At 55.7% G+C, this 132,535-nt stretch overlaps 12 protein-coding genes and 1 long non-coding RNA gene across 26 annotated transcripts in view; 3 read left to right on the top strand and 10 right to left on the bottom strand.

The window, feature by feature from the left end:
• TMEM219 (transmembrane protein 219) overlaps positions 1-7,663 on the bottom strand; it is a 38,033-nt gene extending 30,370 nt beyond the window's left edge. Inside the window, exons 1-2 of the mRNA XM_082714525.1 lie at positions 7,534-7,663; positions 5,859-6,028 (exon numbers count right to left, since the gene is read on the bottom strand). The gene's annotated coding sequence lies outside the window, so the exon portion shown is untranslated. The remainder of the gene's footprint in view (positions 1-5,858; positions 6,029-7,533) is intronic.
• A 98-nt stretch (positions 7,664-7,761) lies between these two features.
• On the top strand, positions 7,762-22,008 carry KCTD13 (potassium channel tetramerization domain containing 13). The gene is made up of 6 exons (XM_082714501.1): positions 7,762-8,151; positions 9,577-9,746; positions 18,468-18,557; positions 18,640-18,692; positions 19,310-19,505; positions 21,207-22,008. The coding sequence occupies exons 1-6, from the start codon at positions 7,908-7,910 to the stop codon at positions 21,441-21,443; spliced, it is 990 nt and encodes a 329-aa protein (XP_082570627.1). The 5' UTR covers positions 7,762-7,907; the 3' UTR covers positions 21,444-22,008.
• Positions 21,948-25,310, bottom strand: ASPHD1 (aspartate beta-hydroxylase domain containing 1). Of its 3 annotated transcripts, none has more exons than XM_082714492.1 (4): positions 25,240-25,310; positions 24,299-24,667; positions 22,967-23,080; positions 21,948-22,432 (listed from the first exon to the last, which is right to left on the bottom strand). In XM_082714492.1, the coding sequence occupies exons 2-4, from the start codon at positions 24,402-24,404 to the stop codon at positions 22,323-22,325; spliced, it is 330 nt and encodes a 109-aa protein (XP_082570618.1). In that variant the 5' UTR covers positions 24,405-24,667; positions 25,240-25,310; the 3' UTR covers positions 21,948-22,322. The 3 variants fall into 3 exon arrangements, with proteins under 3 accessions (XP_082570618.1, XP_082570617.1, XP_082570616.1); XM_082714491.1 differs by having other exon boundaries at positions 24,299-24,475; positions 25,240-25,301; XM_082714490.1 differs by having other exon boundaries at positions 24,299-25,298.
• Positions 25,311-26,732: 1,422 nt separating this feature from the next.
• Positions 26,733-45,111, top strand: SEZ6L2 (seizure related 6 homolog like 2). Of its 4 annotated transcripts, none has more exons than XM_082714486.1 (18): positions 26,733-27,361; positions 28,261-28,392; positions 29,027-29,326; positions 29,703-29,842; positions 30,115-30,316; positions 34,620-34,805; positions 35,490-35,658; positions 36,242-36,405; positions 38,739-38,939; positions 39,375-39,513; positions 40,329-40,525; positions 40,665-40,859; positions 42,507-42,698; positions 42,783-42,974; positions 43,482-43,520; positions 43,701-43,818; positions 43,946-44,042; positions 44,549-45,111. In XM_082714486.1, exons 1-18 carry the CDS (start codon positions 27,283-27,285, stop codon positions 44,576-44,578), a joined length of 2,772 nt encoding a protein of 923 aa, XP_082570612.1. In that variant the 5' UTR covers positions 26,733-27,282; the 3' UTR covers positions 44,579-45,111. The 4 variants fall into 4 exon arrangements, with proteins under 4 accessions (XP_082570612.1, XP_082570613.1, XP_082570615.1 ...); XM_082714487.1 differs by having other exon boundaries at positions 43,921-44,042; XM_082714489.1 differs by lacking the exon at positions 28,261-28,392.
• LOC309854887 lies at positions 30,533-34,607 on the bottom strand. Its single transcript, XR_014306474.1, has 2 exons — positions 33,850-34,607; positions 30,533-30,640 (listed from the first exon to the last, which is right to left on the bottom strand). It is a non-coding gene; the product is annotated as an uncharacterized lncRNA (long non-coding RNA).
• A 524-nt stretch (positions 45,112-45,635) lies between the features above and the next one.
• LOC309854885 (putative protein T-ENOL) lies at positions 45,636-50,430 on the bottom strand. Of its 3 annotated transcripts, XM_082714500.1 has the most exons (6): positions 50,170-50,430; positions 49,466-49,550; positions 49,021-49,171; positions 48,711-48,741; positions 48,496-48,553; positions 46,363-46,567 (listed from the first exon to the last, which is right to left on the bottom strand). In XM_082714500.1, the coding sequence occupies exons 1-6, from the start codon at positions 50,265-50,267 to the stop codon at positions 46,532-46,534; spliced, it is 459 nt and encodes a 152-aa protein (XP_082570626.1). In that variant the 5' UTR covers positions 50,268-50,430; the 3' UTR covers positions 46,363-46,531. The 3 variants fall into 3 exon arrangements, 2 of the variants coding, with proteins under 2 accessions (XP_082570625.1, XP_082570626.1); XM_082714499.1 differs by lacking the exon at positions 48,496-48,553 and having other exon boundaries at positions 45,636-46,567; positions 50,170-50,326; XR_014306473.1 differs by lacking the exon at positions 48,496-48,553 and having other exon boundaries at positions 48,711-49,171.
• Positions 50,431-50,612: 182 nt separating this feature from the next.
• Positions 50,613-54,038, top strand: CDIPT (CDP-diacylglycerol--inositol 3-phosphatidyltransferase; the record flags this gene model as incomplete). Of its 3 annotated transcripts, none has more annotated exons than XM_082714496.1 (6): positions 50,613-50,793; positions 50,883-51,017; positions 51,714-51,867; positions 52,228-52,309; positions 52,714-52,795; positions 52,954-54,038. In XM_082714496.1, the coding sequence occupies exons 1-6, from the start codon at positions 50,751-50,753 to the stop codon at positions 53,097-53,099; spliced, it is 642 nt and encodes a 213-aa protein (XP_082570622.1). In that variant the 5' UTR covers positions 50,613-50,750. The 3 variants fall into 3 exon arrangements, with proteins under 3 accessions (XP_082570622.1, XP_082570624.1, XP_082570623.1); XM_082714497.1 differs by having other exon boundaries at positions 50,640-50,793; positions 50,968-51,017; XM_082714498.1 differs by lacking the exon at positions 52,954-54,038 and having other exon boundaries at positions 52,228-52,306; positions 52,691-52,795.
• A 5,419-nt stretch (positions 54,039-59,457) lies between these two features.
• MVP (major vault protein) lies at positions 59,458-81,847 on the bottom strand. Of its 2 annotated transcripts, none has more exons than XM_082714483.1 (15): positions 81,480-81,847; positions 75,256-75,407; positions 74,801-74,996; positions 69,328-69,451; positions 69,092-69,223; positions 68,207-68,301; positions 67,691-67,927; positions 65,316-65,597; positions 64,053-64,297; positions 63,664-63,861; positions 62,396-62,782; positions 61,578-61,694; positions 61,282-61,408; positions 60,317-60,505; positions 59,458-59,719 (listed from the first exon to the last, which is right to left on the bottom strand). In XM_082714483.1, the coding sequence occupies exons 2-15, from the start codon at positions 75,378-75,380 to the stop codon at positions 59,501-59,503; spliced, it is 2,673 nt and encodes an 890-aa protein (XP_082570609.1). In that variant the 5' UTR covers positions 75,381-75,407; positions 81,480-81,847; the 3' UTR covers positions 59,458-59,500. The 2 variants fall into 2 exon arrangements, with proteins under 2 accessions (XP_082570609.1, XP_082570608.1); XM_082714482.1 differs by lacking the exon at positions 81,480-81,847 and adding an exon at positions 75,757-76,670.
• Positions 81,848-81,930: 83 nt separating this feature from the next.
• Positions 81,931-85,070, bottom strand: PAGR1 (PAXIP1 associated glutamate rich protein 1). Of its 2 annotated transcripts, none has more exons than XM_082714495.1 (4): positions 84,954-85,070; positions 84,146-84,646; positions 83,881-83,963; positions 81,931-82,370 (listed from the first exon to the last, which is right to left on the bottom strand). In XM_082714495.1, the coding sequence occupies exons 2-4, from the start codon at positions 84,625-84,627 to the stop codon at positions 82,171-82,173; spliced, it is 765 nt and encodes a 254-aa protein (XP_082570621.1). In that variant the 5' UTR covers positions 84,628-84,646; positions 84,954-85,070; the 3' UTR covers positions 81,931-82,170. The 2 variants fall into 2 exon arrangements, with proteins under 2 accessions (XP_082570621.1, XP_082570620.1); XM_082714494.1 differs by having other exon boundaries at positions 84,920-85,054.
• Positions 85,071-86,332: 1,262 nt separating this feature from the next.
• On the bottom strand, positions 86,333-89,035 carry PRRT2 (proline rich transmembrane protein 2). Its single transcript, XM_082714493.1, has 4 exons — positions 88,901-89,035; positions 87,232-88,204; positions 86,704-86,836; positions 86,333-86,538 (listed from the first exon to the last, which is right to left on the bottom strand). The coding sequence occupies exons 2-4, from the start codon at positions 88,132-88,134 to the stop codon at positions 86,528-86,530; spliced, it is 1,047 nt and encodes a 348-aa protein (XP_082570619.1). The 5' UTR covers positions 88,135-88,204; positions 88,901-89,035; the 3' UTR covers positions 86,333-86,527.
• A 1,043-nt stretch (positions 89,036-90,078) lies between these two features.
• On the bottom strand, positions 90,079-94,771 carry MAZ (MYC associated zinc finger protein). Of its 3 annotated transcripts, XM_082714478.1 has the most exons (6): positions 94,341-94,771; positions 93,401-94,257; positions 92,935-92,998; positions 92,496-92,667; positions 91,466-91,690; positions 91,029-91,168 (listed from the first exon to the last, which is right to left on the bottom strand). In XM_082714478.1, the coding sequence occupies exons 1-5, from the start codon at positions 94,530-94,532 to the stop codon at positions 91,488-91,490; spliced, it is 1,488 nt and encodes a 495-aa protein (XP_082570604.1). In that variant the 5' UTR covers positions 94,533-94,771; the 3' UTR covers positions 91,029-91,168; positions 91,466-91,487. The 3 variants fall into 3 exon arrangements, with proteins under 3 accessions (XP_082570605.1, XP_082570604.1, XP_082570606.1); XM_082714479.1 differs by lacking the exon at positions 91,466-91,690 and having other exon boundaries at positions 90,079-91,168; positions 94,341-94,761; XM_082714480.1 differs by lacking the exons at positions 91,029-91,168; positions 91,466-91,690 and having other exon boundaries at positions 92,660-92,797; positions 94,341-94,770.
• A 1,121-nt stretch (positions 94,772-95,892) lies between these two features.
• Positions 95,893-109,482, bottom strand: KIF22 (kinesin family member 22). The gene is made up of 14 exons (XM_082714481.1): positions 109,410-109,482; positions 103,405-103,600; positions 101,952-102,079; positions 101,713-101,867; positions 101,278-101,487; positions 100,966-101,196; positions 100,673-100,826; positions 100,427-100,562; positions 98,353-98,521; positions 97,657-97,825; positions 97,211-97,278; positions 96,266-96,478; positions 96,117-96,176; positions 95,893-96,031 (listed from the first exon to the last, which is right to left on the bottom strand). The coding sequence occupies exons 1-14, from the start codon at positions 109,465-109,467 to the stop codon at positions 95,996-95,998; spliced, it is 1,983 nt and encodes a 660-aa protein (XP_082570607.1). The 5' UTR covers positions 109,468-109,482; the 3' UTR covers positions 95,893-95,995.
• A 9,766-nt stretch (positions 109,483-119,248) lies between these two features.
• Positions 119,249-122,379, bottom strand: ZG16 (zymogen granule protein 16). The gene is made up of 4 exons (XM_082713868.1): positions 122,004-122,379; positions 120,715-120,776; positions 120,392-120,524; positions 119,249-119,671 (listed from the first exon to the last, which is right to left on the bottom strand). The coding sequence occupies exons 2-4, from the start codon at positions 120,767-120,769 to the stop codon at positions 119,356-119,358; spliced, it is 504 nt and encodes a 167-aa protein (XP_082569994.1). The 5' UTR covers positions 120,770-120,776; positions 122,004-122,379; the 3' UTR covers positions 119,249-119,355.
• Between the last annotated feature and the right edge of the window lie 10,156 nt (positions 122,380-132,535).

Raw genomic sequence — 132,535 nt, 5'->3', positions numbered from 1 at the left:
TTAGATAGCAACGAAGCATCTAAAAGTTCTTAATGTGCTGTCCATTTTAGAGGGAGAAGTCAGGAAATCTCTGTTTCTTTCTAAAATTTTAATCACTTTTATTTGGAAATAATAGAGCCACAAGTAATTCCAGTAATTCCAGTGCTGGACATTTATCCAAAGAAATGATAACTATCCTGATGGTAACATCTAACATCATCACAGTACTGGGTCACAATCAGGAAAGTGCTACTGGGACAATCCACAGACAATTCCGATTTCATCTGTTTTACGTGCATTCATTTGTGTTTATGGGCATACTGAATTTTATCACATTATCACCATCGAGATACAGAATGTTGCTTCATCACAAAGATCCATCGTATTATCTTTTTAAAAAAAATTTTTTTAAAGATTTTATTTGACAGAGAGAGAAAGAGAGAGAGATCACAAGTAGGCAGGCAGAGAAAGAGGGGGAAGGAGGCTCCCTGCTGAGCAGAGAACCCGATGCGGGGCTTGATCCCAGGACTCTGAGAGCATGACTTGAACCCAAGGCAGAGGCTTAACCCACTGAGCCACGCAGGCGCCCCCATATTATCTTTTTATAGTCACACTCATCCTCTCTCCTCCTTACCCCGACCCCTATCTTAACCTTTGGCAACCACTACTCTGTTTTCCATCTCCATGATTTTGGCGTTTCTAGAACACCAAATGTTATATAAATGGAATCATACATTATGGAACATATTGTGATTGGCTTTTTTCATTCAGTATAACTCCCCTGAGGTCTAAGTTCTTGCATGTTTCAATAGTTTGTTCCTTTTTATTGCTGAGGGGTATGATAACCAATGGCTGAGAAGCCTAACAAAAGATGGTAAGGCGGGGTGCCTGGGTGGCTCAGTTGGTTGGGCGACTGCCTTTGGCTCAGGTCATGATCCCGGAGTCCTGGGATGGAGTCCTGCATCGGACTCAGCGGGGAGTCTGCTTCTCCCTCTGACCCATCCCCTTCTCATGCTCTCTCTCTCATTCTCTCTCTCTCTAATAAATAAATAAAATCTTTTTTAAAAAGAGAGAGAGAGATGGTAAGGCAAGCCAAAAATTAACAATAGCAGAAACCTGTTACCACTGCTACCTAGGGTGGTGGAACAAAGCGTTACCAGATCCCAGGGCCAGGGTTATCTGGAGAAGCTGGAATTATGGCTAGCCTCTCCCGTGGGACCTGACCCCATGTGGAAGCTAGAGTCATCACAGAGGAAGCTACGTGACATGGCGATGGGAATGAGGGTGGAGGAGGTGCTGGGAGAGAAACCCCCTGGCTTCTTCCTTCATCTGCTTTACAGGCTCTCTCCATCGCTTTCCACTGCTTGAACGGGAAGCCAGCTGACATGGCTGCCTGAGTTGTGCAGCCTGTAGTGATCAACCAGCCAAAAAACTGAGCACATCAGAGGACGATGAGAAGTGGACCTGACGGCAAACAGGCCCAGAACCCCCATAATAGCATATACAAATGTTCAATTTTACACTGATTTTCTATTGAAAATAGAAAATTGAACTGATGTTCAATTTTACACTGATTTTCTAAGTTAGAACTTCTATTTCTGATGCACCTTAAAGTCATGAATTAACCTGAAAGTGTAAAGCAGTAGCAGTATAAATACTTGTTTTATTATCCTCCATCAGCTTGCAGGATGGGTGAGGATAATGAATTTCTCATCTGAACTGATTTAATATCTGGAATGAGCTTATAAGGATAAATCCAAGATTGTGGCTTGGAATTCTAAAATCCAAGGCTGTGTGGAATTTTTTTTTTGTTTTTTTCTTTCTTTTTTAAATTATTAATTATGGCAAAATACACATATGATAAATCTTATGGCTTAGCATTTTAGCCATTTTTAAGTGTATAGGACACTTCTAAGGTGTTGTTCAGTTGTGTTAAGTGCATTCACCTTGTGCAACCATCACAACCATTCAGCTCCAGAACATTTCTCATCTTGCAAAACTGAACCTCTGTCGTTAAATAATGACTCCCCATTCTCCTTTCCCCGCAGCCCCTGGAAACCACCATTCTATTTTCTGTCTATGAATTTCACTATTTTAGTGGAATCATACAGTGTTTGTCTTTTTGTGATTGGCTTATTTCATTTAGCATCATGTCCTCATATTATAGAGCATCTGTCAGAATTTTCTTTTTTTTTTTTTTAAAGATTTTATTTATTTGACAGAGAGAGACCACAAGTAGGCAGAGAGGCAGGCGGAGAGGGAAGCAGGCTCCCCGCTGAGCAGAGAGCCTGATGCGGGACTCGAGTCCAGGACCCCGAGATCATGACCTGAGCCGAAGGCAGAGGCCTCACCCACTGAGCCACCCAGGCGCCAAGAATTTCCTCCCTTTTTAAGGCTGAATAATATTTCATTGTATGTAGATACCATATTTTGTCTACCCTGATATTCATCTGTTAATAGGCACATGGGTTGCTTCTATTTTCTGGCTCTTGTAACTATGCTGCTATGAATAGCTCTTTGAGACTCTGCTCTCAATTCTTTTGGGTCTACAACCAGAAGTGGGATTGCTGGATCATACGGTAGGTCTAGTTTTAACTTTTTGAAGAGCCACCATATGGGACGCCCAGGTGGCTCAGTTGTTGGGCGTCTGCCTTCAGCTTGGGTCATGATCCCAGGGTCCTGGGATTGAGCCCCGCATCGGGTTCCCTGCTCAGTGGGGAGTCTGCTTCCCCCTCTCCCACTTGCCCTGCTTGTGTTCCCTCTCTGGCTGGGTCTCCTCTGTCAAATAAATAAATGAAATCTTAAAAAAAAAAAAAAGAGCCACCATATTATTTTTCATATGGCTGCACAAATTTATATCCCTACCAGCAGTGTACAAGGCTAGTTTTGCTGTATCTTTGCCAATACTTGCTATCCACCCCCCTTTTATAGTAGCCAGCATAATAGATAAAAAGTGGTAACTAATTTTGGTTCTGATTTGCATTCCCCTAATGATTAGTAATGTTGAGCATCTTTTCATGTGTTGTTGGTTATTTGTATATCTTCTTTGGGGGATGCAGGGGGAGGGGCAGAGGGAAAGGGAGAAGCAGATACCCCACTGAGGGAGCCCAGTACAGAGCTTGATCCCAGGACCTTGGGATCATGACTGGAGCTGAAGGCAGCCACTTAACCAACTGAGCCACCCAGGCGCCCCTATTTAAGGGCTTTGTCTACTTTTTAATCAGGTTAAATTTTGGTTGTTGCTGTTGTTAGTGTAGGATTTCTTTATATATTCCAGATATTAACTCTTTAGCAGATACTGGATTGGCAAATATTTCCTCCCATTTCATGAGTTGTCTATTCACTCTGTTGATTGTGTCCCTTGATGCACAGAAATTTTAAATTTTATGTAGTCCGGTTTATCTATTTTTTTTGTCTGTGGTTTTGGTGTCATATTCAAGAAATTATTGCCAAATCCAACGTCATGAAGATTTTCCCCTATGTTTTCTTCTAAGACTATAATTTCAGGTCTTATGTTTAATTCTTCCATGCATTTTGAATGATCTTTTGTATATGGGGTAAGGTAAAGGTTTATCTTCATTCTTTTGCATGTGGAGATCCTGTTTTCCCAACATTTGTTGAAAAGACTAGCTTTCCCCCATTGAATGATGTTGGTATCCTTGCTGAAAATCATTTGACCATATGTTTGACGGTTTATTTCTGGACTCTCTGTTCTATTCCATTGGTGTAAATGTCTGTCTTGTGCCAGTTGGCACTCTGTTTTAATCACTAAAGCTTTGTAATACATTTTGAAACAAGAAAGTGTGAGATCTTCAATTTTGTTATTTTTCTTTTTTTTATTTTATTTTATTTATTTGTCAGATAGAGAGAGATAAGTAAGAGAGTATAAGAGTATAAGCAGGGGGAGCAGCAGGCAGGGGAAGCAGACTCCCTGCTGAGCAAGGATCCCAATGCAGGACTTGATCCCAGGACCCTGGGATCATGACCTGCGCTGAAGGCAGATGCTTTTAGCAGACGGAGCCCCCCACCCCAGGCATCCCTAATTTTGTTCTTTTTCAAAATAATTTTGGGTATTCAGGGTTCATTGAGATTCCATATGAATTATAGGATGGATTATCATATTTCTGCAAAAATCACTGTTGGGCTTTAGGTGGATCTGGGTAGTATCAACATCTGAACAATATTAATTCTTCCAACTCATAAACATGGGCATCTTCCTTAAACCTTCCTTTCAGCAACATCTTATAGTTTTCAGTGTATGAGCCCTTTGTCTCCTTGGTTAAGCATATTCCTAAGTATTTTATTATTTTTGATGTTATTGTAAATGGAATTGTTTTCCTTAATTTCATTTTCATATTGCTCGTTGTTAGCATATGGAAATAACTGATTTTTATGTGTCAATTTTGATTCCTACAACTTTGTTGAATTCCTTTATTAGTCTTAGGGTCCGTGATCAAAGGAACAAGACTGATACAAAGCGAAGGTCAAGCAAAACTTCATTTTGGGCCAAGCATCAAGAATCAAACTGACCGGTCAGGGCTACCTCTTAGGAAAAGGCGATGACGATGATCCCGACAAGGTCACTCCCAAGAAGGCCGCTCCAGAGGAGGCTGCTCCGCAGGAGGCCGCTCCCCGGTTGGAGTCGCTCCCAAGAAGAGGCTACTCCAGACAAGGCCGCTCCCGATGACGAAGAGGCAATGATGACAGCAACAATGACAAGGAGAACCACCCCGATGACACAGATCTGTTCCCCAGGACTCCACTCTCACAAGGCTGCCACCCAGAGGAGGCCACGCTGCAAAGGCCGCTCATGGCTCAGGGTGGCGAGGCATTTTGCGGCCAGGCTGCTGGCAGCTAGGAGCCATTGGGTATCAGGGCCACTGGCCTCTTGGGACCACTGGCATCTCGGGGCTGCAGGTGTTGGGATTGCTGACAGCTGGACCGCTGGTGTCAGGACCGCTGAGTTTGGGGCTGCAGGTGCAGACAGCTGGACCGCTGAGGTCTCGGGACCGCCGGAGGGGGGACCTCCGGAGGTGGTACCGCAGGCGGCTGAAGGCTGCAGGCGACGGCTCAGGGCCGCCAGAGGCGGGACCGCTGGCGGCGGTTCTAGCTCTTGCAGGAGCTGTTACAGCTCCTCCACTCCGACTCTCCCTCCTGCTCCCGCCACAGCTCTCCTCCCCTGCTCGCCGCACAGCAACCTTTATGCGCTTGGTTGAGCCCCGCCCCTACACAGGTGGCCAATCGGATCTCAAGTCACCCTAGTGGATATACACGCGCCCCACCGATTGGACATCTCCACCCGGCCTGCCCCGCCCCTACATCCGGGGTCCACAAGCAAGTTCCTCTGGGAGGGGCAGGCCCTTACAATGAGCTCTAATGGTTTGTTTTTGTGGAATCTTTAAGGCTTTCTACATAGAAGATCATGTCATCTTGGAACAAATGTGATTTTCCTGGGGCCCCTGGGTGATGCAGATGGCTAAGTGTCTGACTCTCGGCTTCAGCTCAGGTCATGATCTCAAGGTGGTGAAATTGAGCCCTGCGGCAGGCTCCACACTCAGGGAGCAGTCTGCTTGAGATTCTCTCCCTCTCCCTTGGCCCCTTTCTCTTTAAAATAAATAATTAAATCTTAAAAAAGAAAAATAAAAGATAATTTTAGGGGCACCTGGGTGGCTCAGTGGGTTAAGCCGCTGCCTTCAGCTAAGATCATGATCCCAGGGTCCTGGGATCGAGCCCCGCATTGGGCTCTCTGCTCAGCAGGGAGCCTGCTTCCTCCTCTCTCTCTGCCTGTCTCTCTGCCTCCTTGTGATCTCTCTCTGTCAAATAAATAAATAAAATCTTAAAAAAAAAAATATCAGAGCTCACATATAGTGAGAACTTACCTCCCAGCCATGGGCAGGATGGCAACACAAAACAGTCAGACACACAAAAGGTCTCAGACGTGCACATTATTACTAGAGTTGAGGGTCCCGGTCCAAAGTAGTGAGGGCTTCAGCTGAATCTGTGGATTCTCCATTTCTGTCGGTCCAGCCAAGGATCAGTGGGAGCCCACCTGCAGTTGGACAAGGGAAATAGCACCGCATTGGGAACCCATCACGGACATCTCAGCAAGAATGTGGCCTTACCAGAGGATTTGCACTCGGGTTAGATGATTTTCGAGGAGGGCCTGAGAAGGGAGATTTGCTCCAGGTTGGATATTGGTAGGAAGTGGGGATAATTCTTTTTAGTTATCTTAATAATTTTAATCTAGGTATTAGGAGGAATCGACCAGGGATTGAAGCTGCTCTTGCGTAAAGAAACAGCAGTTACTCAAACTGGGAGGCGGGTAGAGGTTACGTTTGGTCATTTTTGTGGTTTGGGCGATGTTGTTGTTTTTGTGTTCAGACATGATTATGAAATGGTCTTTCTCTGCACCCATCAGAGAGCGCCTTCGTCTGGGGCTGGTGCTCAGCAGGAGAACACCACAGCCTAGCTGATCATGCCAGGCCGGCCCCTAGCGTCAGCAGCGCTTCCAGAGCGAGTGCCAACGCGCTCCCAGCAGCCACGGCGTGCTTTTCTCTTTTTTCCACCAGTTACACTCGGAAAATCAGACTTGGGAATCCCTGTTGGTGAAACACGAGCTCAGATCTCAGGACGCCCCGCCCCACTCACTTGCTCTCCCAACTAACCCCTGGCATTGAAATCTGTGCCCCTCACTAAGCAAAACACAAACCAAGCCCAGGGAACAGTGAATTGCCGAGGATCCCCGGTGAGCTGGGGGCAGGTTGGAAATTACCGCTCGATTTAACTTTTCCTTCCAGCGGGGCGCCTGGGTGGCCCCGGGGGGTTAAAGCGTCTGCCCTCGGCTCAGGTCAGGAGCTCAGGTCCTGGGATCGAGCCCCGCACAGGGAGCCTGCTTCTCCCCCTCTGCCTGTCTCCCTCTCCGCGTACTTGTGGTCTCTGTCCGATAAATACACAAACCAAGTCTTTTAAAACCATGTCCTCCCAGCAAACCCCACACTAGGCACGGAGATCCCGTTCCATTTCTGCAGCCCCAGTCGGATGAAACACTTCCCCGCACGCGTTCCGCTCAGTGACGTGCTCCTACCCCCCCGCCCCCCGCCCCGCACGCACCCCCGCCCCGGGACTGGGGGTCTCGCCATCTGAACTGGGACTCTAAGACCTGTGCTCGGCACGCGGCAGCCACGCGTGCCCTTCGCTCTGCTCCTCGGGACCAGCGGGCGGGTCGCCGCCGGGGCTCTGGGTGCGCGCCCTCCTCTCGGCCGGGAGCCCCCTCCCCGCCCCGCTGCGGCCCGGGCTTCTCAGCTTCGGCTCTGCAGCGCCTCCTCCGGGACGCCCTCCCTGACCACCTCCCCGACTCACGCCCGCGTGCCCTCGCCCTACGGTCACCTCCTCTAGGAGGCCCCTCACTTCAGACTCTTACACACTCTCCCAGGCGCTCCGAGCCAAGCTCTCCTCGGCCTGTCCAAAGCGCAGGGATGGGAGGCGGGAAACCTCGGCCTTCACACCCGCGAAGCCCCCTGAGAGCAAGGACCCAACCAACCGCCCGGCGGAGACCTCGCTTTCCACGCAGGCCGTGGCGGGGCGCGTCCACCAAGCCGGGTCCGGGAGTCGCCGGAGGAGCGCACCCCGCGGCCACCCCACCCGGCCCAAGGCAGCGCGCGGCCTCGCAACGCGGCCCCAGGCCACCGCGCATGCTCCGCACCGCCGGCGCGCGGGGGCGGGGCGGGTCCTCGGCGCGCCTGCGCAGCTGCTCGGCCCGGGCTTCCGGGCGGCTCCGGCGCGATGGGGCGCAGAGCGGGCGCGGCGGGGTAGCGGCGGCGGCGGGCGGGCCTGGCGGTGCGGCTCGACGGCTCCGCTCTCGGGGCCTCTGGGAGCCGCCGGAGGGCGCGGAGAGAGCTTGGGGCCGCCGGCCGCCGCCGCTCCCTGGCATGTCGGCCGAGGCCTCGAGCCCGGCAGGGGCCGAGGCCCCGTCCCTGGAAGCCCCTAAGGCCGCGGGTCTGGAGCCGGGCCCCGCCGCTTACGGCCCGAAGCCCCTGAGCCCGAACAGCAAGTACGTGAAGCTGAACGTGGGCGGCTCGCTGCACTACACCACGCTGCGCACGCTCACGGGGCAGGACACCGTGCTCAAGGCCATGTTCAGCGGCCGCGCCGAGGTGCTCACGGACGCGGGAGGTACGCCGCGCCGCCTGGCCTGGGGGGTCCCGCCGGCCTGGCCTCGCCCCGCCCCGCCCCGCCGTGCCCTCGTGTCTCTACCGTCGGGTGGACGCCTTTCCCCGCGTCGTGCCCCCGGGCGCCCCCGGCCCGGCTCCGCTGCCCCCTGTCCTGCACAGCCCCGCGGCGCGCCGCCCCGGACGCTGTGCTGAGACGTGCACGGGGCGCTTCGGCTTCGCTTCCGGCCCCTCGCGTTGTCCCAGCCTCTAACGCAGCTCCGACGGCGGCTCGGGAACCAGCCCCGACGTCCGCGGCGCCCGGCCAGGCGGCCTTCCCGCGCCTTCCAGCCGCCCGGCCGTAGGTCAGGCCCTGGGCCTCGGCACCGCCCGCCGGGAGCCGCTGTCGGGCTCCGGGGTCCTCTCCCGCTCGCCTCGGGTCCACCTGTGAGCGCAGAGAAGGCTAGGGGGGGGGGTCGCCGCGGACACCAGAGAGGAGGGGACACTTCTCTTTGGTCGGGGACCTTGCCCTCGGGGAGGGTGGCCGTCGGCGATGGGCCCCGCGCGCGCAGCAGAGCTGCAGGATGTGCGTGGGGGGTGCGGGGCGACAGGTACTGGCCGAGCGGGAAAGTCCAGGTTCTTCGGGAGGGGGTTCCGTCTCCGAAGAGCTGAGCTTCGGGAAGTCATCGATGCGTGCGGCCCGCGCGGGACAGAGCGCCAGAGCCGCTTTGGTAAAGGAATCAGACACGGGGAGTCTTACGGACTTGACTTTGGTGTGGGGCGGATGGAAAATAAGAACCAAATACGGGCGCCTGGGTGGTGCAGGGGGGCAAAGCCTCCGCCTTCGGCTCGGGTCGTGATCCCAGGGTCCTGGGATCGAGTCCCGCATCGGGCTCTCTGCTCAGCAGGGAGCCTGCTTTCCCCCCTCTCTCTGCCTGCCTCTCTGCCTACTTGTGATCTCTCTCTGTCCAATAAATAAATAAACAAAATCTAAAAAAAAAAAAAAAAAAAAAAAAGATTTAAAGAACCAAATACACATACAAAAAGCACATGTACTTGCAGGTAATGAGAAGTTCTGTGAATTGTATAGGGGTGAAAATGGTAGTGACCGGGAAGGTGGGGTGGGTAGTTTAGTTAAGTAGGACGGTCCGGATTCACACTGAAGGTCCCCGTTTGTTGACAAGGTCATCTGTAATCATCTTCTCCGGGTGGGAGCTTCTTTCCGATGTGGAAGAGAGTTGGAAGGGATCACATTCTCTAGGAATGGTTAAAAAGGGTCTGCGGGAGAACTCGCTGGAGATGTTCCAGAGGGATTTTCTTGGACATGGCAGAGGTTGGAGACAGATCAGTATTCAGACTTGTAGCTTTGGGGTCTGTTTTTCATAAAATTTAGTAGCTCCAAGGCCCCCCGCAAAGCCGTCCTTCCTCCTGCCTCTCTCCATTCCACCAGGTTGGGTGCTGATTGACCGGAGCGGCCGCCACTTTGGTACAATCCTCAACTACCTGCGGGATGGGTCCGTGCCGCTACCTGAGAGTACCAGAGAACTGGGGGAGCTACTAGGCGAAGCACGCTACTACCTGGTACAGGGCCTGATTGAGGACTGCCAGCTAGCATTGCAGGTGAGGGGCCCTGGATCCCTGATGCCCGCGTCTCCGGAGAGCTGCCCGAGCAGTTAGATACTGGGACAGTAAAAAATAGAAGGGAGGCTGCATAGGGGGTTGTGTCTGGAGAGGCTGCCTGTGGCCTGGCTGTGACTGGCCATGACCACAGAAAACTGGGGGCTGCTTTCCTGTGAGTCCTGCTGCCTCAAGAGGGACCTCCCTCACCCCTCATGCTAGGACGGTTGTAGCAGTTAAATGACTGCTCTCTCCTTGCTCTTCCTCCGCGGCTAGTCTGGCATTCACACTACCACCCGAGTGATGATCCTTAAACACAGTGGCAATCTCTTCTCCCCGCTCAGAAGTCTTAAATAACTGCCTAGGAAAAAAAATAATCTAAATTTAAATTAGAATATAATGACCTCGCTGTTTTGGTCTTATCCTGGGAGACAGCATTCTACCCCCAGCCAGGCTTTGTTTTTGTGTTTTTAACTTTTTCTTTTAGCACTGAAATCTTAGAAGCGGAGCTGCTCCCAATAAAACAGGTTGGGGGTTCCACAGCCCCAGCTGCTCCTGGGCTTCTCTTCTGTGGATCTCTTAGGGTTCTGAGGAGAAGAGCTTAGAAGGCATAGCCAGGACCTGTCGGTTAAGCATCACCTCTACCACAGCTGAATGACCTTGATTGAGTCATTTCCTACTTCTGGCCTTCTTTCCTCCTGTTCCAAAAGATAGGGAAACGAGAAATAGGTACAGTGTAATGAATTTTACATAAAGCCTTTTATTCTGTTTTTACAGTGTTAAGAATGTCCTTTCCTTTATGATACAATATTAATAGGAGATGAGAGTTTCTTTTTTGATGTCCTTTATATATTAAAAAGTGGCAACTATGAACAACTTTCTGTCGGCTTGGTGAATACTTACTGGTTCATGAAATTCAGAAGTACAGCGTTCCTTTGGCAGTATCCATGTTTTTCAAACTGCGTCCCATAGGGAAAAAAATGCATTTTATACTCACATGTGTATAACTTAAGTAAGAGTTTTATAAAATGATACTTTTAGTGAAATACATGCTGGTATATTGTTTTCTTTTTTTTTTTTTTTTGATTTTATTTCTTTATCAGAGAGAGAGGGGGAAAGAGCGAGCACAGGCAGACAGAATGGCAGGCAGAGGCAGAGGGAGAAGCAGGCTCCCTGCTGATCAAGGAGCCAGATGTGGGACTCGATCCCAGGACGCTGGGACCATGACCTGAGCCGAAGGCAGCCGCTTAACCAACTGAGCCACCCAGGCGCCCCTGTTTTCTTTCTTTTGAATGCTCTTTGGGGCCCACTAAACTTATTTCAGAACCCGTGAATGGGTCACCACTTGCAGTTGGAAAACCGTGGAACTCGGTGATCTTCAAAGTGGGTTCCTGCTCTGTAGTTGTCATTTATCCACGGTACCTCCCACCTGCTGTGTGTTGGCAGTGATTCTGCTATCTGCTTGGGTGTACATCTTGTACCCCTGTTTGATACGTAGGCGGTGGGAGGTTGGGGATGTATCCACGGTCAAAGAGCCAGCCAGTAAGCCGCAAAGCTCAGAGCCGGCCCCTGGTTTTCTGACTCCCGAGTTCAGTGCTTTTCCCTCTGCTCCAGCCGCCTCCGGTCCAGGTTTCCTGACACCGTTCCCGTCATCGCCCCACTCAGAGCTGGCTTGTTCGTTTGGAGGTTTTGGTTTTTGCTTTTAAGATTCAGGTATACAGAATTAAGTTCATCCTCAGAGTGTGGTACTTAATCATCATTGGTCTCTACGAGTCTTCTCTCGTTTTATTTTTCCCCTTTCCTCCCAGCCCCTTGCCCGCTTCCCTTTTACCCGTAGCTACCCCTCCAATTCTCATTTGCTACATGTACTTGGATTATGTTTGTACCCTTGGAAAGCCATGAACCTCGTTTTGTATATGTATTCGTTTTCAATTTCTATAAATGGCATTGAGCTATGGATTGTGTGTTCTGTTTCTTAATTCAACAGCTCTTTCGAGATATCTTCATGCCACTGTTTGTACGTTCAGTTCTTTGCTTCTAACCGCTGCACAAGAATCTATGGCGTGTATTCACTGTATTTTATTTATACGTTCCCCTGAGGCTAGAGACCTAGATGGCCTCCACCTTCCTTCCCCTGCAGACGGTGCCACCTGCCACCACGAGCATCCTTCTACACGTGCCCTTGTGGGTCCTGGGCCGGGGTTTCTCAGGTTTGTAGCTGGGAGTGGAACTGCAGGGTCACAGAACACAGGCAGGGGAATCGCTTGGAGATCATCAGATTTCTCCCCTGAATGACCGGAGCGCTCGTACTCCCGGTCAGCGCGCCCGGTCAGCGCTCCCGGTCAGCGCGCCATCAGGGGTCCCGATGCTGCGTGTTCTCAGCAGCACATGGCCTCAGCCAGTGTTCTCATTTTGCCAAGCTGATTGGTACAGAGTGATCTCATTTTAATTTGCATGCCTCTGATTACTAATGAGATTGAGCAGCTTTTCCTATGCTTGCTCGGTTTTGTGTGTGTGTATGTGTGTGTGTGTGTGTGGTTTCCCCTTCCATGAGTTGCCGATTCATATTCGTGACCAGATTTTCTACTGAGTTTCCTGTCTTTCTCCTGTTGCTTTGCAGAAGATCCCTGCCTATTTTAGTTTAGTTCCTAGGGAGAATTAAGCCCTAAGACATGTATTGTACATAATAAATTTACTTTCTTCGTATGCCTCTAAGAATGGTACTAATTTCCTGTCATCCTCGGAAGAGTTGAGAAAACAGGTACTCAGATTATTTATTTGCTGGATTTTGAGATTTCAGCTGAGGAAGCCTAGTTGAGACAGTCTGTTTCAGATAATTTCTAGTCATTTTAGTTGTCGCCAATATTTTCTCTTAAAATGTCACCTGCCTGTGGCATCTTTTGTTGAATAGAAATCCTTGTTTTTATTATAACCATTTATTATTTTTAAGGCAGTATATCTGTATTTATATCTATCTATCTATCTACCTATATATATGTATTGTAGAAATTTAGAAAACACAGATAATCAAAAAAATAAAAGCTCCAAATATCCTTTCAGGTGTGTGTGTGTGTGTGTGTGTGTATTTGCTAAAATATATATGCTCATGCTATATGTGCTGTTTTGTAGTTTGCTTTTTTTTTGTTTGTTAATAATTGCCATCTTTCCATGTCAATAAAATTTCTTCTTATCTAAAATCCAGCGTATACACAAATCTCTCTATTTGTTCCAGAAATATCTTTTTTGCCTGATTCATCTAAACCAGGACCCAGTCTAGATCCCTGCATTACATCTGGTTATTATGTTCTTCAGGTCTCTTCCAACCCCGAACCATCCCTTGTTTAATCATGGTGACTTGTTAAAAGAGTCCACAGTTGTCCTGCAAGATGACCCACTTTCCAAATTTGCCTCATTCTTTCACTATGGTATCATTTGGTTTGGGACTAGACCTTGCTCTGAGTTTTCTGTAAACTATAGACAGTAGATTTATTTATTTTTTAAGTTTAGTTTTATAGTAATCTCTGGACCCAACATGGAGCTTGAACTCAGGACCCTGAGATCAAGAGTCACATGCTCTTCCAACTGAGCCAGCCAGGCACCCCAACAGTAGACTTAAAGTCTCGATATTAAACTTTTTTTAAAAAAAATTTTATTTATTTATTTGACAGACCAGAAATCACAAGTAGGCAGAGAGGCAGGCAGAGAGAGAGAGAGACGGGGAAGCAGGCTCCCCACTGAGCAGAGAGCCCGATGCGGGACTCGATCCCAGGACCCTGAGATCACGACCTGAGCCGAAGGCAGAGGCTTAACCCACTGAGCCACCCAGGCGCCCCTAAACATTTTGATTAGAACACATTTTAGGTAATTTTATTATTTTTTAAAGATTTTATTTATTTATATGACAGAGAGAGATCACAAGTAGGCAGAGAGGCAGGCAGAGAGAGAGACGGAGAAGTAGGCTCCCCGCTGAGCAGAGAGCCCGATCCCAGGACCCTGAGATCATGACCTGAGCCGAAGGCAGAGGCTTTAACCCACTGAGCCACCCAGGTGCCCCCTTTTTAGGTAATTTTATATATTTCCTTTTGTGTTGTACTGAGAGATCCATAATGTTAATATTAGTAATATTAGTGATGCTCACATTTGGCCCCTAGATTCAGGTGGTGATGACTGGATCCCTCCGTTACAGTCCGACTTCCTTGTTACCAACTGTAATGTGACCTGTGTGATATTGTTCAGGCACTATGTGAATGGCATTTACCTATCAACCACACACCAAGTGAGAATCCTTAACCTGAATCAATAATTTCATTAGGGTTGTAATTATAAGTCCGTCATTCCTTCAGAGTTATTACCTGGGATTATTTGTTTTTTCAAAGATTTTATTTATTTATTTGACAGAGAGCACGCACGAGAGCAGGAACATAAGAAGGGGGAGTGGGGGAGGGAAAGCAGGCCTCCTGCCAAGCAGGGAGCCCAACATGGGGCTCAGTCCCAGGACCCTGGGATCTTGACCTGAGCTGAAGGCAGCTGCTTAACAGCTGAGCCCCCCAGGCACCCCACCTGGGATTATTTGTAAAGTTACAGTTTCCTTTGTCAATTGGAGAAAATCTTTATTTTAATGTCAAGTTCCTTTTTTTTTTTTTTTGCTTAATGGTATATCCTTGTAGGGTCTTATTGAAGGTTTCCTTCCATTCTGTCTACATCTTTTATTAGCTTTATCATCTTTCATATATGGGTCTTTTAATCTAAATGGAATTCACTGTTATAAATGTGGACTACGAAGGGATTTAACAATTTTTCGTCCTCCAGAGAGTGAGCTAGTTTTTCCAGTGCCATCTACTAAACTTTCTGTGGTAGCCAGTGTCCAAGATAGCCACCAGCAATTCTCGCTTCCTCCTCATTCAGGCTCTCGTGTGGTCACCTCCTACACTGAATAGAGCTGACCTATGTAACCAGTAGGATATTGCAGAAGTGATAGTGTGTGACTTCTAAAGCTAGGTCATAAAAGCCATTGCAATTTTTGCCTCTGTCTTGGATCACTCATTCTGGGGGAAACCAGCTGCCACATATAGACACCCGGTCAGCACAGTGGAGAGTTTACTTGTTGAGGAACGGAAGGCCCCTGTCCATAGCCAGCAGACCCCCAGTCAAATGGGTGAACTATCTCAAGCAGATTCTCTAGACCCTGTCAAGTCTTCATATAACTACAGCCAGGCCAACATCTGGACTCCCAACCTGGTCCAGACCACCCAACTAACCAGTCTCAAGTTCCCAGCTCACAGAAACTGTGTGATAATAAATGTTTATTGTTTTAAGCTGCTAAATTTGTAGTAATTTGTTACCCAGCAATAGATAACAGATTTGGTATCTGGGTGGGGTTCTCTGGTAACAAAAACCTAAATCGTAGGAGTGGCTGTAGAACCGGGACGTGCGCACCCGTTGGCAGGACTTCAGGGAGAATGTTAATGAAAGCACGAAGAGCTTCAGAGGGTCTGTTCACAGAAGCCTGATGGCCTCAGAGGAGGCTGCAGCAGGGAAGATATTACTAGAAACTGGTACAAAGGGAACCCTTGTCATGCAGAGGCAGGATTTTGGTAACACTGTCTCCCGCAGTAATCTAGAAAGTAGAAAATGTACCCAATGAGCTGGGTAATGTTGCTAAAGAAGGTTCCAGAAAGAATGTTGAAGGGGCCACTGGGTTTCTTGTTGTTGATAATAAAACAGAAAAGGAGAGGATAAGAAAGAGGGAAAACAATTGAGCAAGGAGGCCGGAATTACTGGGTTTGAAAAGTCCCAACCTTTCCAGATAACACACAATGTTAAAATTCCCAAAAGTCTTCCTAGCAAAGATCAAACACAGGGCATTCTCAATAAAACTTGGTCTGAAGATGAAGTCGAGGATGTAATTATAAAAGCCTTTGTTAAGACTTCAGAAATATCCCAGAAGATGCCGCGGAGCCCCGTTGATCGGACAACAGTGGTACCCCTCAGTTGTCTCAGCACATGCCCAAAGTAGAGGGGAGCATATCTCACAGAGATTGGTGGGTGTGACATCTTTCCAATGAACTGAACCCCAAGACTCGCTTCATGAATATCTATCCAGTAAGTTTTTACAAGAATTACATTGGCAGAGACCCTGCCAGCTTGGACCAAAAGTGACAGAAACAATGCAAGACAAGAGGCCTTTGGTCCCCTGAAGCTCTACAGGCAGGAAACCACGTAGCTACAAGCACAGACTGTCTTTCACGGAAAACGAAGGCTGACTCAGGGCAGAGCCTCGAGCTGTAAAGAATCATTTCTGGCAAGAGTAGGCATTAGAGAGCTCCCAATATTTGTCCAACTGGATTGCAGAATTTCTTTGAAGCAGAGACTTTGGTATGCTACCTACCTGAGAGTCCCTACTGGTTGTCCTCATGCCTGTTCCACCAGCGCACATTAGGTATACGGGAGAGCTATGTCTCTTCAGTTCACAGGTCATCAGATCAAGAAGAAATGTACTTAAGGAGTTATAACTAAGGACCTACACCCAAGGAGCCTCATCCCTGCCCCCTAGACTGACTTAGGTGATGGGATTCTGTACTTCAAGCTGATGCTCTAAAGGGATGAGACTTTGGGGTTTGGGGGAGGGGGTGAGCGTGCTTTTCAATGGGAAGGATTTGAATCAAAGGGGCCAGAAGGTGGCCCGTGGAGCCAGCCTCCAGAGGCAGTCCCAATGATTCTCACTCCCTAGTACTCATTCTTTCGTGTACTTCCCTTTCACGCGGAATAGGGCTGACAAACCAGGTCCTAAAAGACACTGAAGCCTCAACCTTACTCTCCCAGATTATTTGCTCCAGAGCAGCCAGCTGCCACGTTGGCAGAACACCCGAGCGACCCTGTGGAGAGGTCCAGATGACAGGGATCCGATGGTTCCTGCAGATAACTGGCATGAACTTGCCAGCCATGTGAATGAGCTTTCTCAGACACACATCCTCTGGACCCAGGCATGCCTTCAGATGCCTGCAGCACTGGCTGACTTGCCTCAACCTCAAGACAGACCCCTATGCCAGAACAACCCAGCTAAACCACTCCTGAATTCCTAACCCACAGAAACCAAGATAATAAATATTTATTGTTGCTTTAAGCTGCTAAGCTTGGGGATGGCGTATTACACAGCAATAACGAATACGCACTCTGTACTTGCCCCACAGGTATGTGGTGTCCCCTTTATAAATACCAGTTCTCATATATATACGTCACCCCATTTCCAAACTCTCTTGTGTTCCATTGGCTTTGTGTTTGTTCCCGCAAACCAAAACCACAGCTTTCATTAGTATGGCTTTATAGGATATCTGAATATCAGTCCTTCCTCTTGGCTCTTTGTAAAAATCGACTTAAGTAATAATGGACTTTTATTCTTCCATATTAATGTTAGAAAGGTCTTTTTTAAAGGTTTTATTTATTTATTTATTTGTCAGAGAGCAAGCGAGCACACAAGCAGGGGTAGTCGCAGGCAGAGGTTGAAGCAGACTCCCCGCTGAGCAGGGAGCCCCATGCAGGACTCGATTCCAGGATCCAGGATCATGACCTGAGCCAAAGGCAGAAGCTTAACCAACTAAGCCACCCAGGTGTCCCCAATGTTAGAAAAGGTCTCATAAGGTTCTTAAAAAAAAAAAAAAATCTGGAATTTCTGTTGAGAAAAAGATCTGATTGAGAGAGGTGAAAGGGGTTTGGGCAAAAAGATTCTGAAAGACAGGGTGCCTGGGTGGTTCAGTGGGTTAAGCCGCTGCCTTCAGCTCATGTCATGATCTCAAGGTCCTGGGATCGAGTCCCGCATCGGGCTCTCTGCTCAGTGGGGAGCCTGCTTCCTCCTCTCTCTGCCTGCCTCTCTGCCTACTTGTGATCTCTCTCTGTCTAATAAATAAAGTCTTTTAAAAAAAAATTCTGAAAGACAGAAAAGAGGAAAGAAAGGGTGCCTGGGTGGTTCAGTGGGTTAAGCCGCTGCCTTCAGCTCATGTCATGATCCCAGGATCCTGGGATCAAGCCCCGCATCGGGCTCTCTGCTCAGCAGGGAGCCTGCTTCCTCCTCTCTCTCTGCCTGCCTCTCTGCCTACTTGTGATCTCTGTCTGTCAAATAAATAAACAAAATCTTAAAAAAAAAAAAAAAGAGAGAAAAGAAAAGAGGAAAGAAGCCAATGTATCTGGTTCTGCCTCAGACCTCATCCCACCCAACCAGGTTCATTTACTGAACAGAGACTGAGCACCCACTGTATGCTAGGCACACCCTCGGTGAGAACAGATCATAAGCAAACATACAACAAAATGAGAAAATGTGAGGAGCTCAGTGCCGTGAAGAATGAGCTGCTAATGTGTAAAGGAGGTAGGAGAGGCTGTTGGAGTCAGAGAGCTGTAGGTGACGGGCCGGCACCCTCTGAGGGGCTCTGTTCTGAGTTATCTGAATGGCATGAAGGGGCCAGCAGAGCACACAGCAGCGTAGACCATTCGGAGCAGTGGGAACTGCGAAGGGCTGGGTGGGCGCAAGGAGCGGGCGGTGGGTGGGGCTGAAGCCTGCCAGCAGGGAAGAGTGGTGGAGGGGAGAGCAGAGAGGTTGGATCCTGCAGAGCTCTGTGGAACACTGAGTCTGGATTTTTCCCAGAAGGCAATAAGCCGCTTTGGACGGCTTTTTAAGTGGGGGAGTGAGTGACCTTTTGTTGTGCTGTTAACCACCTTCCCCTTCTTCTCCAGCAAAAAAGGGAGAACCTGTCCCCGCTGTGCCTCATCCCCACGGTGACATCTCCCCGGGAGGAGCAGCAGCTCCTGGCCAGCACCTCCAAGGTGAGGCCCCTGATCCCTGTAGGGTGGAGGCTGGGGGCCTCTCCCTGCAGCCTGACCCCCACCCTTCTCTCTGCCCACACAGCCCGTGGTGAAGCTCCTGCACAACCGCAGTAACAACAAGTACTCCTACACCAGGTGACCGCCACGGGGCTGAGGGGCGCCCTGGGCTGGGGGTAGGGGGGTGCTGGGCTCAGGCACCGCCCCTATGGGGGCCGCCTCGGGGTGTGGGGGCTGTGCCCCATACAGAGGGGCAGAATGCCCGCCGGGATGCAGATTCCAGCTCCGGGTACTTGGGCAGGTCCCCCCGGAGGCTCCGTATGCTCACCCACAAACCGGGTTCCGGCGAGGGTTGCGAGAGTGGCTAGCATTGCCAGGGGCTTTTCCACAGCGGACGGTGCTTTTCACGTGCTAACTCCCATAATCCTCGCGGCCGTGTGAGGGCATACTCTCTCCATGGAGCAGATGGGGAACTGGGGCGCCAGGAGGTGAAGGAACTTGCCGGCTGTCACTCGGGTACAAGGAGTGGCGCCACTAAGGCGTCCGGTGAAGCCTCCAGGGCCCAGAGCCTGCGGGCATGGGTAGCCCCTCCTGGGTGCTGCTGCGCCTCAGAGGCCCCCTGAGCCCACTGGCGGGCCGAGGAAGTGCCCCGCTGGGCCAGAGACCTGGGTGCAGGCGAGGCGCGACCCCACGCTGCGGGAGCACAGGGAAGGAGGCCAGTGTGCTATAAGGCCCCCTGGCCCCCTGGTCCTTAGCACTTCCGACGACAACCTCCTTAAGAACATTGAGCTGTTTGACAAACTGGCCCTGCGCTTCCACGGGCGGCTGCTTTTCCTCAAGGATGTCCTGGGGGACGAGATCTGCTGCTGGTCCTTCTACGGGCAGGGCCGCAAAATCGCCGAGGTGTGCTGCACCTCCATTGTCTATGCCACGGAGAAGAAGCAGACCAAGGTCAGAAGGGGCTCAGGGCCTGGTCGGGGAGGGCTGTGGTGGTGGGCGGCTCCCGGACCCTGGCCAGAGGGCGGCACGCCGAGCGCGCGGCGGAAAGTCCGGGGAGTCAGGAGCTGCTGTTGCCAGTCCCGGGGTCTCGTTAACCGGGGGCGAGCCACCTTCCTCCTGCGGGTCTCTGTCTCTCTGCCACGAGACGAGGGTGTTGGATTGGAGTGGGATTCTTTACCTAGCCCATTTAGGTGTCAAGGCCGTCTTGAAGCAGTATGCGGGTTTGGGGGACGCGTGCATTTTCCCATCTAGAAGGGACCATAGCTGTTAGACTCTCAGCAGGGTCCACGGCCCACAGTAGGCTCTTAGAACCTCAGGACCTTAGAAAACACAGGTCTCCTAGGGCACACTGAGTCTGTAAGGCCTGAGTCATGAACGTGGCAGTCAGCACATAGTTTCTGAGAACGTCCTCTGCACTGAGCACGGCACCAGGCTTGGAATCCAGGCGAGTGAAAGGTCTAGGGAAGGGGCAGCCTCTGTCGTGTCCCCTGCTCCCTTCTGGCCTTGATATGAGGAAAGGGCCTCAGATACGCAGGTCTCTGAGCACCCAGTGCTACTTCGTACCTCCCCACCCAGCATACACTAGTCCCTCCTCGGGGACTTTTTCCTCACCCCCGGCTGCCTAATGAACTCCTGCTCAATCTTTCAGACACAAGCCAAGCACAGCTTTCTTTGGGACGGCTTCGCTCATTAGCTTTCAACCTCTCACCGCCCCAAAGCTGGTCATACTTCCTTCTTTGTCTGCAGCCGGCGGGAGGAGTGTGTCCCATCAGCCGCACGGGGTTAGCTCCTGGAGGGTAGGGCTCTAGCTTTACTTCCTATCTCTCTAGCCCCAGACAGTGGAAGCGAGGAAGCGTTGATCAAATGCATGCATGCATGAATGACCCAGCCTCCAAGAAGTTTCCACTGTGAGTGGGAAGGCAGGAAGATAAACCAGTAGTGAGAAGCAGCTTGGTGACTCTGTGTTAGCTCATCCCTCCAGGCCGCATGACACCCGCTCTGTCTCTAACACCTCCTTGCTTCACCCCTTTCTGTTCTCTCTCCGCTCTGCCTCCCTCCTGCCCCAGGCTCCTAGCCTTGCTGGTGCCTCTTCCCCAGACGGCCCTTTCTCTCCTGACCCTCCGGGCTCCTTCCCCCTCCTCTGACTGTTGGTTGAATGTCACCCTTTCAACGAGGCCTTCTCTGAACGCCCTCTCTAAAGCTGTAACGTGTGGCTATGACCCTCCCCACCCTCTCTTTTTGCTGTATTTTTTCCTGTAACATTTATCAGTATCTGAGAGTTTATATTTGATGTCTGGGTCCTCCCCCTAGAATGTAAACTTCCTGCAGACAGGGACTTCTGTTTAGTTCACTGCTCTAGTCCCCGTGCCTAGAACGACCCCTGGGACGGGGCCGTCCCTCGGTATTTGTCAAATACAAGAACGTACCAAGAGACTTGACAGCAAAGGGGAGAAAACAAGGAGGTAGCTCTGCCTGACTTCAGAGCTGGACCTTGAAGGGCAAGTATGACTTTGCTGAGCAGAGAATTTGCCAAGAGGACCGAGAGTCCAGGCCAAAGAGCCTGGGTCTGCAGAGGCTGGGGGTGTGCCGGGGCCGGGGACCGCCTGGGTAACTGCATCCAGGGTAGGAGCGGGGATTGCTGGCCTTTTGCAGGTGGAGTTCCCGGAGGCCCGGATCTTTGAGGAAACCTTGAACATCCTGATCTACGAGACTCCCCGGGGCCCAGACCCAGCCCTCCTGGAGGCCACAGGCGGTGCCGCTGGAGGCGGTGGGGCAGGCCGAGGGGAGGATGAGGACAACCGGGAGCACCGTGTCCGCCGGATCCATGTCCGGCGCCACATCACCCACGACGAGCGTCCTCATGGCCAGCAGATTGTCTTCAAGGACTGACCTTTGACCTTGCTCTCTGTCTTCCTCCTGCCGCTGGCACACAGTTCCTCTCTCTTGCCCTCCCCTTCCCAAGCCTTGGCCCCGGCTCTGCTGGCCAAGTCGTGGGTCCTTCTTCTGTCCCTCTGTTGCATGGTACAGTTCACTGCGGCCCTTTTGCATTCATCCCCACCTCCCGGCCCACAGCGCGGTACATCGCAGACCCTCCGTCCGCGAGAACCTTTCCGAAGGCTGCACTTGTTCCCTCATCCGCCCTTGTCCTGCTGTTTGCCCTCACCAGCTGCTTTAGAATGGTTTAGAATTCCCTTTTTCTCTTTCTCTGTCTCTCTCTTTAGCACACTGTACCCGCCAGACTGTCCAGCCAGCCCTTACCGACACCCAGCACGGTCTGAGCCGCGTTCCCACCATCGTGCAGGGCAGCTTCGCTCCCTCCTCCCTCCCCACCCGGGCCCCCCACCCCTTTACCTTTGTACTAGGCTGGCCTGGGCTTGCACCAGCTCAGCCGTCTTCTCAATCTATTTCATATTATTTATTTTAATTTTCTATTAAATTATTGGAAGAAAACTGAGTTGAGGGACTGGTGCTGGCTCCGGGGGAGAGGGCCAAGGAGATGGCTTGTGTTGACGAGGTACTCGGCTGGCCAGATGGGAGAGTACAGGAGCCCCTGCCTCAGGCCTTTCACTGGGCTGGGTAGCTGGAAGCAGGTAGTCAAGAGCTAGGAGAGGCCATCGGATCTGTATTTCAGTGCAGCCTGGCCAGGTCACGCCCTCAGCCCTCCCCTGACCCCCTGCAGCCTAGAGGCCGTCCTGGCTACCACTCCAAGCCATCCATGAGCGAGCACAGCACCTCTCCAGCCCAGGTGTCTGAAGAGAGCCCCTTCCTTCAAGGGTCTGGTGCGAAGACAAAGTCAAGGGCCTGGCGCTCGGCCCCGGCCACGTTGGGGTGCCAGAGGTCCACGATGAAGACCACTCGAGGCCCATCTTCTGGGGAGCCTGAGGCATATGGGGATGGAGACAAGAGAAGGACTGACATTAACTACGTATTTGCCAGAGCACTCCCCACATACTCATAACAGCCAACACTCTGTTGAAATTAAGTGCCAGGCTCTATTCTCACCCCTTCTATGTGTTAACTCCTAGTCCTCAAAACAAACTGCAGGTCAGTACCATGATCACTCCCATTTTCTACGAAGTCACTGGGGCACAAAGAGGTTAACTAACTTGTCTAAGGTCACACAGCCAGTAAGTGACAGGTAGGACAGGGACCCGGTTGGTCTAGGCCCCGGGTCTTGTTGGCCATTTTGCGCTGCACCTCCAAGACCTTGTTTAATCCGTGCAGTCACCTGATAAAGAAGGTGGCTTCCACACTTCTCAGGTGTTGGGGGAAGTTGTATGACTTGTTCAAGGTCATGCAGCTGGGAAACAGTAGTGCTGGGACCGGGAGCCAGTTGGGCTTGATCGCGCAGCCTCTGTTCTACCCCCTCCACTCAGTCTCTCATTCCTCCTAGCAGAATGGGAGCCCATTACCATTATGAGCCACTGTGTGCAGGAAGGAGTCGTCCACCAGTAGACAGTGTCCCTCAGCCCAGCACTGGGGCTCGCCCCCGACCACCAGCTCACAGCCAGGAGGAATCTTCAGGCCTATGGGAAGAGACCCAGGCATCCAATTCCCCTGTCTCCAACAAAGGGGCCCACCCCATTCAGTCAAAAAGCAGCTTGAAGCTCTTAAAACGCCCCATGTGGTGTCCCTCCTTGCCCTCTGGAAGGGGTCCCGATGTAATTCCAATATAGTACCAGATGAAGTGCCGGGGATAAGGGAAGGGCAGTGCAAAGCACAAGCTACTTGTTCCAGAGAAAAGGAAAGGCTTCCTGGAGGAAGGGGCATCTCTTCTTGGGCTTCTGCCAGTTTAGCTCAAGAACCTACTGACTGTGCTCCGCCCTCATTCGTATAAAACTGATGGATCAGGTTTTGCCCAAGGACCACGACAGAGTAAAGTGCTGTGAGAAAACTCAGCAGCCAGCTCAAATGATGGGGAATAGGAGGACCTCCCAGAGGAGGTGTGGACCTTGAAAGTGGGAGTCCTGAAGGCTGAGTAGGAGTATTCCAGGAGGTGATAGGTGATAAGGCGGAAAGACATTGTAGGCTGAGGATCCCAGGAGTGGCACCTGCCAGGATCAGCCAGAAGGCTCTCCTGGTCTGATGCACGGTGGGAGGGGAGAGGAGGAAGGGCATGGGGGGACGAAGAAAATCTGGACTTGATCCTGAGGCCAGTGTGGGACACATCAACTGGTGGCACAGGAAATGCTTTTAGGCAACACAAGGTTTTAAATAACGCTTTAAATAACAAAATTGTTTCCTTTTCCGTTTTCTCTCAGTCTTTAAAACATGAAGAAAGGAATCTCGGTTTGGTGCTACCGTAACTTGAACAGCCCACTAACTCCACTCCTTTCTAAAGGAAGACAGCGTGGGCTTTAGTCTCAGACTAGAGTGTTTATTTAGCTAGAATTTTTAAAGCTTTTTTTTTTTTTAAGCTTAAATTTGTTTTTAGGAGTACTTTCTATTTAGTGCAAGTAATACTGATTAGCATTGTTCTGTAAAGATTCCTTTTAAATAAATAAGTGAAACAAAATGTTGGGGGAATCGGTACCAAGAGAGAAGAGGCCAGGAGGTAAATGCCCACGGCAAAGCTTATGAAGGTGGTTGGAAGCGAGGTGATCGAAGCTTAGGAAAGGCTGCTGTGGGCAACACGGAGTCAGGGGAGATTTCTGGGAAGGGAGGCGTGATCGGAAACACTGGAGGAAGCTCCGGGGACAGAAGGAATGGAGGAGGCGAGGAGGTTGTAGGCGACATCTACTTACCCAGATGGCATCTGACCCTTGCGTTGGTGGGCCCACAGCGACCCTCAAGCCGCGCCCCAGGCAGGAGGACAGAAAAGCCAGCGTTGCCGAAGGTGTTGGCACTCATAAAGGTCCGCAGCCCCCGCAGTGCGCGATAGGCCCCCGGACACCGGCGGCAGTTGCTGGGTTGGCACCGGCCTGCTTGGTACAGCAGGAGCTGGTAGCACCCAGGGGCCAGGGGCTGGGACCAGCCCCGAGGCAGAGGAGTAGTCCCTGAGAAGTCCCAGCTCACAGCCCCAAAGTCCCGCAAAATGGCAGGGAAGCTGCTCTCCAGGAGCTCCACGTCATGCCGCTGGGCGTCCCGGGGCACGAAGGGGGCTGAGGGCAGGTCTGGCAAAAAAAGCAGGCCTGGGCGCTGAATGCCCAGGACCTCTGGCCCTCCCCCAGGGCCTGGGCCACCTTGAGCTGCCCGCCTCACCCTACCCATGCCCGCCCAGGAGTAGCGCCTGGCGTAGGCCCGCAGGCGACGGCACACTAGGCCTTCTGCCCTGGGCCCTTCTCCAGGCTCCCCAGCGCTCCCTGGGCCCAGCCTGCCGGCCTCAGAGCATCCCCTAGGCCCTCTGCTGACACCGGCAGCCCGACTCCCAGCTCCCAGAGCCTGCATGTCTTGGGAGCCCAGGCGGTAACAGTACCAGAGGAAAAGGGAAGTGAGGGCTCCAAGCAGCAGGGAGAGGGCTGGGGCGGCCAAGGGCAATGGCCACGCAGGCGCGACGGGCAGGGGAGCTCTGGCCAGCAGGCCAGGGGCATCTTCCAGCCCCCAGTCCCCCTGTCCTCCCAGTTCTCCACCAGTTCCCTCGGGGGCTGCCCCCGGGTTCCCCCCGGGGCTGCTTCCCCTCCACATTCCCCACTCCTTGGTTCTCTCTCCTGAGGTTTTTTCTTCCCCGTGGATCTCCCTTTCTCACCTCCTCCCAGCACCTCCCAGCACTCCTCTCTCTGTTCGTCCTTCCACCGCTTTCCCCCGCAGCCCTCTCCTCTTCCTTTCCCCAGCCCCCTCCGTTCTCCGTTCTCCCTCCGGCACTTTCTCTCCCTCGGCGTCTCCTTTCTCCACGCTCTGCCCCTTCTCCTCCTCGCCTCCCGCTCCCCCGCGTCCCTCCGTGGCTCTCCCTCCTCCCTTCTAGCCGCCCCGGACAGCAGCTCCTACCCCCACCTGGGCCCGTCGCCCCGGGAGCCCGCCACCAGTGGTCCTCCGCAGCGGCTTCTCTCTCTCCTTCCAAGCCCTCGTCCCCTTCGCCCTCGCTCCCCACGCGACCCGACCCGCGGGCCTCCTCTCTCTCTCTCTCTCTCTCTGTCTCTCTCCTTCCCTGCCTCCCTCTCTCCGACTCGGTCCTTCCTTGGCTCCCACTCACCCTGACGTCACCCCTCCCCACCGTCATCTCAGCTTAGCTACCCCCGCCCCCACCCAGGGGCAGTCGCATCTCAGCGGGGGGGGGGGTCTCCGGATTCGCCTCCCCTCCCCGCCCCGACGGGGCGCCACGTGGGGCGCAGGGGGCACTGTGCCAACCTCCAGCCGCCCCGCAATGCGAAAAGAAGGGGCGGGGGCGGGAGGAGGGGCGTGGCAAGACAAGGGGCGGGGCGAGCGCATAGACTGACGGACAGGGCCGGCGCTGGCGGACTGGGGACAGGGGCGCTGGGGCCTGTCCGTAGGTCTGCTGATCCCTCGACCAGTCAGCCTGTGGCTCCCATCCCCCTCCGCCTCCGCTAGAGCGAGCCCCCCACCCCCACCGCGGGAGCCTGATTGATACTGAGGGCGGCTTCAGCCAATCGCGGCGTCGGGGGCCGGGCCGCTCGGGCGGGGCCGGGGAGAGCTGTCCGCCAGCTCGTGGTGCTGAAAAGGGCGCCCACAGGCGTTCCGAGGGAGGCCAGGAGGAAGGAAAAAAAAAAAAAAAATCAAAGTTGAAGCCGCCTGGCAGCTGGCCGGGGTCCTATCCGCAAGAGAAGGGGGTCTCTCCTCCCCCAGATCTTGGACTGTCGCCCCTTAGACTTCTCATAAACGTGGAAATTTGCCATTCTCCTGGGGGAGGGGAAAGCCCATTTCACAGGAGCTGTAAAAGGGAAAGGAGGTCCTGTGGGGAGGGGGGAGGCGCCTGGATGTGGGCAAGGGGCATACTGGGGAGCTGAGCAAGCGTGAACCCAGCGGTGCCGCCCCTCGGCACCCTGGGAAAAGGAGATTCAGATTCCAGATGTGCTGGAAAGGCTGGGGGAAGGGGCTGTAATTACAGCTAGGACCAGAGTTTCCTTTGCCTCCCCTAGGGGCCGCGGGAGTGAGGATTACGGTCTGGCTCATGTGGTCCCTCCTTCCTCCATCTGCACTTCCTCCTTCTGCCTCCCCCCCCATCGCCCCCAAATAAATCCCAGGCCCCTCCCTTCGCCCGTCCCCAGGATCTGACGTGGGCTCGACACCTTTCTCAGCTTCTCCCTCCCGCAGCTCCAGTGCCCGAGCTTCGGCTCTCCAGGTTCCGCAACCCCCTCCCGTCCCCACCAAGCCCCGCTAGAGCACAGTAGGGACCCTCCCGATCCCCGACCCCACCCCAGACCCCCAGAAGCTGTCTTGCCTCTCCCTACTCCCCCAGCCTGGGATCCAGCTAGCTCGATGGACCCACGCGCCCGAGCGAGAGGGTAACCCAGGCGACCCAGCCCCTTTGGCCTTCCCGGTCCCACCCCCTGCAGCCGGAGCCGCGCCCCCTCTCCCACAGACCCGATAACAGAGGACAGAGGAGATTGGTCAAGGAGGGGTGGGATCCAGGCGACCCCCAGCCCAATTCTGCCCCTCCATCCCAAGGGACAGAGAAATTGTCTTCCTTGCTAACTGCTAGCAGGGGGGGAAAAAAAAAAAGAAAGAAAAAGAAAAAAAGAAAATTAAAGGGAAAGATAAAAGGAGACGGAGGAAAGGTGACAGCTAGATTATTTAGGAGAGGCGCAGAGAAGAGAAATCGGTGTGAGTCGCCATGGGGACTCCCAGGGCCCAGCACCCGCCGCCTCCCCAGCTGCTGTTCCTAATTCTGCTGAGCTGTCCCTGGATTCAGGGTAAGGACATGGGAGCACGGGGGGAGGCCCTGGGATGGTCCCCACCTGGGGTCCTCTACCATCCCCGCTCTGAACATCCTGGCTTTCTGAGCTTCTGGGGGAGGACGGGAAGGGGAAAGCCAGGGCATTCTGACTTGTACCTGGAGCCCTAACCCCCAATACTGAGAAGGTGGGGAAATGATTGAGGGGAGCTTTAACCAGCGTCTCAGGGGTTAAATCCAGGAAGAAGGGCTGGGGAAGTTGGGGGGATGTCTGCGGAGGCGGCCGAAGCATGCAGGGTACCTGGGTGGGAGATGGAGGTGCGGGGAGAGACGCCAGGCACTGCACGCACAAATGCTCTTGGACGTATGGACAAAGACAGATGAACAGAGGCAGTGCTCAGAGCCCAGATATTCAGTCCTCTACTCTGACCCCTCGCCAGACTCCGGGGAAGCGGGCAGAGACTGCAGAGAATGAAAGAGAGAGAGAGGAGAGTGGGAACCACACTGCAGAGATAGAAACCCAGAGATAAAGCTGGGCATTGCAGAAGCAAGGGCTGGGAGGTGCTGCCAGACCCTCCGCAGAGCTCCAGGGCTGGGGGAAGAGCACCATCGAAGGGGAAAGGAGGGTAGCACCGGGGCCTCTCCGCTCGGCTGGCGCTGTCCAGGGTTCATAAGAGCCAAGATGCTCACTGAAGGCCCACACAGCGTGGGAGGGGAGTGGGGTGGAGAGGAAGGTGCAGGGGTGCCAGGGACAGCTGGGAGCCCCTCCTCCACTCTTGGCTCTCAGCCCAGTCTGGGACCCTCTGAGCTCCTGCAGGCCCAGCTGACTGAGAGGGGAGGAAGAGCTCTGGAAAAGGTCTTTCTGGAGAAGGAAGGAGTGTGGGGCAGTGGAAGGGCTCACACAACTTCATCTCCTAGGTCTGCCCCTGAAGGAAGAAGAGGCACTACCAGAGCCTGGAAGTGAGGCCCCCACAGTAGCCTCTGAGGTTTTGGCCGAGCTGCTCCATGGGGCCCTGCTGAGGAGGGGTCCAGAGATGGGCTACCTGCCGGGTGAGGCCCCAGAGTGGCAGAATTGACCCAGAGAAAGAGGGAGGGACATTAACTCGAGGAGATGGGGACCCAAGCCAGTGATATTCAGCAAGATATGGTCAGAGAGAATCAAAACGGCATAGACAGAGTACCAGGGCGATTGAGACTGAATGATCAAGAGCCAGAGCCAGACAGAAAAACAGACCATCCGAGAGAAAGACAGATGGAAACTCAGAGAACCAGAGTCTGAGGAATCGGGGGAGAGAGACCTAGAAAGAGAGAGAAATGCAGAGAGTAGCAGATTTAGAATCATAAAATCAGAGAGCCACAAGAATACTAAACAGAGAAGAAGAGTTCCAGACAGAGCAAAAGAGAGGAAGAGGAGGGAGGAAGGGGTGCGCAGGCAAGGGCGCCAGACCTGCAGGGGGAGGCGTGGAGAGTCTCAAGGAGACTGACCCAGGGAAGGGCCTCGGTGGAGAGGTGGAGAGGGAGGGCCGTGGAAGCCTTGGGAGGACGTGTTCGTGTGCGGAAGGGAGAGGTGGGGGGCTTGCTACTTTCGGGTTCAGTGTGGGGAGCCCCCAGTTTCCCTCAGCCCTGCTCCCCACCCATGACCCACCAATTTGCTCTTTCTGCGCCTTACCTTGTACTGTCCCAGGAGCTGATCCAGACCCCACACTAGCCACCCCTGCAGCCGGCCAGACTCTTGCAGCGCCCTCCCTGCCACGCGCCACTGAGCCAGGGACTGGGCCTCTGACAACCGCGGTAACCCCTAAAGGCGGAAGAGGGGCAGGCCCCACCGCGCCCGAGCTGCTGACCCCGCCCCCGGGAACCACGGCCCCGCCCCTTCCCGGCCCCGCCTCCCCAGGCCCGCCCCTCGGGCCTGAGGGAGGAGAGGAGGAGACCACGACCACCATCATCACCACGACCACCGTCACCACCACGGTGACCAGCCCAGGTGCGGCGTCTGAAGGGGGCGGGGACAGTGTGCCGGAGCGTGAACGTGGGAGGGCGCGGGGTGCGGGGGAGGGGCTGCGGGGAACGCGTGGGAGTAGGGGTCTGCGCACCGACGAGACGGGGCCTCTGCTCAATCGTTTTGGGATTATTAGTTGATGATTTATTATTATGGTGGGCGCGTGTCTACCCTTGCGGTGGGCTTCATCTCTACTACAGCTGGGGAAGGGAGTCGCGGGCCCGGGTGGGAGAGGGAGCCGCCGCCGATAGAGACGGTGGGAGGTGCGGGGGGACAAGCCAGGCGGGGCCCCCAGAGGTGCTTGGCTGGGAGGGCGAGAGTACAGGGAAGCAGTCGGCTCCAGCCACTTGTGTCTCTTTAGTTCTGTGTAATAACAACATCTCTGAGGGCGAAGGGCACGTGGAGTCTCCGGACCTGGGCAGTGCTGCCAGCCGCACTGCCGGGCTCTTGGACTGCACCTACAGCATCCATGTCTACCCTGGCTACGGCATTGAGATCCAGGTAACGGGACTTTGAAGCCCCCAAGCCCTTTCCTCTGGGCCCAGCCGTGGGCACAGGTTTGGCCTGGGAAACTTCCCTGACTCCGTGGGCCTGTTTTCTGAGGATCTCAGAGACTCTCCCGGAGTTCTATAATGTGGCCAGTGTCACGGTGGTATTTGGGCTGCCACACACAGGAGAAAGGGAGGCAAACGGGGCGGGGCTTGGGGTCACCCACCTTGACTGACTTGTCCTGTGGGGTGGGGGGGCGGTGGTCTGGGTCTGGCCTTCTTTAGGTGCAGACGCTGAACCTATCTCGGGAGGAGGAACTCCTGGTGCTGGCTGGTGGGGGGTCCCCAGGCCTGGCCCCCCGACTCCTGGCTAACTCCTCCATGCTGGGAGAAGGACAGGTGCTTCGGAGTCCAACCAACCGGCTGCTCCTGCACTTCCAGAGCCCACGGGTCCCAAGGGGCGGTGGCTTCAGGATCCACTATCAGGGTGAGGAGTCTGGGGAGCTGGTGGAAGGGTAGGGGCCACACTGGGCACAAGAGGCATCTCTGGGAGGCATCTGAGCTTAAGGAGGTGTCAGGGGCTTTTCCTCCTGTCTAGGACCTTGTAGGGGGTGGGCAGAGCCCTCAGAGGAGATCTATGCCGGCCAGACTCTTATTTTGCACACTCACAGACTCAGTGTGCACACATCAGAGTGGCAGGTCATTGATTCACTCAAAAAATGTTTATTGAACACCCATTCATACCGGCCCTGTGTTGTCCGTACGGAGAGCAATGAACAAGCCAGACGTAAATCTTCCAGGAACTCAGAATCTAGGTAAAGAGATGGACAAGTAATCAGGATGATTATAATTCAATGAGATAAGGACCTACGGCCCTATGAGGAAGGAAAGGAAACCCAGGCAGAGGAACAAATTTCAAAGGGACCTACATTTCTCCTAAGGAATATAGGGACACCTTCTTGGAGGAGGTAATGAAGCTGGGACCAAAAATAAGAGCTACAAGGGGAAGGGTGGGGAGGGAAGAATGAGGAAGACGGGGGTCCAGCTGCATGAAAAAGCATGACCCCCTTGAGGAGTTGAAGTCAGTCAGCATGGAAGATAGAACTGCGCTAGCTGTGTGACCTGGGGTGACTGACTTAACCTTTCTGTGCCTCATGGTCTCATCTGAAAAATGGGAACCATAATACTTGGCTCATGGTATTATTAGGAAGACCAAATTAACTAATAACACATGTCAAGTGCTTAAAATAGTGTCTGGTCCACAATGAGAGCTCAGGAATGTCAGTCACTGCTACAGAAAAGCCCAGAAAGTGGTGGGAGAAAAGCAGGCTGTAAGAAACCAGACTAAGGGGGCGCCTGGGTGGCTCAGTGGGTTGAAGCCTGTGTCTTCGGCTTGGGTCGTGGTCCTGGGGTCCTGGGATGGAGCTGCTGAGCAGAAGTCTGCTTCCCTCTCTCTCTGCCTGCCTCCTGCCTACTTGTGATCTCTGTCTGTCAGATAAATGGGTAAAATCTTAAAAAAAAAAAAAAAGAAAGAAAGAAAGAAAGAGAGAGAGAGAGAGAGAGAGAAAAGAAACCAGACTAGGAGGTTGGATTCAGATCAGGAAGGGCCTCATCAAATTCAGTAATGGGTACAGACTACTTACCCTGCAAGGGACATGGAGACGTTTTTGAAATGTCTGAAGCAAGGTAGTGACAACCTCAGATGAGTGACCTAGAAAGATCCTGCTGACTTTGGGGGTGTAGGAAGGGGTGGTATCCGTGCACGACCGCACTCAGGAGCACCCCCCACAGACAGCCTACACGCAGGTGCACACCGTGCTCACCTGTGTGTGCAGGAACCTTCCCACAGAGCGAGCATACGCTCTAGCACGTGTGTGTGCGTGGCAACCTGCTGTCCCGTTCCAGACGCTGCTGCCATCTCCAAAGCCCCTTCCTGTGCTCCTCAGAAACAGAGAGCGAACTGGGTTTGGGGCCAATGTCCCCTTCACATTACCTCATGGCCTTGCTGGCCCCTTGTGGGCCTTATCCAGGACACACACAACACGGATCCCTGCCTCACACCCTTTCCAGTTTCTCCGGAGGCCTCTGCTTGGGCCCCAGGGACTCTTATGCGCAAGGCGGAAGGGCCAGTGAGACGGGAGCCACGTAACTGGTGGTCCGGTTGGCAGGGAGCAAGGTCATGCCCAAGGGCCTAGGGCGGGGGTGGGGGGACTGCCCTTCCAACACTACGAAATGGCTCCCCGCCAGCTCCCGTAAGCAGCCACTTCCCGAGGGCCCTGAAAATAGGACTCTTCAGACAAAGTGGAACATCTGGGGAAGCAGGGCTGTTGCATAAATTGGTCTTCATTACCTGCCTCGGTCTTCCCTGCTTTGCGGCTTCTCTGGGCCCCTCTGGGACCGAGGCCCTGTTTAAGCCTTCCCCAGTCTCCACTAGCGGGGCCTCTGGTCCAGAGTGGCCTCGTTAGCTTCTCTGAAAGGCCAAAGGTTCCATCACTGCTCGCCCCAGGCCCAGCAAACACTCCCATTTACACAACCCTGGTGCTGACGGTTGTTTTGTGTGCTTCTCGGGGCACCCCCAAGGGTGGCCGTTGGCCACTCCACCTCCAAGAGGAAGAAGGGCTGTAGGGACGGCCCAGCCACCCACACATGTGCTGCAGAGTCAGACGACAGATCCGCAGACTCCCAGTCATTCATTCATCGAGCCTGAGGGACGGGGGCTTCAGATTTTCTGAGCACTTTCTCTGCGAAGGTGCTTTGCGTGTTTCTTTCCTTTAACTGGAAGGCTGGCTGGCCAATGGTAGGACTTACTACTGCTATTGACGGGTGACAGGCCCCCGAGGGGCATCACCTGCCCAAGGTCATACAGCAAATAAGTCGTGGAGCTAGAACTGGAAGTCAGGTGTGCCCATCTCCCAGTGCAGTGTGTTCAGGCGCATACCACCTCTGGGCCGCATCGGCGGATCGGCTTGGCGAGGTTTTTAGGGGACAAAACAAGTGAGGCCAGTTCAGTCTCACCATGGCAACAGACAGCAGTTCACGTGATGATAAAAGTACGCGTGCACAGGTGTGGAGGCAAGAAAGAAACTAACTCTGTGGGAGAGGGGAGGGGCCGGGAAGACTTCCTGGAAGAGGTGGTACTTACGTTACTCCTTGAAAGATGAGAAAGACCGGGAAAAGGACCTCGCAGGTAGGGGAGATGATGCGAAAAAATATGAAGTCACAAAGCTACCTTGTGGAGGCTCTATGGGTTGTGGGTTTAAGAACTGAAGCTGGAGGCATTCGGCTGGGTGCAGTGATAGAAGGGGCTGGAATGTCAATCCAAAGCGTTTGGGCTGGATTCTGTCGGTCGTGGAGAGCCATCAAGAGGCTAATATTTATTTAAGCCACCGTGCTCGAGAAACTTTTGGGGTCTATCTCGGTAGACTGCAGACTCCGAACGGACAAGGCCTGGGTCCTTTTCACCTCTCTGCGCTAGCACCCAGCCAAGGAAATGCTTGCTGAACTGTGAAGTAGGGAGACCAGGTCTCTGACTTAATCACTCAGGGCGGCACAGTTAGCAAAAGCCAAGGCCCAGGCGAGCCGGAATCTCCCAAGCATGGCTCTCCAGAGCCTGCCCCTCCTACAGAGACGCAGCTTTGGTACATCTCCTCCAGGAAGCCCTTCTTGATGAACTCTGTCTGGTCTGAAGCATAGAACTATGTCAGGACCAAATTTAGAGTCCACTGTCTCCTGCCAAGTCACTTCCTTCCTCCCTTCTTCCCTCCCCCCCTTCCGTACTCTCTCCTTCCTTTTTAAGTTTAGATATTTAAGTAATCTCCACTCCATGACTAACATGGAGCTCAAACACATGACCCCAAGATCAAGACTTCCACGACCTTCCGACTAGGCCGGCCAGCACCCACCCCCCCACCCCGGCCCCAAGTCACTTCCTATTTCTTTGTTTTATCTCCTGTGATTCCACAAGAATTTCAGGAGGCTTTCGAAAAAGAATGCAGCAAAATTAAATAAGAAAATGGGTACCAGGAAGTGCTTATTAAAGATGACAAAAATAGAAGGTGGATGGACAAGCCACTGTTGCTCGGAACAAGCCTTGATCTGGTTCTGAGCTTCTTAGCAGCACAAAAAGAGAGATCACTCAGTTCTCACTGCAAGAGAGGAGAAGAGAAACCAGTTCTTTAAGGACAGCAAGCCCTTCACCTTCCCTGGGGGATTCACGGAGGGGGCACTGAGTACTAAGGTCTCCAATGACAAGATAGCCAAACTTCCCAAAGGAGTTTCATGAGGGCTCCTCTGGAGGAAAGCTGGGGCTCTGCTCCTACCACGCACCTCAGCGGGGAGAAATCACTAGGAGTCACTTAACAACCCATTGCTACATCTGGAAAATGGATCACGGCCTTCCTGTGGCTACCTCAGAAGCACTGCATGAGCTCATTTTAGAAGCTGAACAAGTTCTGCAGACACCATTTGTTATTTTTAGAGCTGGCTGGGTTCGCGGTGGCCAACTGACTTGCCTGAGGTTGCCCCGGCAAGTGAGCGCGAGAGGCAGAATTTCTTTGAGTCTCAGATACTGCATCTACGAAATGGAGGCCAAAGTGGGTAGATTACAAAGACTAGGGGACAGAAGGGATGTTGAGATGGCCTCTTCGTGAGACCAAGTGGCCGTGCGAGAGCTCCAGTAGGGAGCCCCCTCTGCCACCAAGGGACCTAAGAGGGAAGCGTGGGCGAGGGGACCGGTGGGAGAGGCCGGCACGCGAAAACCAGTCTCGCTTCTCCCGGCTCTGCCGATCCAGCCTACCTCCTGAGCTGCGGCTTCCCTCCCCGGCCGGCCCACGGGGACGTGAGCGTGACAGACCTGCACCCTGGGGGTACTGCCACCTTCCACTGTGATTCAGGCTACCAGCTGCAGGGCGAGGAGACCCTTATCTGCCTCAACGGCACCCGGCCAGCCTGGAGTGGCGAACCCCCCAGCTGCGTGGGTGAGTCTCCGGCGCGCTAGGTGCGGCTTCTGTCCTGGGAGCCCCACTGGGCGGGTACTATCTTGGGGGTCTCTATCTTTGGCCAACACCCATCTTGAAGGGGTTTCTGCCTGGAAGAGTCCCTATCCTGGTGTCTCCATCTGGAGCTCTTCACACAGAAGGTGTCGACCCTTGGAGAACTGCCATCCTTGGCAGCGGTGGGGGCGGGGGGGGGGTGTCTCTATCTGGGGATGTCCTGCCTAAAGGGTTTCCATATGGGGAGTCACCATTCTGGAGATGTCTTCCTTCGGAGATGTCTTCCTTCGGAGACTCCTCATGCTCAAGGAAACCATTCTGGAAGTCCTTATCTAGAGGTTCCCTATCGTGAAGAATCTTTATCCTGGGGATACCATCTTGAAGATTTTCAAGTTTGAGGGCTTCCATTTTGGGGATCCCTCATCCTCCCCATGCCAGGGTGTCCATACCTGGGGAGTGTTCATATCAGCAGGCTTTCCGTCCCAGGGAGGGTCCATGCTGGGGGGTTGGTTCCCTACCTGGGTGGTGGCCTTGGAGAAGGTCCCACCCTCTGGGGTGAGCCTGTAGGGCAGAGAGCACTCTGAGGCTGGGTCCCAGCCGAAAGTGTGGATGTAACCGCTCTGAAGACAGGAGGACCAGTCACCTTCCCATGTCCCCCCCTACCCCCAGCATCCTGTGGTGGCACCATCCACAATGCTACACTGGGTCGCATCGTGTCCCCTGAGCCTGGAGGAGCGGCAGGGCCCAACCTCACCTGCCGGTGGGTCATTGAAGCAGCTGAGGGACGCCGGCTTCACCTGCACTTCGAGAGGGTCTCACTGGATGAGGACAATGACCGGTGAGGGTCTGGGTCTTGGCTCAGAGGCCCCCACCTGAGGGAAATAGGAAGGCTGCACTGGGGAGTCAGACCGACCTGGGGTGGATCCCAGTTAAGAGGTGTATCAAACGCAGATCAGTCCTTCCCCTTAGGTGGTATAGCTGTGCAAACAGACCAGTTGCCGGTCTGGTTATCCTCGTCAGTAGAACGGAGATCACAGGACCTCCTCAGAAGGTTTCTGTGGGATAAAGGTGTTGAGTTACGGGAAGTGCTCGGAAGGGAGTGAGCCCTGGAAATGCGTCTGTCCTCACCATCATCACTGGTACCCCCTCTCTCGCCTGACCAGCCACTACCTCAGCTCTGCCACTAGTTGCTCTGTGACGCAGGGCAGGTGACTCTGGGCCTCCATTTCCTCATCTATAAAATCAGGGATGATAAATCATGCTGACTCAAGGGCTCTTGTGAAAAGTAATGAGACAAAATGTGCGAAGACTTAGCATACACGGGACGTAGCTGGTGCTTGAAAATAACAGCTGTGAGAACGAGTTAGGAGAGCCGGCAAGCGACGAGCCAGCTTCCGAGGGGAAACTTCTCTCCATCGCAGGCTGATGGTGCGCTCCGGGGGCAGCCCCCTCTCCCCAGTCATCTATGACTCGGATATGGACGACGTCCCCGAGCGGGGTCTCATCAGTGACGCCCAGTCCCTTTATGTGGAGCTGCTTTCAGAGACACCCGCCAACCCCCTGCTGCTAAGCCTCCGATTTGAAGGTAAGTGTGTCCCCCCCTCACCCCCACCCAGGGATCCCAACTCCTGCACTTTGCCATCTTGCTGAGGGCAGGGTATGGTCACAAGCACAGACCCTGTCCCTGCTCACCTCTGTCTGGATCTCTGGAAACTAACTTCCTCCCCACCCCCAAACTACAAGGACCCCCTCCAATTCCCGGGGGGGGGGGGCTCTTCCCATTTAAGTTTCACGGATGGTTGGATCCAGGGACACAGCCAAGAGACCGGGCACCTTCACCCCTCAGTGCTTCCCTCCGTGTTGGCGTCACCGTCAGTCAGGCTCTCAGTCTGTGGTGCCCCTAGCAGTTCAAACTGACATGCCACCCACACAGCAAGTCCATCAGAAAGAGAAAGGGCACCGCTTTCCTAAGAGGGGCAGCCAAAATGCCAGGGAGGGCTCTCATTGCTCCGGCTGAGGTCATTGACCAATCACGGAAGGAAGGGCGGGTGGCGGTATGATTGGCAGACCCCTATCACACGACCATCCAGAGTTGGCCCCAACTGGACCTCCTGGACTGGAAATGGGGGAGGCGTGTGTCCCAAAATGAAAGTAGGAGTGCCTTGAACAGAAGACAGCGGTGCAGATGCTGGACAGGTAGACATGAGGTGGTCAGTGACTGTGGGAGAAGAGGCATTTGAGCTGGCCCTTACTGGATAGAGAGAATGGATTTTATTTTATTTTATTTATTTTTTAGAGAGTGAGAGAAAGAGGAGTGGGAAGGGGCAGAGCGCGAGAGAGAATCCCAAGTAGAACTTCGTGCTCAGTGTAGAGCGTGATGTGGGGCTCAGTCTCACAACCCTGAGACCATGACCTGAGCGGAGACCAAGAGCCAGACCCTTAACCACCTGAGCTACCCAGGTGCCCCTAATATAGAGCATTTTAAAAGAGGGAGATTAGGGGTGAGCACCTCAGGTGAAAGGAACGGGGTGAGCAACAGTAAAGAGGTAGAGAAAGGCCTGGTATGTTTGGGAAAGAGGGTATTTCAGCGTGACTGGAGCAGAGGATCTGTGCAAGCAGTAGCAGGAGAGAGAGAAAGAAAGTGAGATGCTCAGAGACAGGAGGGGCTGGTTTGTGGTGTGAATCAAAGGAGCAGTTGATTTATCGGGCACTGGGCCCTGGTGGACGCATAGGATTTGGACTTGAGACCTCATCAGGTTGTAAGTAACAGTGAACTAGAACAGCAGATCTGAAAAATAAACTGCCTGTTCGACTTGCAAATGTGCAGAGAATTCCGAGGGCTGAGGTCTGCCTCCCTGATTGTGGGCCATTGCTGCTCTATGAGCTTCACATTCCTCCCCACGGATCGTCCTGCAGCTGAGCTATGGTCACGTGGGCAAAAGCAAAAATGCTCTCCAAATGTTCTTTTTTGCTGAGTTAGTCCGAAGTCAAAATTGAGTAGCTTCTGCATTTGTTGTACGTTGGGATTCTAGCCACAACATGGGTAATCAAGGGTGTGGAGAATCTTTTTTTTTTTTTTTTTTTTTTTTTTAAGATTTCTTTATGGACTGCCTGAGTGGCTCAGTCGTTTAATCGGACAACTCTTGGTTTCAGCTCAGATCATGATCTCAGGGTTGTGAGATCAAACCCCAAGTCAGGCTCAGCTCTCAGCGGGGAGTCTACATGAGATTCTCTCTCCCCACCTCTCTCTGCTCCTCCCCACCCCTGCACTCTCTCTCTCCCTCTAAGATTTATTTATTTACTTTAGGGAGAGAGAGACACACACACAGAGTATGAGCGGGAGTGGGGGGCACTCAGAGGGAGTGAGAATCCACAAGCAGAGCCCAGTGCGGCCTCCACCTGAGCCAAAACTAAGAGTCCATGAGCTGAAACTAGGAGTTGGGCCCTTAACCGACTGAGCCACTCAGGCGCCCCTCTAACTCTTGTTTTTGAGGAGAGAACACACCTGTGTGAGCTGTTCTCCGAAGGCACCCTTCCCCTCCCTCCTCTGCAGTTTCCAAAACCAAGTGACTCTGGCTAGGATTCAAGCAATCTGGGTTTGAGACCTGATTCTGAGTGACGTTGGGCAAGTGTTTTTTTGGTCTGTGGACCTCAGTTTCCTCATCTGTAGAACGGGGGCTGGGATTTGACTAGCCTAGGGGTTTCCCGTCAGCGGCCAGGAAGGTAGCATAAATGTGAGAATGAGAAGGGTTAGGATTTGGGGGAGACCGGAGAGTGAAAGCTAAGGGAAAAGGCATTCTATTTTAAGCAACCCACTGAGCAGCCAAACGTCTCTTGAACTCAGCCCCAGACCCCCCCAGTCTGAGACCCCCTGAGGCCTGTCCTCATGCTTACTTTCTGTGACTGACCCCTCTCTAGCCTTTGAAGAAGATCGCTGCTTCGCTCCCTTCCTGGCACACGGCAATGTCACCACCACAGACCCAGAGTACCGCCCAGGGGCACTGGCCACCTTCTCGTGCCTCCCAGGATATGCCCTGGAGCCCCCTGGCCCCCCAAATGCCATCGAATGTGTGGATCCCACAGAACCCCACTGGAATGACACAGAGCCAGCCTGCAAGGGTGAGCCCCCGCATCCCCAGGGGCTCCCTCCGCCGTCTCCAGCCACCCCCCGCCCCCAGCTGGAGAAGGCCATTCGGGAAGGAGACTTGCACATCCAAACCCAGTAAACCCAGACCTTGGGTAAAATCCTTGTCCTTTTCGGAGATCGTTTTTCTCAGCTGAACAATTGGTGGGTTTGTTACAGAATTTAGGGGTCGTGACCCAAATGTCTTGAAGAGCTCTAGCTGGAGCTAAGTCTTGGGATGGGCGGGGTAACGCATAGGCGGGAGAGTGGGCGGGGCTAGGTGGGCGGGGCTAAGTGAGAGCAAGGCCGGGATTGGGCACAGGTAATTAAGAGGGAGCCTGTGAAGCAGTCTGGTGCCCACAGCTGGGAGTAGGTAGACCTTAGGTGAATGAAGACGGGGCGTTCGGCATGTGCACCCCCTTCTCCCCCAGCCATGTGCGGAGGGGAGCTGTCAGAGGCGGCTGGTGTGGTCCTCTCTCCCGACTGGCCCCAGAGCTACAGCCCCGGCCAGGACTGCGTGTGGGGCCTGCACGTCCAGGAGGAGAAGCGCATCTTGCTCCAAGTTGAAATGTACGTTAGGGTGCTGCGGAGGGCGCGGTGGGTGTGGGCCCCCTGGAGCGTGGTGTGACGACACTGCAGCCGGCGCCGGGAGCCTGGCTGGCGACCCGAGATGAAAAGGTGACTGACAGTTCAGGACAGGGGTGTGGGGTGTCAGGGAGACCTAGGAACAAATCGCTTTTGGTTTGTCCAGGCGACTCTGGACAAGGACATGGGTCACTCAGGGGCTTCTGCAGCGGCCGTAGTGAAACGGGGGCTCTGGCCCTGTGTCACTCGCTCTTTGGCTGTTTCGAGGCTGCCCCTTGAGCGGTTTCCAGGAACCCAGGCCCAAACTGTGGCCTGGTCACCAGCCTATGAGGCGGCAGTGGGGGTGGGGAGAAGCCAGTGAGCTGATTGGGGATGAGATGGCCATGTGACCGGTTTTAACAAGAAGTGGGCATGGCCCCAAGGCGGATAGTCCCAGCGGCTCCTGGAGTTGGGCCGGTGAGGAAAGAACATGGCCTGTGACTGGCCGGAGCTGGACTTGAGAGAGAGACTGTGCATCCCCGGGGAGGGAGGTGCGACCGGAGAGTGCGCGGAGTTTCTGGGGAGCTGGGCTGGGAATCAGGAAGCAGGAACTCCGAGCGCCACCGAACAAGCGGAACCCGGAGGGGCTCGCATAGAGAAGCCCATAATTGCCTAAAGGGCGGCCAGACTTGGGATGGGGAAGTGCAGACAGGGCTGGGGAGCAGGTGGGGCTCCTAATGAACGGAGTGACTGACCGGGCAGAACCGCACAGGAGGGGCGAATCGTAACCCGCCCCGCACATCTGGTTCCAATCTCTGCAGCCTGAATGTGCGTGAAGGGGACATGCTGACACTCTTCGATGGGGACGGTCCCAGCGCCCGAGTCCTGGCCCAGCTGCGGGGACCTCAACCGCGCCGCCGCCTCCTCTCCTCGGGGCCCGACCTCACGCTACAGTTCCAGGCACCGCCAGGGCCCCCAAACCCGGGCCTGGGACAGGGTTTCGTGTTGCATTTCAAAGGTACCGAGGTCTAGGGTCCTGAAACGCGCAGGGGCTCGGCCAGCCAGAGATCCCGGGAGGAGCAAGGCCCCCCGAGTCTGGAAGGGCGCCCTGAGTCCGTCGCAGGACAGCCTCCAAACTCGCTGTCTCTCCCCTGCAGAGGTCCCGAGGAACGACACGTGCCCGGAGCTGCCCCCTCCAGAGTCGGGCTGGAGGACGGCTTCCCACGGGGACCTGATCCGGGGCACGGTGCTTACCTACCAGTGTGAGCCTGGGTACGAGCTGCTTGGCTCCGACATTCTCACCTGCCAGTGGGACCTGTCCTGGAGCGCCGCGCCGCCCGCCTGCCAAAAGAGTGAGCTCGGGCCCCGCCCCTGCCCGTCGGGGTCTCACGGCTCCGCAACCCCTCTGCGGCGGGCTCAAGTTCCTTTTTGCCCCCGCTCCCGGCCCGGCCGAGTTTCTCACCCCTTCCCTCTGGATTCTGCCCGGATCTTACTCAGGCCTCGTCCCTTTCACCCTTTGGGTTCCACCCCTCTGATCCTCGGTGTCCCGAAACTGCCCCCTGCGGACCCCACTCTCACCTCCGGCCGGCGTCCCTCCCTCGTGCACAGTTCTGACCTCTGACCTGGTTTCCTCACTTTCTCCTGGTCCCGCCCCCATCGCCTCCTGGCCCCGCCTCCATCGCCTCCTGGCCCCGCCTCCTCACGTCATAGTCCCGCCCCCAGCCCCGCCCCGTCGACTCTCCGCTTCGCTCCTCCCCTTCTATACCCTTCTCGAGTCTCAATCTCCCGCCCTTGGCATGCTGGGGCCTAGGCTGGTCAGAGAACTAGGTTTATTTTACCGCAGTCATTGAAGCCGCATGCAGGGTTGGGGTGATGCAGGGGGCTGGGGTCCCTCCTGACCCTGGCGGAGCTCACAGTTCAGAAGGGGGACACTTAAAACAGCTCAGGGTATTCCAAAGCCATAACTGCAGGGTGTTTCCGGGCAAAGGACTTAACATCCGAGTTTTCACACAGGACCTGTGCTTGCGAACAGTTTAGCAGGTGCTGTAAATAAGGAAGAAGCACCGTGAGAAGAGGGGCGAGGGGTTCATTGTTTCAGGCAGGGGAGATTTCACTGAGGAGGTGATATCTGAAGGAGCAGAAAGGGGTGGCGTCTTGGCATTTTCTCGAAATTTTAGGAAGCCTGCTGCCAGGACATGGGACTGTGGGTCTTCCACCTGGCCCTGGGGGACAATGCTGGGACCAATGAAGTGAAGTTCAGGAAGGCGGATTTGGACTGGACACAAGGAAAACGTTCTGGTTGAGACAGCTCCCCATCTCTAGAAGGACTGACAGTATGTCCAGTCTGAAATCCAGCCAGGACCAGAGGGTACAGGCCCTGTGGCCAAGGCAGCACACCGAGCCTGAAGCTGAGCTCAGAGCCAAGTCTCTGAATGTCAGCCCAGTGCTCTGGACCAGTTACTTCCCCACCCTGAGCCCTGTGAGATGAGCCACGCTGACCTCAGGATCGTCAGGGTGTAGATGCTGTGCTTGTAAAGCACGTAGCAGAGGTCCGTATACCAGAAATGGCTCTGATTGTTATTTGCACAACAAGGTTGTAAAGGGCAGGCTGTGCAAATGAGCGGAGGGCGCTGGGGATGCCCGGCATGAGGAAGGAGGGGCGCAGGCGGGCTGGGCCGCTGTCCCACCTAAGATCCACCGAGTGGGGCTGGTGGCCTCAGGGTGTAGCTCCGAGGCTCCGGTAACAGGGGCAGAAGACTTCACATTTCATTCTCAGATGGGGCCTGGCTTGTCCCCACCGCTCTTTTCTGGAAGAAGCCCGAAATCTAAAATGCACCGAATTTTACATTTTTCCAACCTCTCATCTCTGCATCTGGAGGAAAGGGTGGGAGACGGGGAGGTGCTTAGCGGGAAGATGGCCCACGGCTCAGGCGTCTCCCCGTCCTCAGCTTCCGGGAGGGCTTTTAAGGCTCCCCCTGACCTTGCTCTCCTGCCAACAGTCATGACTTGTGCCGACCCCGGTGAGATCACCAACGGGCACCGGACCACCTCCGACGCCGGCTTCCCAGTGGGCTCCCACGTCCAGTACCGCTGCCTGCCAGGGTACAGCCTGGAGGGGGCGGCAGTGCTCACTTGCTACAGCCGGGACACGGGCACACCCAAGTGGAGCGACCGGGTCCCCAAGTGTGCCTGTGAGTCTGGGGACACCCTGGGAAGGGTGGCTGGGTGGCCTGCTCAGCAGGGGGCCAGCAGCTGACGGACGTTGTGCCCCTCAGTGAAGTATGAGCCGTGCCTGAACCCAGGGGTGCCGGAGAACGGCTACCAGACGCTGTACAAGCATCACTACCAGGCCGGAGAGTCTCTGCGCTTCTTCTGCTACGAGGGCTTTGAGCTCATCGGCGAGGTCACCATCACCTGTGTGCCCGGCCACCCCTCCCAGTGGACCAGCCAGCCCCCGCTCTGCAAAGGTGCCTGGGCAGACCGGGCAGGAGGGGCACAGCAGGGTCTGGGGAGCGACAGGACTGGGAAAGTCAGGGAGCAGCAAATTTGAGAACGACTGACCGAGCTCCCCCTCCACCTCCCGTGGGCTCTGATCCTCCCAGGAACATCCAGTGGTCTTGGGGAACCTCAAGGGCATGGAACTGTCCTAAGGGATGTAGCAGAGGGGCCTTGGCTTAGAAGTCTCCTTGCCCTCGGGCTAGGTCTCAAGTTTCCGCCACTTTTGACACATTCTACAGACCGATTAGTTTGGACCACCCAAGAAACCTGAAGTTTTAGGGGTCTGGAGAAAGCGGAAGGAGGCCCTGCCTTGACCAGTCTTCCCCCGCCCCCGCCGAGGGAAGGATAGAGCTTAGGTTGAGCAGAGGCAGAGAGAACCAGGCTGTCCAGCGCAGCCCCACTGGGCTCCCGGCCTCTACCCAGCCTCCTTCCCTCCCTGGCTCAGACCCCGTCCCCTCCCCCTCCTCTCCCTGCAGTGGCCTATGAGGAGCTCCTGGACAACCGAAAACTGGAAGGTCAGTGAGGGCGCAGGTGGAGCCCCAGGCCTGGCTGAGTTGGGAGGGCAAGGCAGAGGCCGGGGGCAGGACGCCAGGCCCCGGAGGGGTGAAGCCCAGGGTTCGAGGCCCAGGGCAAGAGGCTGGGAGAGGCCAGTGGGCTGGGCCCAGCCGCAGCTCACTGGCCTCTCCTCTCCCTAGTGACCCAGACCACGGACCCGTCGAGGCAGCTGGAGGGTGGGAACCTCGCCTTGGCCATCCTGCTGCCCCTAGGCCTGGTCATTGTCCTCGGCAGTGGCGTTTACATATACTACACCAAGTAAGGACACTGCTCCCGGAGCTGCTAGCCAGGGCGGCCGTCCTGCCTGGCTGGCACGGAAGACAGGGCGAGGGGGGTGTTGGGGGCTCACCTCTGGATAAGCCCCTCTGTCTCTTCCCTTTCGCAGACTACAGGGAAAATCCCTCTTCGGCTTCTCGGGCTCCCATTCCTACAGCCCCATCACTGTGGAGTCAGACTTCAGCAACCCACTGTATGAAGCTGGGGTGAGCCCTTCCCCTTCTGCCCCGGAGAGCCGCCTCTCTCAGCTGCCCCAGGGCTCCAGAACTTTCTCTCAAAGTCTCTGTACTACCCATCTTGGGGATTTCAAACTCAGCGGCCTACAAAGGCCACAGCAGTGAACACAGCGAGTCAGACGTGCACGGTGGGGAGTGCCAGCGTGGTGGGGATTGGGGCTCAGTGGCCAACTTGTGCCCCATCTGGTCTGCAGTGGAAACTTAGGCCCAACTGCCAGGTCTTCCGGTTGCTCAGGACAACCCAGAAACTCAAATTTGTGTGTGATTTTTAAGATACCGTAAGATGAAGCAGGTGTCCCCGGGGCCAGATAAGGCCCTGGTCCCTGCCCCCCCCCCCCCCCCCGTGGCTCCCAAACCTCATGGCCAATGTTATTTTAAACACCCAGGGTCTTCCCCCCCCTGGCGGACGCCTCCTCCCATTGTGTCCCTCCTCCATCCCCACCCCGCTCGAGCAGCTGATCCCGCTCTCTCTCCAGGATACACGGGAGTATGAAGTTTCCATCTGAAGCCCAGGACGAAGGCTGCAGGACCCAGGACGCCCCTCCCCTTCCCATTCTGGGCAGGGAGGAGTACAGGACCTTGTCTCTGGCTCCTTTTCTTCCTGCTGTGTAAATAGTCTCCTGGTCCCACGAGGGGGCTTTGATGGCCCTGGGGACCCTACCGTAAATAAACCAGCATCCTGCCGCCCAAGCCTCCTCTCCTCAGTTGCCCAACAGGGGGCCTGCCCCTCCCCTCCTGCCCTGCTGGCTTTTGGACTCTGGGAGGGGAACTCAGCCCCCCTGCAACTCCTGGGGCCCCTCGGGCCCAGGGTACCCCCCAAGGACTGCCTGAGTACTCTGTTGTTCCTTTTGACCTTGAAGGCTTTTCCCAGATGCTCTGTGCTCGGGTCTCACCCCTGGGCTCTGGGCGGTCCGAAGAAGAGGGGTGCAGGGGAAAGCAGGGACGCGGCCCCTGCCCACCTGGCGCCATCTCCCAACCCACAGTCTCCCCACCTTCGCTTCTGGATTTTTGGTTTTGAGCAATAAACAGAAAACCACCATTTGTAACTAGGCTGGTGGGGTGTGGGAAGGTGGGTCACAGAGTGGCCTGGAGAGGGGCCTGGGGAAAGGGCAATGATTTGGGAAACAGACGGAGTTCCAAGATGGGACCCGACCATATCAAGAGCCCCCTCTGGGCCTCAGCTGTCTCTGTCCGTCCCCGGCCCCTTGCTTGACGCTTCTAGGCTCTTTTAGCCAGGAGACAACGGTAGCCGCCTCCCCCACTTGGCAGGACACAAACAGCCCTCCGTTTCATGACCAGTTCACCTAAAATGCACTCTCCTTTCGAGAATGTTTGTATCCATCCAACTGTGCCATTCTTTTTAACCCCAATTTTTTTGGCCCTGTAAGTCTCTCCACTGTTCGGTGTCTACTAAGTAACGGTCAGATTTGTAGCATTTCATAAAGAATGAGCTTGTTTTGTACCCTGTGGGGGTCCTTTTCCAGCATATCTACTTTTGAACATTATAAGGAATTTTGGCCCATTTGTCTAAAGAGTCTCCAAATTAATTGAATTTCACGTCACTCAAATCTCATATTTAAGTATAATTCAACATTTTTTAGGGCACTCCAAAGGACACTGAAATCCTCCGAGGAGGCTGAATTTTAGAACGCGACGCCCACTGAGCCTTCTAATAAATAGCCTGCATTTCTGGGCCCTTATTCTGTGCCAGGCCTGGCGCTAAGCACTTTGTACTCGTTTTTAACCTCTAGGAGGAGCCCTCGAGACAGGGATAATCATTCCCATTTCTCAGATAAGAAAACCGAGGCTCAGATGCGAATGGACTTCCTCAGGAGTCTCGAATAAGCGGCCAGATTCAGACTTAAAGGCAGATTCTACCAAGGCGGCTGGATTCCCTTCTGGCTAGCAATGGCTGTGACACGTGTCCCCAGGCATGAGGCCCCAGAGCCCCGAGGAGAGGCCTCAGCACTGGCGTTGATGGCAGAGGTGGCTCCTCAGAAGCTGGGGGGACCCTCTCAGATGCCCAAGGCTAGACAGGAAGGGGCTGGAGTGTGGCTAGGAGGCGGAGTTCAGATCCATGAGCTCATCTCCACCAAAAGGCAGACAGAAAACAGGTCGTTAACTGCCCGAATTAAAGCTGTTCCAGTAACAAGGACTATGCCATTTCACCCATATGCCCACACATCTGGCAAGAAAAAAAAAAAAAAGAGAGAGAGAGAAGAAAAAGAAGGAAGAAAAAGGGCCGCCCTCTCACATCTCCACCCCCAGAGAAGCCACTCCAGAGCCCGGCCTGGGTTGGGAAGAGGGAAGGACCTCTCTCTGTCTTTTTATTAAAGCCTTTGATTTCTGGTGATGTCCTTGCCAGCTGCGGGTGGAAAGGCGTGAGATGGCTCCAGAACACCTGGGAGGCTTTGAGTGTGCTGCTGTTCACGACCGGGAGACCCCAGCAAACTGAAGCGTTAGTGACTTGGGAGCAAGGAGCTCTGATGCATGTTCTAGGAGGACACAATGGGGGAGAACGTGAGAGGCCACGAGCAGCACCGAAGGCTACTGGGTCATCCTCCAGATGTCAAGCTGCTAAGCAGAGCTCCCTAGAAAAGAGAAAGAACCTTCTGATTCTTTGGCCCCAACGCTCCTGTCTTCTCCTTCTGTCTTTCACCTCTCCATCCAACCTCTACCCCTGCTCCTCTCTCTCTCCACCCACCATTCCGCACTTTCCCCACTCACGCACTCACCATCCATCCATCCACCCGGGTGTTTCCACCCACATATCTACCCATCATTCTACCCACGCCACACTCGACTCACCCATGTGTCTGCCCATCTGTCTCCCCTCATTCACTCGTCCACCCACTCAACCAACCCTCTTCCACCTAAACACTCAGCCTCCATTTAAACTTCTCAGAAGCAAGGGACCCACTGGTTCACTTCTATCCTCCAGCCCAAAGCAGTGCCAACACATACGAAGTGCCTGATAAACGTTCGGTGAATTTGTCCATCCATCTGTCCATTGACCTACGCCCTCCAACCACTCACCCATTCCCCGACTTGACATTCTGCCCACATACAACGACCTATCATTCAAGGGGCAGTTGAAAGTTCTGTAGGCTTCCATGTTCTTGAGGATGAAGAAGGAAAACTCTTTTGGGACCATGGGGTGCTGCCCAGGGGATGAGAGGGTATTGGCTCAGGATGAAATTCTAAATCAAGTGCATTTGGGAAGGAGCAGAAAACCAGGGCCCTCACAGAGCATCTTGTCCAAGGCCCCCATTTGACAAGTCGGGAGAAAGGCTGACTATCAGGTTGCACAGAGGCTAACTATCAGATTGATAGCAGGTTAGCTGTTAAGGCCCAGGGCTTTCCTGCTACTTCAAGTTGCTTCTGACACCAAAGCCCAGCTGGGAGAGTTCAAATGTCCCAGAGGCCCTGGAAGGTCAGCTGCCTGAGGTTAAGAACAGCGGCTTGTTCTCGGCCGCACTGTGCCACTGGTCTTGGTCATGTACACCGGAAGCAGCAGCCCCAGCGAGCCGACCATCGCTAAGACCCGGCGGACCCAGGAAATACCACTCAATAAACAGCTGCTGTTAGCTCCTTCTCTGCCTTCCCCATGACGCCCTCGCTCCTCCACCAACTCCTCACATGCACAGATTCTTCTGGACTCCCCCAGCCTCAGCACCCTCTTCTTGCTTGCTCGGCACCACCCCCACTCCCAGGAGCGACCACACAGCATTCAACTGCCGACTCCCTCTCGAATCCAATTTCTATCACCAGCCCAGACATCCTCGATGAGTTTTGAAGCCCTATTTCCAACCATCTACATGGTCTTCCCAGGGGCTCCTCAAACTTAATCCGTCCAAAGGTGGGAGCACAGCTGCCATGCTCCAGGAAGACGGATGAGGCTGGCGTGACTGAGAACACAGGGAATCAAGGCGAGGAGGTCCTTGGCTCCCATGCCTCCGCACTCCAGCCACTCAGCTGCTCCTGAGCCCACCCTCTCTCCCGCCCTAAGACCATACACGGACATACCCCCATTCGCTCTACTGAAACTCACCTCATGCCTTTGCTCATTCATACAAGCCCTACCACTTGGAATACTCTGACCAACCCACTGTTTTTCTGGAAGGTTCTTTCTTTAGATGTCACCTCCACCAGGAAGCTCCATGATTCCTTTCCCTCCTATCCCAAGGCTGGGATAAGCGCTCTTCTTGATGTTTCCAATTCTATCACGGGCATGGATCCAGAACGTGTTGTAACTGACCATCTACTTGACTGGCAACACACTGAACTGTGAACTCTTCAAGGGCAGAGACCGTATCCTTCATTTCTGGGTCCCAGGCTCCTAAAACCGGGCCTGGCATAACCTGTGAACTCTAAATGTTTCGTTAACACAGAAGGGGCTTCTCAGTGTGGACTCAGTATATACCTTGTCACGAGGGGATGGCAGGAGGTGTGCCTTAGTACCGGTACGGTTTCTGTCCGAACTAGAGAAGGCAGAGGGAAAGGAGAGGGCTGAGAATTCGGAATTTGAGGATCAGAGCAGGAGAGACTCGGACTACACAGTTTTCAAATCCCCCTACCCTGCTAGGACATTGTCAAACCCTCACTAACCCTAACCCTAACCCTTGAAGCTTCACTCACCGGGTGTCGGTGCCCCGGGTCTTGAAGAACACTGGAAGTAGAGGCCTGAGTCAGAGAAAGTGTTACCCCCACAGCCAGAAAGAGATGTGGCTAAGGAGAAAGGTGCTGAGGTGTTCCTGGCCAGCAGTGAGGAGTGGGTGCTGGGTGAGCTGGAGGCCAGGAGCACAGCGTAGTTCAAGGGCTGGCTGTGAGATCGGGGAGACAGGCTCGGATGGCTGGAAAAGTCAGCTGTGGTTGGGAGGGGTTAGGGACTGGAACTCGGGGTATGGTGGGGTCTCTGGGCACAGTGGTCCTGGAGTAGGGGGGTCACCATGTTTGGATATCTGAGTCCCTCGGTCTTGGGTCTGTTTTTCCTTGGTGGGCACAGAGTTCGTGGGGCAGCCAGCGATAAACAAGGCCTCGTTGGTGAGCTCTGTGCTGATCCGGGTCAGGAATTCCTCAGATCGGGATAATGAAACCTTCTGCAAAAGGGGAAATCACAGGGGGCTCAGCCTGGGAGTTCCCACAGGCGAGTCCCGGGTCTGGGGGCCCCCAGGCTGGGAGCTTGGGGTCTGAGGTCCGAGTCCGGTATTGGAGGGCTGATGCTTGAGATTTGGCAGAGAAGGCACTGGGCGTGGGGGGCAGTCTTGAGGACCCCAAGGCCCAAAGTGCTCGGGGCTACGGGCTCAGGGCTGAGGCTAGAGTCTCAAGACTGGAGGTGTCGGCGCCCTTGGCCTTGGAGCTCTCCATCCGCGTCGGCTCACCCCCATGCTCACCAGACTTCCAGCAGAGGGGGCTGCCGCTTGGGACATCCTGCTGCCCTTTTTCTCCTCATTCCTGGTAGGTGTGGCTGCCATCTCCCTGCAGACAGACACCTGTGTGAGGCTGAGCAACCAGCCTCTCGCTGCACTTCTCCCAGGGGCCTTCCTCCCACCCAACGCCCTGCCCCAGACGGCAGCAAGCAGGCTTGCGGCCCCCGACCTGACAGACGAGTTGAAATCTGGGGCAGGCGGGACACAGGAAGGGCTGAGGAGCCCCTATTTAGGTCTCAGGGGACGGGGAGTAGGAACCGGGGAGGAAGGCTGGGAAGAGGGGGACCAGGGCAGGTGCAGCTCGGTTGCCAGGATATCAGGGATTCTAGAACCAAAAGCGGGGGCCGGGGGAGGGGGCGGCATTTTCCCAGCACGTCGCATTCGCTCTCTGGTCTCCGTTCCACCTCCCTTTGGGCCCCTCCTTGGGGACGGTGACCCCAACGCCCGAAGTCTGAGACACAGGAAGATCACCTAGGGTGGCGCCTGGGACCAAATCCTCCTACCACTAGGAGCGCGCAAGAAGGAACCCGCCCTCGGCCGCCCTCGGGCCTCTCTAGCCGCCTTCTCGCTGCCCGGAGCCGCCGAGAGCAGAAGGGGCTGGAGGTAGGGGGTGGGCGGCGCGGGGCGGGGGTGGAAACAAACCTGCGGGCTGTACCACATAACCTTACCTCTCGGGGACGCGCAGCCCCAGGTCGCGGGGGCATGTTCTCTCCTTGTCCTTGTCTCCAGGAGGATACACCCTCCGGAGCAAGGACAGGAGGACCATTGGTCGAGGCCTCCTCCTCTTCCGACCTCGCCGTCTCGGTTTCCCCCTTCGTCGGGCGCCGAGGCTTCCCCACCCCTCTCCTCCCTCTGCACTTGGTACGCGCCGACTGAAAGGGGCGGAGGGAGGAAAAAGGAAGCGGGCGCGTCTTAAAGGGGCCGCAGCCGTTTTTAGGCTCCTTTTTTCCCCCCCTCCTGTTTTGCACCCCCGGGCGCAGCTGGGGGAGACCCGGGCCGCCGCTGGAGGCGGGAGCGCCTGCCCCCGGGGGAGGGCGGGCGGGGCGCGCCCCTGCGCCCGACGCAGCTCGGAGCCGGCCCATGCTCCGGCGGGCGGCGAGCGCGAACGCCGGGGCCGGGCGGGGACGGCGGGGGCCTGCGCGCTGTGGGCGCGGCCGATCCGCGGGGCCGGAGGGCGAGGCCGAGCGGCGGAGCTGGGACTCGGGTGCCACCTCCAGATCGGGCCCCGGGGGGCAAGGGGGCCGCCGCGATGCCGGGCGAAAACATCTTCCTGTTTGTGCCTAACCTGATCGGTGAGTGCTGCCCGCGGCTCGGGGCCGAGCGGGCAGGGCGGGCGCTGGCCGGGGCCCCTGATCTGCTGGCTGCCCCCGTCCTTCCCAAGGTTACGCCCGGATTGTCTTCGCCATCGCTGCTTTCTACTTCATGCCCTGCTGCCCCCTCACGGCCTCCTCCTTCTACTTGCTCAGCGGGCTCCTGGACGCTTTCGATGGACACGCTGCTCGAGCCCTTAATCAAGGTGACCGACCCCTCCGCTCGGCCAGCCCGGAGGCCCAGCCCACCCTCCGTCCCCTTCTCCTCCTCCTCGGGCCCTCGGGGCGGCGGGAGCTCGGGAACCCGGGGGCTTCGTCCCTCGCATCTCGTAGAGCAGAGCGGAACGGCCTCCTTTCCCAGCAGAAGGGATTTAAGCTTTGCTGCCGCGAAGAGCCTCCTGCCAGGGTGTGGGGCGGCGAGTCTGGACATGGCCGTGCTGGAGGGCCGTGCTGGAGGGCTCCGTGAGGTGACTCCTGGGGGGCTGCTGTGTGCCAGGCACAAGGAAGAGGGGTTCTAGAGCCACGTTTCTGAGGGGAGATGGAGAGGCAGGAAGGATCGTTTCTGCAGGGTCCATTCACTTTTTTTAATCTGGTCTCCAAACCCCCCTGCCAGACCTTCCTGAAGAGATTAAGTCAGCTTGGCTTCAGTCCTAGACCCTCGGTTCCGGGGTTGGTGAACTGCAGAGCTAGCGTCCATGACTCCTCATTTCATGGGGCAGTGACCCCTGCCCCTTGACCTCACACTCCACAGACAGCAGCAGTCTGTTTGCCTCCCCAGCCCGGGGACGGTGCACATTTTCAATCTTCAGACGCTGCGTCAGAGTGATACGCCAGTCGTGGTTCCTGTCACAGACCCAGGGCCCCCAGAGGCCCCCTCCCACCTAACACCCCCCATTTTTCAGGGACCCGGTTTGGGGCCATGCTGGACATGCTGACGGACCGCTGCTCCACCATGTGTCTGCTGGTGAACCTCGCCCTACTGTACCCACGGGCCACCCTTCTGTTCCAGCTCAGCATGAGCCTGGATGTGGCCAGCCACTGGCTCCACCTGCACAGGTTTGCGGCCGGCTGAAGGGGACGCTGCGGTGGGGAGGGCTGAGGCTGTGTGGGAGGGGCCGGCCCCGTTCACAGGTGCATTCAGCAACCCCACCAAGTCCGGATTGCATAGTCCGGAGACTTCCAGATAGAGAAGCCATGCTGGGGGCTTCGGAACGTGATATTCAAATCCTGACTCCGCTGGGTCATTACCAGCAAGGTGGTTGTGTGGCTTTGGGCAAGACCTCGGTTCTTCGCGGAGCCCCATCTGCTCCGCTCGGTAGAGGCAATCCCAGCACCTGACCTCATGGGGGCTCACAGGAAGAGCTGATGCGCGTGAGTGGCAAGGAGTGCTCATGCGTCCCCCTGCTTCTCCCCAAGTTCTGTGGTCCGGGGCAGTGAAAGTCACAAGCTGATTGACCTGTCTGGAAATCCGGTGCTTCGAATCTACTACACGTCCAGAGTGAGCATTCCTGCCCCGCCCCGATTCCCTCCGCTTCCGCGGAGCCCTGGGCTGAGCCCTGGTCCTGGGTGAGGAGAAGGCCCCAGGCACAAGGAGGGGACGCCCCAACCCAGAGGAGACGCGGCCTCGGGAAGGAGGATTGGTGGGGAGGGAGGGAGGGTTAGCCAGACTGGCCTTCCAGCCAGTTCTCTACAAGCCGTAGGCCACGAGGGCTTGATTCTGGGACCACAGAGAGTGTGGCAGGGAAGCAATACCCTGAGCGCTCTCTTTCACCTTCACTCACCCCTGCAGGCCTCTGTTTCTGGTAGGTATTGTTCCTCCACCCGCAGAAGGCTCGGGCCCCTTGTCCTTTAGCTTGGGGGAGGGGCGGCACTGCTTAAGCGGCCCTTTTGCTCTCCATGCAGCCTGCCCTGTTTACCCTGTGTGCTGGGAACGAGCTCTTCTATTGCCTCCTCTACCTGTTCCATTTCTCCGAGGGACCATTAGGTAGGAGGCGCGGGGCTGGGCGGGAGGTGGGTGGGGTCCTGGCCTGCCCGGGGTGCTGATGATGGTGATGATGATGGCCCGGCGCCTGCAGACCCCCGGTCCTCCTCCCCCTCACCCGCATCCCTTTTTCTCTGTATCGCCCGTGCTCCCTTCCGCAGTTGGCTCTGTGGGTCTTTTCCGAGCGGGGCTCTGGATCACCGCTCCTGTCGCGGTGCTCAAGTCTCTCATCAGTGTGGTCCACCTGGTCACAGCTGCTCGCAACATGGCCGCCCTGGATGCGGCGGACCGAGCCAGGAAGAAATGACCCCGGAACCTCCAGCCCCTGGCCGCCCACCTGCCCTGGGGAGTCTCGCCGGGCCATGCGGTTCCCCTCTCCCTCCTGGGAGGGCCCAGGCTCCTGTCTTCCTAATGTGCTGTCCAGCCTGCTGAGAAGGGGATTGGCCTCCGGGCTGATGCCATGTTCTCCGAGATCCTGAGGACCAGTCCCACCCACATTCCCAAGGACCTGGACTTCCAATTGGGGAGGATCCTTCGGAGGTCCCCCCCCCTACGGGCAGTGCTCCCGGGAGGCCGGGTGGCTGGGAGTCCCGGAGTCCCTGGGACCCGGCATTGGCGCACCTGCTGGCTCAGCCCAGGGATCTGGCTTGGCCTGGGACTTGGGACACTCGAGTGAGGGAGATGGCCTAGAGGCTAGGTTTCTCAGAAGGCGGGGAGTCAGACTGTACCCCTGGCCCCAGGAAGCCTGGGGTACCCCAGCTGGGAGAGAAGGGGGCGTGTAGATCCTAACCCATCCCAGTCTCCTGTGTCCAGTCTGTCCTGGCTCTGGAAGCCTCCATAATAGGGGGGTGGGGTGGGGGAGGAGAGGGCTTCGTTCTCCAGGATTTGGTTTCCTTTGAGATACTCTCGGACCAGGGCCTGATTGAGGGGAGCTGGTGGGGGGGGAGGAAGCTCCATCTGGATGCGTTTCTCCCAGTTGTGTCCTCACTGGCTCCGCCTGTCATTCCACCGTGACCTCAGAGCGAGGCCCTCCCTGCCACCCAGGTCTTTGCCCACCTGCTCTACTTTCTTTGCGACATTGTCACTGGCTGTCCCCACTTTTTTGTATACCTCCCGTTTTCTACTCCCACCAGAATGTAAACTCCTCGAGGGCACAGACTTTTCTTGTTCCTTCTCTGTCCCCACAGTGAAGATGAACCTTAACCTGGTATACCGTAGCCGCTTAATAAAAGCCACGAGCGGATCACTTCGTTTCTTAGAGTGCCGTCCTTAGATGACCTGTGGATTAGTAGTATTTTTTAAAGATTTTATTTATTTGTCAGAGAGAGAGAAAGAGAGAGAGCTCCTAAGCAGGGACAGAGAGCAGCAGGTAGAGGGAGAAGCAGGGAGCCCAATGCAGGACTCGATCCTGGGAGCCATCATGACCTGAGCTGAAGAGATGCTTAACCGACTGAGCCACCCCGGTGTCCTGCCTGTGAATTATTTCCTAAAAATTCAGCTGCTTGGACCCTGGGCCAGGCGTTTAGAGTTGGGATTCCTAGGGATGGGCCCAGAGTCTGCTGTTTTAATAAACAGCAGGTGACTGATTCTTCCCCATAATGTTGAGAATTGCCATTCCTGTCTTAAGCCATTTGGGGGCACCTAGTATGTCATAGACCTTGTTCTGGGCTTCTGTCCCTAACAGCTACCCCTGCCATCTGAGTCTTCTCTGCTGTCTGGCACCAGCTTGCTTTTTAAGACTATATTCAGCCTCCCATATGCCAGAAACGGAGCTGGGGGTTCTTTGCAGATGTTACTTGTTTCGTCCTTGTAATAGTCCCAGAGAGCTGCAATGTAGCAGCTGGGTGTTTGACCTCAGCTCCCGTGCTAGGCCCGGGGATTCCATCAGTCCTCCGAGGAGGTCACGGGCCAGCCATGGGGGAGATCATGCCCTCTGGGCTGCGCTTGTGGGAGGATGGGATAAGAAAGTGCTGGAACACGGTCGTGTGGCCGAAGTGGGTGGGTGTCCGGAAAGCGGCTAGCGATCGGGGCAGGAAGGGTTAATGTGCAAGAGAGGAGTGATTCTCAGCTGGGGGGTGGGGAGGTTAGAGGGCACGCGGAGGGGCTCCAAAATGGAACGGATGGATGTGCTGGGGACAGGGAGTGCCATCGGTTGGGGGTGGGAGAGCCGGCGAGAGCGGGGACCAGAGCCAGCCAGGGCCGCTCGAGGAGACTAGCAAGGCACCTGGGACTTCATCCGAGGCCCCACGGAGCCACTGAAGGGAGCCTTCAAAATAATAGGTCAAATACTCTTAGGGTAGAAGAAATACGAAATCGCACGCGTTCCAGAAGGTGCAGAAGTCGGCCTCCTCCTGCTCCCCCTTCTCCCCAGAGGCGACCACTGCCACCCCTTGCCTTCTTATCTGAAGAAACTCCAGGTCTCCACACACGTACTTCCGTAGTTTAAAACTCGTTCCGTGTGGGCAGTGCTCTGCTCTCACCAGCTTCTGTAGTTCCAAGGGCCTTGGGGCACATTCCTTCCTTCCTTGGCCTCCGCCCCCAGTCTAGCCGCCTATGGTGCCCACCCTCGAGAGAGGAAATGGAGGCCCTCAGAGGAGACCAGCGGGCCCTGCCCCTGTGCAGGATGTAGGTAAACCGTCCAGGCCCGGTTCTGGAGAACACTTAGGGGCTACACTTGGTCTGCAGTGGGCATGGAGCTTTCGCTTAAGCCCCACGGCCCTGCTTTCTTGGCTCTTTGGCCCTAACCATTTCTAGTGACACCAGGGGTCTCTACCTTAGGTAAACCCAGCAAACCCTCGGGCTGAACGAGGAGACCTGGGCGGGACAGTGTGTCTTCCACGCCAGTAGAATACATGACTGAGGCCGGAGGTGCCTCCTGTGGTAGGACCCCGAGGCTGGCCTCTGCCTTTGGTCCCATAGGCCCAGTGGCCAGACTGAGCCCAGGAGCAAGCAGAGTGACCTGGAGGACAGTGGGGAGAGTCTAGACTGAATTTGATCTAAGGGACATAGTGGGGCTGTATGTTACCATGGTCTGCGTGCTCCCCAAATTCCTCTGTTGGAAGCTAAGACCCGGTGGGACAGCTTTTGGAGCCTTCCAGAATGGGAAGCCGTCATAAGAGGCTCCAGAGAGCTGATGCCCCTTCCACCAGGTGCGGATAAAGCCCAAGGCACAGTCTCTGAGCCAGGAAGAGGGTTGTCCCCAGAAGTTGGCCGCGCTGGTGCCTGGGCCTTGGGACTTTTTTTTTTTTTTTTAAGATTTATTATTTGACAGATCACAAGCAGGCAGAGAGGCAGGCAGAGAGAGAGGAGGAAGCAGGCTCCCTGCAGAGCAGAGAGCCCGATGTGGGGCTCAATCCCAGGACCCTGGGATCACGACCTGAGCCACAGAGGCTTTAACCCACTGAGCCACCCAGGTGCCCCACCTTGGGACTTCTTATGCAAGGGGTTCTTTTTATCTTTTTTTCCCCTTAACTTATTTAAAGGCTTTATTTATTTATTTGAGAGAGATCACAAGTATGAAGACAGGCAGGAAGAGGGAGAAGCAGGCTCCCCACTGAGCAGAGAGCCCGATGCGGGGCTCGATCCCAGGATCATGACCTGAGCCAAAGGCAGACCCTTAACTGACTGAGCCACCCAGGCAACCACATGAATACGATTTAAAAACAGCCTCCCAGGGGCACCGAGTTCCCCAGCGGGGAGCCTGCTTCTCCCTCCCACTCCCTGCCCGTGTTCTCTCTCTCAAATAAACCAAATCTTAAAAAATAAAGGACAGCTTCTCCTATTACCTTACTAGAGTCCGTAAGCTCGTGAGGAGACATGGAGTGGTCAGGAGGGGCTAGATTATGCTACGGTAACGTCCCCCTCCCCAGATTCCAGCGTCTTAACACCGGCAAATTCTCGGCCCTGCTGCGGGTCTATAATGCGTCAGCTGCGGCTCTGCTTCCTGCCATTTCTCTCCGTGGGACCCCGTGACGGAGGAGCCTCTCTTTAGGACATGGCCCGTCCCCATGGCAAAGGGAAAAGAGAGGACAGCCATGTCCTTTCCCCTTGCATGTCACTGGCTAGACCAAGTCATATGGCCATGCCTGATGGCCAGGAAAGGGGTCCAGAGCTCAGGGGTGAGGTCAGGGATGGAGAACTTCGTTTGAAGTCAGTGGGACAGAGATGTTCTAAAGCGTGGGAATGGCAAAGGTGGTCGCTGAGAAAGAACAGGGTTTGGGGCGACCCGTGATTTAGACAGAGCAGAGGAAGTAGAGGTGGCCAGGTGGCCGGGTGTGGGCCTTGGGTGGGGAGGAGGTGGAGTGGGCCATGTCGGGGGAGACCAGTGTTGGTGAAGCTGATCAGAGCAGTTTCCTGGAAGGAAGGGGTGGAGTCAGGGGGCTGAGAAGATAATGCGCGGTAAGGAACGGAACCAAGAAATGGGGCTGCAGGGGCGCCCGGGTGGCTCAGTCGGTCAAGCGTCTGCCTTCGGCTCAGGTCATGATCTCAGGGTCCTGGGGTCGAGCCCCACATCAGGCTCTCTGCTCAGTGGGGAGCCTGCTTCCTCCTCTCTCTCTGCCTGCTGCTCTGCCGACTTGTGATCTCTCTCTCTGGGCCCAATAAACAACTAAAAAATCTTAAAAAGAGAGACGGGAGCGGTGGCGGCTGGAGGGAAGGCAGGGCCTGGGGCGAGCCTGTGTGTTGCTTCCACCCTGGGCCAGAGCCGAGAGGCTGCTCACCTGCCCGGGACAGGGAGCCCCGAGGGGAGGGGTGGGTAGCGCAGGCCAGAAAGGTGATCCACAGAGTGGACCCCGGGGGGCTTGCGATCAGGGATCTAGAGCCCCGGGGGGGAGGCCCAGGGGGCCCGGTCCCCACTGGGCACAGGAGGAGGCCAGACTCCAGCTGCCGGGAACCAGAGGGGCCTCCTGCCCAGCGCGCTTCTATTTTCTCTAAGAGGTGAGAGAGCAGGTGGGTGGGGACGTGGGAGACGGGGAGCCGGTGTGAGTGCTTGCTCTGCAGGAGAGCGCCCACAGGCCCCGAGACGCTGCGTCAGAGGCCCTGGGTCTCCCTCAAGATGTGTTGCCATGAGTTTAAAAGGAGATCCGTCAGCAAGTGGGACGGAGCTCTGCCAGCACGCTGCAGCTAGTCCCAGGCTGCAGAGTGGGCGGAGTGGGCCGTGCTTGGTTTAGGAAAGGATGGGGCTGAGTTTCACGGGGGAGGGGCCAGATGGGGTTAAGGAGGGAGGTTTCTGATGAGGGAGTCGCGGCAGGATGGATATGTAAGGTGGGGGTCAAGGTTGAGAGGGGGGTTGGGGTCAAGGTCACGGAAGACTTGAGTTGGAGGAAGTTTGGGAAGGTGAGGCAGCAGCAGCTGAGGTTTCAGAGGCGGTAAGGTTATTAGGACAAGGTGACGGGCTCAGCCATGGGAGCCCGCTGCTGAGGGGAAGGAATATAGCCGCCAAGGACAACCTTGCCTGCTGTCACCTGCCCCCAGAAGCCCTTGGCCATGGGCAGAAGCAAGGCGGGGGGTGCGGACTGCCTTGCCTGCTCTGTCAACTCCGAGCCTGTCCACCAAGTCCCACTGCTGACTGCGGGCTCCGTGGTCAAACCCGGGCCTCAAGGGCAGACTTACTTTCTTTCCTTTTCCTTTTTTTTTTTTTTTTTTAAAGATTTATTTGAGACAGAGAGAGAGAGCATGAGAGGGGAGAAGGTCAAAGGGAGAAGCAGACCCCCATGGAGCTGGGAGCCCGATGCGGGACTCGATCCCGGGACCCTGGCATCATGACCTGAGCCGAAGGCAGAGGCTTCACCCACTGAGCCACCCAGACGCCCTCAAGGGCACACTTGAGCAGAGCCACCAGCCACACAAATAAAGCTCCACTCCAAACGAGACCAGGCTCGTGGGGTCAGGCCTCGGTGCAGGACGAGGAGGACCCCAACCCAAAGCATCCACCCTGTTCAGGAGGGGAATGGCTGCTGAACCCTTTCCTGCATGGAAGGCAGCCAAGAAGTTGCCTTCTCCAGCCACACAGAAAGAACCCCGAGCTGCTGCCTCCTCCATCCCTAGGACCCTTCTACGTGGTCTGCAGACCTGCCTCCCACTGCTCGCCCTGAGCAAAGGGCTGGGGCACCAGCAGGTCTCCTCTTGGGGAGGAGGATTTGATCCTGCCCGGATGCTTCCCGCAAGAAAGGGCTCTGCCTTAGTTGTGGGGCGAGGGTGGGAAGAGGGGACTCCTCCCTCTGCTCCTGAAGAGCCCGTCCCAGAGCCTCAGGGATGCACCCCAGCTCCCCCTGAAGGACAAGTGCCCAGGCCCGCGAGGTCTGCAGGGTGACCAGCAGGTGGCGCCAGAGGGAGCCGCCCCAGCGCTGGGGGGGGGGGGGGAGACCCCAGACCCTGATTCCAACACCTCCCGGCCCCTGGAGCACTTGGCGGGAGCTCCCCGGAGGGGCCGGCTGGGTGGGCGCCACTCTCTCCCCTGCGGGGTCCTCTCCCTGACCGGGGGTCCAGGAGGGCTGACCGCCAAAAGGCCATCTGGCCACTTAGACTGGGGTCACATTCCTATCAGCTTGGACCTCTCCCTGTCTCAGTTTCTCTCCACCTGACAGGAGGACAGTCCGTAGAGCTACCTTAAGATTTCAGGGGTATCCACGAGGCTCCCTTGTGACGCAGACGCCAGGCCCAGGTGGTTTCAATGCTCAGAAGTGCTTTATTGGTAAGTGCAGCTCAGAGTTAAGGCACGACGTGGCTGCCTCCAGGAACCGGAGGGACAGGAGTGGACCCAAGCAGCAAGCCCTCCGTGGGGCCCGGCTTGCCGGCCGCTGTCTGGGCCTGGGGCTGGCCCTCAGACCCCACCCCCAGCAGCCCTAAGGCTGTGTTGAAGAGGTTGATGGGCGTGGAGCCATCGGTGATGAGGGCCGACTTCAGGCCCAGGCTCTGGAGCAGTTTTACCTGGAAGCGCAAGAGGGGAGTGGGAGGGGGACTCTGCTCCTCGGCCCCACCCACATCCCTCTGCCACCAGGGCTGCCACCCAAGCCAGCCTCCCAGGAGGAGTCTGGGGTAAGCGGCGAGGAGGGGGAGCGGGGAACCTGAGGTTTCTTCCTGGGGCCTAGGAGGCCTAGAAGACCCAGCCACCCCCGTCCTGCCTTCAGCCTCTCACGGCTCACCCCGGGTTACGGCCATGGGGTCCTTTCTGGTCCTAAACGCACTGGGTTTTGTCCTCTGGGTCTCTGTCCTTGCACGGTCTCGCAGGAGGCTCCCATCAACTCTACACTGACCTCAAGTACCCCCTCCTCAGAGCCGCTCTCCCTACACCATCCAGCGGCGCCCACCTGACTTCCTTCAGAGCACTGACCACAGACTGGTGGCTCCGCCACTTCCTGTCCATCCCGGACGGAGCTAGTGCAGTGCCCAACAGAGGACACCGGGCATGGGTATAGGCCTGTCCCATCTCCGCCTCCCCCAACCCCCCTGCCCCCAGCGCTGCCTTCTGGGTTCCAAGTATGGTCCCGAGGGACACACACTCTCCTGCTCCCTCCCCAGTCTCACCTGCATCTCTGGCCCGGCCACTGCAAGATCCCGGATGGTGCTGGGGCCCAGGGCCTCGGTCATCTGCTTGAATTTATTCACCTCCACCTCAGCCAGCTGCTGCGCCTTGCTCACCTCCAGCTCCAGCTGGGACCGGGCGTAGGCTAGTTCCAGCTCCCGCACTTTCTGCACCCGCTGGAGCTCAGCCTCCTGGAAGAGAGGGAGACGCAGCATTCTTTCCCTTGTGGGGTCCCTGGGACCGGTCCAGCAAGTCCCCCTAAGCAGCAGGCCTGATGGACCAGAGGCCAAGGGCTGGAACTGCAAACGGCTGGTCGACTAGCTATGGATCCTGGCTGGGCTACCTTTTAAGCTAGTGAGCAGCGGGAGTCCTTAATCTAAGCCGTGGTTTCCTCATCTGTCCTATGGATATACTACCTACCCCTTAGTGGGATTTCAAGCATTAAGTAAGACCATGTGTGTAAGACAATGCAAAGGCTGTCACAAAACTGGCCAACATTTGCACGAGTGTTACACACGAGACAGGGCAAAGGACTTCATAAACCACGCAATATTTAAACAGGGCTTTCAGAGGGGCGCCTGGGTGGCTCAGGTGGTGAAGCATCTGACTCTTTCAGCTCAGGTCATGATCTCTGGGCTGTGAGATCAAGCCCTGTGTGGGGCTCCAAGCCAGGCCTGGAGCCTGCTTGTTAAGCTTCTCTCTTTCTCTGAGGATGAGCTAGAGGCGATTATGCTCCGCGAACTCAGTCCATCAGAGAAAGACAATCATCCTATGGTCTCACTGGTGTGTGGCATTTGAGACACAAGGCGGAGGGTCAGAGGGGAAGAGAAGAGAAGAAAAAACGAAAGCAGAGAGGGGGACAAACCATAAGAGACTCTTAGTCTCAGGAAACCAACTGAGGGGTGCTGGGGTGCAGTGATGGGGAACCCCCAGTCCCTGCCCTCCCACAGGCATCGCCCCCACTCACCGTCTCAATGGCCAAGGCCTCCGCTTTCAGCTTGGCCTGCAGCACGGAGCCTTCCCCCTCGATGCGCAGGGCCTCTGCGCGGGACTCAGCCTCTGCCTTGGCGGTCCCCGTGCTCTCCACGGCGGTGCTAGGGGTGTGGGGAGGGCGGGGAGGAGTCAGGGGACACCCAGGAGGACGCCCGGCCCGGCCCGGCCCTCCCCAGCCCTGACTTCCGCCAGAGCAGTGTCCCTCGTGCCCACCCCCCACCCGCCGCTGCCGCAGAGGCCCAGCCTTTTCGCCTCCAGTCCTCAACCCACCTCAGAGCCTCCAGCTCCAAGAGCTCCCTGCGAGCCTTCTCAGCCTCCGACTGGTCCAGGATCTTCTGTCTCTCGAGCCGGCCGCGGGCTTCTTGCTCAAGCCTCTGAGCCTCGTGCCTGGACGGGAGAGGGGACAGGGCCAGGGAAGACGCTGGCATGGGCCCGAGCTCCCACCGAACTCCACAGGCAGGGCCCCACGCGGGCGGCACTCCGCACACAAACAGAAGACGGCTGCGCACGGTCCCGCCTGGCGCGATTCCAAGCACGGGGGATGCGGCCGCGACCGAGGCCCTTGCTCCCAGGCAACTGACCCTCCAGGCAGGAGAACCAAATGAACGTGGGTGATTTCTGACAGGGACAAGTTCCCTGAAAACGGGTTTAGTGACAGCAGGGCCAGGCAGAGAGGGTGCTTTTCAGGAAGAAAGAGGCCCTCCAAGGAGCGCTCTAGGGTGGAAAAGCATTGCAGGCCCAGGGAACAGCCAGGGCAGAGGGCCCTACCGTGGGAACCCCGCTGCGCCCTCAAGGGGCAGAAAGGAGCGGGAGGGGTGGGGATCCGAGCCCTGAGCCGGGGAGAGGCCGGAAGTGGATTTGGGGTTCTAGCACAAGCAAGACAGGACGCCACTGGCGCAGGTCGGCACAGGGTCGTACTTGAAGTGGCCCACGCTATCTGCCAAGGGGGCCGGCCGGCCGACTGGGGCGGGGATGCCACGGCTCCCAGGTCCTGGCCGAGGGCTGAGGGCGAGGGAGGAGCGTGGACAGGTCCAGCGCACGGCGGGCAGCGTCAGCAGCGGGCGCCCCCCCCCCCAGGCCGCACTCACTTCGCAGCCGCCTCCTGGGAGTTGGTGGTGATCTCGATGGCCAGCTGCACGCTGCGCTGCAGGGCGTCCCGGGTCCGCTGGTCCACGGGCTCCACCGACTGCACGTCCACGCTGCTGACCACCAGTCCGTTCTGGGCGAAGACCGCCCGGTCCCGGGGCTGGGGCAGGGTCCTTCCCTCGGGCCCCTTGGTTTCCAGGGTCTCAAAGCCGAAGACAGCCGTGCGGATGATGCGGGCGGAGTTCTTGTGGAAGTCGTCGAAGGTGACGGAGGCCACGGCCCCCCGCACCCGGGATGCGATGGCCTTGCAGGCGTCACCCACGAAGTCAGGCACCGAGAAGAGCTTGGTTGTCTCTTTAGGGTCCTTCCGGTCACTCACCTCGAAGTGCCTGTGAGCAAAGAGGCCCAGAGTGGGGACGCTGCTTTCCTCCAGGACACAGCAAGTCTCTCGTCTCTGAAAGGGACTCGGACGCCCACCCTCTATGACCGGCCAGGGTCTCTCAATGGAGAGGGTGAGCTCCTGCCCGCCACGCGCCCAGGTGGGTCCCACCTCATTCTCTCAGCCACCCTGGGAGGCAGGGATGGGCGTCATTCCCTCCCACAGACGAGGAAATAGAGGCTCAGGGAGGTCAAGGGACAGGCCCGAAGTCACAGGGTTGCGGCACGGTGGAGAGCTCAACTCGGGGAGCGTGACTCTGGTCTGCGCTCTTAGCGGTCCTGCCCCCAAGACGGCCACACCCATCTGCCCCGTCACAGTCCTGGCCAAGAGGGGGCGGAGGTGGAGCCCAGCTTCCGGATGGGACCCCCGCCCCTGCGCCCCAGCTCCAGGCGCTGCTACTAACTACATGTGGGGTGTGGGGCGCTGCTCTGGTCCTCACAACAGCCCCGGGAGGTGGACGGTGGCCGTTCTCATTTTACGGATCGGGAAACTGAGGAAAGTGCCGAGTCCCTTGCCCACGTCCACAGCCAGCAGGCAGCAGGGCTGGGACCCAGGCAGCGAGCCCCTGAGTGTGTGCTTGTGACAACGGCCCACACAGGTCCCCTCCGATGGGAACCTTGCCCTTCCGTGGTTGGCTGGACACCTCTGGCTGGGGAGGTTTCCCCAACCACGTCCACCAAATGCTACTCCTGGGAGGGGGAGCCTGCACCTTCCCGTCACCCGCCTTGGGCATCGGGCTGGGCTTCCTTCTCGGCCACGGCATGGAGTTGGGCGTCCTGCCCCACGGCGAGCGCGGCACCACGGACCGCGCGCTCCCTCCCTGCCGCTCACCAGTTGTAGGCGAGCTGGAGCTGCAGCCTCGCGTGGTCTGCCGTCTCGATGGTGATGACGTCTGTGAAGAAGTCAGGCCCGAGCAGCAGGCAGAGCGCACGGCGAGCGTGGGGACGCTTGGGCCTCCCGGCCGAGAGGGACAACACGGTGAACTGCTCTTCAGGACCCAGCGACACCAGCTCGGGCCCAAAGACCACACTGCAGAAGGAGCACGGAGTCGGACACACGGAGAAGCCCTCCCCCTCCCCCCCCAGTCCCCTTACCCCCATCCCCCAACCAGCCCCTCCCCCCAGTCACCGGTCCCACCTCGCCACCAGCTCCCCGCGGCCCGCCCCCCACCGAGTCACCCGGCCCACTTCGCCCCCCCCACCCCCCAGCCGGCCCCTCACCGAGCCTTCTTCTCCCTGTAGTCATACACCTGCACAGCCGCGTTGTGGGGGACCCGGTAGCTGACCACACGGGTCTTGTTCCGGACAGCGGCGGGCTGAGGGGCCTTGGACGACTCCCTCTCCCCCCTGTCGGCCAGAGGGTCCTGCCCCTTGTTCAGCAGCTCCTCCACCCCGGGGGGCAGCTCCTTCTCCCACAGGACCTCGTCCTGGGTCAGCATGTAGGTGCTTCCGATCACAGCACGTACCTTGACAGAGGACACGGCGGGGGCGTCACGGGGGCGTCCCGTGGGAGGGTGAGGGGGAAGGACCCAGCCAGCTGCCCCGAAATAGAGCCGGTCTCGGGGCAGCCGAGCGCGGCGGCTGGGTTCAGTCTCCGCAGCAGCTCTGCCCGCGCCGTCACCGGGGGCAAACAGCCAGGCTTTAGGTCCCCCGTCCACAGAACGGACCCGCCCCCGGCCACCTCCCTAGGTCGAGGAATGCAGGACCTCGCCCAGGTCTAGTGCTGAGAACCGGGTCTGTGGTAAGGGTTCAATCTGGTTTCTTCTGGAACTTTCCTGCTCGGGGCAACTTGGAGGGCATCCTGGGGACAGAGGCAGTCAATCCTAGGAAACCGGTCACATCCACTAATGTTCCCTGGGATTCTGAGCTCTACTTCCAGGTTGGACTCTTAGAACCGCATCTCCAACCTCTTTCCCTAAGTCAAACCAAGGTCAAGGCTTCCGATGAGGGGACGAAGAGGAAGGCTTCCCCCAGGATGAGCACATGGGAGAGGGTTCTTCATGGGTTCTTGGTGCTCCTAGGCCACTCCCCGGTCAGACCTTTATCCTGGGACCAGAGTCCCCATCCTAAAACCTGGCTCATCACCTCCCTTGGGGGGTTTCGTCACACTTAAAGTGAGCTGTTTAATACGGTGCCCGGGTGGCTCAGTCAGTTAAGCATCGGACTCCTGATTCTGCCTCAGGTCACGGGAGATCGAGCGGCCCTGGGCTCGGCACTGGGCTCGGCCCTGGGCGCGGAGCCGAAGATTCTCTCTCCCCTTCTCCCTCTGCCCCTCCGCACTCCCGCTCTAAAAAGCAAGAGGGGGGGCAAACACTCCCCAGAACGCCCTCACGCCTCCCGGCCGGCCAGCTCAGCCGGCTCAGATGCCACGGTCAAGGCTGTCGAAGTCCCCCGCCCGCCCCGCACCGCGCACCGGTCCCGGCAGCCCACGCAAGCCATCTCCATGGCCACGGAGCGGTGCAGGCCCCCATCCCCAGCTCTTACCCTGCCGGTCTTGACGTCCTGCACGTAGATGCCTTCATTCTCGTCCAGAGGGATGGCCTGACGCTCCTCCACCACCTCCACCTTGGCAGACGGCACGTACTCCAGGGGCCCGCGGATAAGCCAGCGGTCCCCAGCCTGGCGGGACACCTTCTCGCCTTCTTCTCCCTCCTCCAGGGGCTGCAGGGCCCTCAGCAGCAGCCCCTGCTGCTCCGACAGCACATACACATCCTGGATGCCTCGCTCCAGCCGCTCTCCGGGCTGGAGGAAAAAGGACTTTTCACCCTGGGGGAGAGACGGGGGGTCAGGAGCGGGCGCTGCCCACGGCTGCGTCCCTGACTTGCACCCCGGACAGCCCTTCCTGCGGCCACAGGCTTGAGAACAGGAGCCCCCGAAGCTCCCCCCACACACTCCTGCCGTAATACAGTGAGGCACTGTCTGGACCGGGGGACTCTACAAATGCCTGCAGACCTCACGTGGGCCAAACCACCCTTGACAAATTCTGTTCACGGTCATGAGCGGGACCTTCGCAGGCTTGACAATTCGGAAGAAAGCTTCGGTTGCCGATTCTCCCATGCCTTGTCTCCTTGGGATGGTGTAGTCTGGGCACTGGCGGACCCTGCCATCGGGCCAAACCTGGCTTTTTTTTTTTTTTTTTTTTTAAATTATAAGTTTGAGATATAATCTATAGGCTATAAAATTTGTTCGTTTAAAGTATACAATTCAGGGGCGCCTGGGTGGCTTAGTCGTTGGGTGTCTGCCTTCAGCTTGGGTCATGATCCCAGAGTCCTGGGATTAAGTCCCGCATGGGGAATCTCTGCTCAGCAGGGAGACTGCTTCTCCCTCTTCCATTCCTCCTGCTTGTGCTCCCTCTCTCGCTGTGTGTCTCTATCAAATAAATAAAATTTATAAAAAGCAGAACTAAATTATAGTCGCTGCTTAGCATAAATAAAGGATACAATTCAAATTACTGACCTCTACCTCTGAAACCTATAATACCTTAGATGTTAACTGAAACTGAAATTTTCAAAAAGGGGAAAAAATAAAATATACAGTTCACGAGTGCCTGGAGGGGCTCCGTCAGTTAAGAGTCTGCATTTGTTTCAGGTCATGATCCCAGAGTCCTGGGATCAAGTCCTGCATCAGGCTCCCTGCTTAGCAGGGGATAGGAGAAGTAGTAGTAGTAGTAGGGAGCCTACTTCTCCCTCTGCCTGCTGTTTCCCCTGCTTGTGCACTTGAGAGCTCTTGCTGACAAATAAAATCTTAAAAAAAAAATATATATATATACATAAAATATACACACACACACACACACACACACACACACACACACACAAAATTCAGAGGTGCCAGGCTGGCTTGCTCAGTGGAACATGCAACACTCAATCTTGGGGTTTTGAGTTTGAGCCCCATGTTAGGTGTAGAGATTACTTAGAAATAAAACCTTAAAAATAAGTAAATAAGGTATGCAGGTTAGCTATTCTGGGCTGTCCACAGAGTTGTCCAATCACCACTGTGCTCTAACCCCAGGATATTTTCATCACCTCGAAAAGCCCTGTACTCAGCAGCAGCTAATGTCTGTCCATCCCTACTCGCTATAAACGATCATCTATCTATGGATTTACCCATCTGGGACATTTTACATAAATGGAATCATGCAATATGTGGTCTTTCTATGCGTGGCCTCTTCTGCTTAGAATGTTTGTTTATCCGTGGAGCAGCAGGTGTGAGTACATGCTGATCGTTAGTACACGAGCATCAGTACACACTCGTTTCTTTTTATAGCTAAAGGATATTCCACTGTGTGGAGAGGCCACAATTTGTTACCCATTCATCCACTGACACACATCCGCGCTGTTTCTGGAAGCAAAATGTTACAGGGACGCAGAGACACTCTTTCCTTTACAAACTGTCTGTGCTTTCGCTCCAGGGACACGGTTAAGTGATTGCAAGAGAAGCACACCGCTCCCAAAGCCTAGAATATCTGTGGTCTGGAGCCTCGCAGCAGATCCCTGCCAATCCCTGGCAGGCCAGTGTCTCGTTAAGGGAAGGGCGAGGCAGCAGGTGGGGAGAAGTACAAACCCAGAGGTCTGTTTTGTGCAGGACAAGGGCAAAGTTTCCAGGATGGCAGGCACGGACGGGCCCCCAGAGGGGCCTGCAGCGGAGACTTGGTGTAAACGGAGGTTGGGGGACACAGGGAGACCCCTAGGACAAGTGTCTCGAAAGACAGAACTCGGTGTGCAAGTGCACCAAGGGAGCCAGAACAAGCTTGATGCTTCTAGAAAGGGGACCTGGGGTGGGAGGAGGGAAGGGAGGGGTCCCAGGGCCTCACAGCCCTCAAGGGCGTCCAGCCTTCCCGGAGAGCTGGAGGCCTTTACCTTGACCACACGCTTTTGCCCCAGCTGGTTCTTGCCGTCCAGTCCAACTGGGTCGAGGATCACACAGTAGTTGTGGGGGCCCAGCGTGGTGATGGGCACGATCCCTAGCACCTCCTCGTAGACGTCTGGCACGTGGGCCTCCGTGTCCTGCACGGTCACCAACCACTCCTCCCCGGTACGGCGGCTCACTCCTCGCAAGTCTCGGAAGTTCTGCCGAGCCCGGAGGTGCAGGGCCGTCTGCGGAACAAGACATCAGGGCACTGGAGCAAACCGACCTCCGGTTTCCTCAGGGGAGGGAGACCCACCGGCCACCGAGTGCTCGCGCGCCAGAATGCCAGTCTCTACCAGCCCAGGAGGACCTTTTAACCCTCAGAGGACCCAGGATGCTCCTCGGGGAGCGGACCTCACATTTTTCTGCGAGTGGCCCCAGAAATATTGCCTCTCATCTACTGTCACGTTCTTTGGCCACTAGGAGTGAGGCCTACTCCAGGGTCCCTTCATCGCCAGAGCACAGACCTTTTCTGTGAGGATCACAGCATCCACCAAATCCAGAACCTCCTCGAACACCGCTGGGAGATAGGCGCCCACTGTACGGACCAGCCATTCTTCTCCTGGGCCAAGGGTGGAGAGGAGAGGGTCGAAGGTCACCCGGCCTGCTCCCCAGCTGCCCCATCCCGCAGCCCAGACAACAGGCGAGATGCCGCGGCCTCAGGTGCCAGAGCCTGACAAGAGTGCCCACTGTAATTCTTTTCCGAGGCCAGAGGAAAATCCAACCCTGACCCTGGACAACAGGCAAAGCCACCTAAGGGCTCACAAAGGCTGCCATGCCTTCTCTGAGCTCCAAAGACGAACTCTTCCCTCCCCCCGAAGTAGGCAGCACTGCCCCTAAGAGAGGGGGAGAGACGGTCTCGTTTCTAGAAGGAGTAAGAGCGCCCTTGCTCACCATAAAGCCCGGGAAGGAACCTCACTTCCGGGCCTCAGTGAGGTCACAGGAAGAAGGGGACTCCCAGGGCCTTGAGGTGGCTCGGGGCCACATGAGTTCCCATTTGTAGAGCATTCTGAACCACACCTGGCACAGACGGGGAACCTCCCAAGGGCCAAATACGATTGCTAGTTGTATACCAACGCCCGCTTTGCGGATCTAGAGAGGGGCGCCGACGGCTGCCCCCCGGCCCGTGGTAAAGGGGAGGGGAAGGAAAAGCCAGGTCAGCACGTTCATGGGAACAGGGTCAGGGCAGAGGGGACAGGACGCTGGGTGGGGGAAAGCAGCCACGGGCAGCCCCCAGAAGCCTCTAAGACATAGCAGGCAAGCTCTTCCTCCCAGGCTGCAAGGGGCCATCCCCACACCCACAGGCAAGACAAGGCCCGGCCACCCCGTCCGCACCGCTCCGTCGACCCCACCTGTCACCCTCTCCTTGCCCTCCCGGTCCCAGCACTCCTTGCGGGCCCTCAGCCGCAGGGCCTGGTTCTGCTTGATGACTGTGGCCTGAATGATCTCCAAGACCTCCACCTCCTTCCGGGGGATGTAGGTGCCTGGGAAGGGAAGGGGGTGCAGAGCGTGAAGTCCGGCGGGATCAAAGCCATCATGGAAATGCAGGGAGCCTCAGACCCAGACGCCGGCCACGCAAGGCACTTACCAGGTCCTTCAAATAGCCACTCGTCTCCGGCCACCACCTTGTCTCCGCTCTTATCCACAAAATCCAGCAACGCCTTAAGATGGAGGGCAGTGTTGGGCAGAACCACCTGTAGGGGCGTGATGTCCTGACGGGGGAAGAAGGGAGGTCATGGGACATTCAGTACTGTGGCCCCTGGAGTCAAACCCCATTCCCTGGAGGTCAGAGGCCACAGTGTCAATCTTTCCATGTCCCCAGACAAACCCCCAAGTGGAATATGCAAGCTAGGGGTGCTCCCAAAGCCATCTGGTCTGAAGAACAAAGACAGGTGACAGAGCAAGCGGACCCACGGCCAGTGAGCCAAGGACACGTTCCTCCAAAGGAGGCGCTCAGAAGTGGTTCTGAGCTACAAATCTGCGCCTCATGTGCACCAGGGCCCTCTGGGGAGCATTAAGGAAGTGGGAAGCCTGAACAGCTGTAACAGACACACTTTGGGCACGTGGCTTTGCTGGCAGTGTTGCTTCATGGTCACAAAACAGCTGCTGCCCTGGAGACATCACATCTCCCTTTGTCAGGAAGGGGCACCTGGCAACAAGTACCCAGACCTTTTAGAAGTTTCTAGAAAGATTTCTACGAGTAGGACTTCACTTGGTCTTTGGTTTGAGGGAAGCAGGAAAGCAAGCAAAGAGAGCCAAAGAGAGGCTAAGAGACATGCTCAAGGTTACCCAACTTGTAAGGAACAGGAAAAGGACTTGAACCACCGTCTTCCTGAAGCCTGCCTGCCCGCATGACTCTGCCCAGAGTGGCCCTGAGGTGGAGGAGGTCAGGTAACTCCACTCTCCCCACTGGCCACACATGGGGATGGAGGCAGAGCTGGAGGCTCACCAGGCAGGCAAGCCCTTCCTTGATGCCTTCCGTGTACACGCCCCAAAGCTGGCCCGTGGCAGCAGGAGGTGGGGGGGGTAGGGCACAGGCTTCATGGATTGCAAGTTCCAGCAGGTGACAAGACAGATACAGACCTTTCTCTTCAAGAAGACCGTGGATGGTGTCAGCGGGAAGAGACAGAGGCAGCAAAAGCCCAAAGGAAGTTAGGAAAGGCCCTTCAGAAGTGGCATCTGAGCTGGGGTTCAAAGGAAGAGCTGGCTTCGGATGCCAAGGCGTGGGAGGAGGAAATGGGGCGCATTCTGGAAGGAACATAGAGACCAGCAGGTCTGTCCCCTCCCAAATCTACTCTACCATCACTTCCTGCCTGGTCCATCACCAGCTGCGTCCGCCTTTATCCACCGCTGCCATTTCCCTCGCCTAAGCTGCCGACGCCTCTCACCCGAAGGATGGAAAGTTCTCACTGACTGGTCTCCACCGGCCCCTTGTCTCCTTCCGGTTCCTTCCCTCCCCACGTCACTGCGGGCTTCCAACTCGGGTGACTGGTACCCAGTGAGATCATCACATAAAACTGGGAATGAGGGAGAACAACAGACGGGGCGGGGGGAGAAGGGCCATCAGGCTGCAGGGAGGCGGCCTTGGGGCTTTGCCAGAGTGCGCGCAGCGGAGGTGAGGGCAAGGACCAGACGCAGGGGCTTACGAGGAAATGGGGCCGAGGACATCAAGTATGGAGTATGTAAGCAAGGAAAGAAAAGGCAGTAAATAGCTAGAAATCAAATTTACAGGCCACTCCTAAAGGTTCACACTTTTAGATTTGGTGTACATATCCTGGGATCTGGCAAATCTTAGTAGTTTCTACCCTTTTTTTTAAAAAAAATTTAAGTAAGCTCCATGCCCAACGCAGGACTTGAACTTATGACCCTGAGATCAAGGTCAAGTCACTTTGGCTGAGCCGTCCAGGCCCTCCAATATTTTCTACTCTCAAGAAAGGCAGCAAACTTCAGCATGCACCACAGACAAGTACATTTGTGGCAAAATTTTTCCCTATAAACTGGAAACACCCTAAAATATACTCAAGAGGAGAATGGCTGAGCTCATGCAGATCATATGGAATTACGTATTGCAAACCAGACTTATGCACCGAAGTGCAGAAGTTCATTCAAACTACACTGGCAGGGGCACCTGGGTGGCTCAGTTGGTTGAGCGTCTGGCTTCGGTTCAGGTCATGATCTCAGGGTCCTGGGAAGGAGTCCAGCTCTTGAAAGAGCTGTAGTGATCAGAACAGTATGGTACCCACACCAAAATAGACACGTGGATCAATGACACAGGACAGAGAGCCCAGAAATAAAGCCTTGACTGTACGGTCAATTAATCTTCCAGAAAGGAGGCAAGATTATGCAATGGGGAAAAGTGTTTTCAACAGATGGTGCTGGGAAAACTGGACAGCTCCATGCAAAAGAATGAAACTGCACCACTTTCTTACACAAAAATTAACTCAAAGTAAATGAAGGAGCTAAATGTGAGATCTGAAACCATAACAACCCTAGAAGACAGCAGAGACAGTCATGCCTCTGACATTGGCTATAGCAACGTTTTTCTAGATAGGTCTCTTGAGGCAAGAGGAAAAAAAAAAAGAAGCAAAAATAACCTATTGGGACTACATCAAAATAAAAAGTCTCTGCATAGCAAAGAAAACAACCAACAAAGCTAAAAGACAACCTACAGAATGGGAGAAGAAAATTGCCAATGATCTCTCCGACATCCAAAATACATGAAGAATTTATACAAACTCAACACCAAAAAGTAATCCAATTAAAACTGGGCAGAAGACATGAATAGACACTTCTCCAAAGACCTCCAGATGGCCAAAAGACACACGAAAAGATGCTCAATATCACTCCTCAGGGGGATGCAAATCAAAACCATAATGAGCGATCACTTCACACCTGTCAGAATGGCTAAAACCAAAACCACAAAAAACAGTGTTGGCGAAGATGTGGAGAAAAAGGAATTCTTGTGAGCTGTTGGTGAGAAGGCAAGCTGGGGCAGCCACTCTGGGAACAGTATGGATGGTCCTCAAAAAATTAAAAAGAGGGGCGCCTGGGTGGCTCAGCTGGTTAAGCATCTGCCTTCAGCTTGGGTCATGATCCCAGGGTCCTGGGATCGAGCCCCACACCGGGCTCCCTGCTCAGTGGGGAGCCTGCTTCTCCCTCTTCCTCTGCTGGCTCTGCCTGGTTGTGCTCTCTCCCTCTGTCAAATAAATAAAAATCTTAAAAAAAATTAAAAATAGAATGGCTCCACAATCTAGTAATCAAACTATTGGGTATTTACCCAAAGAATATGAAAACACTCGTTTGAAAGGATACGCGCACCCCAATGCTTACTGCGGCATTATCTACAATAGCCAAATTATAGAGAAAGTTCAAGTGTCCAGCAGTAAAGGAATAGATGAGGGACACACATATGATCGGACAGGACTCGGCCATAAAAAAAGAATGAAAACTTAGGGCGCCTGGGTGGCTCAGTCGGTTAAGCCTCTGCCTTCGGCTCAGGTCATGATCTCAGGGTCCTGGGATCGAGCCCCCGCCTTATCCTAGGACTCGCTGCTCAGCGGGGGGTCTGCCTCTCCTTCCCCGCTCACGCGTGCTCGCTCACTCTCTCTCAAGAAATAAATAAAATCTTGAGAAAACAGGAGGAGAGTGGAACATGGTAAGTATGTAGAGGCAGGCGGAGAGAAGGAGAGAGCGAGCTGGTTAGGAAGGAAGAACCGCTGAACAGGGCCTGGTTTGGAATGAACCGTTCAACGCATCAGCTACGTGTATTCCTGTCATCTCAGTGACTCTGTCCCCACAGCCAGGAAACCGCTCTGGAGTCTGAGAACAGAAAGGACAGGTGAAGGGTCACACTGAGCCAGGACCAGGCTTTGCCGGGAGTCCGGCACGCGAGAGACTTAAAATGGTAAGCTTTTGTTGGAGTAGGACAGACCGACCAGGAAGAGGACCTGAGGGACGGGAGAGAAGACAGAGGAGGAGCCCTGGGGAGCCCTGGGGACGCAGGAGGCCCAGGAAAGGGAGGCGGACGGTGAGGAGCTGGGGCTGAATGTCCCAGGTAGGCCAAGCGGGAGTAATACCAAGTCCTCACTGGACCAGGGGGCCGGAGGGGCTGAAGCAGAAGGAAAAGAGGCAACGGTTAGGGCTGAGGGCAAGAAGGCCAAGCCAGGGGCGCCTGCGCGGCTCGGTGGGTTAAAGCCTCTGCCTCTGGCTCAGGTCATGGTCTCGGGGTCCTGGGATCGAGTCCCGCGTCGGGCGCTCTGCTTGGCGGGGAGCCTGTATTCACCCCCGTCCCCGCCTGCTGCTCTGCCTACTTGTGATCTCTGTCTCTCTGTTAAATAAGTAAGTAAAATCTTAAAAAAAAAAAAAAAAAAAAAGGCCAAGTCATTGACAGGGTTATTGCAAGGACATTAGTGAGGTTCCCGGGGGTCAAAAGTGGAGGAGGGAAGACAGAGCACGCCGTCAGCGAAGCCGAGGAAAGCAGCCCGGGGCGCCGAGGGGCGAGAGCAGGGGGTGGGTGTGAAGGGAGCGTCTCCTTGACGCCGGGCTCTGCGGAGGGGGGAGGAGGGAGGAGGAAGAGCCGCGGCCCTCCTGGCCTGGAGAACGCGGGCGGCGAGAGAGTGAGTGGTGGTGGGCGGGGGGTCCGAGGGAAATTCAGACACTGGGGCTGAAGACCACCCCCAACACACACACACACACACACACACACACACACACACACACACACACACTGCTCCCCACCCACAGGGCAACGGAGCTGATCTGACCTGAGGTCAGACCTGGGTATGGAGGATTTGTGGCTTTTGATAGTTTCAGACTTACACGGAAGTGGCCAGAATAGTAGAAGGAATTCCCGGAGGCTCCTCACGCAGATTCCTCAAGGGTTAACATTCTAATTACCCGTCAGCACTTTCTATCCGCACAGGAACACAATTTTCTCCCCAAGAGGCTGCCACTAAGTAGGCAGGAAGGTCTCAAGCTCCCCGGGGTGGGGGGCGGGGGGCGTGGCAGTGCCTGGAGTCTTCCGGGATCAAGAGGCCCCGGTGAGTAGAGGCGCCCAGAGCAAACCAGTATGAACTGGCGAGGAGGAGAAGGCAGATGGACATCAAGGCAGATGCCCGTTTGCTTGGGGCCCAGGGCCCGAGGACAACGTGCACAAGGGCCGGGCCAGGAGCACAGGCCAGTGACGCCTTCTGGCGGGGCAGTCCCCGGGGTCGGAGCCCGGACCACGACGCGTCCACCACTGTGGGCACCACCCACCAGTGTCTGGCACCATTTGAACGAATGCCCACTCTTGGCAAAGCCATTCTGCACCACACTGGTCAGGAGCTTCCAGCAGTATCTGGAGCCTGCAAGCTCAGGTGGGGAGATGGGCGGCCAGCTCTCAAAGGAGGGGCAAGGGTGGGGGCCAGAGGCAGGTGGAGGAAGCAAGGATCTGTCCTTGGTGAGAACCAGCAGGTGCCCCCCCCCCGCCCCCTCTCCCTGCCCCCGCTTGTGTCCCTCCGAAGGCCACGCAGAGCCCTGGGACAAGGACGCATGGTCACGGAGGAAGCCAAGTCAGGTACCTTTTCCAACACCTCCCCTGGATACAGGGGGAAGGGGTCCTGGGTCAGCCGGATCTCTAGGTCGGCATGGCGGAGCCGCACTTGCCCTGTGACGTCGAACAGCACGGCGCCCTGGGGGTCCCGGGACACAGGATTGGCCACCGTGCAGTAGTGGCGTGGAGGGACAGTCACCATGCGCAAGGGGGCAAACAGGATCCTGTTGAAGGGTGAGAAGCAGTGTGAGGACCCAGGGGGCTTCTGTTCCCACTTCTGAGAGGGACAACGAATGGGGAGAAAGCTCCAAAGTCCCCAACATATCCCTTGGAGTCACACAAAGGGAACAAAGTTTGCTAGGGGACTCCAAGTCTTATCTTCTGAGACTGGTCAGAAGACTACCCTGCCTGGGGACAGGAAGGAGACGGATGATCCTATCAGCCAGATGAACAGATGCCCCACGGCCAGGTCCCAGCACCCACCTCTCATTGTCCTGCCGGATGTAAGTCTTGGGTCCGACCTCCACGCGGGACACGTTGCTGTTCTGGTCCAGCACGTGGATGTAGTGGTACGGGGGAATGCGAATGATGGACTCTTCGGTTGCCATGGCGACTCCAGAGACCAGGGCAGCAGGCTGACAGGGGGCGGGGGCAGAGACAAGATGAGCACAGGGGTGGGGTGGGAAGTGCCTGGCAACTGGCAGCACCAAGCCTCATGCCCAGCTGGGGATGGGGGAGCCCCCCCCCCAGTTCCTGTCATTTCGCCCTGTACCGTGCCAAGCTGGGCATCGTAGCCCATGCAGACCCCTGCTGAGAACTGCTGGACACAGAACCACAGAGGCCCAGGGGTCTCTGCCTGTTCCTTTCCTTTCCCACACTGCTTGCCGCACTGGAAGGGGCTTTAGATCAAAACTCTGGAGCTGCGGGTTTGGGCCACCTATCCCTTGGAGTCACGTAAGGAGAACGGTTTGCTAGGAGACTCACACTCTTATCTTCTGAGACTTCGGTCAGATGTTTTGGAAGCCACCACCAGAAAGGAAGGCCACCTCCTCCACTCTGCGGTTCACCCTTCCAAACCGAGAGGAGGAAAGGGGAGAGGAGGAGGGTGTGGCTTCCCCAGGAGAACCCGGCGGAGGCCACGGAATCACAGAACAGAGGCGAGGCCCAGGAGTTCTGCTTCATTTACACAATCTGTAGGTTTCTGTTGCTGCTGTTGAACAATTCCGAGTTTCCAGACTCTTGCAGAAGCCCCATACCCGCTGCCCCCACCTAGCAGAACCCGCCAGAGCCAGCCAGGTCGCACCTGCTCCCTTTGGACGGGACACGAGCTTCCCTGCTTACCACAGTCCCCACCTGCTGTCCCCACTGTCCCACACCTGGGCCACCGCACACACATGACCTGCCAGGCTCCTGCTTAAAACCCTGTAACCTCAGCACCATCCAACAGAACTTTCTCTGATGATGGACATCTTCTGAAGTCATGCTCTTTGGGCTGCCCACGTGTCACTACTGAATACCGGTGAGGTGACTGGTGTAACTGAGGAATGCAATATTACACTTGAATGAAGGTAGCCAAACGAGGCTGGTCGATCCCAGATTACAGTGTCACTCAAAGTGGCGGAGTCCCACATAGGGACTCTGAATCGTTCCAGGCCACCCCGCAAGTCAGGGGTACCACTGGGAAGAGAGTCCTGAGGGAATGGCTGGTCCCGTCTCTCTCCGGGGGCAGCATGGACAGTGGTTCGGGGCCTGGAGTCCGCCAGACCGCGCCCGCTTACAGTTCCAATTTCCTGCCTTACACCGTTTCCGTAACGTCTTACCTCATTCTGAAAGGTTATGGCTTTGATCACTTTCCTGGTACACTTTTCAGCCCTAAAGGGATGTTCTCTCTCTCTCTCAACTTGGTATGGGATTTGACCTTGATACTCTCCTGTGGCTCCTTCTTATGGGACGTTCCCGTAACCAGTAGGAACGGCTTTTCTAACACCAGAGCTCCCCTTTCTGTTGTGTTCAGGTCAGGTCTGAAAATCAAGGGGCGGGCTTTCGGCTTTCCGGGATGGGTCCTCGTCCTCACTCTCACCTGGACCTTCCGGTTCCTCTCTTCGGCCCAGCCCCTCCCAACTATGGTTCTGAAGCTGCTCCCTGGTGAAGCCCCTGAACAGCGCCCAGGGTCCCTTCCTGGTTGGGGTCACCTCAGACAATCCCCTTTCCTGGGCCTGTAAACGGAGAACGGATGGGGCATCTACTCGAGTTCTGTGATTGAGGTCATCCTAAAGTATGTGGAACAGAGCCCGGCTCTTCATGTGGCTTCCTGCCGGAGCTCCAGCTCTCTTAATCAGGGGGTGCGGCCTGGCACCAGAGGGTCCCCCCCACTGAGTGGTCAGAGAGACGGCAAGTCTCCTGTCACCCCAGCTGTGGGGCTAGGAGAGCAGCAAAGAAGCGGCACGTGACAGCCAAGTAAAGCCTTTTCCAGCTGCTCCCTGCCAAGTTCTCCGCGGGGTGGCAGCCTGGCCAGGAAGCCAGATGGGGAGGCTAAGGGCTATAAGCGGAGGTGTGGACAGGGCTCATGAGGCACCCCCCCAGGGAAGTGCTTAACAGTAGAAGGCCATGCAGGCCTGGGAAGCAGGCCCCAGGAAGAGCCTCCAATGAGTGCTTTTTGGACAATCCTCCACTCCCTATGGCTGAGGCCTCTCCACCATCTGTCACCCCAGCTGGGCCCAGTCAGGGGGGCTGAGAGCCTCGCCCAGCCCAGTGAGTCAGCTGCGAGTCCTTCTAGCTGACCTGCCTGTGCTTCCGCCTTGTTCCAAAGCCAAGGCCCTGTCTCAGTACCAGGACCGGGTCTTAACCCACCACGCCCTCCAGCCGGGCCTCCCACCTAGACCACCGGCTCTTCACCCACGAACAGTGGGTTCTTGCTCTTTAACTCTGATCATCTGCAGAAGGGAGCCTTGAGATAAGGCCTCTCCAGGGAACCAGGGAAACGACCGGACTCAGGCACCATGTCTGTCACAAGGCCCAGATTGAGACTTCTGTGGTTTACCAGACACATACAGTCAGAACCTTTTCTTCCCAATGTATGAGGACCCTCAAAAAACAAGAGTCAAGAACTGTGTTGACCTTGGGAAGCTCCTGGGCACTACACGGGTTTGACCCCCGTGACTCCAAACCCACGTAGGCCTCCCTTCGGCAGCCCACGTAGGCCTCCCTTGTAGGCCTCCCTTGGGCGCCTGTTTCCAGGATCCGCCCCCTTGCCCTGGGCCATCTCTGCTAGACAACACGTCCCTCGAGGGTCATGAGACTCCTGCAAGAGCCAGCCAACTTTTGCCCAAAGCCTCAGGCACAGCACCATCCCTGTGACGAAAACAGGAAAGTAATGGGTGGCCGGGCAGAGAACGAAACATGCTACGAGCAGGGGTTCAACCTTGAGTGAAGAGGTGGTTCTTGACCAGCGTCTTGGCTCAAAAGGGAACCGAACACTACGGTTTTCCGGAGTTTCTTTGGTCACTACCGGTCAGCTACCTTCAGGATCAACTGTGAGCACCTGGCAGGGACTCCATGGGCAGGTGTCTCGGGGACCAGCTCATTTCTTACTGCGTGCTGCTCTGCGTCGGGTGGGGTCCACCTCGCCTGAAGCTTGTTAGCGAGGGGACTTCTTGGGCCACAAGAGCTGCAGAGCCGGCTGGCATTTTAACTACATTCCTTTCGATCTGGGCGTACCTTAAAGTCCCAGCAGCTCTGGCCTCAAAGAGCCACTCTCTGCCCTGGAGGTCTTTGAAAACCACTGATCTCTGCAGATTCTCACATCAGGGCTGTGGGGGGGCAAGCACTGCCTCCCCCACTCCCCTACCCCCCACCCCCGCTGTAGGCTCTACACCCAGCGTGGAGCCCAACACAGGGCTTGAACTCACGACCTTAAGATCAACACCTGGGCTGAGGTCAAGAGCTGGATACCAGGGGCACCTGGGCGGGTTAGCAGCCGACTCTGGATTTCAGCTCCGCTCAGGATGTCAGGGCCATGAGACGGGGCAGTGCGTTAGGCTCAATGCTCAGCGCGGAGTCGGCTTGGGATTCTCTCTCTTCCTCTGCCCCTAACTCCATCCGCTCCCTGCCCCCCAACCACCTCCAGCCTCCCCCCCAAGCGCTCTCGCTCTAAAATAAATATAGCTTAGGGGCGCCTGGGTGGCTCAGTGGGTTGAGCCGCTGCCTTCGGCTCAGGTCATGATCTCAGGGTCCTGGGATCGAGTCCCGCATCGGGCTCTCTGCTCAGCAGGGAGCCTGCTTCCTCCTCTCTATCTCTGCCTGCCTCTCTGCCTACTTGTGATCTCTCTCTGTCAAATAAATAAATAAAATCTTTAAAATAAAAAAAAATAATAAAAAAATAAATATAGCTTAAAAAAAAAAAAAAAAAAGAGTTGGCTGCTTGACAGACTGAGCCACCCAGGCACCCAAAGCGCTGCTGTATTTAAAAGCTCTCGCGCTGACTGTAATACCCAACAAGGAGGAGCAGTCATGATCTTGGGCCACTTGCTAGCTCGGAGTCGGAGCCTCCCAGACTGAAGTGGGAAGAGGAGGAACCATTTCCTGGGGCTGAAGAGATCAGTGGCCACAGGAGGTCTCCAGTGCAGGGGAGCTCAGAGGGTGGCTGGGGGGAGGGAGGATCAGGAAGAGCACAGATGAGAAACTGTTGGGGGGGGGGGTCGGCCTTTGCTTATTCTCCTCCAGCCCCCTAGCCAACACACGCCCCCGGCCCCAAGCAGGCTGGAAGGTGCAGGGGAGGCCCACGGCCGTCACCAAGCCCGGGTTTGGGACAATGAACATGACATTTGGCGTAAACAGGGTCTCCTCTTTGCAATTCCCTGACTGTAAACATTCTAAGTTTCGGAGAAACCAAGAGTACCAGGACTCAGGGACTGCACAGAAGCGGCTTACACACTGGCTTGGTTTAAGGAAATTATTTCCAGCTTTAGGGGACCAGAGTGGACGTTTAGGACACTTTATCTCCCAGCAATGATGTTTAAGAGCAAAGTTTTAGGACCTCCTCCTCCTAGGAAAGAGGAAGCCGTCCTTCCCTCCGAGCTCCACAACTACCTCGTGGAAGAGCAGCTCGGTGGCCTCGCTGGGGACAATTCTGCCAGCTCAGGATGCTGCTTCTATCCTCATCCTACCTCCCGGAGGCTCCCGATTAACACTCGTTCCTGGAGAAGACTGCCTAGTGGAGAAGTGACCCAAGAACCAGGCTTTAGAACCCCGGACCCAGATCAAGGTTTTCTAAACTCGTTTCATCACAGGACCCAGCCCAAGAGTGTGGCTCTGACTCACGCAGATTCCCAGGCCTGACCCAGACCTGCTGCACCAGATTCTGGGGGAAGAGACCCCAGAACCTGGGTCTTTGGCAAGAGCCCCCAGAGAACAGCTCCCACTTACTAAGGACTTAGACTGTGCCACGTGTTAATTGCCCTTAACTGATTCATCTAATCCTAGAAGTTAAGCAACACGGCTCAGGGTCACCCAGTGTTCGAAAAACAGGCTCGGAATTCAGCCCTTAGGCTGGAGGAGCTGGAAACCAGGAAGTGGCCAGGCTTTTCCCGAAGAAAGGTTCTAGACACAAGAGGACTCAACCTGGGTCGGGCGGAGTATTCTCAAGAGACCAGCCTTTTACAGGCCAGCATTTTCTGCTTCAAGGGCAGTGGGTGGTGGGGGGCAGTCTCCATCCGACCTGGAAGGCGAAGTTACCTACGAGACCTCAGGCGGTCCCCGGGGCCATCCACACAAGGTGGCTGCTTCACCCAGAAAGCCTCACCCTGGGGCAGGCTGGGAGCCCTGTGTGCCAAAGGTGGAAACAGGCAGGAGCTCCCAGGGAGAGCTTTCTAAACAACCAGCTTTCTCCTCACAACCCAGGGTCCGCCCGGGGGCAAAGAGCAGACCCCACGGGGCCGTCTGCCTCAGTCCACCACCATCCTCACCTTCCCAGAGGTTGAGGGGGGCTCTGACATCTCCACAGGCACAGGCCGGCAATCGAGGAGTTTTGCATTCCTTCCTTTCACCCTCCCCAAGAGAGAGCCTCGCTCACCAACCTCCACGCCTTCTAGAAGTCAAGCCTACCCCAGGATGGCTTTGCCAAGTACTTCCCACAGGATCTGCAAGGCCCACGGCTGGCGTAACCTTAAGCGAGGCCAATGGGAAAGCCTCAACATGTGGCAGAGATGAAGGATGTGGGGCGGCGGGTAGGGACAGGAATCCCAGTCTGAAAGCTCAAGAGGACAGGACAGAGCCCAGATGCCCGGTGGGGGTGGGGGGTGGGGGGTGGTAGAGGCTGGCAGCAGGACCCAAGTTTCTTCTGCCCTTCCTTCTGATGTGGGAGCCTGGAGTTAACTGCCCTTAGCGGACTCATCTAATCCTAGAAGTTGAGCAACACGGCTCTGGGTCACCCAGTGTTCGAAGAACAGGCTCGGAATTCAGCCCTTAGCCTGGAAGAGCTGGAAACCAGGAAGTGGCCAGGCTGTTCCCGGAGAAAGGTTCTAGACACAAGAGGAGGACTCTGGAAGTCGAGAGGCCTGAGATTGGGGGGGGGGGGGGTAGGGAGTGTCGGCAAGGTAGGAAGCCCACCTACCTTTACTTCGAAGGGCAGGGGAAAGAGTCCAACACGAAAAGCCACACCGCCCCAGGGTGAGCGCGCAGCCGCCCTCTCCCAGGCTGAGAAGTCTTACCTGCCCCGGCGGCGCCGCGCGAGAAGGCGGGACGGGGCTCTCCGTGCCGGGACGCGCGGCCGCACCCTGCCTGGGCTGGGACCGTCGGGAGCGCGCCGGCCGCCGCAGACCACCCCCCACTTGGGATGGGGAAGCGCGGCCCAGCCCCGGCGATCACTTCCCGGCAGGGCGGCCGCCCAGGGGTGGGGCTTGGCCATTTAAAGGGCCCTCGCAGCTGGGTGTCCGCGCGCGTCCCGCAGCTGAGGGCGCTGCCGCTCGGGCCTCGGGAGGCCCCCGCCGCGCCGCCAGCTGCGAAGGGCCAGGGGGCCCGACCCCGGGCGGACGGGGACAGGTGCTGCCGGGGTTCGCCTCCGCCCCACGTGGCTTGAATTTCAACTTCCCCGTCGGGTGGCTCGGACCCGCCCCTCCGCCACGGACCGCGCTTCCGCAGCAGCCCACCCCGAAGAGAAGATCACTGAGCGTTTGTTTAATGTTGGATTCAGAAAATTCAGTTCAGGTCTCGGAAGAGAGGTTTCACAGAAAGCACGTTAATAGGCGCACACGCGTTCTCTTTCTGGCGCGGGGCAGTGCTGGGGGCGTGGAAGGCTCTCCTCTCTCCTTCTCTCTCCTTCCTGGCCCAGTGTCCAGCGCCCTGGGTTAGGGAAGGACCCCAGACGGCAAACGCTGTGCACCCTAAAGGCGGCGGCAGCACTCAGTATTTCCGCTGCCGGGGGAACAGCGTGCTCCCGGAGGACCGGAGTGGGGGGCTGGTGGGGCTGGGGTCCTCGGAGTCCAGGCTGAACACGTCCCTGCCAGTACGAAGGATCTGCTCCTCCAGCTTCTTGTGTCGCTTCATGTCGGAGAGAACCTTGTCCAGGCGGGCCTCCCGTTTCTGGCTCCGGGCAGAGCTTCCTGGAGAAAAGGAAGGTAGGAAGTGTGGATGGGAGTGAGGTGCTGTGCATCAGACCTGCCTAGATGTTACTACTTGGGGAGCTCATTAAACATACAGATTTCCTGGCCTCTGTCATGGAGGCCCTGAGGTTTGGGGCTGGGCCTCAGATGAGGTAGGAAGTGAAGGTCTGAACTATGAACTATGAGAAGAGGCCCGTAATGTGAAGACCAGGGTAAAGACATCCAGGCAGGCGGACAAGCAAGTGCAAAGGCCCTGAGGCAGGAACAGAGAGGTCTGTTCCAAGAAGAGTATAAGGAACTGGGGGGTAGCGGGAAGACAGAAATATAGAGTTAAAGAAATGACTTAGAGGGCGCCTGGGTGGCTCAGTGGGTTGAACCACTGCCTTGGGCTCAGGTCATGATCTCAGGGTCCTGGGATCAAGTCCCGCATTGGGCTCTCTGCTCAGTCGGGGGGCCTGCTTCCTCCTCTCGCTCTCTGCCTGCCTCTCTGCCTACTTGTGATCTCTCTGTGTCAAATAAATAAAGTCTTAAAAAGAAAAAAGAAAGAAAGGACTTAGAGACCATGATGAGAGGTTTGGATCTCTTAGTTTAAATGGAAATAAATGTCTCTGGAAACCCTGGGGGGCTGGACAGTCAGGGGAAGTAGTGGTGTTTGGATTCTCTTGACATAATACTTCCCCCAACAACGGAATCCTTTGGAGGGTTTTAAACAGAGAAGCGTCGTGATTTATATTTTCAAAGGATCATTCTGGTTGCTGAGAATGGAAGCAGGGAGACTAGTTAGGTGCCACCACAAATATCCAGGCAAAAGAGATGGCTTGGGGCGCCTAGGTGACTCAGTCGGTGGGCTTCCAACTTTTGATTTCGGCTCCAGTCGTGACCGTGGGGTCGTGAGATTGAGCCTCAAGTTGGGCTCTGTGCTGGGAGTGGAGTCTGCTTGTGCTTAAGATTCTCTGTCCTCTGCCTCCCTGCCCCGCCCCCAATCAGGTGCACAGGTATGGCTTCCGTAAAAAATAAGTAAGTGAATGAATAAATGAGAGAGAGAAATAATGGCTTCGATGAGGGTGTGGGGTGGAAGGTGGAGAGCAGCAGCTGAGCTTGGAAACGTGGAGGCAGAGCGAACAGGATTCGCTACTACTGGATGTTGGGATGAGAGAAAAAGAAATCAAGAACGGCTCCAGGGTAGATTCCAGGAAGGCCGTTGGGTCCCACAACAATATGGGAATGAGGATCTAAATAATAAGGAATGACCAGGAAGACTTGAACTTCTAGGGGAGATGAAGATGAAAGCAATGGAAAGCCTGACAGGGTCACCTGTGCAAGTCTGGGACAGGAAGACAGGGGACGGCTCCAAGCTGGTACCATGGCACCACTGGGGGATGCTCTCTGCTCCCGCCACAAGCTGCGCAGCTCCCAAAGCACCAAACACAGGCCTCTTTTAGGGAGTCACCGTTCAGTCAGTGGGATTAGAGGTCCTTCACCGCCCCCCGCCTCTCCCCCATGTCTGTACCTGGGGTGCGTCTGCGGTCAATCAGGGAGTCCTTCGGGGTCATTGGCTCATCGTCAAAGTCAAATTCCGTAGGCATGTGCGGTCTGGGACGGGCGGACAGAAATGGAAGGCTGAGGGTGGTCTCCCCAAACACCCCAGCCCGCGGGTCTCCCCGCCCCCTTCCAGCCCTTCACTTTCCATGCTCCAGGGGCCCACCTCCCCTCCCCATTTATCTCCGACACCAAGGGAGCGAGCCCAGGAACGGGGTGCAAGGGTGCGCCCTCACTTCTCCTCCTCCTCCTCTTTGGCCTCGGGCTCCTCATCGGATCTCTCCTCTTCGCTCTGGGCCTCAGGGGTGGGTGGCCGGCGGGGCAGGATTTCCGCCTGCAGCTCCAGGGTCCCGTGGGCAGCCAGAAGTTCGTAGAGCCGCTGGATCTCTGAGGGCGGAGGCATCCAGGCCTGCCCGTCGGCGGGGAGCTCCACCTCCTCATCGCTGCAGGGCACGCACCAGTCCTCGGGTTCTCCCGGGGCGGGCGCCTCCCCTTCCGCGCCGGGGGCTGCTCCCGGCATCTCCTCCGCCCCGGACCCCGCATGCTCCGTCTCCGCCCGGCCTCCGTCCCCCTCTTCCTCGGCTTTCCTGGCCGGAGCCGAGGAGCCTCCAGGATCCTCCACGGCCAGAGCCTGGAGGCCGGAGGTCACTTCCCCTTCTTCAGACAGAGGCACCGCCGCGGTGGCCGACATGTCTCCATGACCACGAACGAGGGACATAGGCTACTGGGGAGGGGCCCTGCGATGACAGGATACGCAGGAGGACAAGCTGGGGGGGTCCCCCGTGCCCCTCCCCCCGGGATGGGGCTCCCCAGAAGCTCAGGGAGCGTCTGCAACCAACCAGGCTCCAGCAGCCGCCCCAGCGACGAGGCCGCCGGCCCCCAGGAGGTGGCGCTGAGTCCCCTCCCAGGGACCAGCGGACACCGCTTTCCGGGCCGGAGAGGGGCGGGGCCGCTCCTCTCGCCGTCCCCCTGCCCCTCTCCGCCCCTGCACCGGGCGCCCTAGCCCGCACCTCGCCGTTCGGCCGCCCCAGCCGCCGTCCGCACCTGGAGCGAAGACCCGCCTCCCGCGCTGCGCAGGGTCACAGTGCGCAAGCGCACAGAGAGGGCGCGGAAGGCTCCGCTCTAGCCGAAGCTACTTGGAAAAAAGAAAGCGTGGGGAAGATTGCACATGCGCAGGTAGGCTCGGACGCAACGGGCTTCGGCCCACAGTAAAGATGGCCACCGGGAGGGCGCATGCGCATACACCCAGTCGAGTCCGCCCGAAAGAGGGCAGGACCGCGGGACCCGGCGGCGGACAGATGGAAGGACCAACTGAGGCAGGAGGCGAGTCTCATGCAGTCTCCGTTTATTGGTGTTTCAGACTCATGCAGCATCCGGCATACAAAAAGGGATAATCTGTTTGATGTATCCTTTTTTTTTTTTTTAAAGACTTTTAGGTTTTTTTTTTCCCTCCCCAGGCCTTTTTTTTTTTTCTTTCTCTCTCTTTTTAAATTTTTTTTTATTATTATTTTTTATTTTTTAGAAAACAAAACCCGCCAACTCCGAGCCGCGTCGTAGCTCAGTCCCCGCCTCCCTAGCGGACTGTCGCGTGCAACAAATCTCCCTCACATCTCCCTCGTCCTCTTGGAAAATAATTAGAGAGTTCCCCGCCCCTCACTCGCTCCCTGCATGCGGGAGCTTTGGTCCTATTTCGGGGTTCTTTCGTTACAAAGCACGTCAATGACCCCAGCCCCGACGCCTTTAAGAAACTCGCTGAGCGGGTTTAAAAGCCCAAGTGGGTCAGGTCGGCTCGGCTCGGGCTAATCAGAAAGGGTCAACAGCCGCGCCCCTGCGCCCCTTCCTCCTCCCCGGTGCATGCTCTCAACAGAGCTAGCCACCGTGGGCGACACCCGGCCCAAGTCCCCAGACAAGGCCTGGCTTGCCAGCTCTGCGACCCAGAGGCGCCCTGGGGGCGTCAGGACCTGGGTGGTCCCAGCAGAAAATAGTTGGAAGCGGGCTGAGGAGCCCTCCCCTGACATCGCCCCCCTCCCCAGCCTGATCTAGTAAGTGCTGGAGTTTTTGCAGAGAGATGGGTGGCGGGAGGGAGGAGGAGAGGATGCTGAGGGGAGAGAAGGCAGGAAGAGGAAGGGGGCAGAGGGTGTGGAGGGGGAAGGGGAGATGATAAAGGGGAGAAGGAAGAAAGGAATGGGGGGGAAGGTGCCCAGACAGTGAAAGTTGAAAGGGGGACACCGGGGCTGGGGCGCAGGGATTGGGGAAGTTGGGAGGAGTGCAGGGAGGCTGGGAGAGATGCAGGAAGGCTGCGAGCAGAGAGTCTGGGAGATGTTCAGGTCAGGGCGGTTTCCAGAAGTGCAGGGATAGGGAGGCCACGAGGCTGGAGGGGATGCAGGCAGAAGTGCAGGGAGGTTGGAAAACAGTGCAGGGAGAAGAGAGGCCTACGGTTGGCACAGGAGCCTGGCAGGATGCAGGAGCAGGAAAGAAGCTGTAAACAAGGCCGCTCAGGCTCTCTTGGTCCCTATGGGTGCGGGCCTGGGCCATCCATTGGGCTCCCCCCAGGGGAGGATGGGCCCCCAAGGCAGCTCCCAACAGGAAGAAAAGTCTTGGAATGCGGGCAGAGCCCCTCACTTATACACTGTGGGAGAGGAGAGGGAGGGACAGACAGAGACGGTGGGGGTAGAACAAGGAGAGACAAAGGAGAAGTAGGGAGGACAGACAGGAGAGAGCAGGGGCAGGGGTTAGTAAAGCTGCCCCTGCCAACCCTTCCATTCCTCCCGGCCGGTCCCAGACCCCCACTCACCGCCCAAGTTGATGACGCAGGAGGCGATGATGATGAGGACCCCCCCTACCAGCGCCACGATGCTTAAGAGCTTGGCCACGCGGCCCAGACGCTGGGCCCCATCCACGTCCCCCTGCTGCAGGCTGTTCCGGGACTGGGGTGCGGGTGAGGGGTGCGGCACCGTGGGCCCAGGTCAGGAGACGGCAGCCCAGCAGGGTTCAGGTGAAAGAGTTGTCCCAAGGAGACAGGCAGGCCCCATGGACAGTGGTTCGAGGGGGGAAAGAGGGTTGGAGAGGCAAGGGGGGGAGGGCACAGGTCAGCAAGGCGGCGTGAAACCTGTCCTGCCCGCCCTCCCACCTGATGGGCTAGGGCAGCGGTGGCTCCGAAGGGAAGGTCCCAGGGGGAGGCCAGAAAAGACCCCATACTTGGGAAGGGAGATCCATGCAGAGAGGAGAGGGAAAGCAAGGTACTACTCCTGGGGTGCAGTCCCAGTGGTGGCAGGAAACTGGCAGCCACAGCAGACCTGGGCCGGGGTCCCAGGGGGCTCACCATAACAGCATAAGCGAAGGCCACGATGTTGACAGGCCACATGGGGCAGAAGCAGGACAAGATGGCGAGGATGATGTAGTCCCGAGGTTTCTGGGTGCCTTCGCCCCCCTCCACCCCAGACCCTGCCAGCTGGGAGCTGGGGTGGCGGCTCAGGCTACCTCGGGGAGATCCGGGATGCCCACTGTGAGCCCTTCCTATTCGGTCCTCCTCCACCAACTGCTGTAGCACTCGGGGAGGAGCCCCGTTGGCTGGATGGGTTTTGGTGGAGGGTGGCGAGTGAGGCTGCGGGGCTGGGCCCTCTTCCCCGCCACCAGCCTGCAGGGGAACCACTGCCCCGTTCTCCTGCTTTTCCCCCACGTTCTCAGTCAGGACCTCAGGGGTGGGGTCCTCCTGGGTAGGGGGCTCTGGCTGAAGAGCTGACTTGGGGGTGGGCTGGGAACCTGGCTGGCAGTCTGGCTGAAGGTCTGACTGCGGGTCCGACTGGGGAGCAGGCTCCGAGGCTGGCTCAGGTGGGGCTCCGGACCCCAGATCGGACCCTTGGTCTGCAGTGACCTCTTTATTCTCTTCTGGTTTGGGTGCTGGCTCTTGGCATGCTTCTTCGGGGCTGGGGTTGGCATCTGGCTCCCCTCCTGGGCTCGAGCTGAGGTCTTTGGCCTGGGCTGTTTCTGGGGCCCCAGCTGGGGTCTCTGTGGTTGCTGGAGCCAGCCCAGCTTTGGCTTCTGAGTCCACAGGGGCCCCCGCGATGTCTGGGCCTGGCTGCAGGGCCTCTGGCTCATCTGGGACCCCAGCTGGGGCCTGGAGAGGGCCAGTTTTGCCTTCAGAATGGCCAGGCCCTTCTCCTTGGGTTTGGGGACCCTCTTCTACCCCCTTCACCTCCGAGCCCTCAGAACCGCTGGCTGCCATCTTGAGAGGGGAGAGGGGACAGGGGAGAGGACCTCGACGGAGCGGCTGGAGCAGCGGAGACCGCAGAATCCTGAAAGAGGAGGAGACAGGTGTGGTGAGGAGGAAAGCCGCGGCGCCCGTCACTGCAGCTGGAGACGGATATGCTCCTGTCTTAGGGCCAGCGTTGGGCTGCCTCTGGGGAGAGGAAGAAAAGTTGGGGTTTCCTTTGCCTTGGGGTGGGACATCCCTGGGGAGGAGTGCCCTGCTCAAAGTCTTCTGCTCCGAGAGCCCTGGGAAGATTAACCCTTTTGTAAACAGGACCCTCCCAGGCTCTCTCCCTGGGCCCGCCCGACAAGATCCAGACTCCGAGATCCCAGCAGATGCCCCAGCACCCCGAAATCAACAAGCCGTGCAGGCGCTCGCACACTCCCGCAGGCAGACAGGCTCACTGGGCAGAGGCCCGGTACTCACGTCCCACTCCCTCTGCGTCCTCCCTTCCTCCCGGGGCGCCCCGCCGGTGCAGTATTCCCACTGCGCGTCTGGGGCGCAGCGCCCCCGCCCCGCCCAGGGCACCTGGGCTCGTCCCTCCGAGCCCCTTCTCAGCCCCTCGCGCAGGGATTCCCTCGCCCCCGGGGGAAGGAGGAGGCGCCTCCTCCTCGCATTGGCGTGGCGCGCCCGGCACCAGCACCCAGTCCGCCGGGCGCCCGCATTCCGGCGCAGCCCTCCCGGCGTCCGCCGTCCGTCCGCGCACAGTCCTGCCCGCAGCCTCGGTCCATCCCCGTCTCACCTCGACGCCGGCCTCCAGACTGCTCCCGCGGCTGCCGCCACCGCCGCCCCGCTGCAGCAGCCGCAGCCCGGGAGGGAGCGAGTCCGCGAGCGGAGGGAGGCGGCGGGTCTCCCCTCCCCTCTGCTCGTCCCCTCCTCTCGCTCCTCTCACGTCCCCTCCCCTACGCTCCGCTGCCGCCACGCACCGCCCCCGCCCCTCGCTCGCCTCCCGCCCCTCCCGGCCAGCCCGAGGGAGCCACGCGTGCCAGGCCCCGCGTTACCCGGGCAACCGGCCGGGTAACCACTCGCGCCACCTCCCTGCCCCTTCCCACGCGCGCTTCTTGGGGGTGCCCCCTTCCCAAGCCCCGGGCCCCTCCCGCCAACGGTCACCGGGGTTCCTGGCCGAGGCAGGGGGCTGGGGGCAACGGAGAGGGGTCTACGAGGAGACCGGACCTGTGAGACGGGCGGGACCCCTACAAGCAGAGAGAGGGGAAGGGGAATGAGGCAAAACTTGGGGAGGCTGCTCGGGAGCAGGGTGGGGCTGGGAGAACGGGGAGCCTGCAGTACAGGAAGCCCCTCGCCCCTCGAGGAAGCAGCAGCAGAAACGGGCGCTGGAAGGCTCCCGGGTCCCTGGAGCAGGACTCAAAAGGGAATTCCAGGGCAGAGGCTGCAGGGGCCGTCCGGAGCAGGAGGGGGCTGGGCCCGGCCCGGACGCGCTCCATGGACCACACCAAGAGTGGAGGGGACAGGCGCGGTTTTTCTCGGCCACCCTCTCCGCTCCCGGTCCTCGGGCTGACGTCCGCACCCTTTCTGCAGCTCCCTCGCCCACTGTCAGCCCCCAGGGCCTTAAGGGTGTGCAGGTACTGGGCAGAGGTCTGAGCCGCAGGCAGTGGGTGTGAGCAGAAGAGCAGCCTGCGGCTCCTGCTGGGGTTTTTAACCCAGGCCTCTTCAACCCTCCAGTGGCTATTCTGGGCCTGCCTGGGTATTCCCGGGAGCCCTGGGAGTCCTGGAACCTGCTCTCCAGCCGCTGGAGCCTCGGCCCCACCCTGAATCTGGGCCGCAGCAGGGGCTGAGGGAGGAGCCCGAGCCCCGGAGCCACACGGGCCGAGCAAGGCTGGGACACCCGGCCCAGAAGTAATGCCTTGGGGGGTGGGGACAGGGGCTCTGGGGAGAGCAATCCAACCACTCCAACGTCAGAGACAGGTTTTTATTTAAAATTTATTGTAATGGGGTCCGCGCAAAAGGAGGGGGGTGAAGGGTGGGGAACATGCAGGGGACACAGGAACACGATGACATGGCCAGGGCCACTGCTTCTGTCGTGGGGGAGAGGGATGAAAAGAAAAGGCCAGGGCTGGAGCTGGGGTGGAAGAGGGCGGGGGGAGACACCGGACCGCATTCCCCCCCCCCCCAGGAAGCACCTCTAGTCCCTGGATCCCCCATTCACCCTGGCACCCTAGAATTCCATCTCTTGTCCTGCCTCTGGCCCTAGTGGCTCCTTCTTTTGCTCCCCTTGACTTGTTTTCCCCTGACAGGTTCTCAAGTAGGACAATGTTTAGGGCCTGACCCCAAACAACCCCGCCTCGTGAAGGTACTACCGCTGTCCCTGCTCCGGCCCCTTCTCCAGTCTCGCCTCTTCCCCTCTCTGGGACAGAATCTGGGTCCCCCTCCTTCCTCTCCTCCCTCCCCCTGGAAAAAAAATTAAGAGGAAAAAAAAAAAAAAAAAGCACCAACTCCCCAGGGAGGGGCAGCAGACAGTATGGGGGCGCGAGGACCGCGGTGGAGAAGGCTCACAGATCCCTGTAAGGGCAGGGCAGGGGGTCACAGAGAGGAGAAGGGGTGAGGGCAGTGGCCGCTCCTGTCCTCTGCCACCCCTGCCCACTGTCCAGGGGGCTTCAACACAACCGAGGGGACAAGTGTGTGTGGGGTCAGGTCTGATGGGGAGGAGACAGGAGCAGGAGAAACAAATCGTTAAAACCTAGCGAATTCCCCTAAGAAACACCTCTTCCTCCTTTCCTTCTGGAGGCTCCTTGGCTGGTTGGGGAAGAAGTGAGGAGTCGGCAGGAAGAGGGGGTCAGAGGAGGCGGTACCAAGGGACTTCCCTCCACTTTCCACTCTCCCGTCCACCAACCTGGAGCTCACCAGGGCTGGGAGGGAAGGGGCTGAGAGCTCACAGGCACCCCCTCAGCCCCCGAGAGGGAGCCCACAGCTGTGGGGGGGGCTGCCACTGCTGCCGCCGCCGCCGCTGCTGCTGCCGCCGCCGCCGCCGCCATAGGACAGACCTCACCGGTACCTGCGTGGGCACAAATGCCAGGAGATCACAGCGCAATCCGATAGGCAAGAGCCTGGTCCCTCACCCCAGCCTGGTTCCCAGACTCCCTCCCCTGGGACACAGCCGTTGCTCACTTCCTGTCTGGCCCCCGGAGGCTCTCCCAGTTCTCCTGAAGGGCCCTCCCTGTCCCCAGAAGTCTCCCTAGCTCCAGTGGTACGTGGGCATCCCTGGCCTGCCTGAGATCCCCTACTGGGCCCTTTGAGCCCCCTCGTCCCACACACCCCACCCTACCCCCCCCAGCCATGCCCCACGCCTTGCCTGGTGGGTGCGGGGGTCCCCCTCAGCAGGTGGGCTGTGGCTGGGGGGCATCTCCCGGGACAGGGGGGGCGGCCCCCCCCAGATGGGTCTGCATGTGGCCGGCCAGCTGGGCAGGGGTCTTGCAGTGCACGCTGCACAGCTTGCACAGGATGCGGTCAGCCCGCGGGGCCTGGAGCCCGTGGTCCTTCACCGCGTGGATGCGCAGGTATGCTGCTGTGGTGAAGCCTATTGGGGGGGTGGATTGGGATGGGGGGGATGGGGGGTCAGCCAGGCGGAGACCCCAGAGACGGGGCTGTTCTCCTAAGGCCGGGGACGCCCTCCTCAGATAGCCCTGTCCTCCTCCCACCGCATCCTTGGGAACCTGGGGCCAACGACTCTGTTGGGGCTGGTGGAGCACAGCCCCTCCCTCAGCTTGGGGCCTGGGTGCATGGTGCCACAGCTTCTCAGCCTGGGTACCCACAGAACCTATTCTCCGTGGCTAGGGGAACCTCTCCCCGGGTGACAGGACACTGATCTCTAGCCACCTGAAAGAGTTGACCCTCAGCAGAGACGGCTGTGTCCCCTCCCTCCAAGGCCCCAATCAGTCTCAGCCCCGTTACTCATTACTCGGTGAATCGGTGAAGCTGTCTAAAAGCAGCTTCCTCTGCGGCTGGGGCATGGCCCCAGCAGGCCGTTAAGCCCCTGCGGTCGGACTCCACCTGCCCCAGAGCAGGAGGGCACGGCGGCGCCGGCGGTCCAAACCCTGCCTTCCAACCCTTGGGCACTGGCTCTCTGGACCGCTCCTTCCCCAGAGCAACCCACCCCCAGAGGCTGCTTCTTTCTGGCAGCTGAGGCTCCAGCCCAGACCTCTTAGAACCTAACGAGGCTCAGTCGACCCGCCCTTGCTCCATTTGCTTCCTAAAGGGCTCTAGAGGCCACGAGCCCTGGGCGGCAGCACCTGGAAGCCTCATCCGTGGAAGGGCCTCTGGCTCGTCCCACCCGTGGTCCCCACCCTTTGTCCCCGGCCCTCCCAGCGTCCCCCAGCATGTACCTTTGTTGCAGAGCTCACAGACATGGTGAGGGCCCTGGCTGTGCACCTTCATGTGGTCCGAAATGTAGGCCGAGCTCAGCATCTTGCCACACACGTGACACGGCACCTTCTCCTCGTGTCGCACTGTGTGCGCCCGCAGTCGGTCCTTCGTGGCAAACGCTGCCTCACATTTCTGGGGAGGGGGAGGGCCGTGGGGGTGTCAGGAGAGTTAAAGCTTCAGGGAGCGGGGAGGGGGCAAGAGGTTAAAGGAATCCGAGCCTCGGGGGTCTTGGGTCTGGAGGAGTCGGGAGAGGCGGCAAGGTCTTGAAGAAGGGACGGGAAGGCGGGAGCGAAAGAGCAAACAGGAGAGAGAGAAAAAGGGGTCTGAGAGGCCGACCTCAGCCACCGGGAGGATCAAAACCGTGAAAACCGGGACAGGAGGCGGCGGCGGGCTTCCTACCTCGCACTTGAAGGGCCGTTCTGTTGAGTGCACTTGTCTGACGTGACTGTTGAGGTGATCCGGCCTGGGAATACGTTGGGGTCGGGGTTAGGGCCCTGCGGCGGGGGCGCGCTCCCCGGGCTAACTTCTCAGCCCGCCCGGCCGAGCCCGAGACGCCCGCCTCCCCGGCCCGGCCCCCGGCCCCGGAGCCCCCGGGCGGCGGGAAACCCCTCCCCTGCGGCGGGGCGGGCCGGCCCTCCGCCCCCGCCGAGCCTGCTCCCACCCGGAGGACCCACCTCCTCGGCGAAGCACCACCCCCTGCTCCCTGGTAACCGGGCGAGGCTTCCCTCCCTCCTCCCGGGGAGTGGCTCCCGGTCCCCGGCCCCAGACGCCGCCTCCCGCCCCGCCAGCCGAGGCCGGGCCACCGCCAGCGCCGTCCGCCCGCCCTCCCCGCCCGCCCCGCGGGCGGCCGCGGCCCCGTGCACACCGGGAGAAGCTCTTGCCACAGTGGGAGCAGTTGTAGGGCTTGTGCACAGCGCCGTCATGTGAGCGCACGTGGTAGCTCATGCGGTCCTTGCGCTTGAAGCGCTGCTGGCACACCGGGCACTGGTAGGGCTTCTCGTCCGAGTGCGACAGCTTGTGCCGGTTCAGGTGGTAGACGTCGCGGAAGGCCTTGCCGCACATCTCGCAGGCGTGGTTCTTCCGGATGCGCTTGCCCGAGGCGGTGGTGGTGACCACGCCGCCCGCGGCCACGGCGGCCGCCCCGCCGCCCGCGCCCGCTTCGCCCCCGCCCCCGCCGGCGCCGCTCAGCTGGGGCACGCTCAGGAGGCTCAGGGGCACCATGGTGGGCATCTTCATAGCCCCCGAGGGGACCCGGCCGGCCTTGGCGCCCGTGTGGATGGCCTCGTGCCTCCGGAGGTTGTAGCCGTTCTTGAACTCCTTGGCGCACAGAGCGCAGATGTAGGGCCCCTTGCTCTTTGTCTTCTTCTCCAAGGCAGAGGCGACCGGGGCCACGGCGACCGTCGAGGTTGGGGCTACGACGGCGGTGGCCGCGGCCGCGGCGATGGTGGCGGCAGAAACAGGGGGCGCGGCCTCGGCCGCGGGCGCCGACACCGGCGGGGGCGGCGGCGGGGGCGCCGGCGGCTGCTTTAGAGCCGCTGTGTCCACTGTGGAGGCGGCGGCCGGGGCCGGGGGCGCAGCAGCGACGGCGGCGGCGGCGGCGGCAGCGGCGGCGGCGGCCGCGGCGGCGGCGGACTCCTGGGCGGCGGCGAGAACCGGGAGCAAGTCCACCTGGAGGGGCTCGGCCGCCGGGGGCTGGGGCGTGGGTGGGGGCGCCGGCGCGGCCTGCGAAGACAAGGCGCCGTGTGGGCCGCGGCCGCGGGTCGGCGCCCTCCCGGCGCGGCCCGCCACGGCCGGCCCCTACTCACCTGGAATGGACTCTGGGCGCAGCCCTGGGAGGCAAAGAAGCGGGACTGGAGCTCAGCCCCGACCTGCAGGGGGTTCTGGGCGTGACCCTGAGGTGGCGGGAAGGAGTTCATGAGGCCGCCCACCCCCCGGGAGTCCAGGCCCAGCACGGGGAAGGGGGGGGCCAGCAGCGTGCAAGGGAACACGGGGAACATGGCCTCGGCCACGGCGGGGCCCCCGGGGCTCAGCGGGGGCCGGGGGCGCGGGCCGCGCGGGGCCCGGGCTCGGGGCGCCGCCCCCGGCCGGCCGGGCTGGGCCGCGCCGAACGCATGGCCCGCGGGCCGCCCCGCCGCCCGCGCACCCCGGCCGGCGGGAGGGAGGGAAGGAGGGCGCCTGGCGGGCCGCGGAGCGCGGCGGCGGCGACGGCGGCGGCGACGCCCCCTGGGTGGGGGCGGGAGGCCCCGCGGGGCCGGGGGCCGGGGGCCGGCGGCGGGGGGCGGGGGCCCGGGCGGCGGCGGCGGCGGCGGCGGCGGCGGCGGTTGGAGCCTGGCGGGGCGGGGTGGGGGGAGCGAGGGAGCAGCCTCGGCCCCCGCCGCGCGCGCGCCCAGCCGGCGCCTCGGGGAGGGCGGGGGAGGGCGCGAGGGAGGGAGGGGGACAGCTGCGCGCGCACCGGGCGCGCGGAGGGGGGGTGGGACGGGAGGGAGGGCGGGCGGGAGGGGGTGTGAGAAGGGGGGGTGGGGGGGCGGGGGGAGGGGGTTGTTACCTGGAAGATGAAGCTGCTCCAGTTGCCGGGATCCATGGCGGAGGGAGGGAGGGAGGTGGCTCGCGCTCACCCTGGGGCGGGAGGAGGAGGAGGCGGTAGTGGGGGAGGGGGAACCCAGGGAGGAGGCGCGCGGGGCGGGCGGGAGGGGGGAAGGAGGAGGAGGGTGGGGGGAGCGGAGCTCACGGCGCGCGGGGAGGGCGGGCGGGGGGCGCGAGGACACACAAGAGGCTGGAGCGGGCGCGAGCGCGAGCGCGCGCGAGGCCAGCGGGAGGGGGGAGGTACGAGAGGGACTCTGGCGGGAGGAGGGACGGGGGAGCCACCCGGCAGCCCGAGTCGCCCCGAGCGCGAGACCCCTGAGACGGCCGCTGATTGGCTGACGATGGCGCAGGTGGTGGGCGCGCGGAAGACAGGGCGGCTTCTCTCTTCCCCCCCCTTCAAAGATTCCACCCCCCTCCTCTCCGCCAGCGGCCGTTATTTCGCGCGCACGCGCATAAAACCGCTGTCGTTGCTGAGCGGGAGAACAGGGGAGCGCGCGCCGGGGGTACGGATGGGGCGGGGCTAAACTCGAGGCGCGCGCCCGCCTAACGGTCGTCGGCCTCCGGCTTTCGCGTTACTTTTTTGTTTCCTTTCGGCCACCGTCCCTTCCCCCTCCCCACTCCAGCGGTTTATTTACAATCCTGCCCGGCTTCATTCCTGCCCGCTCTTCCCAAAGATGGCGCCCGAGGAAGTTCGGCGGTGGAGCTTGCGGCCCAGCCCAAGGGCAGTTCTGCCCCCGGCCCCGCCCCCGCAGTCCCAAGAATCAGGCTGAAACACCAGAGTAGAAACTGTATTTACACGACACGCAGTTATACGAGGATTTGAAAAACAAAACAAAAACATGGCACAGGAAGGAAAGGAGCTGGCGGTCAGGGGCCCTCAGCGCTGGCTCGCGGCGAGACCCAGGATGTTCGCCTGCAAGACAGGAGGGCAGGGGAGAGCAGCGTTGAAGCTGGGGGGCAGCGCCCGGGCCGGGGAGGAGGGGCCACGCCGGGCTCACCTTCAGGAAGGACTCCATCTGCTTCCCGGATATGCCCTCCACGCGTTCCAGGTCCTCCACCTGGAGGGACGGCAGCGGTGGGACGGGGCTGCTCCCTGCCCGCCCCCACCCCCAGGTCCTTTCCAGGGCCATCCTCCCTGGGCCATTACCTGGCTGAAGGGGCCGTGGAGCTCCCTCCAGCCCACGATGAGCTGGGCCTTCTTCTGGCCGATGCGCTGCAGGCTGCGCAGATCCCGGGCAGAGCCTTCATTCAGCAGATCTAGTATTTTTTGGCGCCCGTGAGCCAGTAGCTCCGGGCTGATCTGTAGCTCCCAGCAGTCCTCAGCCTTCTCCTCTGGCTCTGAAGCATCCAGGGACTCCAGCTATGAGGCAGGGGGAGGTGAGTGACAGAAACCGTTTGCTGTTCAGCCCATGGCGGCACACCGCTTTAGACTCCTCTGCCAAAGACAGGAGCCCAACAGCAGCTCTCTCCCCGCCTCCCTAGCCTCTCTTCGCCTCAAGTGTCTGTCCACAAACCCTTCTCTCCAGTCACTCACTGGGCGGACTCTCATTTTGCCCAGTTTGTGAAAGAGTCTTGTGAAGATCAGATGGGTTAAGGAACGTAAAGCATATAGTAAGCTCGTAAATCCGCCGCATCTCTAACAAGGAACGAGTAAGCTCTCTTTCATTCCCAGGAAGGCACACAGAAGGTGCTCAGTAAAGGACAGCCACGCCCCCACCCCATTCTCTCAGTTTTTAGGTAATTCTTCCAGTGTTGTTTCCTTTCTTGAGTGCTTAGGTCACGTTTCCCGGGGTGGACTCTTCAGTTTGTGGAGGGGGACTCAGGCTACTGTACCTAGTAAGTGGCTGCTGAGGGTGAGAGCCACCAGCGAGAAAGGGAAGTAACGGGTGACTGATACCCTCTCTGCTACTCATGGGAAATGCCCTGAGAGGTATCTCCTCCACATTCCAAGGGTAAGCAACTTGCAAACAGCTGGTGTTTTAACTCCATGGCCAGTGCTCTTCCCCTTAGAGCTCACTACCCTCATTTCTCCACTCCAGCTGTGGCTCCAGCTGTGGCTCCAGCTGTGGCTCCAGCTGCCAGCTGCACTCACCTTTCTCTTCCGGCCTTTCTTCTTCAGGATGTGGATCTCAGCATTTGGGGATGCTGCCTGCTCCTGAACTAAAGGCAAGAATTGTGACCCAGAATCATGGCAGAGGTTACTTTTTGCCCTCCCTTACTTGGGTCTTCTATTCCTGATTCCCCGGTTCCCCTCCAGCCCAAGTGAACCTCTTCTTTTGTGGCTCCCACAGAACTTCTCTCACACCTGTATCTGCCAGTAGTCTCAGCTGTTACTGCATGGTACTCAGTCGCGGCCCGGTCAGTCGGCCCTGACCATACTAAGTGCCTGAGCACATAGCACCAGAGCCCGATTTCAGATGGTCCTCACCACCACCCACTGCCTTCCCCAGGGTTGCAGTATGGTGGGAGTACACGAATGGCATGATGAAAGCTGCTCTGAACACCTCCCACCTTTCCAGGATCTACAGCCAAACTTACTCAGTTGTAAGGGCATCACCACAGCCTTTTTGAGGGGCTTTGCTACAGTGACTGTGCGGCGAGCAAGCGGTCGGAGCATTGTGGGAGACGAGTTCTCTTTATCCTTTGGGTCCACAGCCTCCTGGGCCAGAACCTTGGCTTCCAGTTCTTTTTGCTTCATCTTAAGCCTCTGTTGGAAAGGATCAGAGAGACATGTGACCCAGAACAAACTTTCGGGCAGCTTGAAGGAGGTGGGTTAGGAAAGTGAATGCAGGGTTCTGAGCCCCTTGCCAGCAGGGTGAGGACAAAGGAGAGACGCTACCAGGAGACAACTGGAGCCCAGTATGATTAAGGGCTTTCGGATGGTCAGGGATGCTCCAAAGCGGAACAGGACCCTTTGTGAAACACTGAAGGGAAAGGACTATTCAGGCAAAAAGTCCTAACTTAATTTGAACTGGGTTTTGGGAAATGACAAGGCCTAACATTAGCTCCTTTCGCGGGGATGTCCACCCCTCACCTCCTCAGAGCTGACCTCAGTTGTTTTTCAAAGTCCCACCACATTAAGGACATTTAAGCAGAAGCCGGGGACAAGGGGTTCCAGTGTTAGGCTAAAAACTAAATGCTGGTCCAGGCTTCTGCTGCCTTTCCCTGCCTGAAGATGCTCAGATGGCTTCTTAGGCCCGTAGGAATCCCAGCCCCCACATCCCTCACACTTACCTCAATCTCCAAATCCTTCTCCTCCATTGTCTTCATGAGCACCATCCGCTCTCGCCTTGGGGTGTTCAGCCCGTGGGTCCCCTGGCTCCCCTGGGAGCCCAGCAGACGGTCCAAACTTAGGAGGCGCTCCAGCACAGCAGGGTCCATGCTACTTAGCTTCTGTAGGGGGCTGAGCAGACAAAGGTCACTCTGCACCTGGCCCATCTCTCATCACCCTCTCTGCAGTAGCAGGATTCCCCTCATGATGCCTTCTACTGCTGTATTCTGGGGGTCCACTCTCTGGTGTAAACTTTCTGGGCAGCCCCAAGCAAGTCAACCAGATTGTCTAGGTGCACGGCTTCAGCAGGTGAATGCGGCTCCATCACTACTTGCCCACGTCACCTCTCAGAGTGCCAGGAGATCTGACAGGAATAAGCGCTTTGTGCACACCCGAGTTCCAAGCCTTCAGGCTCCAAGACACTGCCCCACCCTGGCCTGCAGGCACTCCCTGTCATCACAGAAGGCAGAGACTGGGAGGTGACAGCAAGGATTGTGCATCGGTTTCTTTGAAAGAGCCAGAGCCGTTGGGGAAAGATTCACAGTGGAGGTCATCTTCAGCAGGGCTTTGAAAGCCACTGGGGACCAAATGCCAAGCCTTCTTCCCATGGGCGGTAGGAAAGGCCTCTTGGAGCGGAGTCCTGACTTAATCTGAGCATGACAATGCCTAACATTTGTTCTTTCTGTCTAGAATTGTTTCTCTCCCAGTTATCACTAAGTCAATTGGACACCACCTTTCCCATGAAACCCAACTTGACTATGTATCTTCCTTCCTGTACCGTGAAGCTCCTCAAGGACAGAGGCTGCCCTGTTCCTTGGGCCCAAGGGTCTAGGAAGAGCCGGATCAGAAAATCTGGGTGAACATCAGAGGTCGTTCCTTCCTGGCTCTCACAGCAGCAGCAAGTCCTTCCTGATCGCACCCTGTCCCACCTTCTCTGCATCATCTGATGTTCCCCTCTTCTCTCCTTTCCTGAAACCTGAGCCCCTGAGGTCAGGGTCTGACCAGGGCTGATGGGCCCCATCTCTGGGCTTACCCGGGGTACCTGTCTGGCAGAGACTTTGCCTGTTCACATGTAACACACATCTGCAAGGATGCATGTTTCTCTGAATTTATGCACATAGGACATGGGACTGCTGACAGTTAGCTTGGGAGGACAAGACTGAGACGGGGTTCTAAGCAAACACCCTTTCCCGTAGGCCATCCAGCCTCAACTGTAGCAGCTCCGCCACCCCACCCCTGCCATTCTAGGGAGGCAACTGCAGTCTTACTTTTGCCGGGGTTTCTACCCAAGCCCAAATAAAGCCTCTCTAAACTGTCTAAGTCTGAAGACTAGTGAACAGAGGTAACCTCAGGAGGTCAAGGATTAGTACCTACTCTGCCCCCAACTGCTCTGGTAGCCAGAGAAAGAAAGCAAGACACCAAATAGCAGTGACCTACGGATTTGTGCAACCTGGGCCATGCGGTGGGGCCATCAGAACCAGAGAGAGAGGCGACACACACACACACACACACACACACACACACAGAAGGGTCTAAGTTTAGAGACTTTGGATAGAGGTTAGAAGCAAAGTTAGGACAGCAACGGGTTCCTTGCAGAGTCCTGGAGACGCCGGACTCCAATGCACAGACTGAGCGGTCTCAGGGAGACAGAGCTCTGCATCCCTTTTCTCTCTGCTTTGCTCTTATCCTCTAGACAGAAGAGGTCTGATCCAGATTACTCCTTGAGCCAGAAGTTAAAGTGCTCATCCTTGAAACAGCGGCTTCCAAATGTGAGGTTTTGCTGATTGCCTGAAGGGGTTGGAAAGTGGAAAGGGAGGGGCCGGGAGCCCCAGGAGGAGGCTTCCTTCAGGCCCCTGCCGGACCGCAGCCCCAAGGCTAGAGACAGCTCGGCACTTCCAGTGAATTCAGCAGAGTAGGGCTTGGGGTGAATTCGAGGAGAGAGGAACAAGTTCACAGCACAAGGATCTGACTACTCTCTGCATCTAACCCACACGCGACAGCAAGGGGACATCCCCTAGGCCCCCAGCCTCTGCTCACCTGAGTTCCTGGGAGGCTGAGGCTGGAGCTGCTGGGGGCTCAGGACTCTCAGTCTCCTCTTCCTCAGGGCCACGGGCTCTCTTTGCCTCTGACGGGCCGAGCAGTTCTTTCTGGGACAGTTTAACGGGTGCCAAGACTAGGAAAGATGTGGGGCAGGTCAGCCTCTGTGCTGATGCTGGGCAGCTTCAGCACACTCTCCGGTTGTCCAGATCTGCCCTTTGCACTCTGGCCAGCCCCCGTCCTCACCACGAAGCTGTAGACTCTCATTGGTAAAAGGCCGGTTGATCACCTCCTTGGACCTGGCAGCAAAGTTGAGCGCAGAGACTGTGTCTAGGTAGAAGCGTCTCTCGGGGGCAATGTTGGCGATAAGGATGCTGTGGGCTGAGCCACCCAGAGAATCCTGAGGGACAGGGACGGGCAGGATCGGCAGAGATCAGAAGCCCCACGTTTCCATTCCTTGACTGAAGTTCCCCAGCCCCCCAGCACACCTGAGAACCTTCTTCTCCAGCCCCTTGTCACCCCAAGATGGGTGGCCTGACCTGCAATAGGCGAGTCAGCTTGCTGTCTCGGTAAGGCACGCGAGGGAGGCCCTGGTTCAGCGCGTCCACCACCTTGCCCAGTACGAAGAGGGAGGAGTTGATGGCTCCGCTTTCCTTCAGCCGCAGACCCTTGTTGCCTGTGCGCCGGTTGTCCTCGGAGCCAGCCAAGTCAATCAGGTAGAGTTTACCCTCCCGCTGGCGAAACGGGGCCAGACGCTCCCGCTGCTCCACCTGGGGTAAAGAGCAAGGGCCCCCAAACTTAATTCACCCTCTAGGGGCTTCCCATGTCCTCCCCCTGTAACCGGGCCTCACCTTAACCAGGAGCACAGCGTGACTGCGGGAGGAGCGCTGGTTGAGCCGCGTGGCTCCCACGGTCCGATTTCTACTGGCCGGCAGGAAGTGCTGCTCAAACTCAGCAAAGCTAGTGATGGGCTTCTGCGTGAGGCCCGGAATCAGGATGTTTCCCCGACAGTCTTCTCGGATCACGAGGTCTCCCGATGCAGGGTCCAAGAGGTCCAATACCTGTTGGAGCAGGGAGAGGTAGGGCCGGTTCTCCGGACACGGGCCGCTCGCTGGCTGGCATCAGTCCCCTCCTCCCGCCGGCCCGTCGGACGCGCACCACCGGCTACCCCAACCTCTGTCTCTCCGGGTCTCGCGCTGTTGCTAGGGCAGAGCTTCATCATCAAGAACCGGATCTTATTCTCTTTGACCTTTGTCTCTCCCACACCAAGCAGAGTGGGGCCTCACCTTTTCCTGGTAGATCTCTAAGTAGGACATAGTGACCGCGAGCGCCCACGGCCGGCCCTCGCCGCCCTCCTCCCTCGTGAGCTGTAGGAGGTCCATGAGCGCCCGGGGAATCACTCCGGGTTGCTCGGGGCTGCCCAGCATTGTGTGCGTCTTCCCTGGGGAAAGAGTGAAGGTCGCTGTGAGATCTTCCTGCTCTCAGCCTCTCAGCCCCACAGCCGCGCTCCCCCTGGCTCCCTCACCTGCCCCCGTGGGCCCATAGGCAAGCACACTGGCGTTCTGCCCTTCCAGCAAGTGCCTGAGGATGGGCTGCACTGATCCCGCGTAGATGTCCTGCTGAGAGCTCTTCTCCCCGTAGAAGGCATCAAACCTGCAGGCACGAAAGAAAGGGGGAATGACTGGAGGGCTCCATCCTGCCCCAGACTTAGAGGGCAATACTGGCCTCGGATTTAAGAGTCTCTGCCGCTTTTCTTACATAAAGACCCTAGAAAGCACCACTGAACACCTGTTGTGCCCCAGTCCCCGTGCCAGTGTTAGGAATACAGAGATAAGTCTAACGTCCAGAACTCTGGGGACTTCTGCAGTCTGGGGGGACAGAAAGAAACCATACATGGCTGTGATTCAGGGAGTGAAGAGGACGACACACTAGAAAAGAGTAACTGATTCTGCTTGAGGAAAGAGGATTTTGCCAGAGAGAGAGGAGAAAGATATTCCAGGTTTCCAAAATAACACGCAGACAAGGCATGGGGTGAAACGGCAGGGCTTCCTGATCTTTTTCCCCGAGACAGCACCCACGGCAAGGAGTATCTGTACATCAGAACGGAGCAGAGGTTCTTCCCGATGAAGGGGAGACCCCCCCACACCGGCGATCCATGCTCTGGACTCTGGAGAAGCGGGGGCTGAGGCCACAGCCGAGATGCGGTTTTAAGGGGGACTGTGTTGGGGGCGTGAGCCTGAAAATAAGTCCCGTGGCCAAGGGGCTAGAATGAGGTTGTCCAACGTTTTCTAGGAGGAGCCAGAGAGTAAATATTTTCGGCTCCATGAGCCATAGGATTCCCTTTGGCAGCGATTTACTGCCATCATTAGAGTCGGAAAGCAGCCACAGACAGTATGTAAATGAACAACTGTTCCAATAAAGCTTTTATTACAAAAAAGACTCCGGTCAGATTGGACCTGCAGGCCATAGTTTGCCACTCCCAGCCTCGAACGAGGAGCCAAAGAGTCTGAACTTTCACTCGCCAGCGGAGTTTCAGCGTAGCGGTTGCGCCCGTGAGCGCTTTCCCCAAACCTGGGTGGTCTTCTCTCCTGCCGCCCAGCTGCAGCCTGGGTCGCTGAGGCTGGTCTGTGCCCCCCGCCAAGCCCTTCCTACACCTCCCTGACCCTAGTCGGGGCTCCCCTGCTCACCATCGCTACTCCTGCCCTTTCCCTCTCTGGGCCCATTTCCCCCACCAGACTGTGAACAGTAATGGGTTTGGTTCAGCCCTCGGCCTTCCCCCAAGTATCCCCCAGAGGACCTGTCAGAGTGGGCACTCAGGAACGCATCGGAAAGACCAGACGAAGGTGTGAGGAACAAAGCTGTGCTGAGGAGGGAGCAAGGATCCTGAAGAAACTTCTGAGAAACCGTGTGGGCAGTGTGATGTGAGCAGGCCTAGGAGAGAGGAGAGGGGCTGGAGGGCAGAGTGGCCTGAATCTTACTGGTATTTGAGAGTCTCTTGGTGGTTCCTCCAGTTGGCAATCTCCAGGGAACAGCTGTCCAGGCCGCGCACACAAGGGGGACCCCCTGCTCCATCTGTCCCGTCCACAAACGGCCGCAGCCGCACAGCCACCCTAACTCGAGCTGGAGGCGGGCGCCGGCCAGCCCCCATCTTGCTTAGCCGACAGCGACCAGCACCTAGAGGACAGAAGGGAAGTTTTCAGGCGTGACATACAGTAGAGTGTTGCAGGAAGAGCTGCTTGACACAGCTCAGCTCTGAAGGATGAACGGCAGCTTCCCCGGAGTACGGCCGGAAGTTGGGGAAGAGAGCTTCTCCACCAACCATGTCACGTCCGTAGCAAACATTAACATTTAGTAAGCGCCGACTACATGCCAGACATGCTTTAATCTTCACTGTGTCGCTGAGGTAGATTCTACTCAGGCCATTTTGCCAATGAAGAAGCCCACGGAGGGCAGCAGCTCTTCTGAACACCGCAGTATGTTATGCCTAGGGCCTGTGCCCATTACAACTTGGGTCATGGCCCACATTTTGTCTTTTTGCTCCTCAAAAGAAGCAGAGCCTAAAAACAAAACCAAACCCCAGCATCTTGAGTAGATTAGAGACTTTCTTTACCTTGACACAAGGGCAGGGAAGACGGACTGGAGGTGGGTGCTGAGGTCCTGGAGACACCACGGGAAGGCCCAAGGCCCCTAGTTCATTTCAGGGAAATTCTTTCCACCCTGGCTGTACCGTGGGTGGCGGCCCCAGTTCCTTCCTGGCTCTACGAGTAGGTCCAGTGGGGTGTAGACTGTCAGGTTTACAAAAATGACCCGGAAGATCTTGTTAAAATGCAGATGAAGATTCTGCATTTCTAACGAAATGCCAGGTGATGTGGATGCTGCTGGTGAAACATGCTTTGGGGTGCAAAGGTGTTGTAGACCAGCATCGTCTGGGGTTGTTGTAAAGATTAAAAGAGTTGGGGTGCCTGGGTGACTCAGCTGTTAAGCATCTGCCTTCAGCTCAGGTCATGATCCCCAGGTACTGGGATCGAGCCCATGTCCGGCTCCCTGCTCTGTGGGAAGCCTGCTTCTCCCTCTCCCACTCCCCCTGCTTGTGTTCCCTCTCTCTCTGTCTCTCTCTCCATCAAATAAATAAAATCTTAAAAAATAAATAAATGAGTTGACATTAGCCCCCACCCAAACCATCAATGAACTGCCTGACTTTCTGTGCTTCTATTTCCCACCTGAGGTTTATAACATATAATTATATTTAAGTGTATATACACATAAAACTTAATGACAGTTTTTCTCTTGATGGGGACTATGTGGGCTTCTTTTTTATGTACACAGTTCTGTAATGCTGTAATGTTTGCATTAAAATAAATAACACTGTGGACATCTTCATTTCAGAGAAATAAGGTTGAGAGGCAGCCCCTAGTCTCTTTTGTCCCAGCTCAGGGTGCAAAAGGCATGAACACGCAATCCTTCCCTAGTGTAAGCTTTCTGTTTGGTTTGCTTCCAATTATTAAATCTAAGTCACTAAGAAAAAGATTATGAATATTTTATCAGAAAACACAAGATAAAACTTTGATAAAAAAGCCTGTTTGGTTGGGGCACCTGGGTGGCTCAGTGGGCTGAGCCTCTGCCTTTGGCTTAGGTAGTGATCTCGGGGTCCTGGGATCAAGCCCCACGTCAGGCTCCCTGCTCTATGGGAAGCCTGCTTCTCCCTCTCCCACTTCCTGTGCTTGTGTTCCCTCTCTTGCGCTCTCTCTCTGTCAAATAAATAAAATCTTTTTTTTTTTTTAAAGATTTTATTTATTTATCAGAGAGAGAGAGAGAGCGAGAGTGAGCACAGGCAGACAGAGTGGCAGGCAGAGTCAGAGGGAGAAGCAGGCTCCCCGCGGAGCAAGGAGCCCCATGTGGGACTCGATCCCAGGACGCCGGGATCATGACCTGAGCCGAAGGCAGCTGCTTAACCAACTGAGCCACCCAGGCGTCCCCAAATAAATAAAATCTTTAAAAAAAAAAAAATGTTAACAACAATCCTCTTTATTTTCATAAAGACTGAATGAGCTGAAAATATCTTATGACGAAAATATTTCTTTGTTTTATGTTGGAGGATACCACACTATAGTTCACAGCTAACAGTAGAATTCTTTTTTTGTTGTTGTTTTAAAGATTTATTTATTCATTTGAGAGAGAGAGAGAGAGAATAAATGAGCAAGAGGGAGAGAGAAAAAAAAATCTCAAAGACTCCGCACTAAGCACAGGGCCCGAAGCAGGACTTGATCCACAACCACCAGATCATGACTTGAGCCGAAACCCAAGAACTGGGACACTCAACCAAGTGTTAGGCTGCCCTAACAGCAGAATTCCAACCTAGATCTCTTGGCCTTCAAAAATATGGTTTCAGTGCTGATGCCATCTAGCCTGCTATATATGACCTGGGGAAGTTCCTGGCAGCTCTGACTCTGTCATTTTTGCGGGTGGTCGCAGCTGGTTGTCAGGGCCTCATAGAAGGCACGAGGCTGGTATCGGGGGCCAGCACAGAAACAGCACGACTACAAGGTGCACAGACGACCCTGCTAAGAATCTTACACACAGTAAGCATCCCCATAAGCAGATGGCCTACAAGAAGTGGGCCTCTGCTTCTTCACCTGACGAACGAAGCCAAGGACTCCCCGTTACGGCTTACAAGGCACTTGGGCATCTAGTTTTCCTTTGATCCTCATGAATCCTGAAAGTCAGTAGCCAGTCAGTAGAAACCTGTGGACGTACCCATGCAGATGAGAAAATTAAGGTGCAAAGAGGTTCACTGACTTGTCAAAAATGCATGCAGGGGCTTCTCCTTGTCTCTCTTGCCCAGGGTTCTTGGAAGAACAGAGAAAGGGCAGATATAGAAGCATTTACGGAAGTTTTTTTGTTTTTGTTTTTCTAAAGATTTTATTTATTTGACATGGATCACAAGTAGGCAGAGAGGCAGGCAGAGAGGAGGAAGCAGGCTCCCCGCTGAGCAGAGAGCAGGATGCCGGGCTCCATCCAAGGACCCCGGGACCATGAGCCAAAGGCAGAGGCTTTAACCCGCTGAGCCACCCAGGTGCCCCGCATTTACAGAAGTTTAAAGGGAAGGGGAAGTCTGTGGTGATGTAGAAAGAGCATAGACGTGGGTCAGACAAGTGAATTTAATTTCCAGCTCTAACACTTATTAGATTGTGACCTTGGGCAAATGACTTAACATCCATGTGCCATGGTTTCTTTGTCTGTAAAATGGGGTGAGGTGGGCCTTGCAAAGGCTTAACGAGAAGGAAAAGAAGTAACATGTAAACTAGCCTACAGTGAGTAGGTTCATTACTCCAGGTAGGATGGCCTGCGTTCAAATCCCAGCTCTACCACTTACAACTAACTGAATAAACTGGGGGTCTATTCCTGTGCCTCAATTTCCACACCTGTAAACTGGGAATAAACGAAAACCCGTACTCACTGGGTTGTTAAGGCGGTAAATAAGGTAACTGATGTAAAAGTGCCCAGAATAACATTCGGCACATCGGTAAAAGCTCAGTAAGTGTTTTAGTTTATTTTGTATTTATCTTTCACTTTCCAAATGTGGAAGCCTCAGTATAGAGGTCAGGTAATTTGCCTATGGCCAACCGCTACCTAGTGACAGAGCTTCCAATGAAGGTCTAACTCCAAAGTTCATTATATGGGCCCCCAGTCCTCCTCGCCCCCCTTCCCGTATGGAACCCCATAGGCCTTGGAGTCAAACGACAAGTTCTACCTACCAGCTGTGTGACCTTGGGAAGGCTTCTTGACCTCTCTGAACTTCAGTTTCTCTTTATAATAGTATCTACCCTCATAAGATTGTAAGAAGCCACAGAAAGAATGTACACACGATGTTTGGCCCCGTGGCCGGCAGCCGGCGCTCAGTAATCGTCAGTAATCGTGAGTGATTGTTCTTACACTCCTGCACTCTGGCTACTCACTCCTCCAGGCAGCACCAGCTCACGTCTGCCCTCACCATTCTGCAGGGTCACCAATGACCTCCGTACCTGCTAAATCCAGTAGACATGCCTGCCCCTCATCCCATTTGACTTCCCAGCAAGAACCAACGCCCTTGATCTGCCTTCCCTTGAGAAATAGACTTTCCCCTCAGTTTCCAGGCCTGAGAACAGAACGGAGGGAAACAGCTCTTTGCTCTCCCCATCTAAGTTTCCACCAATCTTAAACGTTTTTTCCTAGGCTCCTTCTACCATCTCTCCAGCACAGGGTTGCTCAATGTGGGCACTATGACTTTGGGCTGGACAATCCTTTGTAATAAGGTGTTCCTGTGTGTTGTAGGACGTTTAGCACACATATGCTGGACACATAGGACAGTGGCATTCCATGGGCCACCCCCCTCATAACAACCCAAAAAAGTCCCCAGATGTCACAGATGTCCCCACAGGGAACAACACTGCCCCTCGTTGAGAACTGCTACTCGGATTCATTTCATGGGTATGGTCCCAGGCTTTCTTAGCTTCAATTACTGTCTTAAAGCTGATGACTCCTAATCCCTACAGAGCAAGCAAAGGCAGACGCCCAACTGACTCAGCCACCCAGCGGTCCCTAACTCTCCCTTTATTGATGAGAAAACTAAGCCACAGACATCGTCTGTCATTAGCCTCTTTATACATCATAAATAAGAAATCACTTGAGAGGGTGCCTGGGTGGCTCAGTCATCGGCCTTCAGCTCAGGTCTGAACCTCGGGTCCTGGGATGGAGCCCCACATCAGGCTCCCTGCTCAGTGGGGAGCCTGCTTCTCCCTCTCCCTGTGCCTGCCGCTCCCCCTGCTTGTGCTGTCAAATAAATAAATAAACTCTTAAAAAAAAAAAAAAAATCACTCGGTGGTCTTCTCATGCAGCCAAGGCCTCGTAAACTGCCATCTAACCTTCGAACCCGCTTCCAGTATCACTTCCTTAAATCAAATCCTCCCAGAGTATCCAAGGGTTTACTTACTTCAGATGTTGTACTCTCTGCAGCGGTTTGTACATATCTGTCAGGGCTTTCCGTGATAGTATGTATTGATAGGATCATCTATTGAACAGAGTGAAGGCTCGTCTGGGGAAGGGTCAATATTCTCTCAAGCACTTTTATGATATTTGCTGTGCAGCAGACACAGGGCGTCCTGACAAGGCGCGGGGCGGTGGCCTTCCAGAGCAACCGTGTCAGATGCTCGGGCATCAGGGTAAGAGGCTCTAGAGTGAGTCCGCCTGAGCGCAGATCCAGACCCCAGTCTTCCCTAGTCGTGTCAACTCTGAGCAAGCGACTGACCCGGCGAGGTCTCCGTCTCCTCCTCTGCAGAACAGGGACGGTAACAACCAAGCACCTCCCGGTATTGTGCGACGATTAAATGATTCATCGCCGCGCAGGGCTCACGCCTGCGCCGGGGACCCAGCAAGGGCTCACCCTGCGCCGGACATTCTGCCCAAAAGCTCGGTTTCTCGGCAGGGCCTGGCCAACACAGGGCGCTCCCATCAAGGGCCGCGGGGCCCGCACGGTCACTGACCAGAACGCAGAGACGAGTGCGGACCAACAACGCGCGGGACTGCGCGTCCACGGACCGCCGGGGCTCGGGCGGCCGCAGCAGCCCCTCGCCGGCCCGCCGCGCCCCCAGGGCTCTCCCCGGGCCCTTCCCGCCGCGCGCCGCTCCTTCCGGCCGGTGCGTTCCGGGCGGGGTCCGCCTCCTTCCGCCCGCCCGCCCGCCGTCCCCTCTCGCCGCAGGAACCGGAGCTCCCGCAGGAGCGCGCTAGGCTCCAGCAGAGCGCGGGTGGGGGCCGAGGCTCTCGGAACTCGGCGCACCGGCAGGCAGAAGCCGGGGCGGCCCCGCTCCGACGGCCGCACGGCCCGGCTGACCCGTCCCCGGCCCGGCCCGGCCTCTCCCCGACGCCCCGCGGCGCCGGGACCAGACTGCGGCGCGCTCCCCCACCAGGCTCCGGGCTCCGGCGTCCCGCCCAGGCCGGGCTCGCGTACCTGAGGTCGCCGAGGCCATCTCGCGTCGCCTCAGCGGCCCCCGACCCCCCGCGTCCATTCCACTCCCGCCGTTGCCCCGCCTCTCCCATTCGAATTTCCCGGTGCCCCGCCCCCTGCCCGGGGCTCCACCAATCACGCCTACTCGCCGCCGGAAGTCCCTGTTGGAGGCGCTCGGCTATTGCGCCCTCTAGGGTTCGCCTCCGGGACCTGCAAGAAAAAGTTTCCGCGGGCGGAGGACGCATGCGCGCAGGTTGACCGTGGGCGGCACCGCGGCACGGAGCTTGAACTCTGGCGCGGGAGGCCGGCCGTGGGAGGAGCTGCTGGGCGCGGCCGGGCCCTGGGCCCCCGGTACCTTCTGGCTTTCGGGTTTCCAGGCATAGATACGCGGGAGTGTAGACTGGCCGCCTCAACCGTGAATTTTGGTACGAATCAAGCACGGATCGAAGGCAGTCCATCGACTTACCCCCAAAGTCCCCTGCGTGGAATTCAGTTTTCGCTATGTTGGCGGCAGAAGGGGGGATTATATGAAAAAGGAAGAGGGAAACACGGGTCATTCTAAGTGAGCTTCATTTTCTGAGGTTTCTTGCCTCGGGTTGTTCCGCGCCCTGTGGGGTGGAGGGGGGTCTTTTTTGTGGATTCCGGGACTTGAACTCAGGGCCAGTCAACGGTACTTGACCTTCTGGTCACTTCTGTCACTGCTGGAGGTCTGGACCACGCTCTCTGCATGTGGACACTCATGACGGCGCACTCCCCTCTGGCTGAGCCCAGATGCGCCAGGTGACGTCTGTGTCCTCTTAGGGCAGAGCGGAGCGCACGAGACCGGCGCAGATGTTACTTTGTAACTCAGCACATCCGAGTGAGAGTTAAAGACGTGTGCGGTCTTGTAGCTTGTGGTTTTCACCGCGGTTCCACCCACCCGACGTCCTGGGGTGCACTGGTCTGCGAAGTAGCTACCTGTTCCTTCTGGAAGCTTAACCAGAGATGAATATCCATCTTTGAGCTCCTGGTAGGGTCCTGGCTTAGAGAGTAGGTCCAACCTATTAAAAAAAAGTAAGAGACGCCTGGGTGGCTCAGTCGGTTAAGCGGAGCCCTTGGGCTAGGGTCATGATCCCCATATCTTGGAATCGAGTCCCACATCGGGCTCCTTGCTCGGCGGCGAGCCTGCTTCTCCCACTGCCTCTGCCTGCCACTCTGCCTGCCTGTGCGCTCGCTCTCTCTCGCTCTCTCTCTCTCTGACAAATAAAATGAAATCTTAAAAAAAAAAAAAAAAAAGTGTTAGATCAGTGGTTCCCAAGTTTTTTGGCCTTGGAATCCTTTTACATTCTTAAAAAATGAGGCACCAGGGGTGCCTGACTGGCCCAGTTGGCGGACATGCATCCCTTGATCTCGAGATTACTTAAAAAATAATTTAAAGATTTTTAAAAAGATTTTATTTATTTATTTTGACAGAGATCACAAGTAGGCAGAGAGGCAGGCAGGGGTGGGGAGGGGGGAAAGCTTCCCGCTGAGCAGGGAGCCTGATGGGGTCTGGATCCCAGGACCCTGAGATCATGACCTGAACCAAAGGCAGAGGCTTAACCCACTGAACTATCCAGGTGCCCACAATTTACAGATCTTAAAAACAATAAAAATTGAAACCCCAAAGATCTTTTGTTTATATGGGTTGTGTCTATTCCATAGTAACTGTATTAGAACTTAAAACAAATTAAAAATATTTATTCACGCACTTCAAAACTGCAGTAACAAATCCATAGAGACAGAAAGTAGATCAGGGCTTTGGTGAAAGGGTGAATTATGACTATCGCCATTAGGTATGGAGTTTCTTTTTGGGTGATAGAAATGTTCTGGAATTAGTGTGATAGTTGTACAACATAGTGAATATACTGAAAACCACTGAAGTGTACACTTAAAAATGGTAAGTTTTATGTTGTGTGAATTCTATCTCCATTTACTTTTTTTTTTAAGATTTTATTTATTTGTCTGAGAGCAAGAGGGGGGGAGCAGCAGTCAGAGAAGGCTCCCTGCTGAACGAGGAGCAGAATTTGGGACCAAGTCTCAGGGCCCTGGGGTCATGACCTGGCCAAAGGCAGCCCCTTAACCAACTGAGCTATGCAGTCCCTTTATCTCCATTTAAAAATCTGCTCGAGTGGCTCAGTTATTAAGCATCTGCCTTCAGGTCAGGTCACGATCCCAAAGTCCTGGGATCGAGCCCCACATTGGGCTCCCCGCTCAGCAGGAAGCCTGCTTCTCCCTCTCCCACTCCCCCTGCTTGTGTTCCCTCTCTTGCGATGTCTCTCTCTGTCAAATAAACAAAATCTTTTTTTAAAAAAACTTATAAAAACAAATAAAAGTCTGGGGTGCCTGGGTGGCTCAGTGGATTAAAGCCTCTGCCTTTGTTCGGCTCATGTCGTGATCTCAGGGTCCTGGGATCAAGCCCCACATTGGGCTTTCTGCTCAGCGGGGAGCCTGCCCCCCCCCACTTGTGATCTCTGTCTGTCAAATAAATAAATAAAATCTTTTAAAAATATATAAGTAACATTTTAATTTTAAAAGTAACTTTTTCAAAGGAAAGGAAAAAAATAGAATGGCACTGTTTTACATTTTTACAAATACAATGCGTGGCTTTAAAGAAAATAGCTGTATTCTGCTATCTGCTTGTGCATTCAGGATGTTGTGAGACCAATTTGTCATATAGTTTCTTGAAAACTCCACAGCATTCTCAAGAAAGGATGCAAGGGAAGAGGCAGATGGCATCCTAGTTCTATTATGAAAATAGCTTTGGCCTCGCATGTGCGCGCGCGCGCGCACACACACACACACACACACACACACACACACACGTGTCTCAGGGGCCTCCAGAATTTCCTGGACCACACTTCGGAAACCACTGACATAAAACTTTCCGCACTTTGATTTTCCCCACCCTTCAGGAAGGGCTCTTCAGGTTTTCATAGCCGATGCCAGTCCCCAGATATTTGGTGAGACACCTGCCAGCAAAGAGGTCAGGGGACTGGGACTCCAGAGGTTGAATAAGTGGCTTAGGTACAGACCCAGGGTAAAGTTTCCTCAGGTGCTAGAAGGGAATAATGGTGGAATCTGCTTCCTTGGGTTGTCTTAATTGAGTTGAGAAATCGAGTCATTAAATACCTGGCAGGCAAGCAGGAGAAGAGAAAGAAGCAGTGGATTTTTTTTTTTTTTACTTTTTTTTTTCCCCCTTTTTTAACTAGGCCCTTAGGAAGCCAAGGAGAGCAGAGCAAAGTCATGTAGCATTTACACCATTACAACTGGAAGGAGACTAGTGAGCCAGGCAGACGGGTCTGTCCTGCAGTCCTCAGAATCCTAAGTGAGGCAAAGCAGCCGTGACTGAGAAGGGAATTGGCGCTGGAAAGAAAGGACCAGATCTGGGGGGCCGGGTGGGGAAGGAGAACTCCTGAGAGAGATAATAGAGCCCCTCAGGTGGCCAGGAAGCCTTGCCAGCCTGCCCCGGGTGGCGAAGCTTTGAAGGCTGCTGTGCCTGGGCCAGTTTGATGTACTTGCTGGAATGAGGCTGGCCCAGCAAAGGATTCCAGCTTTGAGAACACAAAACAGAGTAGTATATTAACATTTCAAACAAAACAAAATATTGTAATCCCTAGAGCAAGGACTCTCAAAATGTGGTCTGGGGACCCCTGGCCGCCGCAGAGTTAAAATGATTTTCATGATAATACTGAAGTCATTTGCCTTTTCACTCATTTCCTCTGGGGTATACAGTGAGTTTTCCAAAAGCTCCGTGCAATGGCAGTTTGAATGCAGAACAGGCTTCACTAGTTGGTGGCGAAAAGTCACGAAAGATGGGTTGCCTTTTGGGAGTTGGGGACAGGAAGTGACAGGGAAGGACCCAGAAGGAATTTGGGGGGGGGTGATATTCTATGTATCTTGATAGAGGGGTTTGGGTTCAACAGGTATATGCATTTGACAGAAATCATGTGCAGAATCTTGTAAGGTTTTGTTTCTAAGGTGTTTGAAAATCACGGACATGTGGAAAATGCCCAGATTTTCGCATCAGAAAGACCTGAGTTTGACCCTGACCTTGATCCCGCCGGCTGCTGTGTTTGTGACTTGGAACGTGATACAGCAGTTAGCGGAGTGCCTGAAGCTTCACGGGCACCTAATAAGTATTTGCAGTATGAGCGAAGGAAGCCATGTAATCTTTCAGAGTCCAGTTTGTGCTAAGTCTGAGAACGCCCACTTCGTTTTGCCCAACTAAGCTTTAGAGGGTTTCCGGGTGACTTTTCTTTGATAGCACACTGATGCAGAAAAGAGGGGAAAAACCAGGGTTTGCTCGGTTATTACCTATGGGGGAATGAGCACGAGTTGAAGGCTTGGAGGGGTGGAGACACAGTGACCCTCGGCACGTGCCACTGTAACTCTCAAACCTACAAACGCAACTGATTTCAGTCTTGGTGACATCACTGGTGATGTCATCCGAAACTGAGACTACGCTTACTACTTTCCAACAGGATCTTTGTCACAATCAAATGAAGTACTTTGACAGAGTGCCTGGACTCCTAACACATGATGCAAAGTAAGTGTACGTTCCCTTTTCCGTGTTCCGTCTCACCCTGTATTTGCTGTCCTGCCGCAGCGCACACAAGTCTGAGTGCTAACACTAAGGATTGCCTCCTCCCAGTGGCCAGCCTTGAAGATATGGGGCCCAAAACTTTCTTGAAACCCGCAAGCTGTAGGCCGAGGGGAGTCTTCGGTTTCTTGGACAGTCGGGTTCGGTTGGTGGTTGTTGTTCACGGATTTGACCTTGGCTGTCTCCTGGGTGACTGCGTCAGCAGGGCGGATTAAGGTTTCTCTGCTCCCGGGAATGCGCAAGACGCCTGGCACAGTCTTTACTGAAAATGGCTCTTTGCCCCCGACCCTCTGCAGTGGGAGCTGGAGGACTCAATTCCAGCCGCTGTGGAGTTCCGGATGATCCAAAGGAGGAAACAGCCATAGTTACATTATCACCCAGTTAATTTGGTTAATTTGTGACCTGCTGTAGGGAGGAACTTTTTTTTTTTTTTAAAGATTTTATTTATTTATTTGAAAGAGAGAGAGAGATCACAAGTAGGCAGAGAGGCAGGCAGAGAGAGAGGAGGAAGCAGGCTCCCCACTGAGCAGAGAGCCCGATGTGGGACTCGATCCCAGAACCCTGGGATCATGACCTGAGCTGAAGACAGAGTCTCCAACCCACTGAGCCACCCAGGCGCCCCTCAAGATTTTATTTTTAATAATTTCTACACCTAACATGGGGCTCGACCTTAACAACCCTGAGATCAAGAGTCCCATGCTGTACCGACTGAGCCCACCAGGCGCCCGTAGCTGGCCGAGGGGGACAAGGTGATGAGGTGTGGGGAGAGGCGTCCTGTTGAGAGGGTGCCTTTCAGCTGCAGGTTGCCATCAGTGCAGCTGTGGGCTCTCTTTGTAGCTTGTGGGCCTTGGCGACCTTCGTTCCGGGCATGCTCCCGAGGACTCCTTACTTGGGGGGAGCTCAGCTGTGCCCTTGCTCCAGGCCACCTCCTTCATACACACACACAGCTCGGTTATCCCTCGATGGCGTTCAACCAGTGCACAATGAGGCCAGTTGTTTTCATGTAACAATAAAGTCTTAGAAATTAGATTTCTAGGATATATGAGCTCGATACATCTTAGAAAGCATGTGACCCAGAGGAGCTCATTTTACAAATAGGTGATTGAAACCCACAGAGGTAAAGGGATTTGACTGAGGCTGTGTAGCTGTGCGGGGAGGTAGGACTTAGCTTTCCCAAGTCTCTGGACATTTCTCTTGTCAACTCACTGTGACCTTTAGAAGCAAATAGCTAAGTTCCCAGCATTCCGCAGTAACCGATTTATCTGATTTCGGTCAGCAAACGCCTTCACTGCCTGCGGTTGTCCTGACTCCTCACCCCAGCCCTCCTAGGGTTGCTCAGGTGCAACAGGTAGTTCTAGTTCAGTTTGACTAGGGCTGTAGGAGGGCATTCAATCAAACTAACCTAGGTGTTGCGGTGAGGATGCTTAGAGGCAGTGACCATCTACGATCATATGACCTTAAGTAATGATCCTGGGTCAGCTGGGTGGGTCTCACCCAGTGAGTTGAGAGGCTTAAAATAAAATAAATAAAAAATAAAAGCAAAACTGGTACTGCATGGTATCACTTATGTGTGATACACGCCACACTTGAGCTCAGGGTGGTGAGTTCAAGCCCAGCCTTCAGAGTAGAGATTACTTAAAAAAGAGGGGAGGAGGCACCTGGGTGGCTCAGTGAGCTAAGTGTCTGCTTCGGCTCAGGTTGTTTTGGGATTCGGTCCCCTCTGCCATTCTTGGCTGTGCTCTCTCCCTCTCTCTCTGTCAAATAAATAAATAAAATCTTAAAAAAAAAAAAAAAGTGAAACACATAAGAAACAGTAGGATGTGGTTGCTAAGAGCTGGGAAATATGGAAATGGGAAGATGTTGGTAAAAGGGCACAGACTTTCCTCCGTGTCGCACGGTGACTGTAGCGGAAAATACTGTATTAAATGACTGCAGTTTGCTAAGAGAGTAGATCTTAGGCATTCTCACCAACAAAAAAAATTTTTTTAAGGTAACTGTTGATAAAATAAGATATGGGAAGTGCCTGGGTGGCTCAGTCAGTTAAGCGTCTGCCTTTTGCTCAGGTCATGGTCCTCGGGTCCTGGGATGGAGCCCCACCTCTGGTTCCCTGCTCAGTGGGGAGTCTGCTTCTCCCATTCCCTCTGCCCCTCCCCCTTGCTTGTGCATTCTCTCTTTCAAATAAATAAATAAAATATTTTCTAAAAAAAAAATAAATAAGATATGGGAATGTAATATACAATGTACGGGGTACAGTCAATGATATTGTAACAATTTTTTTTAAAGATATTACTTATTTATTTTATTATTTATCATTATTATTTGAGAGATAGAGTGAGCATGAGCAGGGGTGGGGGAGGAACAGAGGGACAAGCCGACTCTGATGACCACGGAGGGCTCCATCTCACCATCCTGAGATCACAACCCGAGCCAAAACCAAGAGTCGGATGCTTAATGGACTGCACCACCCGGACGATCCAACCACTTCATCATGTATATAAATACTGAATCACTATGTTGCACACCTGAAACTAATACAATATTGTATGTCAATTATTCTTCAATTAAAAAAAATTTTTTAAGGCAACTGTAAGATGATGGGTGTGTTAATGAGCTTGACTGTGGGAGTCCTTTTTCCATGTCCATGTATCAAACTATCACATTGTATACTTCAAAAATATTAGAATTCTATTTGTCAATTATACTTCAGCAAAGCTGGGAAAAAATTTAAGAAAATTAAGTTACTAAATGTGTAAATTTTGATAACATAAGACATTAATTTACAAGGAAGCGAAAGAAAAAACTGGGGGTTTCCCTGAGGAAAAAGAAATGTCGCCTCTGGACCGCAGCACACCCTCCTGCCCGAGTTCTCAGACGGCCAGCCCGCCCTCCAGATTTTAGACTTGCCTCACCCGGCTCCACATCTGGGGAGCCAAGTCTCTGCAATAAATCCTGTCATCTCTCGGGGTCACCTCTTGGGCTCAGTCGGTAGAACATGTGACTCTTAATCCTGGGGTTGTGAGATCAGGCCCCGTGTCGGGCCCCATGCTGGGGATAGAGGCTGCTTAATATTCTCTCTCCATCTTCCTCTGCCCCTGCCACCCTAAAAATTAATAAATTTTAAAACAAGGCTAATTTCCCCTTGTTCTCCTCATCCCAGAGAGGATCCCACTCTTCCCAGTTGCGGATACTAGACACGGCCGCTCTTCTAGCCTCTCCTCCTTCACGCACCTTTCATCTTTACCCAGTTGTACTTTGCATTTTAGCTGTGCTAAGCCACTTTTCATTTTTGTATGTTCATATTTCTGCATAACCTGGAGCCTGCGCCCAGGACTGGGCCCCTGTACACATGTGCACACACGTACACACACAGAGAGACACACACACACCCTCCCATCACCACGTCTTCCCCTCAACTAGAGGAAGAGAACCCAACTTTCAGTGGTCTTTGTATTCCAAAGCACCAAGCAGAGAATATTTGATAAATGATTAGCTCAGTTCAGCAATTTTCAGACTTTATAAGTAAAGAAAAATTTTCTTGAAGTCAAATCTGGTACAAAAGCCTAATATAACTAGGCAAAAGCCAGGAATCGCACTACTCCATCCCCTTCTGCTGTTTCTGCCTCTTAGCTGAGAGCGTGGTCCAACCTCTCCACCCCCCAAACCACCCCCACCCACCTCCGATGAAAGCGCTGGTTTAGAGCCCATCCTAAAATTGACCAGATAGCTGCGGTCAGACTTGGCCACACACAGGAACAAAGTACTGACGTGCTAGGACATGGATGAACCTTGCAAATATGCCCAGGGGGAGAAGCCAGACACAAAAGGCCACAGTACTGTATGCTTCCTTCTACAGGAAATGAAATGTCGGGAATAGGCAAATCCATAGAGACAGAAAGTAGATGAGTGGTTCCAAGGGGCTGGGACAGAGGAATGGGGAGTGACTGCTTAACGGGCATGAGGTTTCTTTCTGAGCTGATGACAGTATCCTGGAATTCGAGATGATGGTTGCACCATCTGAATGTACTAAAAACCACCGAAATGACACACTTTAAAAGGGTGGATCTTAGGTGCTTTATACCTCAGGAAAAAAATTACAGTGACATCATTATTCCATTCTGTGGAGTTGTTTGAGAGGAAGAAAGAAATTGTTAAAAAAAAAAACAAGCTAGATACGAGTTTGCTTCTGTAATGTTAACATTTCTTTTCTTTCTTTCTTTTAAATAACATTTCTTTCTAAAATTACATGTAGGGATGTCTGGGTGGTTCAGGCAGTGAAGCTGATGCCTTCAGCTCAGGTCATGATCCCAGGGTCCTGGGATCGAGTCTCACATCAGCTTCCTTGCTCCGCGGGGAGCCTGCTTCTGCCTCTGCCTGCCGTTCCCCCTGCTTGTGCTCTCTCTTTCTCTCTCTCCGACAAATAAATAAACAAAATCTTTAAAAAACAAAACTAAAATTACGTGGACATACTTGTCATCTTTGTCTCACTGGAAAGAAATGATCCCCCTAAGGTCAATCAATCTTTTGGGAGCACCGAGTGACTTCCCCCAGCCCCAACCACCACACCGAAAGAAGAAACAAAAAACTTCACAATCTTAGGACTGCAACTAGAGTCCCAAGAATTCTCTTCGAAGTAACTTTATATCCTCGCTGTATCTATGTAGCCAACAGCAACCCTCCTGTCCCTGAAAAGCCACGATGGAAAGCCACCCTTCCGATCATGCCCTTTCTTGAGGATAGTATTGGCCGAGTACAAGGCATTGGGAAGGTGATGGCTTCTTAGGGAAGGAAGCCCAGTTCTTCACGAGCTAAGCTAAGCAAGGACACCGGTGCTGCTGGGCACAGGTGGGGGGCAGCTAGGCAGGGGTAACGTAGGCCAAGCTTCAGGAGTCAGGTGGCCCAGGCCACAGACAGCAAGTCAGTCAAGGTCAAGGGCCTCTTGGTGGAAAGGCTTTATCTCCAGCAGCGAGGAGGGCTAGAGAGTGGAACATCTGGGACTTGGGTGATAAGACACAGCTAGTCTTTACCCTCCGCCTCAGAACCCCAGTTTGGGTAAACAGTCCCAGAAGCTCTCCTTGAAAACGAGTTGGTACAAGCTGGAATCTTATCTCCTCTGATTACGAAAAAAAGCCCAAGACTCTTACACCTCTCTCTCTCTCTCTCTCTCTCTCTCTCTCTCTTCCCCAGAGCGACGTACAGCGACACACACCCACAGACACAAGCGGCCGCTATGTCCTTTTATTTTTTTGTATGGAGCCACGTGGATGAGGTTAGTGGTAGAGACGGTCTCCCACCCCCACCGCAGTGCCCGGCCTGGGACGAGCCTGGGCTTCAGCAACTGCCACAGTCACTGGGGTAGCTGTCCCAGTGCAAGCCGATGGCATTGATGAGGGAACCCGAGCGGCCGCTGATGAACCGGAGGACGGTGTTGGGGTACAGGGGGGCGGCGTTGAAACTCGTGCCTGTGTCCTTCCCGAAAGGCAGGTAACGGCCCTTGTCAGTCACGAAGACCAGCTTCCTCAGGTAATACTTGTACTTGCCAGACACCTGGATCACGGACTCCCCGGGGTGCAGGAAGATCTCCTCCAGGTCGCCCTGCGTGCCCCCCACGTAGTCGCTCCACACCTTGCCGTAGCGGACCTGGAGACTAGGGGCCGGGCGGGGAGGGGAGGAAGACGCACACTGAGCGGGCTGACCAGGGTGCAGGACCTCTTGGCGTACCCTCCAAGACCCGCAAACCGGGGACAGGGGGGCAAGTCTCCTGCCAGTCCCACGGCGTGGGAGGGATGAGGGAGCCCTTGAGATCGTATGGGGAACTTCAACTCATTTTGCCAAAACACACACAGGCTCAGGAAGGAAAAGTAACTTAGCCAGAGTCGGCCAGACCAGACCAGTGCAGAAGCTTGATTTGGGGAATTCTAGATTCCCGCTGTGCCGGCCACGACATGCCCCCCACCCCCCGCCACCCCATGCGAAAGGAGCAGAAGGAATATTCTGGAAGCCTCTCATGAGGGCAGAGACTTTGTTGTCCCAGGATGTAGTCCAGGCTCAGAAGATGCACATTTTGGGGGAGAAGCATCAGCAAAGAGGGAGGAATGCCTGAGGGGGCTTATGCCTCCGGTGGGGGGGGGGGCACCAAACCAGCCAGCTTCTAGGCCCCCCAGCAGCCATGCTAGAAGATTTGCCCAAGGTCACGTGTGCTGGGGGCTGGAGGGCTAGTCGTGGCAGCGCTGGCCTCAGATCTCTTTCACATACATATTATCCCTGGGACTTTGACTGGAACAGACGTGACCCCAAGTAGACTGAGAACTTCCCAGTTCACCAAGATCAAAGGATCCTCAAACCAGAGAAACGCAGAGAATCTTACCCTACGATGTAGTATCTGTTGACGCGGACGCGGATGGCGGTGATGGGGCCTTCCAGCTGGTAGCCAGAATGAGAGAAGCGCTCTCCTCCACCGCCCCCATACTCTCCGTTGTAGGAGGAGGCCCTCGCCTGAACTGGAGGGGACAGGAGGAGTCAGAGAAGAAACCTCAGGAGCTGAGTTTCTCCCCACCACGCCAGTACCTCCCACAACTCAGTGCCCACCACCCCAAGCCGGCCTCTGAAATTGAGCCGTGGCCACCAGCATTGCAGAAGGCTGCCTTCCCATGATGCTAGTGCTGGGCTCCTGGCTTCTTTCTCACTTACTGGCCTTGGCCGAGGCTGATGCACAGAGAAGGGCCAGAAGAGCGGTGGCCAACATTCTGGGGCTGAAGTGGAAAGAACGCACAAAGTCAAGGCTTAGCCTTTTTCCTTTGGACTTCATCCTAGCCAGGCATCCCTGACCTCCAGCTGAGACTCCACCTTCTGTATCCTTCAACTCAGACCTAACTGACCTAGTCTTGGGCTTGGAAAGGATGGTCTCTAATCTCTGGTCCTGCTCCTGGAAGACTATCTACTGTGTCCGTAACCCCTCTGTGCTCCCTGGTCTGGAGGTAGCCAACACCCTTCTTCTATCCCAGGTCAGAAGATCAATCCTAACCTTCTATCTGGGCCAAGCTGTGTTACGTCCTGTTCCCTCCCAGCACGAAGCAGGAAGAGAGTTGGCAAAGAAGTGGAGACCGTCTCCAGATCTTAGGGACGGTTGAGTTTTCCAACCAAGAGTCTGAGCATGACCAACTGAAATCTGCCTGTGATGCACTGGCCTGGCTCGGGGGACCTCCTGGGCAAAGGTAAAATTCTTAGCTTCGCGCTGGTCTCAGATTAGAAGGAAAGGAGCATTTTAGAGCTGTGTCTGTGTCACCCGGGGAGCAGAGGTGATGAGAGACGAGACTGTGCCACCATGAGCATCAGAGTAGTTCAGGCAGAGGTGGACACACTGAGAGATTGCAGGGAGAGTTTGGACCGGCTCAAGATAATAGATTTCAGGGGCGCCTGGCGGGCTCAGTTGGTTAAGCCTCTGCCTATGGCTTAGGTCATGATCCCGGGGTCCTGGGATCGAGCCCCTCATCAGGCTCTCTGCTCAGCAGGGAGCCGGCTTCCCTCTCTCTCTGCCTGCCTCTCTGCCTACTTGTGATCTCTGTCTGTCAAATAAATAAAATCTTTAAAAAAAAAAAAGACAATAGATTTCAGACGCCTGTTCCACGTATCATCCTTCTTTCCCCACTAACACAAATCTGGCCACGTCAATGCTCCCGAGCACCCCAGGCATCCCCAGTCCTTCCACAGAGACCCGGATATCTTAGCACCCCACTCAGCCGCAGACGTCCCAGCCTCGCTGACAACACAGGTGTCCTCTGCCACTCAGTCCGGGCAGGTTCCTGCCCAGCTCAGCTTGAATTCCCCCCAACTCAACCCAGCCATCCCTGTCACCCCTTCGCTCAGGCCTCGGTCACCCCTCACCTGGCTGTTTCAAGTGCAAAGTAACCCCCTGACGCTTTCAGATCTTTTATACCAGGTCCAAGCCCTCCCCCTGCTGTTTATCGTGTGAACCTCACCTCCTGTGCAAATACGGTCAATCTGTTAGGGTGAGTCGTTAGGCCGAGTCCTGAATTTCTTATCCTGCCTCTCCCCGGCACGGGTTCTAGATCACAGGGTGGGGTTCGCTCGGGGCCAAGGCCCAGATCTCAGGGCTCCCAGAACGCACTTGAGAAAACTTCACCCACCGAAGGGGCGGCAGCTTTGGGTGGGAGAAGTTACTGATCACTGCTGGGTGTGGTCTAAGTCTCTCTCTCCCCTCTTTGGGTGTCCGCAGGTGCGATCCCCCGCAGGCTGTCATCTTTCAGGATAAACACTGTCCTCGTAGGGCATTTGAAACATAGATCCTGCTGCAAAGGGATTCTAGTCCCCACGTCCTGTACTTAGGAGCGCCTACTATCTTCCAGACAATTGTCTTCCCTGTTACTATATATATATCCAAACATAAAGGAAAATGAAAAGAATTACACAGTGACACCCGTATAGCCCATGTCCATGCTGCCCTAGTTACTATTTCGCTCGCTGTACTTGCTCCCCATCCCCACGCCCGCCCATGTGTCTGTCCTCCACCTACCAGATGGTTCACAAACCTTTTCTGAGAAGGGTAACATGGTGCTGCAGGTGAACACTGAACACCTGTAGATCCCCTCCTGGGGACAGACAGTCCAGCCAGAGGGCCCAGGGGGAAGCTAAGGAAGTAGACGGGTCCTCCTTTGGGGGCAGATCGGGGCTCAGGACCTTAGGACTCCTGGGAGCCACAGCTCAATCTTTTGCGGGTTACGCCCACACAGAACCATCCTCCCCGGTCGTGTCCCCAGTGCCCCCGCGTGCCAGCCCCAAGGTCTGAAACCTCCGGGGGCTGATGTCATAGATTTCTTCTCTTCGGAGGCCCTTCTGTTCCCTGTAAGTCCCTAGGATGGACTCCTGAGTCTAGGGTTGGCTCTTTGACCCTCTGCGTCAGCGGATCCTCCCGAGCAGAGGGAAGGGGGGAGCCCAGGGAGGGGCTGGAGTCATTAGCCTCTTAGTGCTGACCTGGAGCCGGACACACAGAGCACCCCCCCCCCCATCACCGGCTCCCCGTCCGGGAGCGCGGACTCCTCCCCAGAAAGCAAGGCAGCCCCACCTGAAGGAGCCGGAGATAGCACAGGGCTCCTCCCCCAGCGGTTCCAGAATAAGGAGGACAGCCGAGGATGTGTCGTCTGACCTCTCTGCTCCAAGGTCAAAACAAGCCTGTCCTGCTGACCTAACTTCTCCTTCATTCCAGATATTTTGTTCTGTCTCTGGTCCTCTCCGGTTTCTTTCCCGGTTCTCTCCTTGTCTTGATCTTAAACCCCACCCGCGCATCACCCGCCCTGAGGATTTTTCTTTCTTTCTTTCTTTTTTTTTTTTTTTTAAAGATTTTATTTATTTATTTGAGAGAGAGACAGTGAGAGAGAGCATGAGAGGCGAGAAGGTCAGAGGGAGAAGCAGACTCCCCATGGAGCTGGGAGCCCGATGCGGGACTCGATCCTGGGACTCCGGGACGTGACCTGAGCCGAAAGCAGTTGCTTAACCAACTGAGCCACCCAGGCGCCTCGGTGCCTTTTTCCTGCTGCTGCTGTTCTTTGCCCCCCGCCCCCCAGTCCCTCTCTCTTCTCTCATTACTGTTGGTCTCTCTCCTCTTCCTTCTTAGGAGTAGATCCCACAGGACGGAACCGAACACCGAGTATTAAAGACGGCAGCTCAGAGAGGTCTGAGACCTCGGGAGAATGCCCGGGTCTTTCCACGCATGACAGACCTGGGACCCTCAGGACAGGGGCTCCCGTGCTTGTCATAGCTTCACTCTGATGCGCGGACCCCGCCTACGAGGAGAGCCGGAGTGTCTCCTATGCCTGCAGCTGGTCCCAGGCTTCCCCACAGCAGGCCTCCAGCCCCTCTCCAGAGGGCAAGAGAGGCCTTTCTTCCCGTGGAAGGGGTCTCCAGGCACATCCTCTGTCGGTCCCGGAGACCAGATGGGCCCTTGTGCCCCGAATGCGGGGACGTCCGGCAAACACTCGGAGTCCGTGCCTGAAGAGCCGGGAGGAAGATGACGGAGGCAGGGGGACACCAGGCCCCCCTCCGCTTCCACTTCACTGGCTCCGGTTTGAACGTTCCGCGATGTACCCGTGTGTCTGCCGGGGGCCCACCTTAGTCCTACAGGCCGTGCGGGTCACCCCGCCCCAGTCCTAGAGGGAGCGGGAGTCACCGGACGCCCAGCCTACATTCCCCCTCCACAGGCTGTAAGAGTCCAAAGCCTCCCCAGGCTTTCTGTGGCTGGGGCAGCTTGCATTCTGTCTGTCTGTCTGTCTTCCCTGCCCTCTTGGCAAAGCAACTGACTGGATACATCGAAGGAGCATCTGCGTGTTGGAGGTGCCCTTCCAGACGCTGGACAGCCCGCCCGAGGGGGGTCCCCGAACCCGCAGAAGCTGTCACTCCACGGAGCACCAGACAACCAGTGCACTGACAGCACAAGACGGACAGTGAGAAAATACAGCGGGGCGCCTGGCTGGCTCGTGGGCTGAGCCTCTACCTTGTGCTCTGGTCATGCTCTCAGGGCCCTGGGATGGAGCCTGGCATCTGCCTCTCCGCTCAGCGGGAGCCTGCTTCCCCCCACCCCCACCTCTCTCTGCCTGCCTCTCTGTCTACTTGTGATCTCTCTCTCTGTCAAATAAGTAAATAAAATCTTAAAAAAAAAAAGGAAGAAAGAAAAAAAAAGAAAGAGTGAACCAAAAGCAAGTCTGTGGAAGCCGTTCCCTCTGCCTGGGAGGCCACCCTCCTTGGGTAATATTCCTAAAGACCTGACGGAAGCAATGGACAGAGGACAGATGTTCGGACAGAGGACAGATGTTCGGGTGAAGACTGGGCCTGGCGAAGGCACGGCTACCAATGCCCTGAGCACGGAGGCTGCGGGCTGTGTGCAGGGGCAAAGGGAGGTTCTGGGCAGCCCCTGTGGTCAGGAGTTTGGATTCCTCCTGATGGTAAGGGGAACCATTGAGGGGTTTTGCCTTTATTTTTATATTTTTAAAGATTTACTTATTTATTTGACAGAGACAGAGACACACAGCAAGAGAGGGAACAGAAACAGGGGGAGTGGACGAGGGAGAAGGAGGCCTCCCTTGGAGCAGGGAGCCCGATGCAAGGCTCGATCCCAGAACCCTGGGATCAGGACCCTCCCACCCCCACCCGGAAGGTAGACGCTAAGACTGAGCCACCCAGGTGCCCTGGGTTTTGCCTTTTAAAAGTGGCAAGTGGAGGGGACGCCTGGGTGGCTCAGTGGGTTAAGCCTCTGCTTTCCGCTCAGGTCAGGATCTCAGGGTCCTGGGATCGAGCCCCGAATCCAGCTCTCTGCTCAGCAGGGAGCCTGCTTCCTCCTCTCTCTCTCTGCCTGCCCCTCTGTGTACTTGTGACCTCTCTCAGTCAAATAAATAAATAAAATCTTAAAAAAAAAATAAGTAAGAGTGGCGAGTGGCAGGGCGTCTGGGAGGCTCAGTCCGTTGAGCCGGGACTCTTGGCTCCGCTCACAGGTGATCTCCCGAGGTGGGGTGAGTCCACCTCAGGCTCCCCCCGCCCCCAGTCTGCTTGTCCCTCTCCTTTCCCCTCAGTCCTAGGCTGGCTGGGTCTTTCAAGAAAATAAACTATATATGTGTGTGTATATATATATGTATGTGTATATATATATATATATATTAAAGGTTTAATGCTTTTATTTATTTATTTTAGAGGGAGAGCACACGCAGGGGAGCACCAGGGGGAGCGGGAGAAGAGGACCCCCCGCTGAGCCCGGAGCCCCAGGCCGGGATCGATCCCAGGGTGCAGGGATCATGACCTGAGTCCAAGGCAGACGCTTAACGGACTGAGCTACTAGCCAGGCGCCCCAATTTAAAAAAAAAAAAAAAAAAAAATTTTTTTTCAATAAAAAATTAAACGTGGAGACCGGAGCTCGGCAGGGCTGGTGGGTGGTACCAGTGCAGGTGGCGCCCACAGCGGCAGCCCCGGGCGCTCCCACCCCCCCACCCCAGCGACCCCCCCGCCCCCCCCCGCCCCGCCCCGCCCCCTCCTGCTGGGCGCCGGGAACTACTTCCTCTCCCAGACAAAGCGGCTTAAGTGCTGGTGCAAATTCAGACCCTGGGGCAGGAGACGGAGGGCTGGAGAGGGGGCGAGGGCGGGGGCGGGGCTGAGAATCCGCCCCTCGCCCAGATCCCGGATTTTCCAAAATGTCGAGCGCTGGCAGCTCTGTTTCCCGCTGGGGAAGCCGATTCTTCCTGTCCTCCCGTAAGCCCTCGGTCTCCCTGGCTTCTTCGGAACCAAGGGCTTTACGACAACTGCAAAACGAACTTTTCTTTCTCTGTCCATCCTTCACGGTCCCAGTGAGGAAACTGAGGTCGCGAGAGACGTGACCCCACCAAGGCGCAGAGGAGAGTCCCTCCGTTCTCCCCTCCTGTCCCCAGGGCCCCACGTGCGACAATGACCCGCAGTCCGCTTCTGCCACTCCTGCAGCCTCCGTGTTCTCCGCCTTCTGCCCTCTTAGCATTTCGACCCTCGAGCCGTTCAGCCCTACCATCACCCCTCCGCCTGCACCCACCCCCCCTGCACCCCTCACCAAGCCTTCAGTCACCGCTGTCCCCCCCCCCCCCACTTCAAACAGTTCCTGTCCTCGGCCTCCGGCTGTGCTTCCTGCAGCCCCAGCCCCGCTCTGATTACCCTGCGCTGCAATCTATCTGTTTACACGGAGCCCTACCTGGCGCCCACTCCGAGGTGGGGACCGTGTGTCCCCCCCCTCTGAGTTCCCCGCTCCTACTCCCCACCTGGCCCCGAGCAGGCGCCCCAGTAATGACGGTCAGACGCCCTGGCTGCTGGTGAGAATTCTGTTAAATGCCCCTCCTTGGTCTTTTCCTGTCTGTCTCTCTTTCTGGCAGAGTCGTATTTGAGTTTTCTTCTTATGTCTGAATCTTAGGGTGAAATTCTGTATTTGGCAGATTCCTGGACATAAAGATAGAATTTCGAGTTGAGGTCCTCCATCCAACACTCATGAGCTGGGTGAATGCAACGCAGTCACTTTGTCAGGTGTCTGGGTAGCTCCCCGGGTTAAGTGTCTGTCTTCGCTCCGGTCATGATCCTGAAATCCTGGGATGGAGTCTGGCATCCACGGGGAGTCTGCTTCTCCCTCTGACCTCCCCTCTCACGCTTCCCTCACTGTCTCTCTCTCAAATAAATAAATAAAATATTTTTAAAAATTATTTATTTACTTAACAGAGACAGATAGCCAGAGAGGGAACACAGCAGGGGAAGTGAGAGAGGGGGAAGCAGGCCCCGCACTGAGCAAGAAGCCGGATGATGCCACGTGGGGCTCAGTCAGGGATTCCGGGATCAGGACCTGAGCCCAAGGCAGGTGCTGAATGAACCAGCTGAGCCACCCAGGTGTCCCGTGGCCTTTATTTTTTATATCTCTTTCAGATAAAGTTGATGAGGGCAGCAGCCCTTGTCTTTCTTATCTGTAGGTAGCTTTATTTGGTCGTTTAGCTTAGTCAGATCCTGGAGATTTTAATCAAGTGCATCACGAGACTTGAAGAAAGACATTTTTTTAAGTTTATTTTTTTAGTCATCACTACATCCTATACGGGGCTTGAACTCATGATCCCGAAATCAAGAATCGAATGCTCTTCCGACTGAGACAGGTAGGTGCCCCTCAAAGAAAGAATTTTCTGCAAGTTGATTTGTACATCTCCAATTAAAGTCACTTGGGGATCTGGTTTTAATTTCCTTTTATCGAGCTATGATGACATGGTCATTCTTTTTGTAATCTGTGTGTATGCATTTTGTTTTTTGTTTTTAAGACATTTTTAGGGGCTCCTGGGTGGCTCAATGGGTTAATGTTTGCTTTGGCTAAGGCATGATCTCAGATCTCAGGGTCCTGGGATGGACCCGTGCATCCAGCTCTCTGCTGAGCAGGGAGCCTGCTTCCCCTCTCTGCCTGCTGCTCTGCCTACTTGTGATCTCTCTCTCTCTCTCTCTCTCTATCAAACAAATAAATAAAATCTTAAATTTTTTTTTATTTTTATTTTTAAGGGGTCTCTGTGATGAAGTCCCAGAACCTAAGTCAGGTTCGGTGGGGTGAGGAGGTTCGGAGCCGACGACTAAAGAAAGAATTCTTAAGACGTCATTGGTGCAAAATGGTGGTTTATTAAAGCACGGGGACAGGGCCCGTGGGCAGGCAGAGATGCGGCTGCCGCCCCGGGTTGTTAGGAATGGTTGGTTATATACACAGGAGTTGGGTAGGTGAGGACAAAGGGTTGTTCAGAAGGGCTATTGGGATAAAGAAGACTGTCAGGATATGGAAGGCCTGGTTACTATCAAGCCAAGGCCACTTTCCCTCTAATGAGGCACTAACATAAAGACAATTGGGAGTCTCCTGGTGGAATGTTACATTCCTGCTATCAAACGTCCTTGTTAGTGAGATTTAGGTCTTAAAAGAAATTTAACTTTATTTACTTTTCCTTCTACCTCCATCTCCTTCAGTTTTTTTATGGAGGGGAGAATGACGTTAGGGCGTGAGGAACTGAGTTATGTATCTTTGGAAATTGGGCTATTGATAAGGCAACTTCTTTGTTGTAAATCTCAAGGACATTTGTAAACCAAGAGAGACTCCTGCCTTGCAGGACTGTGATCTCTGCAAGATAACCATTTGCTCTTCTTTTAGGGCAGTCAGGGTGCCTGTGAAATGTCACACATATTACCAAGGGGAGTGGGTGGAGAGGGGGTGCAAGGTGCTAGCCCCTGCTCCATTCTCAGCCAGCCTCCTGCTCCCTCATCATTCCCCCCTGAACAATTTTGACCCTTAAATCTTTAAGGTGGTTGAAGGTGGAAGGTCTCATCTTCTGTAACTTCTTCTTGCTGAATAGGGGCGTAGAGCTGTCCCTACCTACTGAGGTCAACATTGATCAGTGGAGGAATGTATATGGGAGTTACGAAAGGCGGAGGCAGCTGAATCCAGCGCTGACAGTGAAGGAGTGTCTTTGCACGTGGTAAGGATCACCTGCCGTGGTGAAGTCATTGCAGCAATGGAGTCTCGGCACCAAGTAGAGAAACACTGAACAGAGCAACATATTAAGGTTAATAAGGCGATAAGAATGAGAAGCCCGAAAAGGAGATTTGGCCATAGTCCTCCTTCAAACCAGGAACTTAACTAATCACTAAAAGAGAGAGAGGGACCTTGTAGAGCCTTAATCTGGGCATTCATATCCTTTATTAGTCCTGTGATACTTTTGTGATAGTCTGGGATGTACACACAACATTCTGTCTTGATAATTGCACATGTGCCACCCTGGGCTGCTGTCAGGACATCTAAGGCCATCCTTAGTATAGCGATAAGGAGGGTTTTGTAACTTAGGCCCATATTTGATTGGGGAGTTATGGCTTGATAGCATCCCCTTTCCTTCCAAATAGCTCCCTGGGCATGTAGTACCAGAAAGGCATATTTGGAGTCAGTATAAATGTTAATTCTTAGGCTTTGACAATTTGGCTACTAAGACAAATCTGGACCTGATGTGACATCATTACAGTCAGGGACTGTCCCATAGTGAGCTTTGAGGCTCCTTTTATGAAGGCTGTTCTATGCTTAGCTTAAGCATCTGTTTGCAATCGCACCTCAACAGAGGTGGCCTCTAGGATAAATATGACTAAGGGATGAAACCAATAAGACGACCTCTGAGTGGTCCAACCTTAACAATATCCTGATTACAGAGGATCATTGTCAAGTGGGAGAAAACTTGTCAAGAGATAAGGGAAGTTCCCCATGCATCATCCAATCCAATCATAAAGAAAGTGGGGTCATCCATTGTCTCCACAAGTCCATAGTTAATCCTATGGAGTGCAATAGGCTGGCTTTTAGGCAATTTCATTATCCCAGCCACACATAAGGTGTTAGTTAAGTTATACAATTGTAGGGGAATCAATCCCATTTTTCAGTTGTTTAATCATGTGTGAGGGGGTTCTACTAATATCCCCACAAAATAAAAAAGCAAGAAGATCATCTAAATGAGCTATTGTGTAACTTCTCTGAAGTTTACCTCAAATTGTTTAGCTTAGGTAAACATTTAAAGACAATCAAATCTAGAATTTAACATCCATAAAGGTGTGTTACTAAGACAATTTTTCTCTCTAAAATAATCCTCATTTACAGAGATAGCGAAATCAGAACTAATTCACTTGTGAAACAAGTCCAGTTTTAACAAACTTGGCCCATTATTTACATAAGCTCAGCAAGAACAGTTGAGTGTGATCATATAGATCTTTTAGAATCTGCTTTGCTGGAACTTCTTATAAGGAATCTCTAGGTTGAACTTTTAGTAGCCTCTCCGGGCCAGAAGCCAAGCCCTGTACTTGCCATGAGGCATGCCTGCAATACCTTTGGGCGAATTCCTCTTCCCGAGACTGCACCTACCAAGGAGTGACATTCTTTACTCACCTGGTGGGGCTGCTGGGAACTCTGTAAGCAAGGTATCAGGCCAACAGTCCCAAGGGGCTTTATGGCTCCAGGTTTCATAAAGTCAACCTTAGTTCCTTAAAGCTGTCTGGTCATATCTGAGTCTTTTCAAATATGACATCCCAGTCAAAGCCTTGGTAAAATAACCCGCGTTTCCAATTCTTTCCTGTTACAAGGAGAACAGATTCTTATTGAACTTATGCAAATGACTGATTGCCATGGAAGAAAGAATACTTACTGAGACCTTTTGGTTTCAGAGGGTTCAGATAGAGAGAAAATTTGAATGCCTTGAGCACTTTTACAAATGAGCACTTATACATCTCTATAAGTTACAGATAACTTAAGAAAAAGTATCCCTAGTCTGGAAGAGCAAACATTAGAGAGAACCAGCAATGTTTAAAGTAAGACAAAACATTAAGAGACACAACACTATAATCTTTTAGTTCATTTAGTCCCATGTTACTAATTCTGGTGAATGCAGCTTTAGTCAGTTCTGGAAATTCTTACCCATTTCAGTTTTAGGATTTTCAAGCATATCAAATATCTGTATTTGTCCTGAAAGTCCTTTATAGGAATCTCCTTGAAGATAAAACTCATTTTACAAGAGAATTAAAACAATTATAAATGACAAAAACTCAGAATGGATATGGTTAGAGCTAAAGAGACACGGGAGTTTACAATTAGCTGCAAGGAAATCAGGTTATTTCTGTGATACATAACATTTCCATAATTACAGTATCAAGCGATGATCTCTCAAAACGTTAAAACTTTAGGAAGTGCGTAGAATCTCTAGAATAGTTATAGTATTTTCCCAAATGTAACCCGAGGTTTATCATTGGTTCAGTAGTACTTCATGAGCAACTTCACATACCAAGGAAAAGCCTGAGTTAAAGAGATTTACGATTTAAATCTTGTCAACATTTGCTAAAATCTTAGAAAGTTTTGAAGCACATGCCTAAATATCGTTAGGGATGTTAAACACCTGATAAAACAAAACATAGAAACTGGGTTTTCTGGGCTGGCAAAGAGAAAACCATTTACATTTTCTTAACAGCAGATCAATTGATCTAAGAAAACATTGTCCTTTTGAACAGAGACAATTTCAGTCTTGTACCAATGTACCTTAAAACCCATTCATTTCAATCTTCGTTCATTCTTGACTATAGCTAAAATTCCTTTTCTGAAGATTTCCCTTCACAGACCTTCTACAACTTTCCTTTGCATTCAGGTTTTGTCCCAAGTCATTTCCTTCCAAACAACCATCTCATTTAGGACAAAATTACCTTCCCTTACCTTCAACAAAATGTATTCCCATTCCTTAAATCTTTCTTACATATCTCCTACTTTCCTACATACAGTTTCCCTTTATTTCCATCAGTCTTAGTTACACTAAGCAGAACTTTGTATTCTTAGAAACACCTTTAGTTATTAACCAATTGTGAACTGCTACCACAGAATTCTTCAGGTGGCAAATTTATGAATCAGTTAAGTGGCAAACAAGTTTACCAACAGATTTAAATACTCTTAGTTTCTTTGCAGTAAGAAGTCAAAAGCGCAAACCTACATCCAATAATTAACGACTTAGCATTTTATCCTGTTTGGTTAAGACCTAGATGTCCGCAATTTAATTCCATTTGTCATCCAAGCAAAACTTTAAAACTTTCAGGTTACCAAAGACTTTGAAAGCTACTTCAGCAATTACCCATTAGAGCTTTGAGACAGACAATTAACCATCAGTTTAGTTATTTCTTTGCTAACAAATTTTAATAACACAAGCTTATTTAACCTTCAGTAAACTTCCAAGTTTCACATTACTGCTGATAACTTCAAAGATGCATCTATCTTAATTAAACCAACAAACTTAACTTAGTTCCAATTCTGATTTACGTTCCACCTGGGCCCACTCCAATTTGAATGTTTACCTGAGACATGCGTGGGAAGATCTGGAGTGGGGGTGTTCTTCTTGCTCCTTGACAGTGAAGAGAGAAGGAGCCGTGGTGCATGATCTAGAGGCTAGTCATGCAGGCTGCACGCACCTTGGTGCAGAAACAG

Source organism: Mustela nivalis (genome assembly GCF_964662115.1).
Source record: "Mustela nivalis genome assembly, chromosome: 19".
NCBI lineage: Eukaryota > Metazoa > Chordata > Mammalia > Carnivora > Mustelidae > Mustela > Mustela nivalis.
This window is presented reverse-complemented; position numbering and strand designations above follow the sequence as displayed.

Excerpts from the sequence above, each read along its gene's own strand:
- SEZ6L2 (XM_082714486.1), top strand. The coding sequence starts at position 27,283 with ATGGGGACTCCCAGGGCCCAGCACCCGCCGCCTCCCCAGCTGCTGTTC. Across the intron at positions 30,317-34,619 it reads CTTCAGGATCCACTATCAGG|CCTACCTCCTGAGCTGCGGC; the intron begins GTGAGGAGTCTG and ends CTGCCGATCCAG. Across the intron at positions 39,514-40,328 it reads ATCTTGCTCCAAGTTGAAAT|CCTGAATGTGCGTGAAGGGG; the intron begins GTACGTTAGGGT and ends CAATCTCTGCAG.
- ASPHD1 (XM_082714490.1), bottom strand. The coding sequence starts at position 25,178 with ATGTGGAGGGGAAGCAGCCCCGGGGGGAACCCGGGGGCAGCCCCCGAG. Across the intron at positions 23,081-24,298 it reads AAGGGTCAGATGCCATCTGG|GCCTGAAGATTCCTCCTGGC; the intron begins GTAAGTAGATGT and ends CTCTTCCCATAG. Across the intron at positions 22,433-22,966 it reads GCACACAGTGGCTCATAATG|GCTCCCCAGAAGATGGGCCT; the intron begins GTAATGGGCTCC and ends CATATGCCTCAG.
- ZG16 (XM_082713868.1), bottom strand. The coding sequence starts at position 120,769 with ATGTTGGCCACCGCTCTTCTGGCCCTTCTCTGTGCATCAGCCTCGGCC. Across the intron at positions 120,525-120,714 it reads ATCAGCCTCGGCCAAGGCCA|TTCAGGCGAGGGCCTCCTCC; the intron begins GTAAGTGAGAAA and ends TGTCCCCTCCAG. Across the intron at positions 119,672-120,391 it reads AACAGATACTACATCGTAGG|TCTCCAGGTCCGCTACGGCA; the intron begins GTAAGATTCTCT and ends CCCGGCCCCTAG.
- KCTD13 (XM_082714501.1), top strand. The coding sequence starts at position 7,908 with ATGTCGGCCGAGGCCTCGAGCCCGGCAGGGGCCGAGGCCCCGTCCCTG. Across the intron at positions 8,152-9,576 it reads GGTGCTCACGGACGCGGGAG|GTTGGGTGCTGATTGACCGG; the intron begins GTACGCCGCGCC and ends CCATTCCACCAG. Across the intron at positions 18,693-19,309 it reads AACAAGTACTCCTACACCAG|CACTTCCGACGACAACCTCC; the intron begins GTGACCGCCACG and ends CCTGGTCCTTAG.
- MAZ (XM_082714478.1), bottom strand. The coding sequence starts at position 94,532 with ATGTTCCCCGTGTTCCCTTGCACGCTGCTGGCCCCCCCCTTCCCCGTG. Across the intron at positions 94,258-94,340 it reads GCGCCCAGAGTCCATTCCAG|GCCGCGCCGGCGCCCCCACC; the intron begins GTGAGTAGGGGC and ends TTGTCTTCGCAG. Across the intron at positions 92,668-92,934 it reads AACGGCCCTTCAAGTGCGAG|AAATGTGAGGCAGCGTTTGC; the intron begins GTAGGAAGCCCG and ends CCCCCTCCCCAG.
- PAGR1 (XM_082714495.1), bottom strand. The coding sequence starts at position 84,627 with ATGTCCCTCGTTCGTGGTCATGGAGACATGTCGGCCACCGCGGCGGTG. Across the intron at positions 83,964-84,145 it reads AAAGAGGAGGAGGAGGAGAA|ACCGCACATGCCTACGGAAT; the intron begins GTGAGGGCGCAC and ends CGCCCGTCCCAG. Across the intron at positions 82,371-83,880 it reads TGACCGCAGACGCACCCCAG|GAAGCTCTGCCCGGAGCCAG; the intron begins GTACAGACATGG and ends CCTTTTCTCCAG.
- PRRT2 (XM_082714493.1), bottom strand. The coding sequence starts at position 88,134 with ATGGCAGCCAGCGGTTCTGAGGGCTCGGAGGTGAAGGGGGTAGAAGAG. Across the intron at positions 86,837-87,231 it reads CCTTCGCTTATGCTGTTATG|TCCCGGAACAGCCTGCAGCA; the intron begins GTGAGCCCCCTG and ends CCCGCACCCCAG.
- KIF22 (XM_082714481.1), bottom strand. The coding sequence starts at position 109,467 with ATGGACGCGGGGGGTCGGGGGCCGCTGAGGCGACGCGAGATGGCCTCG. Across the intron at positions 101,488-101,712 it reads TAGAGATCTACCAGGAAAAG|GTATTGGACCTCTTGGACCC; the intron begins GTGAGGCCCCAC and ends CTGCTCCAACAG. Across the intron at positions 101,197-101,277 it reads ACGCTGTGCTCCTGGTTAAG|GTGGAGCAGCGGGAGCGTCT; the intron begins GTGAGGCCCGGT and ends TCTTTACCCCAG.
- LOC309854885 (XM_082714499.1), bottom strand. The coding sequence starts at position 50,267 with ATGGTCCTCCTGTCCTTGCTCCGGAGGGTGTATCCTCCTGGAGACAAG. Across the intron at positions 49,551-50,169 it reads GGGCTGCGCGTCCCCGAGAG|GGAGATGGCAGCCACACCTA; the intron begins GTAAGGTTATGT and ends GTCTGTCTGCAG. Across the intron at positions 46,568-48,710 it reads ACCCGGGGCACCGACACCCG|AACATGCATCAGAGCTCCTT; the intron begins GTGAGTGAAGCT and ends GTGTCCTCCTAG.
- MVP (XM_082714482.1), bottom strand. The coding sequence starts at position 75,954 with ATGAAGCAGAACTCCTGGGCCTCGCCTCTGTTCTGTGATTCCGTGGCC. Across the intron at positions 75,408-75,756 it reads AAGTCTCAGAAGATAAGAGT|CCTGCTGCCCTGGTCTCTGG; the intron begins GTGAGTCTCCTA and ends GCCCCCTGTCAG. Across the intron at positions 59,720-60,316 it reads TGGCCGGGCCAGAGATGCAG|GTAAAACTGCTCCAGAGCCT; the intron begins GTGAGACTGGGG and ends TTGCGCTTCCAG.